The sequence below is a fragment of the Saccopteryx bilineata genome, chromosome 2 (genome assembly GCF_036850765.1).
Source record: "Saccopteryx bilineata isolate mSacBil1 chromosome 2, mSacBil1_pri_phased_curated, whole genome shotgun sequence".
Classification (NCBI taxonomy): Eukaryota; Metazoa; Chordata; class Mammalia; order Chiroptera; family Emballonuridae; genus Saccopteryx; species Saccopteryx bilineata.
This window is the reverse complement of record NC_089491.1, coordinates 245,648,258-245,774,429: the sequence shown is the minus strand read 5'-3', so window position 1 is coordinate 245,774,429 and position 126,172 is coordinate 245,648,258. Positions and strand designations below refer to the sequence as shown.

The 126,172-nt window shown below is 40.4% G+C and overlaps 2 protein-coding genes and 1 non-coding gene across 3 annotated transcripts; 1 reads left to right on the top strand and 2 right to left on the bottom strand.

Annotated features, from left to right (window-relative positions):
- Nucleotides 1–7,629: 7,629 nt before the first annotated feature.
- JHY (junctional cadherin complex regulator) lies at nucleotides 7,630–92,349 on the top strand. The gene is made up of 8 exons (XM_066255001.1): nucleotides 7,630–7,678; nucleotides 10,074–10,485; nucleotides 28,071–28,587; nucleotides 47,511–47,624; nucleotides 60,992–61,638; nucleotides 68,623–68,914; nucleotides 82,926–83,054; nucleotides 91,242–92,349. Exons 2-8 carry the CDS (start codon nucleotides 10,157–10,159, stop codon nucleotides 91,437–91,439), a joined length of 2,226 nt encoding a protein of 741 aa, XP_066111098.1. The 5' UTR covers nucleotides 7,630–7,678; nucleotides 10,074–10,156; the 3' UTR covers nucleotides 91,440–92,349.
- Nucleotides 41,527–41,602, bottom strand: TRNAT-GGU (transfer RNA threonine (anticodon GGU)). Its single transcript has one exon. It is a non-coding gene; the product is annotated as a tRNA-Thr (tRNA).
- Nucleotides 92,350–111,733: 19,384 nt separating the features above from the next.
- Nucleotides 111,734–115,581, bottom strand: BSX (brain specific homeobox). The gene is made up of 3 exons (XM_066255000.1): nucleotides 115,320–115,581; nucleotides 113,000–113,196; nucleotides 111,734–111,973 (listed from the first exon to the last, which is right to left on the bottom strand). Exons 1-3 carry the CDS (start codon nucleotides 115,579–115,581, stop codon nucleotides 111,734–111,736), a joined length of 699 nt encoding a protein of 232 aa, XP_066111097.1.
- Between the last annotated feature and the right edge of the window lie 10,591 nt (nucleotides 115,582–126,172).

Here is a 126,172-nt window from a genome sequence, read left to right as displayed (position 1 = left end):
GACAGCTTGGACTCTCCTGGACAACTCCAAACCCAGCACAAGAAGCAGGCAGCAGCAGACACTTTGTAGCTCATGCCAGGTGGCCCCAAGCAGGGTACAGGCAGCAGCTGACCTTGGCCTGCACCTCCCAGGAGTCCCCAGAGTCAGCACATCCAGTGGACAGATTCAGACCACATCAAAACACAACCCGGTGACCTCCACAGTGACACAATCAAGGGGCAGATTCAGTGAGCATCCAGACCCCAGGAAGTAAGTCCTGCTCTGGGGGGGGGGGCAAGTCTTGCATAATTGATCATCCATGGTGGTTGGGTGTTCTTGTAGCAGATCAGCCCGAGGATAAATCTTTCCTACTGATGCACCAACCACAATCATGGCTCTACAAGAGGAAAGTGTATACAGCCCAAGGAGGGGGGTAGAACTACAGTGCCCATCTTGGGTGATTAGGAAGACTGTGCCACTGAACCCGATAGACCTCTACTACCAAGGTGACTCTCCCAAGACCAGGAGACCTGGCAGCTCTACCTAATACATAGAAACAAACACAGGGAGGCTGCCAAAATGAGGAGACAAAAAACAACAACAAAACAACAAAAACAAAAAACGCCCTAAGTGAAAGAACAAAACAAAACTTCAGAAGAGGAACTAAACAAAATGGACACAAGCAGGCTACTAGACGCAGAGTTCAAAACACTGGTTATAAGGATGCTCAATGAACTTAGGGAAAGAGTAGTTGAACTTAGAACTTCAACAGCATAGAAACGAACAAGACATAAAATAGAACCAGTCAGAAATGACGGATACACTAACTGAAATGAATAATTTACAAGGAGTCAACAGAAGAGTAGATGAAGCCAAGAATCAAATCAGTGATTTGGAATATACGGGGGGGGGGGGCAGTCTATCAGAACAGACACCCCCCCAAAAATGAAGATAGTATAAGGTGCCTAAGGGACAACTTCAAGCATGCCAACATTCACCTCATGGGAGCACCAAAAGGAGAAATGAGAGAAAAAGAAATGAAAAACCTATTTAAAAAAATAATAACAGAAAACCTCCCTAACCTGGAGAAGGAAATAGACACACAAGTCCAGGAAGCACAGAGCACCCCAAACAAAATGAATCCAAAGATGCCCACACTGAGACACATCATATTAAAATAGCAAAGATTAAAAAGACAAAGAGATTATCTTAAAAGCAACAAGAGAAAAGCAGTCTGTTACCTACAAAGGATCCTCCATAAGACTGTCAGCTGATTTTTCAACAAAAACTTTGCAGGCCAGAAGGGACTGAAAAGAAATATTCAGAGTGATGAAAAGCAACAACCTACAAGCAAGATTACTCTAACCAGCAGAAATATTATTTTTAGAATCAAAGGACATATAAAGAGATTCCTAGACAAGAAAAATAAGAGTTCATCACCACCAAACCAGTATTACCTGAAATCTTAAAAGGTCTTCTTTAAGGAAAAGAAGAAAAAAAAGATAAAAAAATAAAAAGGCAATAAATGCCTATCTATCAACAAGTGAATCTAAAAACAAAATAAAAGAATAGCCAGAACAGAAACAAACTCATAAATGCAGAGAACATTTTCATGGGTGCCAGATGGGAGGATTGGGGATGGATGCTGCTGCTGAAGGGGTTAAAAAGTACAAACTGGTTGTCACAGAACAGTCACAGGGATGTGAAGTACAGCACAGGAAATATAGTCAATACTATTCTAATAACCACATATGGGTGTCAGGTGGGTATGAGATTTATCAGGATGATCACTTAGTAAGTTATATGATGTCTGATCACTGGGGTGCACACCTGAAACTAACATAATATTGTATAACCACTATAAATGAAAAAAGAAAAAAAATTATTTGAATGCTTTTAAAAAGAGAGACACTCAGATTGAAAGCATCATGTTACATAGATAAGAGTGCAGTGGTCACCAGGGGGGAGGGAAGGGAGAAAAGCGGTGGGGTGGGGCAGGGGGAGGGGCAGAAAGAGAAACAAATATGGGGTGACGGAGGATGATTTGACTTTGGGTGATGGGTATACAGCATAATCGACTATACAGATGATGCGGAGATGTTTCTCTAAATCTGTGTACTCTGGTTGACCAATGTCACCTTGTTAAATATAATTGTCTAAATAAAATAAAATAAATTAAGTAAGTAAATAAATAAATAAGAAAGCACCTGTTTCCCTCATGCTGCTGTCATCACTAACCGCAAGTGATGCCTTGAACTGTCACTGTCATTTTCTTCCCAAGAGAAAATCTGAGCTAACGTGGTGAGGGTGCCACAGAAAAGAGACAGAATGACACAGAATCCTAAATGATTTCATTAAGTGGCTAAGCTGCTGAATATTTCAGAACTTCTTGTTAAGTGAAATAAAGAGCCCCCTGTTCTTGTTTAAACTAGGTGAATTGGATTTTAAATTATTCTCAACTCCTAGACTATAAAACAGTTGTTTGTATATGTTCCCCCAAACACAATTTGGGAAACACTAGTCTAGAGCAATTGTTTCATATTGTAGATGAAGGAATTGAGGACCAAGGAAGTTCCATAAAACATCAAAGACCACACAACTAATTAGGAAGACAGTTGGGATTAGAACCTCGGTCTCCTGACTCCTAAAGAGACCAAAGCAGGATCCTGCCTCTTCCCTTTCATGTAACTTAAATCTCCAAGATAGCATTTAATGCTTATTTCTTCTTACACATTGGAAAATGGAGCTTAAGAGCAATGAAGAAATCTCTATTTAATGATCCTTTTTAATCTTACCTTTGGGGGACTAAGTCTAAAGGATGCTTATATTACCTTCTCTGTCAAATTACTCCAAAAAAACAAAAACAAAACCCAAAACAAAATGTTCTTATGCGAAGCATCAGCTGTACCATCTATCATTAGGTAAACTTAACAGAGCAAAGTTAATCTACCCAACAAACTGAGCACACATCAAGTAGTGAGGCTCCCTGCTGATGAGGAAGATGGGTTGAACTGCTGATCTTTGGCAGTCCGCTAATTTAAACCAACAAAATAATCTCTTGTTACTTCTCCTGTTTGAAGTCATGGTAATTTGCTATATTTACGATAGGGCTTTGATCTGGATACAATGTAGTTCTATTTTTACAATGGTACACCTTCTATGAGAGAAGCCCTCTGCCTTCCTGTAATGCATTCACGGGCAAATCTGCCATTACCAATCCCTACTCTAGACCTGTTGAAATATGTTAATCTTTTTCCTACCTTTTCTGCTCCAAGGCTTATTTTCAGATAGAGGCAAACCAAAATAAAACAGCAAAAACATCTTCTATTCTCCCCAAATGCCTCACTAAAATGGCCCAAAGCTCCTTAGGGAAATAGCTGATTCCAGGTTGGGACAAGAAATGTATAATATGAGCCTGGAACATTTTTTATACTAGAAAGGAAGGAAGCTTAAGGACAGATCACTTAGAGATTGCTCAGATGCCACCTCTTTAATCTGAAATTTGAAATATGTCATTAAAGTCACTGTAAAATAAAAGTCCCCATAAACACATGAAAACATCGTTAGTGACTAGGGAAATTTGAGCCAAAAGTACAATGAAATAGAACTTCACACCCACACGGGTGGCTATTATAAAAAAGGCAGACATCATTCAGGGGTTAAAGTGTAAGGGCATTGTGGGTTTTCTTCAACATTTACTGAGCATCTATTAGGTGTCATGCACATTGTTGGCCCTTGCTCTCTGGCAGCTTCTAGTATAGTAAGGTGGTAGAATAGAATTGTTAACAGAACATAAAGCCATACTTGTATATGGATAAAGACAGAAGCATGCACTTGGGTACCTTGGGGCCACAGACCAAGGGCCAATTGTCTAGCACAGTGTTTGTGAACCCAGCACTATTGATACTTTGAACTGCATAATCTTGCTGTGGTTGTGGAGGCTGCCCGGTGCACTGTAGGATGTTTAGCAGCATCTCTGGCTTTTGCCCACTAGATGCCAGTAGCACTCCCTTAAATTATGAGACAGAAAATGTCTCTAAATGTTGCCAAGTGTACCCTAGTGGATAGAACAGCCTGAAGGTTGAGAACTACCCTAGTCCACGCAGAGGCATCAGGACAATGTTGGGAGGTGGTCCAAAAATTCTTTTGGAAGATGAAACTGAGCTAGGTCTTGTAGATTGAGTAGAAGCTTGTCAGACCAGGAGGGAAAGGGATAGAGGAAAGGGCTTTGCAAGCAAAGTACAAGCAACAGATTAGGAAAGAGAAAGAAGATGAGGAGTTGAGGGGATAGATGGAGGAGGGCTAGGAAGGATTAAAATCAGTTCAGTACTATTAACCTATTTATTTTGTACTTGTTTTTCTCATTCTTCTTGCTGTCTTGGTTAGTTCAGGGTCAGATTGACAGCTTAATTCTGAATAGATTATACAGAAGTACTCTGCAGACTCTGAGAAATGTTATTCATATATAAACTATCATTATTATTATCATCGCAATAGATAAAAACAATACACTTTGTCTTTATTTTGTCTTTATGCACTCTTCGATGCTTAAGAATTCTGAAGAAGAGCCTGACCAGGTGGTGGTGCAGTGGATAGAGCGTCGAACTGGGATGCTGAGGACCCAGGTTCAAGACCCCGAGGTGGCCAGCTTGAGCGCGGGCTCACCTGGTTTGAGCAAAAGCTCACCAGCTTGGACCCAAGGTCGCTGGCTCGAGCAAGGGGTTACTTGGTCTGCTGAAGGCCCGCGGTCAAGGCACATATGAGAAAGCAATCAATGAACAACTAAGGTGTCGCAATGCACAACGAAAAACTAATGATTGATGCTTCTTATCTCTCCATTCCTGTCTGTCTGTCCCTGTCTATCCCTCTCTCTGACTCTTTCTCTGTTTCTGTAAAAAAAAAAAAAACAAAAAAAACCCCAAAAACTGAAGAAGAATCATGCTCTGCCTATAAAATCATCATCTCTCAGCTTTAATTACACACTCAAGTAATGTATAGGTATTCTGTTGTGATGCCCAGGAAACCTCTGCAAACCTCATTTCGCCTGGGCCAACTGGCTCCTTGTGAATCTCTGCCAGTAGGGGGCTCTAGAGGGAGATTACAAAGCTGGAAAAGGGAAAAGGGACTACATCTTCTAGTCTTCTCTTCCTCAGAGTCATCCTGACCATGTTTCTTCACCCCCACAGTTCATCCTCATTTTCCAATTACCCCCAGAACCTGCTTCATCATAACTTTTCAGAGACCACCACCCCTTTGCTTGGGATTTCCTCCTCCTTAGAGGTCTGGGTTCCAGCTCTGGCCCTCCTTCTGCCAAGCCTCTAAACACTAGTAACTCCACATTCTCCCTGTGTTCCTCCAGAAATAGGGGTGGTAGTTGCTTCTTCTGGTTACTACTTCCATGCTACCTATGTTCCCTTCTCAACTTTTCAGTTAATAAATCTTCATATTAAATTATTCCAGCTTAACTAACTGGTGTGACTTCTGTCTCCTGCTTGGACTCTTGTCATTTGCGTTGATTATTTCAGTCTTTGGTCATTCCAAATAAGAAAAATCCAGACAGCCATTGCAGAAGAGGATGCGGGAATATCAGGGTATTCTGTATGCTGTATGCGACTAGTTTCTGCAGGTAGCTACTGGATTGACAGACTCCCAAACCATATAGGAAGCACTCAGAAAAACAGTGCGAAGTCTTTTCTGGGTAAGGCAGGAAGCATTTGAAGAGAGTGAAGGATTGCTGACCAGCAGATGAGGTGACAAGTGTGAATGGCTCAGCACTGATTCCGTAACATTCTGGAAGATGCTGTGAGAAATAAATCCTCTACTTGGAGTTTGTTTGCATGTTTGCGGTTGCTCTGATGTTAATCTGTAGAATATGTTGGGCCAAATAACAACAACGTTTTCAACTATTTTGCTGTTTTGCACTCTTAAGGCAAAACAGTAAAAAGACAACAAGAAAACATTCACTCTAATAAAAACCAGAATAAAATTGAGTAGTAAGGATATTTTCCAATTTTCTGTACTCCCTCTTATTTATTAGGCAATTGGTATTAAAGCATTCTTGCCTTGTTGAAGACAATTATTCAAATCCATTTGTGGTTTCAATGTGAATATAATTCCCAACACTTCCCTTTCTTACTCTTCTTTGAAACCCTTTCTATAGTGTAATATTTTACACATACATAAATGTATAGTTTAATGAAATATTCTAAAAATAAACATTTGCATAACCAGCATTAAAAATCAGGAAATAAAATCTCAAAAACATTCTCCCCCAGGACCCCGACCCTGCCTGCCAGAGCTGACCGTGATCCTAACTTTATGAAAATCATTGCTTTGCTTTTTTTCCAACAGTTTTCTCTGCTAAGAATGCATCCATGAACATAATACAGTTTAATTTTGCATATTTAAAATCTTTACATATAAAATCATACAATATGTATTGAGGGCTTATGCAATATTTTTAAAGATGCTTGTGTCATTATAATGTAGGGGTGCTTCATTCATCTTCATTAGTGTATACCAGTGGTAGTCAACCTGGTCCCTACCGCCCACTAGGGGGCGTTCCAGCTTTCATGGTGGGTGGTAGCGGAGCAACCAATTATAAATAAAAAGATAGATTTGACTATAGTAAGTTGTTTTATAAAGATTTATTCTGCCAAACTTAGTGAAAATCCAACATAAAGTACTTGGTAAGTAATTATTATTATATGCTTTAACTGCTGTAACTCTGCTTTATAAATTTTATAAAGTAAAGTTACTTCCCTACTTCATAAATCACCATTACTGTGGAACCGGTGGGCAGTTAGAAAATTTTACTACCAACAGAGATACAAAAGTGGGCGGTAGGTATAAAAAGGTTGACTACCCCTGGTGTATAGTATGCCAGTATACGGAATACCACAATTTAACGAATCATTCTATTGTTATTTCCAGTTTGCGTGCACATAAGCACACACTTTTATTAAGGCAAACATCTTAAAGTGAAATTACTGAATTATAGGGTCCTCATATCCTAGCTAATGTCAAGCGGTTTTCCCAGGTGGGTGGACCACCTCACACCCCCATCTGCTGCATGGGGGTCCTATGTCCTACATCCTCTTCAACTCTGGGCACCGTTAGATATCTTATGCCCATCTGGTGAGTATGGAGTCATATCCACTGTGGTTTTAATTTGTCCTCTTCTGATTATTAATAAATTAAGCACCTTTTAAATCAACAACAGAATTTATTAGCCATTTAGATTTCTTTTGTGAAACTGCTGTTCAGGTCATTTGCCCATTCTTTAATTAGATTCTTTTCTCTTGATTTGTAGGAGTTATTCACGTATTCTTGGCAGTATTTGTGGCAAATAATGTCCTCCCACTTGGTGGCCTGCATTTCCTTGCTTTCCAACTTCGAAAAGTCAGGGTGGCCCGCGGGTCTGGATCTGCCCTTGACGCCGTCAGCACAACCGTCCCACCTCGCCCGAGCAGCAGGTGTCACCCGACGTGGAGGCCACCGCAGCCGCCCCTCCCTCCCGGTGCGGCCCTGCCCATGGCGGCCCGAGCCCGGGCCACGCGGGGCCTCGGTCTCCAGGGCAGCGCTGGCGACGCGGCGGGCGGGCCGGGACTAGGGGCGGCGCACGGCAGGCCGGCGCGGCTGCGGCGATGTGGGAAGATGCGGGGCCGCGGGGCCGCGGGAGCTGAGGAGCGCCAGGCAGGTGACTGGCGGTTGCACCGGGAACGGGGTGGGCGGCGCGCCCGGGGCGGGGGCGGGGAGCTCTGGGACGGGAGGTAGGGACAGTAGGAAGCCTCCCGAGGGAACTGAATCAGGACCGGGGAGAACCCAAAGGAGCCTGCCCCGCCAGCATTCAGGACCGGGGCCCGGGGACCCGTGGGCGGGGTGCCCAGACTCTCAAAGCTGTTTGGTCCTCGGTCGATTAAGACCAGTCCAGGGCACCGACCCCGGACCCGTGACACTTACTGGGCCTTAAACCGCCCCTTGCTGCCCAGTCTTGTCCATCAGAGAAAAGGCAGAGGGAGAAAACAAACCCCAACGCTCCTGCGGGCAGCTTCTGGCCTGCTCCTAAACGGACCGACTTTTTCTCCACCATCCACCTTGGGGAGCTCAAGCTGGTTCCCTGTCACCCACCGCAGGTCATTCATTCCTCCCAGGACTAGTGGACAGACCCAAGGTTATTTCCCTAGGGAATTGGCCGTTTCTTAGCGCCTAGGTGTCCCTGTGGGTCTCGTTTACTCACAGATACCAGTGGAAAACTGTTGTGCCACCAGGGAGCCACCTTCGTGACATTTGAAAATGCCCACTTTCTCATTTAGTGAAGCTATCGGCTTTAACTTGTTGAGGCTGATGCTCTTATACAGTCAGCGTCCACAGAAGACCCAGCTGTTATGGTATCTGGCGTTGCTGTCTTCGTGCCCTCCCAAACCTCATTAATCTGTTAGCAAAAAAAAGTATTATCGTCTATGGACATTTGTTATTGTAACTCCAGAGACGCTGACCTGTCTCGTTTAAGAAAAGAAGTTGAAGAGACTAAATAATTTCGTGAAAGCATTTCCAAATTGAAATAGAATGATTAAGTTTTTTCTTGAAGACTTCAAGTACAGTGACTCGAAGTCTTAACAGTAAAACGGGTGTTTAAAACTTTGTTACTTGATAGATTTGCTGGTTTGTAAAAATAGACTAAAAAGCAAGAGTTAATCAGCTTACCAAGATTAACAGAATACAATAGAATGATATAGATGTACTTTTAAAATCAGAGGCTTTGTACAACAACCCAGTCTCGTCTGTACAGTTAGACAATAATATTTAAATATGAATGTTAACTTTTGTCTGTTTGGTTTGTTAGGTGCTTTCCTCCAAGGAATTGGTGATGTTCCTTAGGAACATCAGCAACAAAGTCACCGTCAGCAACGCTAGGAGTAAGAATAAGGTCATATTTTTTAAGTAAAATTAGGACCTAAAGAAATAAATAAAATTAGGATCTGCCACAATAAATAAATAGAAATAAGAGCAAGCACTTAAAAGAAATTCTACTATAATCTCTGATGCTAGAGGTTCCTGTTATCTGACCTACAGAAAAAAGATGGCATAAAGGCAGAGAGGAGACAGAGCAAAGAGAAATGCTACGTTGAGATGAAAGGAAGTGCAATCCAAACATCATCTCCTTTCAATCTAATACGAACTCAAAGTACCCTTTCCATAACCCGTCTCACGGGTCTGTATAACAGCCTTTTGAGACAGGGAAGGCTCACTTGGAATGACACTCTTCAGCGAGTTAGAAGAGATCCCAGCTGTTATTCAGGCCAATCTCCCAGCAATCGCCAGGACAGCGTACGTCCCTTTCAGGTAGGGGACATCCTGTCTCTGTTATGAATGCTCACTAGCAGAATTCACATGGCTGCCAAATCTTCTGCTGAACAGTTTTAATCATTATTGATATATATATATATATCAATATATATATATCAATACACACACACACATACATACATACGTATATATACTGTGCTGAGGTTTATCTCCATGTAATAAACCCCTAAATTACATATTCTTATCTAGTAGCAACCTGGATATCAAAAAATCTTCCCAATGATGAAGCCAGCTCATGTAGGTCTAGGAGCAAAACAGCTTCCCTCTTTACACTTCTGACTATGGAAACCACACTTTTGCCCTCTCTACCACCTAGGTAGACCATGAACCTGTTTTATTGTATCCATGAATACAACTGAACAATGGCATATTTGGATCAGTGCCCTGAGTATTTGAAATAAGGCCATCAAAGTCCCTTTCATAATTACCACTTGGCTTGTCCAGGCTTGTCTATCACAGGCCCTTGGAAGTGCAAGCATTTGACTTCCTCCATGAAGCTGCCCCTGATTACTCAGGCTGGTTAGAAGAGCTTCATCAGATGTGTTCCTGTAGTAGGAAAAGCACGATAATTTTTCCAATAGGCCTTTCTCACACACACAAAAGGGTGCACACCAAAGCCTGCAGATAATATAACAAAGTCTTGTCTTAATTTAAATTTTTTGATTAACATTGGAATTAAAAGAGATTTCCATAGTCACAGAGTAACATAAATATAATTTCTTTAGGTGATGCTTTGTGAACAACTTTAAATATTCACCAACTACTCCTATCAAGAATATCCGTGTTCATTTTTCTATTTGTTTTCAAGATGAGTCATAGTAAATTAATTCCCAAGCTGTCTATTCATTCTCCTGTTCATCATGCCAACCTAAAGGGTCAGTCCACAGAATCCCCTTTTAAGAAAGAAGACTTAAATCAGATGTCAAAAGACTCCCTGGAAGCTGATTCAGAAAGCCTCACTGAAGAGATTAATTCCTCGTCTGACCTTGAAGACCGAATCCAGGACAACAGTATGGAGCCTGACAGCTTAGAGGAGGAAAGCTTGAGTGAGACAGAGGAGGAAGCAAGCAGAAAAGCAGCTTGGGTGGCCGGCAAGGACAACCTCCGTACCCAGGACAGTGGAGTGAATAACAACAGGTAAAGAAAAAGTGTGAGATAACAGATGTTTCTGAAATGTATTGTTAAATACTGGTACCTTCCCAAGTGAGAGTAAGGACAGGCTCTCCTAATGAGCACCTTGTAATGTGTGTGATATAGGTCCCCACGCATCTAAGGACAGCTTGAAGCCAGGCTTTATGGCCACATTCATTTTTTTTAAATTAAAAAGTATGCAGAATACAAGGAGAGGTATTTATAAAGGCATTTGCTTTCCTTGGGCTTTTTATTTCCTGTCCGTAGTTCAAGTGTCTCCACGGCTGTGACTCCCTGTTGGGGAAATCCTAGAAAGGCTGGTAGAGAAAAGTGCTATAACTTGGAGTCAGGTGGTCTTGCTTGGGTCCAGGCACTGCTGTTTAGTGTACAATTTAGAATAAGTCACTTAACTCCTTTGCATCTCACTTTTTCTCACCGGTTCAATAAACCAGCCTGCCTATCTCCCAAGATTGCTATAAATATCAGTAAGGTACATTCTGACAGTAGAATCCTGCCTGAGCTAGTAGAAGTCTACCTTCCAAGACTTATATATCTAACTATGTAAAGATTCCATTTCTAATTACCAGTATTGCTGAGGCATTAACTTTTTTCTATGAGCTACCAAAACTATAAGAAAAATAAAATTGTGCAATATTACCCAGTTTTCTTTTTTATTAATTTTAATGGGGTGGCATTGATAAATCAGGGTACATATGTTCAGAGAAAACATCTCCAGATTATTTTGACATTTGATTATGTTGCATATCCCTCACCCAAAGTCAAATTGTCTTCCATCACCTTCTATCTGGTTTTCTTTGTGACCCCCCCCCCCCGTTACCATCACATTCTTGTCCATGTCTCTGAGTCTCATTTTTATGTCCCATTTATGTATAGTTCTTAGTTTTTTTCTAATTTACTTATTTCACTCAGTATAATGTTATCAAGGTCCATCCATGTTGTTGTAAATGATCCGATGTCATCATTTCTTATGGCTGAGTAGTATTCCATAGTATATATGCACCAAAGCTTTTTAATCCACTTGTTCACTGACAGACACTTGGGCTGTTTCCAGATCTTGGCTATTGTGAACAATGCTGCCATAAACATGGGGGTGCATTTCTCCTTTTGGAACAGTGCTATGGTGTTCTTGGGGTATATTCCTAAAAGTGGGATAGCTGGATCAAAAAGCAGTTCGATTTTTAACTTTTTGAGGATTCTCCATACTGTTTTCCACAGTGGCTGCACCAGTCTGCATTCCCACCAGCAGTGCAGGAGGGTTCCCTTTTCTCCACATCTTCGCCAGCACTTATTCTGTGTTGTTTTGTTGATGAGCGCCATTCTGACTGGTGTGAGGTGATATCTCATTGTGGTTTTAATTTGCATTTCATTAATGATTAGGGATGTTGAGCATTTTTTCATATGCCTATTGGCCATCTGTATGTCCTCTTTGGAGAAGTGTCTATTCATCTCTTTTGCCCATTTTTGATTGGATTGTTTGTCTTCCTGGTGTTGAGTTTTACAAGTTCTTTATAAATTTTGGTTATTAACCCCTTATCAGACGTATTGTTGAATATGTTTGCCCATTGTGTAGTTTGTCTTTTTATTCTGTTCTTATTGTCATTAGCTGTGCAAAAACTTTTTAGTTTGATATAATCCCATTTGTTTATCCTGTCTTTTATTTCACTTGCCCGTGGAGATAAATCGGTAAATATATTGCTGCGAGAGATATCGGAGAGCTTACTGCCTATGTTTTCTTTTAAGATGCTTATGGTTTCACGACTTACATTTAAGTCTTTTATCAATATTACCCAGTTTTAATGAAAATATAAATGGTAGGACAGAGTATAGAAGTTATTAAATGCTATTGATCAGCAAGAGATTTTAGTGTGGTGGTGAAGTCCATAGAGTCTGAAACAGACCATCGGGTTCAAATTATCTCTCTTATCAGTTGTAAGACCTTGGCCAAGTCCACTTAATCTCTCTGTGCCTCAGTTTCCTCATCATTAACAATGAGATAATAATAAAGGTTACCTACAGAGTTATTGTGATGTTAAATTAAATTAACATATACAAAATATGTAAAGTACTGAGAACAGGATCTGGCTGTTTATAAGTTAATATGTGCTAGAATTTTTTTTAGTTAGAAGTAAAATATATTGAAAAAAGTTTATTGGAAGTCCTAGAACTTGGGCAGGTGGGATTCTGGGGACAAGGTAGATTCTGGGAAAAAAAGAATGAAATTAGAGTGACGTGTATTGCAGATAAAGAAGCCCTGCTTTATGGCAGAGGACCTGTCCTCAGTGTAGGAAAAGTGGTCTGAGTAGGGACCTGATTATAGGGGCTTTCATGTAGTGAAACAAGCTCATACCATTGACAGGGCATTGACCAAACTCTAATAACTTATCCAGGATTACAGTCACAGCGAGGACTCCTTTGGAAGACAGAATGTGAGCCTGGTCCTGAGTCTTTTTCTTCCTTTCTTCTTTCCATCGTTCCTTCACTGAGAATAGTGAGTTGAGTTAAGCTCATATACTTTATAGGGGATCTCAAATTCAGTCCAAGTGACGTCAGTAAGGTGTAGCCGTAATGCTGAGGGCCAAAGTGGGGCTCAGGAAGACTCCAGGCAGCCAGCCACCCCTGACACCTATGTTGGATTTTCCAGGAGGGGAGAATGCGGGCTCTTGGGGAGGGAGGGCAGTGAGAGAAAGCTGGGTTTAAGGAACATTATTCTGGAAGCTGGTATAGTTTAAATTAGAAGATAAACACACAGGGGACAGAGAAACTACTAGATGGTAAAATTCCAATGATGACAACAACTATAACAATATCTCTTTTTATAGGTCCGTCTGCAATTTCACTTAGTTTTCCCCTGTAATCTTGGGAAAGGGTACAGTTACCCATCCCCATTTTATACATAAGAAAAAGAAGCTAACAAAGATTAAGTAACTTGTCTAATGTCATAGTGCTGTGAGGCCATATTTGTTATGTTGCTATTGATGCTGTCTTTTTAAATTTTGACAAAATTCTCATCTACAGGACAGGGAAAATGCTTATAACTCTACTACCATATTTGTTTCAGATATATATGTTTTAAAGACATAAAACTTTATAGTTTTCTTGTTCCTCTTCTGCAGTCCATTGCCCTCTTTTTCTCCTTGGAGAAAACCAGTACCTACTCCTTCTTAGCAGTCTTCTACTCAATTCTGCAACAGCTAATTCATAATTAGCAAAGAGATCTAGATCTAGATGGATATAGGTATAGTATAGATACAGATAGAGCTATATAGATATAAAATGGAAGAATTGACAGGGCTTGGTGACAGATTAGATATGAATGAAGGAACAAGGGAAGCCAAAGACTAATTTAAAGTTCTAATAACAATAACTAGCATTTACAGAGTGCTTATCATAAACTCATCACTGTGTTAAATACTACATGCATTATCTCAATCCTATGGCAGCTCTGGTAGGTGAACAGTAATGATCCTATTTTAAAGGTTATATATACCCATTTATTATATATAGTGAGGGTAGAGCAGAAAAGTCAGGCAGTCTGACTGTGCTTGCAACCATGTTTTTCTTATAGCTCTAATCTGATGGAGTTATAGTCTCCTTGGTAATAAATAGCAGCAGTTTTATTTACAGAAATGGGACATCAGAAAGGAAAGATCTTTTGCGATGGATAGGTATTCTTGTCTGTACTTTAAGATGAAGAAACCAAGGCAAGGATCCATTAAGTGACCTAATTTCCCCAGAGTTTAGCTTTTCTTCTTTGAGTTGATGCTCAGGGACTCAACTTCCACCTTGTTCTTTACCCAAGGACAATGTAACTACAACTCAATATATTTCAAAATAAAGAATAATACTTACAAAAATAAAAACTATGGGTAGAGCCTTGGCCTTCTGATTCAGAGGTCTTTAAAGGCTCTTTTCCTTAGATTGATTTTCCTGGGAAATATTTAATGATAGATGATAATCACCAGGGTTGGAATGGGTTAAACATTGAACATTAGGAAGACAGTTCACTACAAAGGAACACAGAACTAAAGCATTAGGCCAAATAATGCCTCAAAAATATTCTTCGTGTGAGTGTCGATTATTAACCCCTTTCTCTGTCTCACTTAAGTCTTGGAAAGCTTGCCTAGGTGTATTATTGCTTGGATCTGGTAGGTTATGAGCCATCAAGTGGACAAATTGATATCAAAGTCTCAAAGTAAGGTTCAAGTACGCTTTCATTTCTGTAAGGTAGATGGCATTCTGGGAGTGGTGGTTCAAAAAATTAGTCAAAGTCTTGCCTTAAAACCAGGAAAAATCTTTTATTCTTCTTGCTTTTATAGACAACATGTTTAAAAGCTGCCTGCCAAATCACTCAAGCCCTACTCTTGTGTTTTGATGTTACTAGAACCACCTCAAAGCAATTACTCCTTGAATCTCACCAAAGTCAAGCCATAGTTCAATGTCTATGGATTAGAGAAAACATTTTTCTTAATGGAAATTGAAGCTGCATTGACTGTAGTGAATGGATCAAGAGGTGAGAGGATCTTCACATGATAATCCTTAAACCCCACTCCAGAACTAGCCTTATTGACCCTCGGCGCTCATGAAGAAAGAGATCAATGTAATTCCTGGAGCATTAGAAATAACCTCTTCAGTCTTGGGGCCTTCTGAAACCTTATATGTTAAAAAAACAAAACAAAACAAAAACAGAGAGCTGCAGTACAATACCTAGTATATGTGTTTATATCTGTGTATAGTCTTGTTTACAAGAATGCTCAAATATAATTAGCTACTATTTGTAGAACTATTTGCTTTATAGATATACACGGTCTCATTAATCTTATAAGAGCCTCTTAGAGAGGCATTATTATCCCCATTTTTCAGATAAGGAACTGAGGCTTTGAGAGTTGTATATTACTAAGAGGCAGAGTCTGAGCCTCTAATTATAAGTAACTAGATAGATGATCAAAGGCTGATCTAATAAAAGATTCAATTTTACTTTTTAACAAATATCAAAGATATAACTATTTGAATATGAACTAAACTGAGGCCAGAGTACGGATGCATGTAAAATTATAAATTTTATTAAAGTCATATAAACATTTAAAGGAATCTGTGCCCTCAGAATAAACATTAGTTGTATTTTACTCAGGGCAGCAGGGTCTTGGTAGCCTATATTCCTCACGCCTCTCCTGGGAAACAGACACGTTTTATTCATTGAGGTCTGCAGATGTCTTCCTCTTATCACCTGGGAACTATAGCCATCACAGTAGATCCTATATTCTCTCTAATGAACCACCTTGTACCAGAGATCACTGGGCAGGGGATGGAGATGATGAAGAATTATAAATTAAATTGAATATTCAGAATTGCTTGAAAGAAAGGGGTTCAGTAAAATAATCTGCATTTTTATTTTGTGGTGATATATATTTTTTTCCTGTAAAATGCTTCCATATATATGGTTTCAGATTAACAGTACAAGAACCAGGTGAATTATTGAATGATGCTTTCCAGGACTTAAGTAGCAGTACTGAATAACCAAAATGGATAGTGTGTATGGAGCAAACCTCAGCATTTCCATCACCCATCAAATTTTCCAGACTGTTCTGTACAACACGTTGGAAATTTATAGTTAAGCAGAGAGGATAGACAACTTTCTCCCATAAGTGTAAAAAAATTTTTTTTGTTCTTGTTGGGGGTGTAAAGACACCACTTGAGGCTAGGTCTAATATTCTAGTATTATTAAGAACATCTGAGAGTTTCCAGGAGTCAACTTTCATTTCTTTTGGTTTCTAGCAACATTCATCCATATTGATTCTATTGTCTTTATTAGATCGTTGGCCAACCTCTTCAAATATATTATACTACATATCTTATTCTCGGGGCTTCACACAGTACTGGGATAGCCACGAGCATTTTAGTTATTTATTTTGGATCACATGGGAATAGTTATATCAGAGACGTGACTTTTTGTGATAGGTATTAGTCATTTGTGTTTTATGTTCATTCATTTGCTCACAGATTCTGCTGTAGTTAAACCCTGGTGCACTGCTCAGAGCAGGCATGCTGCCATAATAACAGATGAGCAGTCAGAGAAGAAATTACAGAGTATGCGAGGGCATGAATTGTGTCTATTAAAGGCAGCGTCCCCGCCAGAAACGCCATAGTCACAGTGACTTCTGGGGTTTATTGCCCTCAGAGAACAACCAGTTCCTTTCTAGCTTATTTCAAAACTGGGAGGCATTACTATGTTAAATTAAATAAATAAATAGTGAGTTTGAAATTCTACCAAGTGTAGTTTAAAATTATATCACCTGCAAGCCCATGAGGTCATCATAAGAAGTTTATCACCAAATTCCTAAAGGGAGAGTTTAAATTCATGGCCTTTACTGTTTTCTTTATTTCCATTCTGTGACAAGTTTGAAAACATAGCAAGCTTTGATAACTCTAACTTTTAACGTATTAAATTGAAAATAAATGCTTTTCCCAACACTTACTATAGATTGCCAAGTTTCACATGACAGTCCCAACCCAGCTACTAATATCGTGTATTTTTAGGGGCTTTTAAAGTTCAACCTATTCCCCTTATTGTACAAATGAGGATCCCAGGGCCTAGAGTGGTTTAAGACTCACTCAAGTTCGCTCAGCTTAGTCAGTGGCAAAATCTGACTAGGACCCATGGGTCAAAACCTGCCCATTGCTTTCCCCATGACATCACAGCTACGTTGAAATTCCAATGCTGCTAATATCCGGTACTTAAAATACAAAATAATTCTACCTATAGAAAGTACAACACCCGGAAGTTTTCTAAATCTGGGCCCCTGACTCTTCATCCTTATTTCTAGGGAATGAAAAGAACAATAGAGCCTTTTTAGTCCGGCAGGAGCACTGTACCCTCTCCCTCAATGGAAGGAGTTATGGTTTTAAATACCACGTCATACAGCATTTCCTTTGTGAAGATGCAGACTTTGTTTTACATAAGATCATCTTAATGGATGTGAGGTACTAAAATTTTATGTTGTAATCACATCTTTAGATCATTTATTTTCATGTAACTCAGATTTTCCTTGAATCATGACTGTTACTAACAAATTTAATATCTTGGTGGCACAAATATCTGGTTATTGTGCAGCCCAAATTTGCTGTAAAAAAGAAAAAAAGAAAAGAAAGGACTTTAGTTGGAATTGTCCAAATTATATAATTGCTGTAAATAAAATTTACTAGGTAACAATCCAGCCCCTTCGGTTTAGTGTGCTTCCGTAGACAGTCTTTGGCCTGCAGTTTATTAAATCGTCTTTATTATTATTATTATTAAATGAAATACCTGCGGGATCATTTTGTTTCATACACTTGCAAAAGTGATGTTTTAATCCTTTGGGGTCTTTTTTCATTTTATTTACTTAAAAGCTGTCACTATAAAGATAAGACGAGCAAAGAATTCTGAAATCCTTGGAAACAGTTGTCAATTTTATAGTTCTTAAAGAGGCATTAAAAACTTTACACTTAAATAAAAATTAACTTTGCTGTTCATATGCATGAAAGATTTAATGGCATATAAATTGGCAATAATTGTTCTGTTTAAAAGGATTAAATTAAACCTAAATAAGAACATGTGCAATTTCAATTTAACTGGCTACTTAAAATAAAGTAGCAAATAAATAATTGCTAACTGATTAATAGCAATGCTTTTACTCACCTCCTCAACAGGCAAAATGGCCAGTTATTGAATATTTTATTATGTGTGCAAAGGATGTTAATTGTGCTAGAAACATGCTCTTAATTTTTTGATTGAATACTATACTGAATATGAGGCTCTTCATTAAATGGGGATTTTATTTTATTTTGTTTGAAGTTGTCCCAGTCAGTAATCAAATATGGTCCATTAAAGCCAGCAAATATCCTGGCATATGCTTATGAGACCACCCTCCCCTTCCTCTCTGCATCCATTTCTAACCTGGCATCTGTTGTCTGAACAATAACAAGAGTTCCGTTCTCATTGTCTGTGTGACGTTTCTGTCAAATGGGGAGGAGAGGGGTACATGTTTTGTGTGCAGATGGTTACTGATGAAGGAGCACTTCCCACTCATTTTGTTCCTGTGTGTTGACCTGTACCACAAAACACAACTGAGCTTCTTAGCGCACAAGCTCAGGACAATGAGGTCCTTCAGTATCATGTTCTGTTTCAACCATTAGATTTGTTTCTGTAAAGTATCACAGCTTTCCATGCTCATAATTTGGCAAAACATAACCTCCCATTTGTTTCAATGTACAATTTTTCCATCTATAAAGGGAAGGGAGGGTGTATTTTAAGATAGTCATTACAAGTGTAAATGGTGCAGTGTAATTAATGCTTTTGCAAGAGCCACATTTGTATGATTCCATCTTGTATGTATGTTATTAGGGTGTCTCTTCAAACAGTTGGTTCAGAAACATTTTTCTTAGCCAAAGCCATATTCATTTGGTCTAATTTGTTTCAAAACCCTTTATATTTTCTAGGTTCCACTTAAAACATCAATCTTTCCTGTAGTGTGTGATATTGCTTCTGTGCACGTTTAAGAATGGAAATTTGTGGAGGTTAGACATTATAGCTGTTTCTGAAGGTCTGGAGTACTTTAAGTCCCCCAGTTTTATCTTCCTCATCATTTGTTGGCAGTTCTGAAAACATTTCATCATGCGGAAACACTGACGTTTCTTAATCTCATTTCCTAAATGGCAGTTTAGACACATTCTCTATGATGCCTAGGTCGTAGTAAAATAAAATAATAATGGTTTTTTTAAGATGTGTTAATTTTTTCAGGCCCCTTAGTGCATCACAAGACAACTTGTAACCTTAAAATAACTTAAGCTCTGGGGAGGGAAGGGCCCCTTGGGGTGCATCAGCGGGAAGCACAATACACAACAATGTGATGTCCTGGAGACTGATGTAACACGCGGCAAGCCAAGATAAGGAAAGAGCTCACTGACTTGCTTTCATAGCTTGCCCTTATTAGGAGGACCTTACCATTTATCAAAGACATACTTCCAAGCATACACACATACACATGGTTACACACACACACACACACACACACACACATACTGCTCACAAAAATTAAGGGATATTTTATAGCTTCATATTTATTTTTGAAATATCCCCTAGTTTTTGTGAGCAATATATTTGATTAATCCTCTCAATCACACTATGAGGTAAGTACTATTATTATCTGTACTATTTTATTAATAAGAAAGCTAAGGCAAGCCCTGGCCGGTTGGCTCAGCGGTAGAGCGTCGGCCTAGCGTGCGGAGGACCCGGGTTTGATTCCCGGCCAGGGCACACAGGAGAAGCGCCCATTTGCTTCTCCACCCCTCCGCCGCACCTTCCTCTCTGTATCTCTCTTCCCCTCCCGCAGCCAAGGCTCCATTGGAGCAAAAATGGCCCGGGCGCTGGGGATGGCTCTGTGGCCTCTGCCTCAGGCGCTAGAGTGGCTCTGGTCGCAACATGGCGACTCCCAGGATGGGCAGAGCATCGCCCCCTGGTGGGCAGAGCTTCTCCCCTGGTGGGCGTGCCGGGTGGATCCCGGTCAGGCGCATGCGGGAGTCTGTCTGACTGTCTCTCCCTGTTTCCAGCTTCAGAAAAAATGCAAAAAAAAAAAAAAAAAAAAAAAAAAAAAAGAGAAAGCTAAGGCATAGGGAAGTTAAATAATTTGCCTACGCTTACACAGTGATTGGTAGCATCAGGCATTGAGTGCAGTTGGATTCCAGAACCCTTACCCTTAGACACTCTGCTACACTATTTCTCAGAACCAAAATACTCCATCTCATTATTCAGAAAAGAAAAGCACCATGGAGATTTCATATGTCTGAGGAAGGTCTAAAATTGTGACTATAGACATCATGCCATTATCAACTGGTGCTGATTAAATATGATGACCAATCTGAGTGTCAGTTCTTTTACAGATAGAAGTCAGGAATTCATTTTCTTCAATTATTGAAGACTATATTTTTTAATAGTAGACATTCCTAGGTTATTGAATCTTTTGTGAGTTTATCATAGAATTCTATAGGCTTGGAATGCACTTTGCAATATCTTCTAGCAACTGAATCTGGAAATAAGAAGTTAACATATTTTCAATGACAAACAGGGTTCTGTCCTACTATTTTAAATAGGCGGTGAGTCCACCACTGTATTTCTCCAGCGTAGTAAGTACTCAGTAAATATCTGTAGAATTAATGAGTGAGCAAATGGATGAGGAAAGCGAAGTTCTGTTGAGTCAAGCAAATCAATAAGGAATGTTGAACTCTTTCTTTTCAATATATCATGAGTATGGTGAAATGGCACTTCATTTAAAAATATTGTATATATTTTTTTGTTTTACTTCAAGACATAACTGAGGTACTCTGTAACCCTTTCTCCACCTAAACAACCACAGGTGAGCCTTACACACAGCTGAGTGAGAGGAGAGCCCTGAAATCATTCAGTAATGTGCTCCAGTGCAAGAAGCTTTTCCACAGGTTTCGGTTCTAATTTACTACTATTACTTCTAAAAAGTAATATCTAGTGTTAATCTGTGTTGACTAGGGTGCTTTTAGAGGCTCGGTTATTTATTTAAGACATACTTATTGGCTGTCCTGTCTACAGCAGAGGACAGAGGACTAGGGCAGGGAAGGAAGGACAACCCCCAGCCCCTGGTGCCAACAACCTTAACCCGGTGAGAAGGCAGGGCTCTCACAGTGAAAAGGGAAATAAGCACAAATACAGAACATTAATTCAGGTATAATGTCCCATTTTGATTCTTAAGCAGTTTTGAGAAATAAACAGAATAAATATTATTTATCCCTACTTACAGGTGAGAGGAACTGGCTCAGAGAGGGAGTGACCTGCCACCTGATGCACAGATAGGTGGTGACAGACCCAGAACTTAAACCCAGGTCTGTTCAGCCCCAGTCCAGATGTGCCCTGCTGGACCACTGCCTGCTCTAATGCGTGCCCAGTGACCCTTAGAACAGGGGAAGGGCAAGGCCAAAAAAAATACTCTGAGTTCACATGACGGGACATCACACAGGGGAAGCCTCACCAAAGCCCCAGAGACAGTTGATGTTGTGGTGCATAGGGTGTGGTGAGCTGCACACTTTTATGTCCGGTTTCCTGATAGATGGAACCATGTTTGTTCAGGCATTTTGCTATAGAAGAATATTATTTCTCTTTCTTTGATGGCAAAGGAAGAGCAACCTATTCCAAAAAGTTTTCCATCTTACTATGTGAACTAGAAAACTCAAAATGGCCATTTAGCAAGACACAGGAGTTTTGGGTTTTGGCTCTAGTTTTTGCTTTACATCAAATCAAAGAAATCTCGGTCCACATTATGTAGAGTAAATTAGCATTAGGGGCACCACTGGTTTGTTTGCCCAGCATGGAATTCTGTCCTTTGTAAACAGGAATGTCAAATAGCATAAAAAGCCTTGCTGATTTACATTTCCTTTATGATTAGAAGATTGCATCTACCGAACTCAAGGAAGGAAAATCTCTCCCGTTTAGCTTTTGAAGATCAAAGGGGCCATTAAATATGCTATAGTACCAGCATTTTTGTTTGTTTGTTTTTTGGTTGAGACTAGGAGGTGCTCTATGTTACATCCCAGGAGACAGACCACAGCAAACCCAAAGTGAATTTTATAAGTTTTATTGCAAACCTGCGCAGGGACTGCAGGCAACCCACGCAAGGGGGTTCTAAAATGGCTCCTTTTTTTTTTTAAATTTTAATTTTATTTTATTTATTCATTTTAGAGAGGAGAGAGATGGGGGGGAGAGAGAGAGACAGAGAGAGAGGAGAGAGAAAAGGGGGGAGGAGCTGGAAGCATCAACTCCCATATGTGCCTTGACCAGGCGAGCCCAGGGTTTCGAACCAGTGACCTCAGCATTTCCAGGTCGACACTTTATCCACTGCGCCACCACAGGTCAGGCATAAAATGGCTCCTTTTTATAGGGTGGCTATCTAGGCTGAGCAGGCATTATACAGAAGCAGATGTGGCAGTTAGCTATTCGCAAGGGAGGTCGCGCGCAGCATAGCAACGGGGGGGGGGGTATAGCTCAGTGGAGAATTTCAAACATAAACTTCTGATAAGGGTCTCTGACTCATCCTGTTTTTCTAAGAGTTAGACTCTGGCAGCCACAGCACACTTCCTTGAACCTAACATTCCCCCATCTCTTTTGGGCATAAGTCAAACCCTTGATTCTTCATCAGTGGGGAGAATGGTATAAGGCTGGAGCTCATGAGAATTTTCTACTTTAGCTGTAGCTATAAGCTAATTAGATCAGGGGTCCTCCCTCGTATGTGTTGGCACGCTGATAGTGTGCCCTTAGTACTACAAGCTTTACAGACTAATTTCTTTCTGCCTTGCATTTTTCTTCTCTGTACTAACTTCTTACAACTTGCACAAACCTTCTGCAATTTACATAAACCTTCAACTTTTATGAACTTTCTTTACTATTCATATATAACCAGCTTTCACAACAACTTACTTTTTCCTTTTCTTTTCAAAAGTACCTCTACACCTTTTATTATTTTATTTTATTTATTAAAACTATACAGTTCCTTTCCAACTAATCAAAATTCTTAGTTCCTAAAAACCTTAACCTTCAGTGAGGACTAAGTTAGTAATAAGTAATCCTCTTTTTTTTTTTTTCATTTTTTCATTTTTCTGAAGCTGGAAACGGGGAGAGACAGTCAGACAGACTCCCGCATGCGCCTGACCGGGATCCACCCGGCACGCCCACCAGGGGCGACGCTCTGCCCACCAGGGGGCGATGCTCTGCCCATCCTGGGCATCGCCATATTGCGACCAGAGCCACTCTAGCGCCTGAGGCAGAGGCCACAGAGCCATCCCCAGCGCCCGGGCCATCTCTGCTCCAATGGAGCCTTGGCTGCGGGAGGGGAAGAGAGAGACAGAGAGGAAAGCGCGGTGGAGGGGTGGAGAAGCAAATGGGCGCTTCTCCTGTGTGCCCTGGCCGGGAATCGAACCCGGGTCCTCCGCACGCTAGGCCGACGCTCTACCGCTGAGCCAACCGGCCAGGGCAAGTAATCCTCTTTTAAAGATTGCTTTTTGGAGGTGTCCATTTCCTAAGTAGCCTATTGGACACATGACCAATATTCATAGGTTATTCTATAGTGGTAGCTATGAGCACATATATAATTTTCATTTACCTTGTAGCTTCTCTCTCAGCCAAGGGACCTATACCCCCTTTCTGTATGACTCATAGCAGTACATGCATCAAACCTTAAGATGACTTACTTGGCTTTCCTTTACCTTAGTTTCCCTCCCTCCCCAAAGTCTAATTAAAAGGAGGTCTTTAGTGAGTTCCTCTAGGCATTAGCCATGCGTGGACCAGTTAACTTCTGGTTTGTGGCTGAAGCAGGGCATGCTGTCCTTCTCAGGGTTAGCTTACAAGGGTTGGCAGGGTCAGTCTTCGCTGTCCACAAAGATGTCTCTGCTGGGACTGCAAGCTTCAGCAGGCTGCGGTGGACCCAGGTGGGTATGCCTTCTACCTTGGCAGTAGTGGAAGTGGTCAGGATCATGGTGTGTGGACCCATCCACGTGGGAGTCAGTCCTTGGGTGGTGTACTGCTAGAAGTGCCTTTTGGACAGTCTTTGAACAGTTTGCTGAGTAACCTATAAAACCTGCAAGTACTTAGGGAAAGGGTGTTACATTTCTACATTTTGCAGTTAGAGTTTAAGTCCTAGTGACCACTGCTTCTAGCTGGAATTAGCAGCAGGTCCCAGCCTATAATAGGCATGGGGCATTGAGATAAGAGAAATAAAGGAGATACTAAACATTAAATAAAGCAATAAAATCAGACTGTCAATACCCACAGTAGAGATCTTTGAGGGATAAATAAAACTTAAATATTCAAGCAAGGCATAGTAGATGGCCCTTGTGTTTACAAGAAATGAGATTAGCTTATCTGCTACTTGGAAGAAATACCTTAGGCTCGTGAACGATGTCCTTGGGCCTTCAGTGGCAATTCCCAGCACCCTGGGCAAGGTCAGGTCACAGGTAGCTGGAGCAGGGCTAGAAGAGATTGAACCCTCCCTCCATGGAGCAAGGGGGCAGCTTACCTTCTCATGTCCCTCTTTCCACAGCACAGGTGTGTCAACTGGTGGGGCCGGGAAGCCTGTCAGGCTTCAGTTCAATGACCTTTCTTTCCACTCTGGAGCAGGGCCTTGATGAAATGCTATGAAGCGCCTTAGGATGCTGGAACCAAAAGTTGGTATTTCTTGACTTCTTTTGGGCCTTATTTGCCTTTTCTATTACTTCCGTAGTCATTATAGACTTTAAAAGCCATGCTCAGAAGATCTCACTGAGGGGCTTGACTAAGAGAACAAAATTGGGAATCCTGTATTTAAAGAAGCCTATTAGACCGAGGAAAGAAAAGATTTGATCTGTGGTGGTAGATGGTAAATCAGGTGGAGGTTCAGGATTATGTCTCTAGAGTTCTCTTTTCTACCTATTATGTTAAGAATTCTTCTATTAAGCCAATCAATAGTAATATTTGTTATTCTGGGCTTTGTGACCTAACATTGAACAATTAACAATTACTGAATTATTATATATCCCCTAATATTTAAACTAAAAATTTTTTTTTTTGTATTTTTCTGAAGCTGGAAACGGGGAGAGACAGTCAGACAGACTCCCGCATGCGCCCGACCGGGATCCACCCGGCACGCCCACCAGGGGCGATGCTCTGCCCCTCCGGGGCGTCACTCTGCCGTGACCAGAGCCACTCTAGCGCCTGGGGCAGAGGCCAAGGAGCCATCCCCAGTGCCCGGGCCATCTTTGCTCCAATGGAGCCTTGGCTGCGGGAGGGGAAGAGAGAGACAGAGAGGAAGGAGGGGGGGTGGAGAAGCAAATGGGCGCTTCTCCTATGTGCCCTGGCCGAGAATCGAACCCGGGTCCCCCACACGCCAGGCCGATGCTCTACCGCTGAGCCAGCCGGCCAGGGCCTAAACTAAAATTTTAACATCACAGGCTATGAAATAGCAAATGAAAAAGAGAATTAACAAAAGACTGTTGAAATAACATATACATTTCTAACATAGAAAAAAATTTTTTTTGTTTTTTTTTTTTACAACAACAGATCCTTGGTACAAAAAGGAAGTCTTTGTATTTGACAGACTATACAATTCCATATGCTTTACTATTAGTACAAATTTAGTACGATTTACAATAAGAGATTATAAACTACTGTTCCTAATGAACTACTGATTTTCAGAGAAAAATAAGGAATGGTCAAAATGTAGTTACTATTTTGTGGCTTTTCAGCTGGCAAAGAGATGCTAACCCTCTTTTAGACCTATAGAGCTTTACAGCATTAAGTCATTATAAGGGTCAGGGTAGTAAACTAAAAAAAACACAGTATTTTATAAACTTATTTTCTTAACGGTGGGGTATTCTAGTTTACATAAGGTCCTCAATTTTCTCAGAGACATAGTAACCCTATAATTCCCTAAATCTTCTCCTCGGATCTGGCTCCAGATAGGAGGTGGGGATTTCCTGGAGCCAAAGCAGAGGAGGGCAGGGGTTGTAGCAAGGTGATGATAACCTCTAGCTTACTGCACTGTTATCTTTTGCCTGACCAAGCAGTGGCGCAGCCCCTTAGCTAAGAAAGATTCCCAGTGCCCAAGGGGGAGGGGCAAGTGCCTGAAACTGTGAGGGGAGCCTGCCGCTTCTTCTTTTTTTTTTTTTCCTTTTCTTTGCCACTTCTTCTGCAGCCAGCTGCAGCCTGGCTGCCTTTTCTTTCTCTACCTCTGCTGCTATACTGGGCTGCATACTGACCATGCCACCTGCCTGCAGGTGGGTGCTGGTGATAGTATGCTAAACTCTCTGTTTTCTATGGGTCTAGCAATCCTTGGTTTGGCCAGTCTGCTCTTAAGTTGGCCATTCTAGTTCACAAAGAGTCCGCAATGTGGCGGAATCAATAGGAGTCCCATAGTCTTGTGCCCTGCGAGAGAAATCAGAAAAGTTATCAAGCAAGCACTGAAGAGGCATTAGGGCAGCAGATTGCCCCTGACCCATGGCCCTTGACCCTTGAAGGAATCCTGTAAGGAAGCAATGGGCAAAGCAGACAAACAAACCAAATATGCACACAAAACAAACAAAACTTCTAAACCAAAACCAAAGGGAGAAGGCAGCGTCCTGTGTTCCCCGACCGACCGGGTGGGGAGAAATCAGGTGGCATCCTGCCTGCTCCACTACACCCTTTTCTAGCCAGAGCTCTGTTTCCAAATATTCAAAGAGGAAGCTTCCTTACCAAACAGTCTCAAGACTCCAAATGTTTCGAACCAGCCAAATTCAGTTTCCAAATGGCAACTGCCGGAGGCTGGCCAGCTACCAACGTCTGCTGCAGCCCACTCCGTGAGGAGGGGTCTTACACGGTCTATCTCGCTGGGGCCTCCATGTGTTACATCCCAGGAGACAGACTACAGCAAACCCAAAGTGAATTTTATAAGTTTTATTGCAAACCTGCGCAGGGACTGCAGGCAACCCACGCAAGGGAGCACTGCAACCCCAAGCTTCTAAAATGGCTCCTTTTTATAGGGTGGCTATCTAGGCTGAGCAAGCATTATACAGAAGTAGATGTGGCAGTTAGCTATTCGCTAGGGAGGTCTCGCGCAGCATAGCAATGGGGGGGTATAGCTCAGTGGAGAATTTCAAACATAAACTTCTGAAAAGGGTCTCTGACTCATCCTGTTTTTCTAAGAGTTAGACTCTGGCAGCCACAGCACACTTCCTTGAACCTAACACTCTACAAATTGAGATTGCTGTGGGGAAAAGAGAGGACTTTATTTGAGGTCATATGCACGGGTTACGGACCTCCCTCAAGTTCACTTCCCTCAGCCAGGACCTTCTATAGAAACTTTTATTCAGATAGGGCTGTCCTACACGCTGAGTTTTCCCCACACAGACCTGACAACAACAGTATGAACTAAGGGCTTTTCTGTGAGCCACCTCTGATTCTAAACCATGGGGATGTTTCTGTAGTACATTTGATAAAAATCTACAAACACAACATGAATTGAGAAGTAAAGTCATTGAGAATGAGGATGAACCTATATAGGAATTCGGTTGGAATAAATCTTGCTTTTTCCCTGAAAAAGAGCAGATTGAGACAGATGTTCAGGTACAATCACATTCCCTTCCTAGATAAAGAGCCAGGTGTGTATATGACCAACTAAAGTGTAAAATCAACTTTGTCTTCACCGCTTAAATACGTATTTATGGTAGGAATAGGTAATGGCATTTCTTGAACCACAGTCAACAACTGGTTTAACATTAGAGACATTGGTTTTTCAGTTGTTTTCTGGCATTTAGAAATTAACCGTCTCCTGTTCTTATTTCATATTTTAATAAACTTGAATAATTGAGACCCTTTTACCTTTATGTAGAGTGCACAGGCCTAACTTAAGCCTGAGATATGTATATGTCTTTTTAACATGTCTGTCGTAAAAGGAAAATACTAGGAGAAAGATTGAGATGGCTTTTGAGTAAAAAGATCAACTAACCATAATGAGTATATATCTATCTTGATTACATCACTGATGTTTCTTTTCTGCTTTGGGCAGCCGACAGCTACACGAAGACAAATACTCAGATCTCCGCTATGATCCAAACTGGAAGAGTAAGAGAGAGGAAGGGCAGTTGTTGACTGTGGAAGCGTCGGAATCTATAGACAGTTCTCCAGAAAATCTGACTTTGGACCCACTCTACCCTTCCCAGCAGATGTCAGTGGACCTCTCAGGGGGGAAAGGCGAACAGCAAAAGAGCCCACAGAGCGAAGCCTCCTTACTTGGTAGTGAATTTTTAAGCCCAGACTATGAGCGTGGTGCCCATCCCAGCAAGCCACTTTCAGAGTTGAGCAACAGTGACCTGGCAGAGCAGGCCAGCAACCCCTCTCAGCACTTGAAGAGTTCAAGTTCACATAACGAGGTTTTTTTGCCAAGGTCACGTGGCCCTTGGCGCAGGAAGTCCAAACAATATTTTGTGGAAAAAAACAAGCTGACTTTGGGATTACCTACCCCTAAAACAGACTCTTATCTTCAACTTCACAGTAAAAAAAGGGAGGAGACTCACACAGAACAGGTATGTAGCAGCTACTTTAAAATGTCATCTGAAGCACTAACCTGGAATTTGCCTTTTTTTTTTTTGAATGGCTGGACACCACGTCTTTGAGATAGTGATGTCATTGTAAACACCTGGCTGAGTGAACCAAATGCCCTAGGCCCTTGCCCCTCTTTGAAGAATGAAAGGAATTAATCTACAGATTCCTAAGAGCAAAATAAAAGTCACGAATGGTTTATGGTGCTGTAATTCAGTTGTTATCTCTAAAAGGTTTTCATTCAAGGAACCAAAGAACTTCTTTAAACTGCATCCTCCAGTAGATAAAACAGAGGACCAAAGGTTTGATCCCCTGTGCCAGTGCCTCTGTCGGTGCCATAACATGAGCTTCCAACCCTGTTAAATGCTCCCAACACATTGGAGGTGACAAGACACATTCAGTCACAGCAACTCACATACAGAAGAGATTCTCAATCGGATTCTGTATACTTACTGGGTGGTAGTGGGCGGGAGGTAGATACAACATGGAATATATATATATTTTTAACCCAGGCGCTTTTATTAAACCCTCATTGATAATCACTGCACCGTCCTTTATTATCCTATCCTGATGAAACCTTAGTCTCTCCATTTGTAAAATTATAATGATAAGAAATGTCCTCTTTCTCATATGACCATTTTGAAGGTAAATTGTATCCCATGGAAGCCAGTGAACTTAGTCCTGTTTCATGGGTACACAAAACGATCATATCAACCCACTTCCTAATGAATATGTCTGTGGACACAAGTAAAAAGTGTGACTGAATCAGTGTATCCACTACCTTTATTGGGGGAACAGCTTGACATTCATCATCTATTGCAGGGTCAGTTTCAAATATGAAGGAGAGGTTATTACATTAAATGGGATTCCCTTAGACCTACTCCAATACAAAATTGGTATCATTTAAAGTAATCTAACTTTTTTTTTTTTCTTTCGGAAGCTAGAAACGGGGAGAGACAGTCAGACAGACTCCCACATGCGCCCGACCTGGATCCACCCGGCACGCCCACCAGGGGGCAACGCTCTGCCCCTCTGGGGCATCACTCTGCCACGACCAGAGCCACTCTAGCGCCTGGGGCAGAGGCCAAGGAGCCATCCCCCGCGCCCGGGCCATCTTTGCTCCAATGGAGCCTTGGCTGCGGGAGGGGAAGAGAGAGACAGAGAGGAAGGAGAGGGGGAGGGGTGGAGAAGCAGATGGGCGCTTCTCCTGTGTGCCCTGGCCGGGAATTGAACCCGGGACTTCCGCACGCCAGGCCGACGCTCTACCACTGAGCCAACCGGCCAGGGCCTAAAGTAATCTAACCTATTTTAACCTCTATCTTGTGATGGAACGAGAGATAGAACAAACATTTGTAATTATTTTCTTGATTCAGAAACTCCTTTTATGGGGAGCACCTTACCAGTTAGTTGCTAGAAGACATGCTGCTCAGTTTATGATTTGCTTAATAAAGCCAATTAGATCTTCAAATTTAAGAGAAAAAGAAACTCCTTTCATAGTCTTAGAGGATTATGTCAGATTCTTGCCTTTGTAAATAATAATAAAACAGAGGAGTGAGTGTAGTATATTTAGCTGAATTAAATACTTAGCTGAATTCAAGCAGAGTGTCAACATTTTGACCTGATGTTAGATGGTTAATGTATTTTTTGTTTTTTAAAACTTATGTGAAATTTGGAATTTTGATTGCTTATTTAAAACGATAAATTCGATAGCCCAATGTATATGGAAAAAATTACTTCCCCGCAAACTAAGGTATGTTTTGTTATTTTTAAATCCGTTCTTAAAAGAAGCCAGTAGACAAGGAGAGGCAATAAGTCAAGGCAAAATAAATAGTTATATTTCTAATAATAAAAGGGGGAAAATGTTTCTTATAAGCTCTTTAATTGATGATATCTTAATTGCTAAATTTTTAGTAATTATAATTTAATTTACTATACACTACTAGCTTGAGTTGGTTGTCAGTGATTCAAACCATAATTTTCATCATGACAAGGAGAAGACTTTAAAGCATTTTAAGCTTGCTCAGTTTTAAGCTCATGAATTATTTTTTGGCCCTTTACCTTGTCCATTGCTTCCTCCAGGTTTCATTTCTAACATATATTATATTTTCTTCATCTTTGTTCCTATTCTTTTTTAAAGGAACAAATTAGTTTAATTTAACAGTGATGAAATGATTGGTGTAACTTTTTTTATTACATTATAGCCAGTAGCATAGAATATACAGGGTGGACAAAGTAGGTCTATGGTTGTAATACAAATAAGTAATGCAATAATTAATAAATAATAATATAAGAATCAACTCAAATGTACTTACATTCTCAGAACTGTAAACCTACTAACACTCCTGTATTAGTTTCAAATAATTACTTATTTATGAAATGTGTAGCCTTTTCTGTATTATATAATTCTCTTATGGGTAGGAACGATGCTTTGGATTTATTTTTAATTGTCGTAGTAACTATCCTAACATACTGCAGGATTCAGTAAATATATATGAATTGAAAAATGCGTCTTTCCCGTTATATCCAAACTTTATTCTTTTTAGGATGACTTGACATTTATGTTGGCAAAATGGTATTTCTAGAGCAGTGGTATAAAATCCCGGCTGGATATTAGAATCCCCTGAGAAACTAAATTTTTTTAAAAAAGTGATTCTCGGCTTCATCCAGACCAGTTTTCATCTCTGAGTGAGATCTTGAGCATCGAGAAGGATTGTTGAAGACAGGAAAGAGGTTCTCATTGAACTTCACATTGGAATTACCCGGAAAAGTTAAAAATACTGACTTGTTGACCTGAAGCCCTGAAATTCTGGTTTAATTTATTTGGGGTGCCCTTAGAGCATGGGGAGTTTTCAATGCGCCCCAGTGATTCTGACAGCTGGCCAGGACTGACTCACTGATTTAGAGCATAGTTCTTTTTTTTTTTTAATAATTTTATTTTTTTAATGGGGCGACATCAATAAATCAAGATACATATATTCAAAGATAACATGTTCAGGTTATCTTGTTGTTCAATTATGTTGCATACTCATCACCCAAAGTCAGATTGTCCTCTGTCACCTTCTATCTAGTTTTCTTTGTGCCCCTCCCCCTCCCCCTTTCCCTCTTTCTCTCTCCCCTCCCCCTGTAACCACCACACTTTTATCAATGTCTTAGAGCATAGTTCTTAATCATCAGCGTGCATAAGAGCCAGCACAAGCGCTTGTTGAAACAGATTACTAGACCAAACCCAAGGAGTTTGGACTTTGTAAATGTAAGGTTGGGCCCAAGAATTTTAATTTTCTTCATGGTTTCAGATGATGCCACTATGCTATCAGGCTCACACTTTTGTTTCTCAAACTTGAAGATGCTTATGAACTACTTCCTTGTTAAAATACAGACTTTGTGGATATCCAGTAGGTCTGGGGGTGAGACAAGAGTGTGCATTTTAAAAAGATATTAACAAAATTTTCAGCATATTGATATACTAATTTATTCTCTTACCAGATTGACTGTGTTGTTTTGCCTATAGGCTCATCAAACTTGAGAAATTTTGTTGGTTTAATTATAGGTGAGCCTGACCAAGTGGATAGAGCAGTGGATAGAGCGCAGTGGATAGAGCATCGGACTGGGATGCCAAGGACCCTGGTTCGAGACCCCGAGATCGCCAGCTAGAGCGCGAGCTTATCTGGTTTGAGCAAAGCTCACCAGCTTGGACCCAAGGTCGCTAGCTTGAGCAAGGGGTTACCAAGGCTGCTGGTCCACGGCCCACACTTTGAGTAGCCAGGGACTAGAGTATAAAGGACATATAACCTAAAGCCAAAGTGGTACATCAGTACCCACAAAGTATTGGTGATTTTAATGGCTGTCATACAAGATAAATTCTAAATGGATCAAATATTTAATTGTTAAAAGTTACACCATAAAACTATTAAAAACAGGAAAATTCCCCTTTAATCTTGAAATTATTTAAAATCTAGAATCTATAGAAGATTAATACATTTGAACGACACAAATATCAAACACTGCCACAAGAAGAATCATATGAAAGTCAGAATATAAAGAACAAACTAAGGAAAACATTTCTAATTTATATCACAGACCATACCCTAATATCTCAAATAGCTAAGGAGCTCTTAGCAATCAATGAAAGACTAATGTTCTAATATAAAAATATGTAAAAGATATAAAAAAGTTCACAGATAATTAATACATATGACTATTAAGCATATGAATAGATATTCAACCTCAGTTATTATAAGAGAAATGCAAATTAATACCATTGGGATTCCATTTTTCACATATATATTTTTTTTTGCAGAGACAGAGATAGATAGGGACAGAAAGACAGGAATGGAGAGAGATGAGAAGCATCAATCATCAGTTTTTCGTTGCAACACCTTAGTTGTTTATTGATTGCTTTCTCATATGCGCCTTGACTGTGGGCCTTCAGCAGACTGATAACCCCTTGCTCAAGCTAGTGACCTTGGGTCCAAGCTGGTGAGCTTTGCTCAAACCAAATGAGCCCGCGCTCAAGCTGGCGACCTCAGGGTCTCGAACCTGGGTCCTTGGCATCCCAGTCTGACGCTCTATCCACTATGCTCTATCCACTGCTCTATCCACCTGGTCAGGCTCACCTATAATTAAACCAACAAAATTCCTCAAGTTTGATGAGCCTATAGGCAAAACAACACAGTCAATCTGGTAAGAGAATAAATTAGTATATCAATATGCTGAAAATTTTGTTAATATCTTTTTAAAATACAGATACACACATTCCTTGAGAAAATAAAGTAATGGCTAAGCTTTGGAAACAGGTGGTTTGGCACTAATACCTGCTAGCTGTCTGACCTTGGGCAGGTTGTTTTACCTCTTGGTGCTTCAGTTTTCTCATCTTTAAAAGGGAGATAATAATTGCTCTTCCCTCATAAGATTATTAAGAAGGTTGAATAAATGAGTTAATATATTTAGAATGTGTAGATCAAAGCCTAGCTCAGAGCAAGCACTATATAAACGTTAGCCATTATTACTTTTGTTTGACCCAACACATTCCACTCCTAGGAATTTAGCTTAGTTACATGTGTACAGTTTTGAAATAACTCCTGTATAAGATCATTTATTTCATCCTTATTTATAATAACAAAAGATTGGAAACCACCCAAATGTCTATTATTTGGGGTACTTGAGTCAATTGTGGTATATACAATCATAGAGTACAGTTATTGCTGTTTTAAAAATGAGGATGATCTTTCTGAATTGTTATGAAGAACTTATGAGGAATTACTATTAAGAGAGAAATGAAAGCTGTAGAATATAAAAAGTTGGAGGGAAATAAAAATATATGTCATATAGGCTTGGTATACATAAGAGCTTTGGAAGGATACACAGATGGTTAATTGTACAGGGTGGAGAACAGGTGGGGACAGGTGGGAGCCTTGCTGTGCATTTGTACCTTTTCATAGCTCTTAGTTGTGAAGCATGCCTATGCATTTGCAGTACACAACATTTGGTAGGAACCCTTGTAACATCACACACTGATTGCTCAGTCACCAAAATTGCAATTTTTGTTTATAAAGAATGGCTCAGTGTAGAACCATTGATTTTTAAATTCAATTGTTCCACAATTGTTTGACCATTTTTCATAGATACGTCAATCATACATTAAAATGCACCAGAAAAGTCACTTTTGAATACATTATAAGATCTTAGTCACCATGATGTGTTAAGCAAAGAACTGGATGTAAAAACTAATACTCACTAGAGGGCACCTAAGTATCATAATTGGACAAAAACTTTGCTGGTGAATATACAGTGCTTACTTTTTTATTCATGATTAGTTCAGTAGCCAGAAGTATTTGTCTAAAACTCATTAGAATTTGAGTCTATTTTATGATCTACCATTAAAGGAAATTGAATCTTGAAAAATGAGCTACCTTTCTATCTTGATTTTAATGTGACTTTGAAGACTGAAGACAATGAAATTTAGTATGGGCTCAGAAAAGAGTGGTAAGTGCTTTATAAATATCACTCTTCTCTTTCCTTGTAATTTCTTGGAAAGAAATTACAGCAAATGTGGATATAGAAAGGTTATTTAATCACCTAGAGTCTTCAAGACAACAGAAAGCCATGTATAGAATTCATTTCCCATTTTAAGAATCAGCACACCTCTGGCTGTTGCTGAGACAGCAGGTCAGTCAGCCTACACACATTTATTGAGCAACAACTATGCACTAGGTACACTCATCAGAGCTAGGGATGTAACAGGAAACAAGACCTACAGAGCCCCTCTCTTGAAAGAGCTTACTTTCTAGTCATGTGATGCAGGTAAAAAACATGGTAGCGTGTAGCAAAATAATTTTAGGTACCTCAAAGGAGACTGAATAAACTTTACTTAATACAGTAATGAGGAGCATGTAACTGGGATATTTAGGGGTTTGGGAAAGAGTTGTCAAGGAGATATGTCTTGAATTGACACGTGAATGGATCAGAGAAAGAGAAAATTATGCAGGCAGAGTTCTGGAGGAAGAGCTTTGGTTTGCAGCAGTCTTGGTAACAGCATTCTCTCAATGGGGCAACATAGTGTTATGGGGGAAAAATAAAACCAAACAAAACACTGGTTTGGGAGTCAGTCATGAATTAGATCCTGGCTCTACAGTGTCCTAGGAGGTAGCTCTTACTAGATATTTGAACAAGTGACTCTTTAAACCTTACCTGCTTCATCTATTGTATGGGGTCAAGTTCTGCCTTGGAGGGTTATTGGAAGAATTTATACAAGGCTCCTGGTGCATGGCAGACAAAAGGGAAAGCTAAAGCTATTATACCCCTGGGCATACCTTAAGCTGTGGGAAAGTACAGGAATCCACCCTGGGTATAGACCCTTCTAAACAGATTTTTTTTTCAGGCTATAGTGCCTCAACATGAAAGGGATGTTGACTTCTGGTAGAATAAGGATGAAGTGTAGCCAAAAGGATAGCACCTATATGCTCTGGTTGCCCATTTTACGGTGAGACTCCCAAAAGACTCTGGGGGAAAAAATAAGACTGTGTGCAAAGGGCACACACTTAGTCACTCTCACACTTGCCATGCTGTCTCTGACTCAGAGCCTCAGAGAGGTACACAAGGCCCTTCCTGACCTGGCCCCTTCCTGCTGATTCAGCCTCATCCTTTGTCGCCCCCATTCCTGGTATCCTCTAAGCCTCGTCATGCTGATGGACCACTCTGCCCTGTCTTGTTTGCTTGGGAAAACCTCATCTTCCTTTTAAGGTTCCATTCCAAGGCCTCTGCCTTTATGAAGATTCTAAGTACCCCCCTCCCACTGCCTTCCTGATACCTAAAAATGCACCATAGAACCCAGACACAAACATCGCCACCTGCACCGTGTGGTTAATGTGCCTGTCTTTACATGACTCTGAGCTCTGTAAGGTCATGGGCCGATATCTCTGACTTCCCAGAGCCTGGCATATAGGAAGTACTATCTATTTTTGACTAAAGGGTGTCATTTTTAGATATCTTTTTCTTTGGTCCAGAATTTTATTGTTTTAAAAGTGAAAAAATAAAAATAAACTAACTGGAGCTTGTGCTATTGACTTAAATACTGGAATTTGTCATCAAAAGACCTGATTTGAGGCTTATTATTATTGAAGCCATTTATTACCATTAGTAAATCACAACATCTTGCTGGGCCTTATTTTTCTCCATTAAAGTGAGGTTGCAAATACTTGCTTCTACCCCAGACCGAGGATTATTGGGATGGCAAACCAGTTACTATATGCGAAAGCTTTTCATAATCATACAGCCCTATGGAAAAGTCATATTTATTATTGAACACTTGCATTAAATTTAATTTCCTACTGGTTAAGATCAATATCTAAGTAATATATTGCTCTTCTTTTCTATAGTTTTGAATTTAGCAAAACTATTAGTTGTCTATAAAATTAAGCTTTCTTTTATTTAAATTATGACTTTCTAATTAGATTAGAAACAGAATTATTTTTTATAGAATTCTTCTAGTTTGCTGGTGTTTTTGAATCCCCACCCTCTTCTATTACACTTGTAAAAATTGTCCTACAGAGTGAGTACTCTATGTATGTTTATTGATTCTTAGATTTTTTTATGTTGCCCCGTGCAACAGCAGCAAGAGCACTTACTTACGACAGCGTGATTTAAATTGGACTTGATGGAATTTTCAATACAAGACGTTTTGAAGGCATCTTTCTTGTACGCGCTATTCAGCACTTAGCTGCCTAACTACCGATTCATATGATCTATAAAGTGTTACTTCATTAATTCGACATTACTGACGAAGGATCTGTGAAAAGGAAACTTTCCATGTAACTAAAGCATGCCCTTTCGAAAATTAGAACACCAATATAATTAGTCATTTCCAATGACGGCTTTAACAATGTGCCTGGTGTACCTGGTAACGTTGCACTGTTTTATGGAGGCCAAATTGCGCTGCTCTGTAATCAAGTCTGGAGCAGCGGTAATGGGAATGGTTCTTTGCCTCCTTATTAAATGCCCCAGAGTGCTAGGGGTCGGGGGTTATGTTTGATGCTGTCAGTGAACTTGCTCTTAGGAGCCTCTGGCCAGGTGGGAGGCAGACATGTAAACAGTCAGTGCCAAGTGACAACTGCTATACTGGGGACATGTGAGGTTGCAAATGAACCCAGAAAGAAAAGTGCCAGCCTCTGCCAGGGGAAGTCAGAGAGGTCTTCACAGAAGAGGCAATCACTGAACTGATTCTTTGAAAAGAAGCAGAAGGTAACAGATGTAGGTGGGCAGCACAGGCACTGAAGGCAAGGGGAGCACACACAATGGTAGGAGGCATTAGGGGTACTGTGTAAGTAGAAGCCCGCTGGCACAGTGGGAACCTCTGTGGTCCTAGCTATGAACCGGTAGTCCATTAATCAAATAAAATGTTTAAAGCAGAAGAATGGCAACTATATAACTTGAAATACACAATACATGTGAGTTTGCCAGGTGTTCACTGAGGAGCCAGGGCCTGTTCTGTGGGTGCACAACCTATGGACTGGAATGTCGCATTGTCTTTCTTCAGTCAGTTTGACAGCATCTATGATTTCCACTTCTGATTTCTTAGAAGGAAGGTGAAAACATTAAAAGCCTTTAGAAACAATCAAGATCATAATCTTTACAGATTTTTATGACTGTTTCCACTAATCTTTTACAGTTTTTTCCTCTACACATTATTTTGCCATTTGCTTTTATTGGGTCCTTCTAAATTATTTAACTTAGTGTTCATGAAAAGAACAGCTCTGTTCACACTCGGATTTTTCCATGTGCTCTAATCTTTAAATGGATTCCATAATTTTACACATTCAATAGGAGTAAACAGGTTTGGGAATAAATGTTAAAGACTCTTGGTAAATATACAACTTAACTAGTGGAAACAGAGTACAAAGACATATTTGTGAGTAGCTGACCAGCCGTACGTACTCAGCTGTGGGCATTATTTAGGACATCTTACAGGGGGACTGGACATTACTGCTTAAGCCAGTAAATTACTTAAAGAGAAGGTAGATAGTGTTGTGCTGTATGTAACTATACTGTTAGGGAATGTGGGTATTTAAGCTAGAGAAATTGGCAGGTGCCTTCATAGGCCCTTGTATGTCATTTAAAATCAGAGACTGTCAGAATGTGATCCCCAAACCAGCAGTGGCAGAATCACCTGGGAACTCATTAAAATGGCAAATTCTTGGGCCCATTCAGATCTCCTGAATCAGAAACTGTAAAGTAAGGCCTTTCAATCTGTGTTGAAAAACAAAAGTTTCCCTTATGATCAGAAGCAAGACAAGGATATCCACTTTCACCACTTTTATTCAACATAGTACTGGAAGTCTTACCAACAACAATCAGGGAAGAAGAAGAAATAAAAGACATTCAAATTTGAAGGGAAGAAATAAAACTTCCATTATTTGCAGATGGCATGTTACTGTATATAGGGAACCATATAAACAACACCAAAAACTATTGGAAATAAAATTGGTGCATTTTTGTACACCAATAATGAACTATCAGAGAAGGAAACTGAGAAAACCCATTTATAATTGCATTAAAAAAATACACAAGAATAAATCTAATCAAGGAGGTAAAAGACCTATACTCAGAAAATTATAAGACACTGAAGAAAGAAATTGAAGCAGATGCAAATAAATGGAAGCATCTGCTGTGTTCATGAATAGGAACACTTAACGTCATTAAAATGCCCATACTACTCAAAGCAATCTATAGATTCAATGTAATTTTTATCAATGGCATATTTCACAGAACTAGAACAAAAACTCCAAAATCTTATATAAAACCACAAAAGACCCTGAATAGCCACAGATCTCTTGAGAAAGAACAAAGTTGGAAGTATGATGGTGCCTGATATCAAGCTATTCTACAAGGCTATGGTATTAGAATAGCATAGTATTAGCTTTAAAAATAGACATATAGTTAAATGAAACAGAATGGAGAACCCAGAAATAAACCCATGCCTATATGGTCAATTGGTATTTGATAAAGGAGGCAAGAACAGATAATGAGGGAAGATAGTTTATTCAATAAATTGTGTTGGTAAAATTGGACAGGTATATGGAAAAAATAAAACTAGACCACCTTCTTACGCCAATACAAGAGTAAATTCAAAACGAATTAACAACTTAAATGTAAAAGTTGAAACCTTAAAACTACTAGAAGAATATGTACATAGTGATGCATATTTCGAATTAGTGTTTTGGGTTTTTTCAGATATAAATCCAAAAGTAGAATCTCTGACATTTCTTTTAGCAGTATTGTTTCTGATATATCTTCTTGGGCAAAAGAAACAAAAGAAAAGATAAACAAATGGAACTCAAACTAAAAAGTTTTTGCACAGCCAAGGAAACCATATAAGTAAAAGAAAAAGACAACCTACTGACTGGGAAAACATATTCACCAATAATATATTCTTTTTAAAATTATTATTATTTTATTTTAGTGAGAGCAGGGGAGGCAGAGAGACAGATTCCTGCATGCTCCCTGACCGGGATCCATCTGGAAAGCCCACTAGGGGGTGATGCTCTGCTCATCTGGAGCCATTGCCCCATTGCTCAGCAACAGAGCCTTTTTTTTTTTTTTTTAGCGTGAGGCAGAGGCCACAGAGCTATCTATCCTCAGCACCCGAGGCCCACTTGCTCGAATCAATCAAATCATGGTTGCAGGAGAGGAAGAGAGAGAGAGAGAGAGAGAGAGAGAGAGAGAGAGAGAAAAGGAGAAGGGGTAGAAAAGCAGATGGTCGCTTCTTCTGTGTGCCCTGACTGGGTATCAAACCTGGGACAGCCACACACTGGGCCAATGCTCTCCCACTGAGCCAACCATCCAGGGCCTCAATATATTCAATAAGGGGTTATATCCAAAATTTATAAAGAAGTCATACAACAATTTACAAAGATCTTACAAAATTCAATACCACACAAACAATCCAATTAAAAATGGGCAAAGGACCTGAATAGACACTTCTCCAAAGAGGACATGCAGATGGCCAATAGACATGTGAAAAGATGCTCAATGTCACTAATCATCAGAGAACTTCATATTAAAACCACAATGACATCACCTCACACCTGTCAGAATGGCTATCGTCCATCCATCAATCAACCAACAAGTGTTGGTGAGGATGTGGGAAAAAGTGAACCCTCATATGCTATTGATAGGAATGCAGATTGGTACAGCCACTATGGAAAAGAGTACGGAGATTCCTAAAAAAATTGAAAATGGAACCGCCTTATGACCCAATGATTCTACTTTTGGATTTATAACTGAAGAAACCCAAAACACTAATTCAAAATATGCATCACTATGTTCACTGCAGCATTATTTACAATTGCCAAGGTATAGAAGCAACCCAAGAGCCCATCGATAGATGAGTAGATAAAGAAGATGGGGTCCATATATATAATGGAATATGACTCAGCCATGAAAAAGAATGAAATTGTATCATTTCCAACAGCATGGATGGACCTCAAGGGTATTATGCTATATGAAATAAGTCAGTCAGAGAAAGACAAATACCATATGATTTCAATTATATGTGGTACCTAAAGAATGAAGTATACGGACAAACAAAATTGAAACAAACTCATAGATACAAAGAACAAACTCAAGGTTCCCAGATGGGAGGGGGGTTGGGGAATGAGTAAAAAAGGTGAACAGATTAATGAGTACAGATTGGTAGTTACAAAATAGTCAAGGGCATGTAAAGTACAGCATAGGAAATAGAGTCAATAATATTGTGATAACTATGTATGGTGCTAAGTAGCCACTGGAAATATTGGGGAAACACTTTGTAGGAGAGTATATGATTGTTTAACCACTATGCTCTACACCTGAAACTAGCACAAAGTAACACTGAATGTAAAAAAATAAAATTTAACAAGCCCTCCAAGTGATTCTGATACATGCTTAAGTTTTAGAACCATTATGATGAAGAGCTGGGCCTTTCCTCTACATGATACAGAATCAATGAAGGATTTTAGTAATGGAGCAGTTTGAATACTGTGACCATCCAGAGGTCACACTTAGTCAGTCTTAATTGTGTTATGGAGATTCAGGTTGCTAGCTAATCAGCCTTCATACAGGTTACACAAAACATTCTAAAAATCTCTCACTTTTTTTTTTTTTGTATTTCTCTGAAGCTGGAAACGGGAAGGCAGTCAGACAGACTCCCGCATGCGCCCGACCGGGATCCACCCGGCACGCCCGCCGGGGGGGGGGGTGCTCTGCCCATCCGGAGCGTCGCTCTGTCGCGACCAGAGCCACTCTAGCGCCTGGGGCAGAGGCCAAGGAGCCATCCCCAGCGCCCAGGCCATCTTTTGCTCCAATGGAGCATCAGCTGTGGGAGGGGAAGAGAGAGACAGAGAGGAAGGAGAGGGGGAGGGGTGGAGAAGCAGATGGGCGCTTCTCCTGTGTGCCCTGGCCGGGAATCGAACCCGGGACTTCCGCACACCAGGCCGACGCTCTACCACTGAGCCAACCGGCCAGGGCTCTCTCACATTTTTTAAAATGGTTCATTTCTTCACTATTTGCATATACTTATTCAGAGCTTATTTTGTGTTAGGCATTGTCTTAAGATACATCACTGAAGAGAACAGACAAAAATCGCAGTCTTGTGGTGCTAACCTTCTAATAGGAGATGGACAATAGACAAAATAGAGAAATCATTCCATTAGTATGGGATACAAATGCTAAGCAGAGACATGAAGCAGAGCAGAGTGATGAGTGCTGGGATCGGGGGAAATAACGAATTTAAATAGATCACAAAAGCAGTGAGAGAGCTCACCTACAAATATTTGAGGAAAGAACATTCTGGAAGAGGGAGCAGCAAATACAAAGGGCGGAAGGGCCAGTGGTCCTGGGGCCTAGTGAAGGAGGAGAAACAATGGAAGACAGGGTCTTAGTTTCCACCTGATTTTGTTGACAGTTGGCTACCTGGCTTTAATATAAACCACAAATCTAGCTAGATAAACATAAATAAAGTGAGTTATATGTATTCTGATGTAAATGAAGAGTTCAGTGAGCAATGCACATTGATTTTTTTTCCCCACTCAGTAGTATTTATTGAGCACGTATGTGCCAGGCATACATAGAGCCACTACGTAGCTTGTGTGAGCAGCACACTGGAGCTGCACAGCCTGGCAGCCCCACACAGGGTCCACTCTTTTCCTGCCTTTATGGGATTCACAGTCTAGAAGGGAAACAAATATAATCGCCAGGGTGATGCTTGTTACAAAAGGGAAAGTACAAAGTACTAAGGACAGGTGCTCAGCTGCAGCTATTTTAACCTCTGGGGTATCAGGGAAGGCTTCCTGGAGGAAGTTATATTTCAGCCAAACCTGGAACAGTGACTGGGATTGGTCAGAATAAGCGAGATGACAAAGAGTCTCCAGGCGAAGGCTGGCCTTCGCACCGCCGTGGAGGTAATGGTGCATGTGGCCCATCAGTGGAACGGAAACATACAAACGAAGCATGGAAGAAGTAGAGGCTGAAGACCAGAGGATGCAGGGCGTTAGAACTTTCTTTCTTTCTTTTTTTTTTTTTGTACTTTTCTGAAGCTGGAAATGGGGAGAGACAGTCAGACAGACTCCCGCATGCGCCCAACCGGGATCCACCCAGCACGCCCACCAGGGGCGAAGCTCTGCCCACCAGGGGGCGTCACTCTGCCACGACCAGAGCCACTCTATTGCCTGAGGCAGAGACCAAGGAGCCATCCCCAGCGCCCGGGCCATCTTTGCTCCAATGGAGCCTCGCTGCAGGAGGGGAAGAGAGAGACAGAGAGGAAGGGGGGGGTGGAGAAGCAAATGGGTGCTTCTCCATTGTGCTCTGGCCGGGAATCGAACCTGGGTCCCCCGCACGCCAGGCCGACGCTCTACCGCTGAGCCAACCGGCCAGGGCGCGTTAGACCTTTCTATTCTTTATTTTTACTTTTTATTTGGGGCTGAGGCTTGTACCTTTTTAAAGATTAGTGTTTTTAAGACGGTGACTGGCATAATTAGTTTTAGGGTTGTAAAACATGAGTAGCTTATTCAGAAAATGAATGTAAACAGTAGTATACCCAAAGGTTTCCGCTGTCATCTAGTTATGAAATCTTCTACAGGAATGGAGAAAGTGGCCAACAGCAGAACCAAAACATTCCATGCATTGTGTCTCTAAACAGCTGAATAATTAATATCAGTACCCAGCGAATCCAAACGGCTGTGCTAACTGCGCCCTTTGGAGCCTTGCAGAGCCGCACTGTTTGTGCTGTCCTGCCTCGGCCTCTTCTGCTGGCCAGGTATAAACGCAGGTGGCAGCAGGGCTGACGTCGGGGGGCGTGAACCAACACGGCAAAACATATTCCAAATAGAGAGTTAATAGTGCGCGTCCCACGTGAGCCGAGCTAACAAAGACGCACCCTGAGGCCAGTGAGCAGGCCCTGAAGAAACGGATTAATTAACAGAGGTGTTGGCATCATGGCAAACAAACGCTACGTTTTAAAATATCAGAATCTGGCTTATTTGTATTTGGGTATGTGCTAGTTGTAAAATACCATCAAAGAATGAGAATAATAAGGAACCTCGTAAATTAACGAGACTCCTCACAACATCCAAACATAAGGTCAGTAGTAATGAAAAACAAGATAAAGGAAAAAAAGGACCCAAGTCCCCAGTGATGGCAGACCTTAATAACAACATGCTATTTAGACATGTTGCAATATGTCTATGCAGATAAATTAACTCACATACAGCTCTTGGTAAAGCAGAAACTTTTTTTTGGGGGGGGGGGTGCTGATTCTCTAAGAACCTGATGAGTTTCTTTGAGAGAGCAGTAGCAGCCCAATCTAGCTCAGCTGGGCTCAATCTGAGTTGCTTTCCTACCTACAAACCCTCACTTCAAAGCAAGGAACATAATGTACAATTTTTTAATGGCTCTAGACCCAGGCACTCAGGCTCTCTGCTCTGTGCCTTACCTCGGTGTAAACACCTAATCAAGATTGCCCGCGCTTCAACAATAGCAGCCAAATGCAATTCGAGAACCACAAGCCTTTGAAGTCCGCCCAGCAAAGGCCGGTTTTCTAGTCTGGGATAATGACATGCCATGATTGCTGTCTTTGTTGTATCTTTTCAGTAGAGAAGCAATTATGGGCCCCAATTTAACAGAATAGACATTACACAGCTTATGATGCTCAAAATGCAATTTCATTTGATCATTTTCTCAATTTGATTGGTATTAATAGAATGGTTCAAAAAAAAAATGGCTGGCAGAGGTTGCGTCCCATTCCACTTTCAAAGAGATAATGTAGAAGTATGCTTTACTTGCCCAGAGACTCACGGGGGTGATTCAGACTCTAAGTTCCAACAAAACAGCTTGTGGATGGAAATATTATACATCCTGCCTTCCCTGGGGAAGGAAGCATAAGACACTGTATTTTTAATTTGTAAATTTTTTACTGAAGCTACATAATAGATCCTATCCTAGTCGATCAAACAATTTCACCAGTATAAATTTGAATTAACTCAACCAAGTCCCCTTTACAACAGCCAGGGAATAAAACTGCCCAGTTGCAGATGGAGGAACAAGCCCAGCTCTTCTCCTGGGCTCCAGACAACAGGTCCTCCAAGAAGACATCGCCTCTTTGAGCTTTGAAAGAGGATTATTTCCATGTCTGCATAGGCAGCCTATTTAGATTGTTTTTATACTCTTAACCTTCATTTCTCTTCCAGCACAGAGTTGATTTTTCTTTCAAGGGAGCTGTGTGGCAATATGGATTGAAGCCTTTGTAACAATGAAGACAGAGTTGTAAAAGCCAACACTTTTTATAGTCACCAAATGTTTCTTGAACCAGCGCTGGGAGAGGGACCAGGAGGTAGAAACATAGAAGTGGCGCCTGACTTTGAGCAGCAGCATTTATAGTGCTAAACTTTCCACACAGCACGAGGTCAGCTGCTTCATGGTGCTGTGCAGTTTTCCATTTGCTGAGTCAAGAGTCATTCAAAACCAGTTGGTGACTCCCATTTGTAATCAGAAAAATTCCGTCACCAGATAGTACATTTGCTCCTGATAGAAGGTGTGAAAATTCAAGCATGAAAAAGTTTTATTTTCATTTGTTCCTATTTTCAGATTTACCTTTAAGTATCTAAGCTTACACACACACACACACACACACACACACGCACACATGCACACGAGTACAGTAATTGTGATAAGTAGACCCTCAGGTAGGGAAGGTTACATTCAAAATAAAGGAAACAAAATGTTGTCTTTCTTGTGTCAGAGAAATCACATTGAGTGGTAAGGAATAAGATTATCTTCATTGTTAAATGCTTGCTTATTACTTAACATTTAATAAATACCTTGGCTTCTTTTCATATTGAAGATGAGTCTGCAAAAGTAGGAAGTAAAAGTCAGCAGTGGGCAGAGAATTTGAAATCAAACATGACAGGTTCTAAATCCCAGCCTTCCCAGAGTTACACCTTGTATAAAATCCTGAATCTAAATGTTGACATTAATCTCATTAGAAAGTGGCGGGGGCACCAGCGTTTACAGGTGATAAAGCCAAAGGAGCCCAAACCAAGTAAGCCATCCCAGGAGGAATGGCAAATCTCAAGGCTGTTCCTCCAAATACGAGAATGCTTAGGAAAGACACCTTCGTCTGCTTCTCACAGTTTCAGGCTGTTTTCTGAAAGAGAGATTGACTTATTCCATATTATTTCAGAGGGCAGAGGGATAGAAATAAAAGGAAGATATATTTCTGTTCTTATAAGGAAGAGCTTTATAGTACTTAGGTTTCTCAGTGATGGAGTTATGGGTTCATCATCCATTAAACAAAAATTAAGAAACCTTGGCCTGACCTGTGGTGGCGCAGTGGATAAAGCGTCGACCTGGAAATGCTGAGGTCGCCGGTTCGAAACCCTGAGCTTGCCTGGTCAAGGCACATATGGGAGTTGATGCTTCCTGCTCCTCCCCCCTTCTCTCTCTGTCTCTCTCTCCTCTCTCTCCCTTTCTGTCTCTCTCTCTCCTTCTCTCTCCTCTCTAAAAATGAATAAATAAATAAAAATTAAACCAGGTAGGCCTCCTGATTCCCAGTTTAGGGTTTTTTAAAAAAAAAAAATTAAGAAATCTTAACGTTTTACTCCGAGGGATGATTGAAAGGACCCAGTCTCGCACAGAAAAGGAATGTTTGCACACCACCTTACTCTTTTCTCCTCTTTCATTCATATAAGATCCTTAAACCTATACTAACACTGACCGACAGATAACTTCTGCCAGGAGAAGGGTAATGTGTTTAGGCAACAAGTGGATGAACATATCCCAGGGATGGAATAGAAGGACCAGAGGTTGCATAGATTACCCCCAGAATCCTTTCCAATGTTCACATTGTATAACTTTAACTTGGCTTTATAAAATGTTACCTGCTGGCTAGAATTCCACATAGGACAGAGACAATCTAATTTCTTTATCTTTATTTTAAACAAGTAGCTAATGGAGGTAATGAAGGACTTTCATAATTTGGGGACCTAAATCTTCCATTGTCGCCTTCATCAGTGATTCCCAAACCTGGCTGCAGATTAGACCTGCCTGGGGCAGGGGGAGTTGGATGAAAGAATATTGATATTCCCCCACCCCAGCTTCTGATATAATAATGAGTCTGGGATGGGACGGCGTTGATATTTTTTAAAAGCTTCCTAGGTTATTCTAATATCTTACCAAAGTTGAGAACCATTGACCTACATTATTCTGATTCACTGAGTGCCAAACAAAAAATCCTACCAAAGATGATGTTCCTACTAAGTGAATTAGTTTAGCAAAACTATTATATGTACAGGATCTGGAGTCATACCTTCTGGCTCCACTGCTTACTAGCTGTTGATTCTGGGCATGCATGTTGCTTAACCTCTCTGTTCCTCACTTTTCTCATTTCCAAAAGGGGATAATAATAGTATGTACCTCATAAGGTTGTTTGAGCATTAACTGATATACGCTAAGTACTTGGGACAGCTAATGGCATATTATGAGCATTCAATGTTTATTAAATACTATTGCTATTTCTATTGTTATCATCATCTTGCAGTGTAATTGTATTTCATTATATTATTTTGTTTGGCCTACTCAAACATGAATTGCACCATCTGGTTCAGATAACTACCGTAAAACTGGGTCCCCTAAGTATGTATAGAACATTTAAAGTAATTAGTAGTGTGACCTCAAAGCACCAGTTCTGAGACCGTGCCTGAAGGGGAAAACATCGTTTATTCCCATTTTCCTTGGGAACAATGTAGGTCCTGGAAGACTAACATGAATCCTGGAAATGAACTGAAAATAAAACCCAGCCCTCTTTCTAGACACTTGAACCCCATGGCTCTAAGACCAGCCTGAACCCAGCTAATACTGTGCTATATATGTTTTGCCCTCTTAGATCTCCTACCCAGTCAGAGTAACTGACAAGATGTCTGTTCAGAATGCCAAAGAGAATGAAAAGGTTGCCATCGATCCTGAACACAACTGGCACCAAAGAGCCCAACAGCTAAAGGTTACTTGCTGGATTTAATTTTAAACATGTGTCAAGGGTTACTGCTGAATATAAGTAATGTTTGTGACTGACTTCTTATCACTGAAGAGTGTGTTTTTATGCCTGAGAACAATTACACACCCTCCTCTGGGTAAGACTGGCCTCTGCCCGGAAGGGCCAATTGCTTGCTCAGCAAGCAAACCCTATCCATTTTTTCAAAGGTTCTATCTTCCTAGAGGAAGATCATTATTTCACTCTATATATATTCAGAGTTATAAACCCTTAGAGAAGAAAGGCATTGAGAAAATTCAAGGGGAAAAATGTCAGAATTCCAAAATATTGTCCAATTCTATGCTGCTCCAAGTCTGTTTCCTTTTGGAATTGGCAGTTGCATAGAACCCCTAAGTGGGGGGAGGGGTGAACACAACCCTTAAACATGATCCCCAGAGCCTCCTGGAACCCTTTTTTGCAGAATGTGAAAGCCTACTACCAGTAATCTAGCATGATGATGTTGTTTTTTGGCCATGGGTTTACTACTTTGAAACCATATTTTTTGTGGCAAGACATGGAAACAAACAAAGTGCCCTTTGATAGAGGATTGGACAAAGAACATGTACATACATTCTCAGCCATAAGAAACAGTGACATAGTGACATTTACAACAACATGGATGGACCTTGGACCTTGAGAACATTATACTGAGTGAAATAAGTAAATCAGAAAAAACTAAAAACTCTATGGTTCCACACATAAGTGGGATACAAAATTGAGATTCACACACATAGATAAGAGGACAGTGGTTTACCAGAGGGATAGGGGTGGGAGGTGGGGAGGGGAGAGGGGGTGGGGAGGAAGGGTATAAAGAGGGACAAATATAAGTTGACAGAGGTTGATTTGACTATGGGTGATGGGTATACAACATAATCGACTGTCCAAATGATGTGGAGATGTTTACCCAAAATCTATGTACCCTTGTTGATTAATGTCACCCTGTTAAATTTAGTTTTCTAAATTAAAAAAACCCATATTTTGTTTCAGGGAAGATGTATGTGAAACTGTGCCGGCTGACTGTTTTCCTGGATGAATCAGGAGAAACCAATTTCTTTCTTTCTTTTTTTTTTTTTTTAAATGGTGGGCCATTCCTTTATTAATTCTTTTTCTTTCTTTCTTTCTTTTTTACAGAGACAGAGAGAGAGTCAGAGAGAGGGACAGATAGGGACAGACAGACAGGAAGGGAGAGAGATGAGAAGCATCAATCATCAGTTTTTCATTGTAACACCTTAGTTGTTCATTGATTACTTTCTCATATGTGCCCTGACCGTGGGCCTTCAGCAGACCGAGTAACCCCTTGCTGGAGCCAGCGACCTTGGGTCCAAGCTGGTGAGCTTTGCTCAAACCAGATGAGCCCATGCTCAAGCTGGCGACCTCGGGGTCTCGAACCTGGGTCCTCCGCATCCCAGTCCGATGCTCTATCCACTATGCCACCGCCTGGTCAGGCTAAAAATTTTTAACTTTATTTAGGTGTTGTTTTTTTTAGAGAGAGAGAGAGAAGGGGGAGGAGCAGAAAGCATCAACTCCCATATGTGCCTTGACCAGGCAAGCCCAGGGTTTTGAACCGGCGACCTCAGCATTCCCAGGTAGACACTTTATCCACTGCGCCACCACAGGTCAGGCTGAAACCAATTTCTTGAGTGAGGGTCTGAAGTCATGTGAACAGACCCTCATGGACCTGGTTTTCTCCCTGCTTAAGAAGGAACAATTCCTTTAAAATCACTAGGCTGTATAGAGCCTGTTGACATCATCAATTAAAACTATGCACAGTGGTGAAAGTAATAACAACAATACTATAGTTCATTCCAGTTTCAGAGACGATAAAAAAGAGGGACTGCCCAAACCATCCTTCCTCCCCAGTGGCCTCCAGACCACACTTATTTTAATTTTTTAAATTAAGTTTTATTTTTTAATTATGGTTAATAAACAACATTCTATTAGTTTCAGGTGTACAACACTGTCATTAGACATTCAAATAACTCATGAAGTGATCACCCCAATAAGTCTAGTACCCATCTGACATCATGTATAGTTCTTGACTCTATTCCCCATCCTGGTCTGTTTCTCTTTGTCTTAAGAAAATCTACAATTGGGTTTTTTTCCAACCAGCCCTATTTAACTATTGTGTTACCTTACTCTTTGAAACTAATAGGTGTGTCAGATGGGACAGGTCTGAAAAACCAGAATCATGTGTTCTGTTAGCTAAGTCAAACTCCCTAGCAAGTCTGATGGGGTCTTCCTAGGGATCAGGAGCATCTTTAGTTAGATTTTTAAACTCTGTTCTAATAAATGCAGTATAAATTGTCTCGGATTCTCCCCTTCCTGAGACTGGCTTTTCCTTGCTTTCTCATATGTGCCTTGACCGCGGGCCTTCAGCAGACAGAGTAACCCCTTGCTTGAGCCAGTCACCTTGGGTCCAAGCTGGTGAGCTTTGCTCAAAGCAAATGAACCCACACTCAAGCTGGAGACCTCGGGGTCTCGAACCTGGGTCCTCAGCATCCCAGTCCGACACTCTATCCACTGCGCCACTGCCTGGTCAGGCTGTACCACTGCTTTTTAATCCACTTGTCCACTGACGGACACTTGGGCTGTTTCCAGGTCTTGGCTATTGTGAACAATGCTGCCATAAACATGGGGGTGCATTTCGCCTTTTGAAACAGTGCTACGGTGTTCTTGGGGTATATTCCTAAAAGTGGGATAGCTGGGTCAAAAGGCAGTTCTGCCTGACCTGTGGTGGCGCAGTGGATAAAGCATTGACCTGGAAATGCTGAGGTCGCCGGTTCGAAACCCTGGGCTTGCCTGGTCAAGGCACATATGGGAGTTGATGCTTCCAGCTCCTCCCCCCTGTCTCTCTTCTCTCTCTCTCTCTCTCTCTCTCTCTCTCTCTCTCTCTCTCTCCCTCTCTCTCTCCTCTCTAAAAATGAATAAATTTTAAAAAAGGCAGTTTGATTTTTAATTTTTTAAGGAATCTGCATACTGTTTTCCACAGTGGCTGCACCAGTCTGCATTCCCACCAGCAGTGCAGGAGGGTTCCTTTTTCTCCACATTCTCGCCAGCACTTATTCTGTGTTGTTTTGTTGATGAGCGCCATTCTGGCTGGTGTGAGGTGATATCTCATTGTGGTTTTAATTTGCATTTCTCTAATCATTAGTGATGTTGAGCATTTTTTCATATGCCTATTGGCCATTTGCATGTCCTCTTTGGAGAAGTGTCTATTCATTTCTTTTGCCCATTTTTGATTGGATTGTTTATCTTCCTGGTGTTGAGTTTTACAAGTTCTTTGTAAAGTTTGGTTATTAACCCCTTATCAGACATATTGTTGAATATGTTTTCCCATTGTGTGGTTTGTCTTTTTATTCTGTTCTTATTGTCTTTAGCTGTGCAAAAGCTTTTTAGTTTGACATAGTCCCATTTGTTTATCCTGTCTTTTATTTCACTTGCCCGTGGAGATAAATCAGCAAATATATTGCTGCGAGAGATGTCAGAGAGCTTACTGCTTATGTTTTCTTCTAAGATGCTTATGGTTTCATGACTTACATTTAAGTCTTTTATCCATTTTGAGTTTATTTTTATGAATGGTGTAAGTTGGTGGGCTAGTTTCATTTTTTTGCAGGTAGCTGTCCAATTTTACCAACCCCATTTGTTGAAGAGCCTGTCTTTACTCCATTGTTTGCTCTTATGTCCTTTATCAAATATCAGTTGCCCATAAAGGTGTGGGTTTATTCCTGGGTTCTCTGTTCTGTTCCACTGATCTATATGCCTGTTCTTATGCCAGTACCAAGCTGTTCTGAGTACATGGCCTTGTAGTATAACTTGATATCAGGAAGTGTGGTATCTCCCACTTTATTCTTCCTTTTCAAGATTGCTGAGGCTATTCGTGTTCTCTTTTGGTTCCATATAAATTTTTGGAATATGTGTTCTATATCTTTGAAGTATGTCATTGGTATTTTAATCAGTATTGCATTGAATTTATAGATTGCTTTGAGTAATATAGACATTTTAATGATGTTTATTCTTCCTAACCATGAGCATGGTATATGCTTCCACTTGTTTGTATCTTCCTTGATTTCTTTTATCAATGTTTTACAATTTTCCGAGTACAAGTCTTTAATCTCCTTGGTTAAATTTACTCTTAGGTACTTTATTTTTTTGGTTTCAGTAGTGAAGAAGATTGTTTCCTTAATTTCTCTTTCTGACAGTTCATTGTTGGTGTATAAAAATACCTCTGATTTCTGAGTATTGATTTTATATCCTGCCACCTTGCTGAATTCATTTATCAGGTCCAGTACTTTTCTGACTGAGACTTTGGGGTTTTCTATATACAATATCATATCATCTGCAAATAATGATAGTTTTACTTCTTCTTTTCCAATTTTGATGCCTTTTATTTCTTCTCCTTGTCTGATTGCTGTGGCTAGAACTTCCAGAACTATGTTGAATTAAAGTAATGAAAAGGAGCACCCCTGCCTTATTCCTGATCTTAAGGGGATTACTTTTAATTTTTGCCCATTGAGTATGATGTTGGCTGTGGGTTTGTTATAGATGGCCTTTATTATGTTGAGATATGTTCCCTGTATTCCAACTTTGCTGAGAGTTTTGATCATGAATGGATGCTGGATTTTATCAGATTCTTTTTCTACATCTATTGAAATTATCATGTGGTTTTTATCCTTCCTTTTGTTTATGTGATGAATCACATTGATTGATTTGCAAATATTGTACCAGCTTTGCCTCCCCAGAATAAATCCCACTTGATCATGATGTATGATTTTTTTTTCACATATTGCTGGATCCAGTTTGCTAATATTTTGTTGAGAATTTTAGCATCTAAATTCATCAGGGATATTGGCCTATAGTTTTCTTTCTTTGTATTGTCTTTGCCTGGTTTTGGAATCAGAATTATGCTCGCTTCATAAAAGGAGCTTGGAAGTTTTCTTCCTCTTGAATTTTTTGAAATAGCTTGAGAGGGATAGGGGTTAGTTCTTCTTTGACTATTTGGTAGAATTCACTTGTGAAGCCATTGGGCCCAGGGCTTTTGTTTGTTGGGACTTTTTTGATAACTGTTTCTATTTCATTTGTTGTAATTGGTCTGTTTAGGTTTTCTGATTCTTCCAGATTGATTTTTAAAATATTATATGTTTCAAGGAATTTGTCCATTTCATCTAGGTTGTCTAATTTTTTGGTGTACAGTTCTTCATAGTATTTTCTTACAATACTTTATATTTCTGTTGTGTCAGTGGTTATTTCTCCACTTTCATTTCTAATTTTATTTATTTGAGTCTTCTCTCTTTTTTTCTTGGTGAATTTGGTTAAAGGTTCTTTGATCTTGTTTACCTTTTCAAAGAACCAGCTTCTGGTTTCATTGATCCTCTGTATTGTTTCTTTAGCCTCTATGTCATTTATTTCCACTCTGATCTTTATTATTTCCTTCCTTCTACTAGCCCTGGGCTTTACTTGATGTTCTTTTTCTAGTTCTTTTAGGTGCAGGGTTAAGTTGTTTATTTAAGCTTTTTCTAGCTTCTTAAGGTATGCCTGTAATGCTCTGAACTTCCCTTTCAGTACTGCTTTTGCTGTGTCCCATAAATTTTGAGTTGTTGTGTGCTCATTATCATTTGTTTCTAGGAATTTTTTTATTTCCTCTTTAATCTCATTGTTAACCCATTTGTTATTTAATAACATGGTATTTAGTTTCCAAGTGTTTGAGTACTTTTCAGTTTTTCTGTTGTGGTTGATTTCTAGTTTTATGCCATTGTGACCAAAGAACATGCTTGATATGATTTCAATCTTCTTAAATTTGTTGAGACCGCTTTTCTGTCCTAACATGTGATCTATCCTAGAGAATGTACCATGAGCACTTGAAAAGAATGTATATTCTGATGCTTTAGGGTAAAAGGTTCTGAAGATATCTATTAAATCGAGTTGATCTAGTGTGTCCTTTAAGTCTGTTGTTTCTTTGTTAACTTTCTTTCTTAAGGATCTATCTAGTGATGTTAGTAGGGTATTGAAATCCCCTACTATTATAGTATTGCTGTTGATCTTACCCTTTATATCCATCAAAGTCTGCTTTATATATTTAGGTGCTCCTATATTAGGTGCGTAGATATTTATAATGGTTATATCTTCCTGTTGGATTGCTCCCTTTATCATTATGTAGTGACCTTCTTTATCTCTTACTGTAGCCTTTGTTTTAAAGTTCATTTTGTCTGATATAAGTATTGCCACCCCAGTCTTTTTTTTCATTTCCATTTGATGAAATATTTTTTTCCATCCTTTTACCTTCAGTCTATGTGCATCTTTTGTTTTAAGATGTGTCTCTTGTAGATAGCATATGTATGGGTCCTGTTTTCTTATCCACGCAGCTACCCTATGTGTTTTGATTGAATCATTTAATCCATTTACATTTAAGGTTATTATTGATATGTAGTTGTTTCTTGCCATTTTATTCTTTAAAGCTGTATTCCTCTTTTGCTATATTCTTTTCCCACTTTGATCTGTTTACAACAGGCCCCTTAACATTTCTTGCAGCATTAGTTTGGTTGTAATGAATTCCTAGAGTTTTCTTTTGTCTGGGAAGCTTTTTATTTCTCCTTCAATTTTAAATGATAGCCTTGCTGGATAAAGTTGTCTTGGTTGTAGGCTCTTGTTCTACATTACTTTGAATATTTCTTGCCATTCCCTTCTGGCCTTCATTCTCTGTTGAGAAGTTGGATGTTATCCTTATGGGGCTCTTTTGTAGGTGATAGCCTTATTTCCTCTAGCAGCTTTTAATATTTTATCTTTATCACTTAGCTTTGGTATTTTAATTATGATGTGTCTTGGTGTACATTTCTTTGAGCTTCTCTTTAATGGAATTCTCTGTGCTTCTTGAACTTGTGTGACTTTTCCCTGCATCAGTTTGGGGAAGTTTTCAATTGTGATTTGATTAAACAAAGTCTCTATCCCTTGTTCTTTCTCTTCTTCTTCAGGAACCCCTATGATATGGTTGTTATTTCTCTTATGTTGTCACAGAGCTCTCTTAGAGTTTCCTCAGAATTTTTTAGTCTATTTTCTTTTTGCTGCTCTGCTTCCATGCCTTTATTTATCTTGTCCTCTACCTTGCTGATTTGATCCTCAGCTTTATCCATCCTATTTTTAATTCCTTTCATTGTGGTCTTCATTTCTGATATTGTATTTGTCATTTCTGACTGATTCTTTTTTATTATTTCAATGTCCTTATTTATACTTGCTATTTCTTTATTTAGGTGTTCGTAATGACCACCTATTGTTGTTCTAAGATCTTTGAGCATCATAACAATCATTATTTTAAACTCTGCATCTGGTAATTTGGTTATATCTGACTCATTCAAAATGTCTTTTTCTGGGGATTTCTCTTAATTCATTTGGGTTGCATTTCTCTGCCTTCCCATTTTGTCTGTGTATAAGAAGGGTGTGGCCACTGGAGTACAATGAATGTTGCCTCTGTGTTCCCTAGGTGTGGTCTGTCTGCCGGCCCGCCACCCCCTGTGTCGCTGCCTCTGGCGTTCAAGTATGGGCATTGCTGGTGCTGGCCCACTGTGGCTGTCGCTATTGTTTCTGCCTCTCCTCCACGGAAGGGGCTGTGTTCACCATTTCTTTAACTACACACAAGTGAACGCTTTGTATGAATTGTACACTAATTCTCTGGGAGTATTAATGGACGGCTGTTTGTTCTGGGGTTGTATGCCTTGGAAGCAGAAGTTCCCATTTTAAATTTAATTCTCTTTTGAAAGCTGTAGAATCTGAATAAGCTTATAGAAATATTATGTTGTGGGTTACAGTGTACTGCTTGTGGGTTGACTTCTGTAGGGCTAGGGGCCACTGTCATCATGTGCATTCACATGCAGGTTCACACTGGATTCAGGCAGATGGAAAAGAAACAGTGGAGCCAAAAAGTGGTGGGCCATTCCTTTATTAAAGTCTCGCATGGGCCAATGAGCAAACACACAGAGAATTCCACTTCCCCCTCACTCAGAGCTCCCAAAGCCCTTACAGATTCTCCTGTTCCACAACCAGGAGAATCTTCTCTGGTTTCTCCTACAATCAAATGCCCCACCAGTCTTAGGGGAATTCACAAAGCCCCTCAGCCCTAGTTCCCCATCTGTGCACCTTCTTTTTCTCTGCCAACATGGCTTCTTCTTCAGCACTCTGCATTTTCTCTGCTCTCTCTGCAAAATATGGCTTCTTTCTCTTTCTTCTCTCTCTTTTCAAAACTTTTTGTCATGAAACTTCTACCTCTCCTCCAGCAAACATTAGCAAAACAATGACCCTTCCCAAGCAGGAAGGTAATTTGCAATTTCACAGACTACATATACCTGGCACTGCCCAGCCCCCAATGCAAACTATAAGTGAGCAAACATAAAAATCATATTTTACAAATGTATTTGACCAACAACTTCCTAGAGGGCTTTTACCTCCTGAGTCTCTTAAACCCTCTTATGTGCCTTAGGGTCCCTCTCTGGCTGTCGAATACAACCATGAGAACTTGAAGCACAGGACGACCTGTCCTTAATTGCCACTTCCCAGACAAGTCAGTTATTTAACTACAATGTATTGAATTACCTATGGGACCACTCTATGCCTTGCAATTTCTCAGACAACCCACAATGATTCTGAGTTACCTAAGGATACCCAACATTTAGGCTAGAAGGAGTAGATGTCCCTTTTCTTTGGAGCTGAATGAGTTCAGTTTCTCATTTAACTAGCAAAGAGGTTTTTTTTAAATTATATTCTCAAAAAGCAATCCCAAATGAAAGATAAAAACAGACACTCCTTCCTCTAACTCACGGATTGTTCTCTAACTCACTGATTTGATCCTCAGCTTTATCCATACTACTTTTAATTCCTTCCATTGTGGTCTTCATTTCTGATATTGTATTTGTCATTTCTGACTGATTCTATTTTATTATTTCAATGTCCTTTTTTATACTTGCTATCTCTTTATTTAGGTGTTCATAATGACCATCTATTGTTGTTCTAAGATCTTTGAGCATCATAACAATGATTATTTTAAACTCTGCATCTGGTAATTTGGTTATATCTGACTCATTCAAAATGTCTTTTTTGGGGGGATTTCTCTTGATTCAGTTGGGTTGCATTTCTCTGCCTTCCTATTTTGCTATCTGGGGAGTTAATTTCAGTGCAACCAACCCTTATCTTTTGGTGCCACCTCGAGGACTTTCTAATAACAGCTCACATAAATTCAGGACCTGTGACCAAAAGTAGGAAAGTCTGGAATTCCAAGAGAGAACTCACCCAAGGTCCCCTAAAAGGAAGTAAGGAGTGTGTGGGGCATAATGGGACCCTTCTGGTGGTGCCTACACCAGGTCTGGGCCCACAGGGTGGTCCTGGATGGTTTTCTCTGAAACCCTGCTCACATCACCAAGATGTCAATGAACGAAATTTCAAACCTAAAGAAAGGTTTAGAGTTTATTTGATTCAAGGCTGAGGGCTAGACCCAAAAGCAAAGCTTAGCAAGTATCTGATTAGTGGTATCAATACCACTGAGGAAGACAAGGAGGGATTTGGTGCTGGGAAGAAAGTGGGAGGACATGAGGACAGGGCAGGTCTGATGTTGACTTTGGAGTTGCTTGTATCTGATCTGGGCACAGAACACAAGAGAGACATCTGACTTAGCAACATACATCTCCATCATTAGAATTCATCGGTGCATTGAACATGTCGGAAGTGCTGAAATGCCCCAGGGATTGTAAATCGTGGGGGAATAGGGAAGGGTTAAGAACAGGAGCCTACAGAGAATGGCAGAATGTTAAGGATGAGCAGAAGGAGAAATAGAGAGCAAAAGGCAAGGCTACAGTGGCATTGCCAGAGAGACAGAAAGCTGTCCAGGATAGAACAATGTTATGAAACTGGAGACGTGGAAATTTCAAGAAAAGTCAGCAAGCAAGGTCTCCATAAGCCTTTCAAGCTGCTGCCCCAGCACTGGAGCTCAAAGAGAGTGAGTCCAAGGAAGTCTGTGTGTGGTCCCTTTAAGAGGAACTCCTGGGACTCCAGCAGCCTTCTATCTCACTCAGCCACAAATCCTGCTGGTTTTTACAGCCAGAAGTTATGGCATTGGAACCCTTTGTCGGGAATCCTGGTGTAAAGCTAGGCTTCCTTACTCTTCAGAGGAGACTTTCACACCTGAGATATCCTTCCTGATTTTTAGCAGCCACATGTGGGTGTGGGACCATCCCCTGCCACACCTCCACCCCTCCTACCAGTCTCCACTGTGGTTTTTTCTCTATATCCTCTGCTGTAGGACTTCTGTTCAGCTAGATTTCAGGAAGTTCTGAATGATGGTCATTCTGTAGTTTACTTGCAATTTTTGTATGGTCGTGGGAGGATGCAATTATCATGTTTAACTACACCACCATCTTTCTCGGGTGCCTTATTGTTAATAAATACAACAGAATGTTCTCTATGTCAGAATTCATCTTGGACCCCAGACCACAACCCTCAAGACTCCAAGGTTGATCAGGTAACTGCCAGAGACATAGAAAGTTATATATGTGTTCACCTTAAGAGCAAGAGTGGGTTTTGTTTTAAAGTAGATGAGCTTCATGGTTGAAATAAGAATATATTCTCCCCTCTGCATAGACCATGTGAACAGCAAAGCCACAAAAGAGAAAATCCCTGGGTGCTGCCTGCTGTTCACAGGGTTGGGGGCCAACTTCTCTCAGAGGACACAGTATGAACAAACATTAATAACTAAGCACATGTTTTACTAAGAAATTATCATCCTAGCATTAGGCATCAGGATTCCCTGATGCTAACAGTCCAGCTGAAGGACCCTGCTCCCCTGCTCCATGTGTGCCAAGAAAACCCACTGCCTTTAAGCAGTTATTCTGAGTGCATGAAGTATAGACTGATTGTGCGTGCTGGCAACAAAGGAACCCCAGGGAGAGCCAGATGAAATAGAGGATTTCAGGGCTGATGGAGATTAAATAGCTTGAGAAGGGCTTTGTATATTAACTTCAGGGGACTCGGGTCTTGCCACCTAAAGAGTGACACCTGATGCCTCCATTGTAGGGTCATAAATCTTCAGTAAACCACAGATCTCAAGTAGGCTGCTGGGAAGGTGAGCGAAACCACATCAAGCCCATCAACGTCTTCCTTTCTGGGACTGAAATGGCATCTCTGGACACTTACATGTCCACGAATAGCGAATTTAATGCTTGAGACAATTGGAGTTTCATGGAATGATGAGTCCTTGGTCTTGTTGACACAACACCCCACGAAGAATACTATTGTAACCTGAATTGTCAGTGGCAAAGATGTAATGTGACTAACACCAAGTGGTGACCTAAGACTTCAGGTCTGTTACTCTAGGAAAAGAAATTCCTGGTAGGCTTTTCTTTCTTTTTTTGGTGGGACTGAGGAGAGAGAACTGAGATACCTACAGTTGGATGGCAGCAGTAAAAGAGTTTCTGGTCACTTTTTTTCTAGCAATTAAAAGACAGAACAAATATTTAGAAGAATGACCTTAGCAGCATCAATAAATATTTATATGTCATAGCCAAGAGGGTCCTTTCTGTTCTTCATGAACAGGGATGACAGCCACTAAAAGAGCCACTATGTGTCATGAGCAGACCTAGAATACTGTAAAATAACAGTTCTCTTCTGGATCCGCTACAAGAAAGGATGCTCTTGAGCTGTGTACCCACATTTCTCCCATGCAGCTCAGTACGCTATGTACTGCATGGAAGGAAGAACCAACCTTCCTCCTTCCTTCCCTCCCTCCCTCCCTCCCTCCCTCCCTCCCTCCTTCCTTCCTTCCTTCCTTCCTTCCTTCCTTCCTTCCTTCCTTCCTTCCTTCCTTCCTTCCTTTCTTTCTTCCTTTTTTGAGAGAGACAAGAAGGGAAAGAGAGAGGGGAAGGGGAGAGATGAGAAGTATCTACTCATAGTTGCTTCACTTTTGTTTTTTTCTTTTTAGGAAGAACCTATCTTAATTGGAATACAGAAAAGGAAGTTTGCTTTTTTGGAGCACCAAAGATACAATTTAAAGTTCAGAGGAGCTCATTAGAATTTGACCAGTCCTCTTCTAAGGAGAACATATTCTAAATTTCAAATTATAAGCCATTCTTACTAAAAAATATGATAATGAAATTTCACTCAAAATAGAATTACACTTCATATTATACAGGAATAGACATCTTAGCGATTACACCAGGAATAGACATCTTAGCGATTACACCAGAAACGTGATATAAAAGTTGAACCCATTACAATACTTCGATCATTCTTCATAGCAAGCTAAAACAAATATTTTAAGCGAATCTATGATTTATTCACTTTAAGCTTTTTTCTCAAATGATCCAGGTAACTTGCATATTTTGATTAATGTTGTATGAATACAGACCATAGAGATTTTATATATGTGTGCTCAGAAAGGAAGAAATGTGTTGCAGTTATAAAACACACTGATGCATATGGTAATTGTACTGTTTTCAATAAGCATTTAATCATTCTTTCCAAAGGCCTCTTGACTCAGCTAGTTTTTCACAAAGTAATGAGTGCTTTATTCCTCAGAAAATATTTCTAAATTGGCTTAGCACAATATAGTTACATAGTGTATCTGTTATATCAGGAATACATTTTGTTGTTACAAGACTTTGAAAAGCATAAAGACTGTTGTGAAATTGAAATATTTCCCCCAGATGTTTGATTGCCTAAGGCTATATTAGGGAACAGAAGCAAAACAACCCTTGTGGTTTTACAGATGTCCTATCACAGTGCAGATTCTTTTATAATCCTCTGAATAAAATCTAATTTATTTCATCTGGCGAAGAGGTCATTTCTAGCTTCTGAACTATATAAGTAGAAAGATCTGATAATCTGAATTGTATTTTATACTTAACTTGTACTTGGTTGATAAAGCAGATCATTGATGTTCTTTCTGGTCAATATTTTAAAAATATTTATAGTAGTTAAAGTAAACTTGTATATTTTGATACACATTTGCACTTTCTTTGTATGTAGCTCTTTAGAAATAAACCTTTTCCGTCCCCCCAACTTTTTAATTCTTTGTTTTGTAACATTTTAAGTCAAAGACATGTCCTTGATAAAAAGCACATTCAAAACTCTATCTTTCTTTCTAGAAAATTCATAATCTGAAATGGTCAGCAGGAATACTCAGCTAAATACCCTCTCCTTGCCTGAAATTAAGAAAGACTCCTCTGTAGTCTTTACCTCTTTACAGTTCCACGGTCACCTTCCTAGAAGTCTCAACTCCCAGTTTGAAAAACACTAACTTAAAATCTGTGAAGAGTACCAATCTTTTAAATTTACATTAACCAAATATATCTCTTTGGAATTTCCAGGAACACTGGTCTCAATATGAAAATGCAACATCAAATAATGCACCAAGAAGTCAGTCTTCTGAAGCAATCAATGGTCAGCAACCTTCCAGAAGGCCAGCCAAGCACAAGATTAGAAAAAAGCAGAAACACAATCATGGCCTGAAGTCTTTGGGGACTAAAGAGCTGGTTGTCACTCGAAGAAACATGAACAACACTCCCAGACAGCAACAAAATCAAAACCAGCCTATGGATACTTCAATGAAGCATGAAACAGTTGTGATTATGAATGCCCCTAGCAACGAATTACAACACCCAAGTGCACTTAGGGTCCAGGACCCCAAAGTAACCTCCAATAAATTTGCTCTACCACAGCAGACTTTTGACGAGACATTGTATGAAAACTCTTCTGGATATCACTCAGTGATAAATTTTAATAAAAAAAGAGGACACAAAGACCAGGAAGAGAAAATATTTTCATACCAGCAGCTACACATCAATTCTCTTTCCGATATGGACTGGAACTGTCTTAATGGAATTACCCAGAGACAAGTGCCCCTGAGTCACAAAGGCTTTCAGCCTAAAAAGAACGTTCATAGAGCAACTGAAAACAAGAAGCAACCCAAACAAACTTATACAGACACAAAATATAAGAACTTGGAAATATTATGGTAAGAAGGCTTTTTTCTCAAGTGGTTTTCTAGAGGAGAAATGAGATACTGCCGGAGACAGACGGGAAGGAGAATGGGAAGTTGGTGGCAGGGAAGTGGGATCAGGGGGTAGTCAGGTGCAAGGAAGCATTCACCTAGCAATGTCCTTGGCTCTGATTTCTGCCTAAAGTAGTCCACTTTTCAGGCATTTCCCCCCTATCTCCTCCACTTTTTCCGCTCTGGTTAAATCCGAGCTTAGAGGGAAGGGAGAAGGAGAGAAGGACTAGAAACCCAATCAGAAAAGATGAGTATATTTTGAGGATTACATAATGTTTGAAGGAAACATATGAGCACCACCACTGTAATGACCTATCCTAAGAAAAGAATCTAAAATACAGAAAAATATGTATGCACGGAAATGTTTCCAGAAACGACCACAATAATCCAACAATAAGGAATTGTCTAGGTAAGGGGTGATGTTTATTATCATGTAACCACTCAAAATTATGGTTATGAGGAAAGGCTTCGACAAAAAGAAAACAGTAAGAGGCCCTGGCCGGTTGGCTCAGTGGTAGAGCATCGGCCTGGCGTGCAGAAGTCCCGGGTTCGATTCCCGGCCAGGGCACACAGGAGAAGCGCCCATCTGCTTCTCCACCCCTCCCCCCTCCTTCCTCTCTGTCTCTCTCTTCCCCTCCTGCAGCTGAGGCTCCATTGGAGCAAAGATGGCCCCAGGTGCTGGGGATGGCTCCTTGGCCTCTGCCCCAGGTGCTAGAGTGGCTCTGGTCGCAACAGAGCGACGCCCTGGAGGGGCAGAGCATCGCCCCCTGGTGGGCAGAGCTTCGCCCCTGGTGGGCGTGCCGGGTGGATCCCAGTCGGGCGCATGCAGGAGTCTGTTTGTCTCTCCCTGTTTCCAGCTTCAGGAAAAAAAAACAAAAAAAACAAAAAAAACCAGTAAGATGCAAAATTACATCTAAGGAGTTTGCACTCTACTATATTAAAATGCATACAGGAGAAGAAAAAGGCACCCAAATGTCACTAGTGGTTATTTCTGGCAAGAAAGATTGGGATTCCTTTTAATTTCTTCTTTATACTTTCTGAACTGTTGAAGTTCCCTACAGTGTAGATGTATTACTTTTACAATCAGAAAAAAGGGAAAACTATTTTAAGTATTACTTCTGGGGACATTGCTTGATGTCATTCAATCAGATAGATGTGTTTATTACACACTTGATTATGTGCTGAGTATAATGAATGCTAAAATGGACAGAAAATACAAAAGTAGTATGATGCATGGGTTCCTTCAAGGAGCTTACTTTCAAAGGGAGACAATCTTACACATATAAATTAATCAGGAGACATTTAAGTGCTATAACTGGAGGTATGGAACATGCATTCATAGTTAGCTTCCTAGAAAAGATAGTTGCATGTCTTTTTTATCTGACTTTAGAAGGAATGCTTCTAGCATTTTTATCATTACAAATAATATCTAATTTTTGGTACAGAGGCAGGGGAAAGAGGTAGGAAAATTCCTTTTAGCCCTATTCCTTTTGCAAAGAACTTTTTATCATGAATGGATATTTAATCTTATCAAATCTTTTTCTGCCTCAATTGAAAAAAAATCTCATCTTTAATTCTTTAATGTGGTTAAATATATTAACATTTTCTAATATTACACTATCTTTCATTCCTAGGATTAACCTAACTTGTCATACTGTATTTTTTTAAATAATTCGCTTGATTTGATTCATTAGCACTCTGTTATCAAAGTGATATCAGGCCTGACCTGTGGTGGTGCAGTGGATCAGGCGTTGACCTGGAATGCTGAGGTCACCGGTTCAAAAAAACCCTGGGCTTGCCCTGCCAAGACACATATGGGAGCTGATATTTGCTGTTCTCCCCTTTCTTTCTTTCTCTCTCTCTCTCTGTCTCTCTTCTCTAAAATGAATAAATAAATAAAAATAATTTTTAAAAAAGGTATATCAGCCTTATAAAATGAGTTGGGAAGATTCCCCCGTTTTTACATCTTCATATAAAATTGGAGTTATCTATTACTTGGAGATTTCATAGAATTTTCTTGTAAAACTAAATTATTAGTAGTTTTTGTTTGGCTTTGTTTTGTTGCTTGTGGGCAGATTTCAACTTTAAGCTACTTAAATTTATTGTGGTATTCATGTATTTGGATTTATTTTACCATCTTGATTTGTCCATTCTAATCACCTTTCTCTTTACACCTTTTTATATTTTCTATTGAACTGAGAGAATATTCTCTGTTACTTTTTCATGTTACATTTCCATATGATCTGGAAATACATATTATATTTCTATTCTTTTTTTTTTAACATATATACAGGTAGTCCCTGGGTTATGAGTGAGATATGTTCTGTAGGTTTGAAAATGTTTAAGTATTTAAATGCACAGAAAGGTAAAAGTAAATACTGTGTTATGACAAACATCTAAGTTGCATTTAATACGTAAGTGTACCTGTTCCCACTTACACACAAATTCAGCTGAAGTACAGAGCATATCTCATTTGTAACCTGGGAAATACCTGTACTTAACTAGTTTGGTGGTAAATTAATGTTTCTATTCTCCTCAAGAACATATTCAAGATCATTGGATTGTTGTTACCCAATCACTCTTTCTGCCATACATTTTTATTATCATTCAGCATCTTATCCAGAACCTTATATCTCCAAAATTATTACTTTTACTATAGTTATATAGACTCATGATGTTTTACTTTTCACATTGTTATTTTCTACTGAATTTATTGGGAAGACATTGGTTAATGAAATTACATAGGTTTCAGGTGTACCATTCTATAATACATCATCTGTATATTGTATTTTGTGTTCATCACCCAATTCATTTACCCCCTTTATCCTCCTCCACCTTCCCCCTTCCACTCTCCCCCCCAGTAATCACTATACTGTTGTCTGTGTCTATGAATTTTGTTTTTTTGTTTGTTTTGTTTTGTTTTTTTGCTTATAACTATTTCTTTAACTCTATATTGCATAAATTGCTTGCATTCATTTCAGTTAGCTTTATTACTGGAGACTTCTCCTGTTCTTTCATTTGGGGCATGTATCTTTGACTTCCCTATTTGGCTATCTCTTCGTGTTTGTTTCTACATGTTAAATAGATCTTCTCTGACTCCCAGTCTTTTTGTGGTGGCCTTCTGTATACAGTAAGTGTCCTGTGGGACCCAGTGGTGCAGTCTCCTTGATCACCTGATCTGGGTGCTCCTTGAGGGTCGCTTCTGTGGGGTCTTGGGCCCTCCTGTGTAATAGAGTTTGATTGCTGTTGGCTAATTCATGCATGGACCTGACCCTCAGGCTGGCTGTGAGGATCAGCCAGTCACAGTGTATGAGCTGCTGTGAAGGTGCTGACCATAGGAAGTGAAATTTGTTTTAACTGGGTTTGGTGCCCGATGAGATATCCCTTTGGATATGTGGTTTGTGAAGCCCACTGGATCCTGGTGTGATGTTGTCTGAAACTGGCCACTGGATGTGTTGATTCTGGGTCTCTTTGGGGGAGGAAGTCTGGTGAAGCCTAATGTCAGATGTTGTCTATAACTGGCCCTGCAACCTGTTTGGAGCTACAAAGGAATCCACATTCTGTGGCTGCTTCTGCTGGGCCTGAACGTGCATGTGAAGGACCAAGCTATGCACGAAGGCCTGTTTCCACCAGCACTAAGCCAGGAGACAGGTCAGCAAAAGACCCAAAATATCCCCCAAGATCTGCCTCTAACTGCCCCTGCCTGCCAGCTGCCAGTTAGGCTCAGGCACTGAAAGAACCTCTGGTGGTTCTCCAGTTTCATGAGTCAGGTTCTCGGTGAGGCACCAAGCAGGGACAAGTGGTGTTCACCAGATTGATGCAGGTTTAAACCCTGAGCCAGTGCTGGATCTGAGGCTACTCAACACATGTCCCAGTGAATAACCCTTCTAACTGCCACCTGCTGGGTGCTCACACACCTTTGTGTTGGGGTGGGGTCTCAGGGAGTCATCAGGAGGAGGCCAGCAGAGTTTAGCCAAGGTTTGGCCGTGTGAATGAAGGGCTCTGCTCCAGTCAGGCGTGTGAGGGAGAAATGGCTGCCATCATGAGCCACACAGTCAGTCAGTTCTAAATTCTGCCAGGAGCCTGATCTTAGCAGGGTAGGGCCAACAGGAGTCAGGAGGATTGTGGTAGTGGATCTCCCACGAAGGGGAAGGGCCAGTCATGCTTGGGTGGAGGATGGGGGAATGGCCTCTGCCCCAGAACACAAAACTCAGTTAGTTTTGGATTTTATCTAGACCTAGGCAAGGTGGGGCTGCCACCAGGAGTTGCGTGGAAACCACAGGAAGCCTGGCAAGTGGGGCTATCATATCTCCCATTAAGGCAAGCCAGGTTCATGGGAAAGTGGGAGGAATGGCTCTTGCCTCGAAGCCACACTTCTCAGTCACGGACACCCCCTGAGTTTGTCCAGAATTCTACACCTCCGCTCCAGGCAGCTAACCCTTCAGCAGAGTTCAAGCTCCACCAGGTGAGCAGCAGAGTCCAAAGGGTGAGGCTGTTACATTCCCCCTGACTGATGCTTTATGGAGGGGAGCGCTTCACTCAAGAAAGATGGTGTTTGCAGTATTGGAGAAGGACTCAGCACAGGCATCCTGGCAGCTGTCTTTTCAAGTCTTTCCCCAGAGTCACAAACCTCAGACTCTCCTCATGTGATTGCAGCCCACTCCGCCCTCCCTCTGCTACAACCCAGGGTAAGTGGCTGCAAATGAGATTTTGTTCATTGGCCCTTTAAGAGGGTGCTTGTGTCTCTAATGGACTCCTGTCTTTCCCAGACAGAGAGAACCCCTGCCAATTTTCACAGCCAGATGTTATGCGGGCACCTTTTCCCAGCTCTGGTGCTCTGGACTGGGGAGCCTGGCATGGGGTTGAGACCTCTCTTCTAAGGGGAACCTTTGCAGCTGAACTATCCCTACAGAATCTCAGCTGCCGCCTGTAGGGTGGGGTCAGCCCTTTTCCCATCTCTGCCCTTCCTACCAGTCTCATGTGGCTTCTTCTATAAATCCTTGGTTATAATACTTCTCTTCAGCTAGTCTTTGGTTGATTATTCAGATTGATTGTTCTATATCTTAGTTGTAATTCCAGTTTGGTTCTGGGCGGAGGTGAGTGGAGCTTCCCTTACCCCACTGGCATTTTGGTTTCCCTCCAGTGAATGGTGTTTTAGATTTAACTAATTGCTTATTAATGTTTTTGTCTCATATTCTTGCTTCTATTTTATTCTTTTCCTGAAGTAGATTCTTTAGAAATTCTTTCAGCAAGTGTGTGTGTCACTGGTAAACTTACCTGAAAATTATTTACCCTCTGTCTTAAATTGTAATTTAACCTGGTAAAGAACTAAGCTCTTTAAAAACCTTATTTTTCTATCTCCTACTTTGTGTTTCTTTTAAAAGTTGTCGATATAATCATCATTCTTTTTGTTTTTAATTTGGCTTTCTTTTGCTCATTTTAAGTTCTCTCTTTTGCTTGTAGTGTTGTGAAGTTTCACTCTGATTTGTCTAGGTATGAAATTTTTAATCCTGCTTGTTATTTGTCTATGAGTCCTAAATCTGAGGATTCATCTCTTTCATAAATTCTAAAAAATTACCACTTATTTTCCCTTTGAATATTATGTCTTCCATATTTGTTTTATTTTTTTCCCCTCTGGAAACACCAAATACATGTATATTAAATTTTCTTATTCTAGACTCTGTGTCTTTTTAACTCTGTTTCTTATTTCCCAGCTTTTATCTCTCTGTGCTTGTTTCTGAGAAATTTCCTTTGATGAGTTTTCCAGTGCAATAACTCTCTTCAGCTGTGTCCAATATGCTCTTTAATGTAACCATTGAGTTGTAAATTTTAATGAGCATAATTTTCATGTCTAGAATTTCTTTTTGGTTCTGATTAAAACCTTCCTGTTCTTTTTTCCAAATATGTTTCCACAAGTTTTGGTTGCTTCTTTCATGTCTTTAATAATTTTAAGCCTGCTTTCTTTATGAATATTATCTAATATTCTATTATCTGAACTTCTTAGGAATATGCTACTGCTTCATGTGCATGTGCGTGATTTCGGATTGTAAACTTATGTTTAGCCATCTTGTCTGTAGACTGCCAGGCAGACTTGGCTGAGAGTATATCCCTCCAGAGAACTTTTATGTTGGTTACCACCAGTTACTACAGAGGTATTCCTCCTCCAGGATCATTTTTATGTTAATTATGTTAATTTCTTGGGGTTGGATTTCCATGATTATGTGAGTAAGGTAAATCTGAACCCCAAATATTTTCCCCTTGCATTCACAGGGATTTTCCCCTCAATTCATAGCCTTGACCAAGACAATACAGCTTGCCTGTTGTTTCTCAAGGTGCTGAATGAGTTTTTCACTAATCCATCTTTTTATGGAGGATGTAGCTCTTCGAGGGTTACGAACTTCATGCAGGCATCCCAGTTCTGTCCCCCTGCCCCACACGGGGTTATGATCTCACATACCCAGTGCCAGTGTTAAATGTTAAAACTCAATCTTGTAGGTCCAAAACTTCCACTAAGAAAGCCATAGATTCAGCTTATGCAAAATCTGCTTTAGTTTTAGTGTTTTTTGTTTGTTTGTTTGTTTTTTAGTTTTTGGTCTTTGAAGAGTCTTACAAATTCACCTATATTTTGAAAGGATGTTTGTTTAATCCATATTTGTACTTTGGAGTGGGAAATGTTTTGATTTTTCCAAACAGTGGCTTCTTTTTCTACTTTAAATACATTAAATGAAAATTCTAAGTCAGAGCTAGACTATCCTAAGAAAAAAAAGATAGAAACATTTTAAGATAAGAAATCAATGTATTTATGAAAAGTTTAAGCTAATGGTCATCCATTTGATTTACAGAGTAATAAATATATCAAAATAATGGTTCATAAAGACATTTATGCTAGAAGTCCTAGGTATGTATCCAGGTCTTACGAACAGATCTGTGCTTCTTTCTCCCACTAAGGAAATTCCCTTCTCCCTCTGAGAGTCGAGCTGCCCCCGCATCTCCAGACTCACGGCTGGCTCACATCATGGACCAGCACCAGCAGGCCTTACTGCAGCTGGCTGAGGTGCAGCCCAGGGAGGGGGCCGCCGCCAGCGTCCCCTTTCCACCCAGACCGTCAAGAATAGACACTGAATCCCAACTCAGTTCACTGAGCAGCCAAAGATACCAAAGGAAAGTTAGTCGTAGCAATTCTGAAGGCTATCTGTTTCAACTGGAAAAAGGAAAAAAGCCTAGAAAAAGCAGCATGAAGGTAAGAAAAATCTTTTTACCCAATAACCTTTTAATTGTGATAATACAGGTGGACCTTGATTTCCATTCCCATTGTCACAGCCCTGGAGCAGGGATGGTCACTACTAAGCTACTGTCACAACTGGGTATTCCAGGTCCGGAAGAAAAGTCTTTACCTGAGCCTTGCTACTGCGTGCGGTTTCCCTCTTCTTCTTGCTGGGAGTCGTTGCTACCAGCAATGCCTATTTCCATCTCCTTTCTGCTTCATCTCAGAAAAGGGTCTACATTTGCAGAGAGGCAACAGTCCCCCTTTTGGCACAAGCTTCACTATCACACCCTCAGTGCAGCTGCCCACACCCTACCTCACCCCCTCGTCTGGGCTGATCCGCAGGTACATACTCGTGTCCAAGAAGAAGAGGAAGCTGGGCTGAGCAGGTGAAAGCCACCCACACTGCCTGCCCACTCCCAAGAACACTGCTTGGCCCTAATCGCACCTCAGCTCCTGCTGTAAAATACTCAGGATAGCCGATGACGGAGCTCGCTCGTGAACGCTTGCTAATCTTTACCGACTCCTTTGTTCAGTCAGATTCACCATTACCTTTGTCTGCTTAAATCTCTCTGGTTGGGTCTACATGGCTAAATAGGAGGAGTTAAGGGGAGGGGTTGGCAAAGTGAAATGTTTCTGGGAAGAAATGAAGGAGTACTGAAGGAGCCTCCTTATAGTCTTTGTATTTCCCCCCAGGAAAGACCTCACACTTGCTTCTAGTGTCACATAGCAGGGAAGAAGCTGGAAAATGCATTTTGTTTTACAGGGCAACAGGGAAAGACCTGGTAGGAAGCAATAAGCCTGTTCTGAGTTGGTTCCTCGGGAACAGACACTGAAATGGAGGTCTGCAGGCCCAGGGTTATTGAGTAGTGCTTCTATTGTTGAGGAGCTAGGTGGGCAGGGCTGAGCCCAAGGAGAAGTGTCACTGTCATGCAGGTATGACAGACACTTAAGCCAAACCCATGAGGCTTGGGAAGTTGGGATGGCTCCCTAAGGCCAACGACCCAGGCTGTTGTTACCCAACATGAACCATCCTTTGGCTATTGAATACCCATTAGGAGGGGTTGGGCATAGCAGCTCCCTTTGGCCAAGGGCAGTTTGTAGGGAGGAACTCAGCTGTGAGCCCTAGCAGACAGCACTCCCCACAGCTGAGAGAATAGGGCCTCCCTCCAGAGGAACATCCACTACGAGCAGTTTTAGGAAATCATCCTCACTTGTTGAATTCCAGCGAGGAATCAGGAATCGGTAGGTGCTGGGGTATCGAGAGAACGAGCCATGACCCTCCCCCGAAAGAAGTTTACATTCACGGAACTGGGGAAGACACACATACAAATGGTTCCAGTATAATGTTGTCATTTTAAAAGGGGACAGAGAGGCGAATGGGGAACACAGAGGAGCACAAGGAGGGACACTTCCCCACCTAGGGGTCAGGCAGAGTTTCAGGAGATCATTGTGAGCTGGGTCTTAGAGGCTGATCAAGAGTTAACAAAAGAAGAAAGATTGAAAGAACCTTTTTGACAGAGGGACTGGCCTGAGGAAGCTTGAGACAGCATGACACATCCTGGGCACTGACAGCATTTCAGCTGCTGTCACTGAAACTAGAAGGCAGAGTGTGGAGGGATGTGGAGAAGTGGGCTAGAGTCTAGATGGGTCTTGTTCATCATTTCAAAAAGGGCTTTATTCTGTAGGACAGGGTGTGGGAGGAATGGACACACAACTAAAGAATATTGACCATGATTAGATTTGCATGCAGGCAGATGCAAAGTGTTCCAGAAAGTGAGGGGATTGTCAAGTCAGGGGATCCTCACGTGGGACCTTCAGGAGAAAAGAAAAGGGTGCCTTTGAAGAGAAGGGGGAACTGGACTAGAATAGACAGTGGGTCATATTAAAGAGAAAATCAACACTGCTTGGGCTGAGATATGACCTTGGAGGTTGATGGTCATGAGGCACGCAGCCTATCTCTGCAACCCCCACCTTGCAGGTTTATAGCCCCAGTCATCCGCTCACTCATAACCCTGGAGTCCTTAGCTCAGCCCTGTCCCGTACTGCACCTGAGGGCTCCTTCAACTGCTTCCTTATATCCTCTGCTCTGCCGGAGTCCATAATCCCTGCCTGGGCTCAGGAAACCACTACTACTGGCTTGGAGCTGGGATAACCCCCAGTTTCACTGTAAATAAGAAGAAATAGGTTTCTGGGATCACAAGTCATTTTTACCCCAGAGAAACATCATTGCATGATAGGTTCTGAGGTACCATTAGTACCATTTTCAAGTACCGTATTTCCCCATGTATAAGATGCACCCTTTTCTGAAAAATATGGAGTCTAAAAACTGGATGCATCTAATACAGTGGTTGTGGCATTTCAAATGCCATAGATGGAACTGAGGACAAGGCAATACATGAAGACAGTGATTCGTCATCAGGCACAGATAAGGACAAGCTAATGGATGGGAGTTGTGACAGTGATGAGAAGTTGTATGAATTTTATGATGAATAAAACTTGAGTTCAATAACTTTATGCGATACATTTTTTTTTCAAATTTCAGGCCCCAAAATTAAGGTGCATTTTATCTATGGGGAAATACGGTACTTCATAAATAAGATAAGTTTTGTAGACCAGACTAGGAAGCCACATACCATGGCTATTATTATTTCTAAAGGGAAATGTATCCAGAGCTTGGGGACCAACACATTCTCTATGTGGGAATGGTCCATTCACTCCAGAGTTTATGTGTCACCAGGTCCTAAATCTAGCTCAAACACCCTACCTCAGACGAGAACCTTCTGAGCAAAGGTTCTTGCCAACTATAGATTATTGTTGGAAATGCAAGCTTTTATTGCAGATTAAGGTTAATTCTTAATTTTTAAAGTTGCTAGTCAGTTGACATGAAAGAAAAGAAATTATTCTAGATGATCCTAGGCTATTCAAGTGGCCCAATGTCATTAGAAGAGTCCTTAAAAGTGGAAGAGGGAGACAAAAGAGCCAGTGTCAGAGTAATGGGCACACCTCAGAGTCATCATGGGTTCAGTTTCAGGACACTGCAGTAAAGCAAAGATCATAATAAAAGCAGTTACATGAACTTTTTGGTTTGCCAATGCATATAAAAATTATGTTCTCACTATACTGTACTCTATTAAGTGTGAGTTATATTTAACAAAACAATGTACATGCCTTAATTAAAAATACTTTATTGCTAAAATATGTTAACTATCAAAAAGAAAGAAAAAAAGAAAGGAAGGGAGGGAGGGAGGAAAGAAGAAAATGCAAGCATTAAATTCAGTACTTAGTGAGCAGGGGTTAGTGGAAGCAATGGAGTCGGCTGTCACCAAGTTCTCCTCTCCTCTCCTGTCTGTTACCTGATCTCTCTGTGACTGGGGAAAGTTATTAATTCACCTAAGCCCCTATTTCCTCATATGCACAATCAGAATTGTCCTTTCTTTTTGTAGATTTGGTAGGATAATTAAATGATCTATTGAAACCTTAGTTAGCAAAGAACAGACATTAATAAGTATTAGTTTCCTTTCCCTTTCTTCTCCTCTTAATATTTCGAATTCATATTTTTCTGAGAAAAGGTAACAGAAAGTACCCTCGTGACAGGGTGCCTCACCAGGAAAATCGAAGACAATGGGAGGGTAAGCAAGAGGAAGAAAGAGAACCTCTGGTTGCTCCCTCCCAAACCCTGTTTCCAACTTGGAAAATCCCTCTCTTCCTGCCTTCTTTCAGAAATGTTACAATCCAGGCCTATCCATTTTCTCCATCCAACACCTTCAGTCTACTTCTGACAAACACACAGAAGCACTCTTGTCCTTTATGCTATTCCAGAAGCTAAAATGATTTAGAACTGAACTATTTGTATAGGACAGCAGGTAGCGGAGGCACCAGACAGAAGGAATCATTATCCAGGTCATGCCCATTTGCTAGTCGGCAAATCTTGTGGTTTCTAAGGGAATCAACTTGAATCACATTAAAACTTGGAGGATTTGTAAAGATAATAGTCCCAAGCACCATGCCTCTTCTCCTCGCAGTTCTGTTGTGACTGATTTATAAATACTAGGCATTGTCCATGACATTAAATCCAGACGTCAGGCCTTAAGAGATTAACACAATGCAAGGGATGACAGTTCAAAAATATCTATTGCAACCCACCCCAAAATAACTGCTTAAGGGTTCTCTGACAGCTGACTGTGTTGAGCTGAGCTGTAGTGATTAACTCCTGTGTTTGTTGTCACAGACAATCTGGGCATTGCTGCTTGACTGCTTCCAAGAAAAGGTTTATTGGGATTAAGTTTAGCAACTGCAGAGCAAATTTCCTTCATTTGCTGTTTCTCAGTATTTGAAGCATTGTTTTCTTGGCCTGTTTTTGGAGTAACTTTCTCACATTTACACATCTGAGGAATGTTTTGAGGGTGAAAAAAAAGCTCAGCAGTGTCCCCCACAGCAGTGTACAACATGTCAGGGCTGAAACATGTCCTCACGGACAGCCGATGTCATTTTCAGTTCTGACACGCCTTGCCCCATGTTTATAATAAAAAATAATTCTTCTGGCTTGAAAAGAAGTGTCATTAATTACTTGCAAATATCTTCCATCAGGAGAGTCTTATGCCATCTTCTGCTAAAGAGATCAATGGTGAGTATCAGTTCAGAGGGGCAGGTAAGTTGCTTAGCAGTCATCATCTAGAGCAGGGGTCCCCAAACTACGGCCCGCAGGCCACATGCGGCCCCCTGAGGCCATTTATCCAGCCCCTGCCCCATTTCCAGAAGGGGCACCTCTTTCATTGGTGGTCAGTGAGAGGAGCATAGGGTGCATCACAAAGCACGGCGTTGCTCACGTACAGTACTACTTCCAGTGCTGCAGAATGCACGCGTCACGACTCCGGAAGTGCGTCATATCATTTGTTACAGCTAGCAGTGACAAATATGGAACTGGATATTGACCATCTCATTAGCCAAAAGCAGGCCCATAGTTCCCATTGAAATACTGGTCAGTTGAAACTAGAATTCAACTGCAAAAAAGAGGGAAAAAATCCCACAAAAATGTGGAAACTAAACATACTTTTAAAAAATGAATGGGTCAAAGAAGAAATAAGTGCAGAGATCAAAAGATACATACAGACTAATGAAAATGACAATACGACATATCAGAATCTATGGGATGCAGCAAAAGCAGTGATAAGAGGGAAGTTCATATCACTTCAGGCCTATATGAACAAACAAGAGAGAGCCCAAGTGAACCACTTAACTTCACACCTTAAGGAACTAGAAAAAGAAGAACAAAAAAACCCCAAAACCAGCTGAAGAAAGGAGATAATAAAAATCAGAGCAGAAATAAATGAATTAGAGAACAGAAAAACTATAGAAAAAATTAATAGAACAAGGAGCTGGTTCTTTGAAAAGATCAACAAAATTGACAAACCCTTGGCAAGACTTACCAAGGAAAAAAGAGAAAGAACTCATATAAACAAAATCCAAAATGAAAGAGGAGAAATCACCACGGACACCATAGATATACAAAGAATTATTGTAGAATACTATGAAAAACTTTATGCCACTAAATTCAACAACCTAGAAGAAATGGATAAATTCCTAGAACAATACAACCTTCCTAGACTGAGTCAAGAAGAAGCAGAAAGCCTAAACAGACCTATTAGTAGAGAAGAAATAGAAAAAACCATTAAAAACCTCCCCAAAAATAAAAGTCCAGGCCCTGACGGCTATACCAGCGAATTTTATCAAACATTCAAAGAAGACTTGGTTCCTATTCTACTCAAAGTCTTCCAAAAAATTGAAGAAGAAGCAATACTTCCAAACACATTTTATGAGGCCAACATAACCCTCATACCAAAACCAGGCAAGGATGGCACAAAAAAAGAAAACTACAGACCAATATCTCTAATGAATACAGATGCTAAAATACTAAACAAAATACTAGCAAATCGAATACAACAACATATTAAAAAAATAATACATCATGATCAAGTGGGATTCATCCCAGAATCTCAAGGATGGTTCAACATACATAAAACGGTTAACGTAATACACCATATCAACAAAACAAAGAACAAAAACCACATGATCTTATCAATAGACGCAGAAAAGGCTTTTGATAAAATACAACACAATTTTATGTTTAAGACTCTCAACAAAATGGGTATAGAAGGAAAATATCTCAACATGATAAAGGCCATATATGATAAACCATCAGCTAACATCATATTAAATGGCACTAAACTGAAGGCTTTCCCCCTTAAATCAGGAACAAGACAGGGTTGTCCACTCTCTCCACTCTTATTTAATGTGGTACTAGAGGTTCTAGCCAGAGCAATCAGACAAGACAAAGAAATAAAAGGCATCCATATCAGAAAAGAAGAAGTAAAGGTATCACTTTTTGCAGATGATATGATCCTATACATCGAAAACCCCAAAGAATCCACAAAAAGACTACTAGAAACAATAAGCCAATACAGTAAGGTCGCAGGATACAAAATTAACATACAGAAGTCAATAGCCTTTCTATATGCCAACAATGAAACAATTGAGAACGAACTCAAAAGAATAATCCCCTTCACGATTGCAACAAAAAATAAAATAAAATACTTAGGAATAAACATAACAAAGAATGTAAAGGACTTATATAATGAAAACTATAAACCATTGTTAAGGGAAATCGAAAAAGATATAATGAGATGGAAGAATATACCTTGTTCTTGGTTAGGAAGAATAAATATAATCAAGATGGCTATATTACCCAAAGCAATATACAAATTTAATGCAATTCCCATCAAACTTCCAATGACTTTTTTTAAAGAAATAGAGCAAAAAATCATCAGATTTATATGGAACTATAAAAAACCCCGAATAGCCAAAGCAATCCTAAAGAAAAAGAATGAAGCTGGGGGCATAACAATACCTGACTTCAAACTCTATTATAGGGCCATGACAATCAAAACAACATGGTATTGGCAGAAAAATAGACACTCAGACCAATGGAACAGAATAGAAAGTCCAGAAATAAAACCACATATATATAGTCAAATAATTTTTGATAAAGGGGCCAAGAACACACAATGGAGAAAAGAAAGCCTCTTCAACAAATGGTGCTGGGAAAACTGGAAAGCCACATGCAAAAGAATGAAACTGGACTACAGTTTGTCCCCCTGTACTAAAATTAATTCAAAATGAATCAAAGATCTAAACATAAGACCTGAAACAATTAAGTACATAGAAGAAGACATAGGTACTCAACTCATGGACCTGGGTTTTAAAGAGCATTTTATGAATTTGACTCCACAGGCAAGAGAAGTGAAGGCAAAAATTAATGAATGGGACTATATCAGACTAAGAAGTTTTTGCTCAGCAAGAGAAACTGATAACAAAATAAACAGAAAGCCAACTAAATGGGAAATGATATTTTCAAACAGCAGCTCAGATAAGGGCCTAATATCCAAAATATACAAAGAACTCATAAAACTCAACAACAAACAAACAAACAATTCAATAAAAAAATGGGATGAGGATATGAACAGACACTTCTCCCAGGAAGAAATATAAATGGCCAACAGATATATGAAAAGATGCTCATCTTCTTTAGCTATTAGAGAAATGCAAATCAAAACGGCAATGAGATACTACCTCACACCTGTTCGAATAGCTATTATTAGCAAGACAGGTAATAGCAAATGTTGGAGAGGCTGTGGAGAAAAAGGAACCCTCATCCACTGTTGGTGGGAATGTAAAGTAGTACAACCATTATGGAAGAAAGTATGGTGGTTCCTCAAAAAACTGAAAATAGAACTACCTTATGATCCAGCAATCCCTCTACTGGGTATATACCCCAAAAACTTAGAAACATTGATACGTAAAGGCACATGCAGCCCCATGTTTATTGCAGCATTGTTCACAGTGGCCAGGACATGGAAACAACCAAAAAGCCCATCAATAGATGACTGGATGAAGAAGATGTGGCACATATACACTATGGAATACTACTCAGCCATAAGAAATGATGACATCGGATCATTTACAGCAAAATGGTGGGATCTTGATAACATGATACGAAGCGAAATAAGTAAATCAGAAAAAACCAGGAACTGCATTATTCCATACGTAGGTGGGACATAAAAGTGAAACTAAGAGACATTGATAAGAGTGTGGTGGTTACGGGGGGGGGGGGGGGAGGATTACTTGAACCAGAGTTAAGGAAATCCAGGAAAGGAAGAGGGAAAGGGGGAGGGGGAGGGGCACAAAGAAAACTAGATAGAAGGTGACGGAGGACAATCTGACTTTGGGTGATGGGTATGCAATATAATTGAACGACAAGATAACCTGGACTTGTTATCTTTGAATATATGTATACTGATTTATTGATGTCGCCCCATTAAAAAAATAAAATTATATATATATATATATGAAATACTGGTTAGTTTGTTGATTTAAATATACTTGTTTTTTATTTTAAATATTGTATTTGTTCCCATTTTGTTTTTTTACTTTAAAATAAGATATGTGCAGTGTGCATAGGGATTTGTTCATAGTTTTTTTTATAGTCTGACCCTCCAACAGTCTGAGGGACAGTGAACTGGCCCCCTGTGTAAAAAGTTTGGGGACCCCTGATCTAGAGCCAGGGTCCGATGTCAGCTTTGTGAATTTTATGCGAAGACTAGCAGCAAACCATCAGGGGTTCACTGAGAACATGTTTGTCTCCCCTCCGCCCCTGTGTTTGGAGACTAACAGAACTATCATTGTTGATTTTTTTTTTTACATTGTGCTATTTTGACCTCTTAGTCTTGTAACAGTCAAAGAGAAGTAAATCAAAGTAAATTCTAGGGATTATTTTATTATGAAAGCCTTTTGAAGAGATGGAAAGTAGATTAGTGGTTGCCTAGGGCTGGATTTGTAGGGGAAAAGGGGAGTGACTGCTAATGGCTGTGGGTTTCTTTTTAGGGTGATGAAATGTTCTGAAATTGGATTGTGGTGATGTTTGCACAATTCCATGAATATACTAAATAACCACTGAATTGTACAACTTCAAATGGGTGAATTTTGTGGTATGTGAAATATCTCAATGAAGCCATTAAAAAGACTTCTGGTGGAAAGAGATCAAACAAACTTGCAGGACTGTGAACCAATCAAGATTACTTGAACCAGAGTTAAGGAAATCCAGGATTTTTCATTGCCAGTCACCCAGAACAAATTCTGTTAGAGCCATCGCTGTCCCTGAGATATGTCACTTTTGCTAGAAGTGTCTTATCCTCTAAAGGGGTGAATGTCATTTGCAGATAGTCCTTTTGGGCCACACGTTTTCCTTCCAGTCAATATGTAATGCTAGACCCTCAGCTCTGTTTTCCTCTAACAGCCAAGTCGTGTTTATTCAAGGCGACAGTGAAAACTGGGACTGGGAGGAGCGAGCGATTATCCACGCTTCATGGTGTGTTTTCTGAGTCAGTGCAGTGATCAAAGTTAAGCTGCTTCAGACTAAGGATGTGATTTCTGGACCCCGATCATGTCTTTCTCATCAGTTTTGGACAAATTGGATATACGACTTGGATACGCATGGGGTTCTCTCCTCTTTTGTTATTGGTTTACTTTGGCAAATCGACAGCAACTTAGTGATTGCAAAGCAATGGTACAGAAGGCATACGTCAGAAAAAAGAACAAATTTGCAGTTGCAAAATATAAGACATTAGAGTTTATTCACTTATTAAAAATTAGCAAAGGATTTAAAATGTGGTAATACCCAGTATAATACAGGTTTAGGCAAAAAAGAGCATTCTCTTCTTTTTTGCCTTTTAAATACCATATTATACATATATATATATATATATATATTTGTATATTTTTAGTTTTTTAATTTTTAAATTATTGTTTACTTTCAGTATTATTTTGTATTGGTTTCAGGTGTACATCCTAGTGCTTGGACAATCATATACTTTACAAAGTATTCCCCTGATATCTCCAGTACCCACCTGGCCCCATATATAGTTATCGCAATGTTAGTGACTATATTCCTTATGCTGTATTTAATGTCCCTGTGACTACTCTGTAACTACAAATTTAGGCTTCTTAATCCCTTCACCTCTTTTACCCAACCCCTATCCCCTCTGGCGATTACCAGTTTGGTTTCTGTCTGTGAATCTGTTTCAATTTTGTCCATTTATTTTGTTCAAAAGAGGCATTTTTATACCTTTTTAATGAAAGTGTTCATTAATAACCTTAATAAGTTTCTGAGTCTGTGTCCATAATCTTACTTCTCTTAATTCATCTCCAAAAAATCATCAGAGTGGCCCACTAACAGTGTTCATTCCTCATACATTTTAATCCTTCAACATCGCAATAGCTAAATAATTCACCTATAACTAGACAATAGAAATCGTTTTACAGATTAGTGACATAGAGCATTTTTTCAGATGTCTATGTCTTCTTTGGAGAAATGTCTTTTCATATTCTCTGCCTATTTTTCAATCAGATTGTTTCCTTTTTGTTTTTGAGTTGTATGTGGCATATACATATTGTGACATGTGTATCATGTGTGCTTATACAACACATATGTGGTGGAATATTACACAGCAACAAAAAATGAAATCTTGCTATTTGTGACAACATGGATAGATCTAAAGGGTATTATGCTAAGTGAAATAAGTCATATAGAGAGACAAATGCAGTATAGTTTCACTTATATGTGGAATTTAACAAAAACCAACTAAACAAACTAAAAAGCCATACCCCTAGAAACAGAGACCAAAGGAATGTTTACCAGAAAGAAAGGATTGAAGGATAGGTGAAAAGGGGAAGAGGAATACAGTCAATAATGTGATAAATAGTGAGAGATGATCACTAGAATTAGTGGGGTAGGATCATAAATGTGACCCCATGGTTGTTGGCTTGAGCCCAAAGGTTACTGGCTTGAAGCCCAAGGTTGCTGGCTTGAGCCCAAGGTTGCTGGCTTGGACAAGAGGTCACTGTCTCTGATGGAGCCCCCTGGTCAAGGCACATATGAGAAAGCAATCAATGAACAAATAAGGTGCCACAATAAAGAATTGATGCTTCTCATCTCTCTTCCTTCCTGTTTGTCCCTATCTGTTCCCCCACCCCAGTCACTCTCGCTAAAAAAAAAAAAAAAGTCTCTGGACTGCCTGCCCAATTCTAAGGAATCTAAGAGCACATTGGATATATTGTATATCTTAGGACTTAATAATGAACAGAAACTTTCAAAATATAGAACAACACCATGCGTCGTCATGAGCACAGAGACAGACAGCCCTGTGCAGAGTTAGCACAGCACTGCCTCCTCAGTATGGCTGTTCCTCCCCCTTCTGCCACTCTGAGCACACCCAGCTGTGCCCTAAGAGAACTGCTGTCATCCAAACACCTCTTTGGTTTTGTTCTTCCTACCCTTCCCACAAAAGGAAACCAAATAAACTCACAAACTCAAACTTAGTTGCCCCAAAGGGCATCTACTGCATGTATCAAGTCAGTTTTAGTAGCAAAAGAAGAATTTTGAAGAATATTTTAATCTATCCTATGGTCAGAAGAGTATTAGAATTTTTCCTGCCCATTATTGTGCTCATTCCATGATCAGTTAATTAAATTGCCTCATGTTACTTTGTCCCTTTAAAGATAAAAATACTAATAAGAGTTATATAAAGGCCCTGGGCGGTTGGCTCAGTGGTAGAGCGTCGGCCTGGCGTGCAGAGGTCCCGGGTTCGATTCCCGGCCAGGGCACACAGAAGCGCCCATCTGCTTCTCCACCCTTCCCCCTCTCCTTCCTCTCTGTCTCTCTCTTCCCCCCCCCCCCCCCCCCCCCCCCGCAGCCGAGGCTCCATTGGAGCAAAGATGGCCCAGGTGCTGGGGATAGCTCCTTGGCCTCTGCCCCAGGCGCTAGAGTGGCTCTGGTCGTGGCAGAGCGACGCCCCAGAGGGGCAGAGCATCGCCCCCTGGTGGGCAGAGCGTCACCCCCTGGTGGGCGTGCCGGGTGGATCCCGGTCTGGCGCATGCAGGAGTCTGTCTGACTGTCTCTCCTCGTTTCTAGCTTCAGAAAAATACAAAAAAAAAAAAAAAAAGAGTTATATAAAATTATTTTTACCTTGTAAAATATCTAAATCACACTGAATAAAGTGAGTTTCTCAGTGGGTCATACCTAGACTCCTTAACCCTTAAATCAGGGGTCTCAAACTTGCAGCCCGCCGAACAATTTTGTGCGGCCCGCAGACTAATCCACGAAGTTCAAAATATTTTGGATAAAATTAAGTAAGCCTAGGGGCCTACTTGTATTTTTCATTTCTCTAGCATCCTAGCTAGATATTAGCTTAGTTAACAGCAGTTGTGACGTGAACTACAGTTTCTGGTCGTTTTGTGACACTGAAAAGTGTTGCGTAACAGTTGCCTTTTGTAGACCTAGTGCGGCCCACCGAAAGGCTGTGATCTTGCTCTGTGGCCCACATGCTGGGTTGAGTTTGAGACCCCTGCCTTAAATGTTTACTTTCTTTTGAATATTATGAAATCATTGGACAGGGAACTCTTATTTTGAAGTAATGCACTAACTGGTTCATTCAGATTGCCTCTTCCAGGGAAGTGATTCGGTTTAGTGAACAGTATAAGACTAGACATAATAGTAATAGCAGCAGCAGCAAAGTGGTAACGTGCATGCTATACTAGAAATGTTAATAACAAAACAGCACTTTGCTCACTTGAAATTTTTTTAAAAGACTTTTATTCATTTTAGCAAGAAGAAAGATAGAGAGAGAGAGAAGTTGAGGGGCGGGGGAGCTGGAAGTATCAACTCCCATATGTGCCTGACCAGACAAGCCCAGGGTTTCAAACTGAGGACCTCGGCGTTCCAGGTCGACGTTTTATCCACTGCGCCACCACAGGGCAGGCGAAATTTTTATTTGTAATGTTCAGAATTCCTAAATTTCAATTTTTTTAATTGCGGAAGTGGCAAAGTCAAAAGATGTTAGCTAACCAGCTACAAAAATACCAAAGAAGCTATTATCAATAACTACCATCAAAATGGAAGAACTGTCGGAAAATGCACCCACCTCCTTTCATTTTCTTATGTGGTGGCTATGACAACTTTGGAGGGCATATGAGTTCTTAAAAGAAACTGTCTCTGTGAATGTATTTTTAGAGTCCCAAGCTGAAAGTTTATCAGAAAAGAGACGTGAAGCTTGGAGGCCTTGGACCTGACCTTGAGTCCATCAGAAAGAAAGTGAGCGTGATGTGCATATAGTGTTTTCAGGCTTGGATTTGCTCATCTATCTTTTAGCAAAAAATGTATAAAATGCCTGCCCCCAGACCCAAGTCCTCATTCAAATGTCTCACTCTGAATAGAGACACTTCTGAACTATCACTGGTAATAGAGACTCAGGCATTTCTCCGACTGTAAAATAAAATTACTTAGCCAATGTTGTTTGATGTATCCACCTTTCAGTTTTGAAGGCCCGAGCAGAAAAGTGGGACATGTGCACATAAAAAGAGACGTGTATGTTATGTGGTTGTAGGTCTTTCCCAATAGAATTATCTTGGTAATTTTGAACAGTGGCTACAGAGAAGACACTTAGGGTAAGAGTTTCTCAACCCATGGAAAGTGCATCCACTTTATTCTCTTTCCCCTAGAGAAAGGAGATCTTCATTTAATGTGTTTTAACTGCAGTTGCACTCAAGGCATAAAAAGAGAGTATAGTTCAAAGGTGGAAGTAAAAATGAAAATAAATTGGGTAAATACAACAAAGAAGAGGCTGAATGTGAGTTAGCCACTGTTAAGGGAATTCTGGGTATGCTATTGCAGTGATGTTGTCCCTCAGAGAAAGGACTCTTTCTGAGAGAAATATCAACTTAACCATTTCACCGCTGTCACCTTACATGTGCAAGTCCCATCTCCCCTGTGTTGCTGATAGAATATGCTGTGCTCAATAAAATTAGTGTCACTTTAAGTCAAAAACGGAGATCTAGCAGGACCAGCGAGTCATTGTAACTTTGTTTCTCTGCATAGATGAAGAAATTAATACAGCAAAAGGAATATGTGAAACAAGTTAAGGAGTACAACATGAGGACACTATCCAGTCTGTCAAAACCACAAACAACAAAAACTGAAAATAAATCTCTCATCTCTCGGCAGAAGGTAAGACTTTCTTACCAGGGCAGTTACCTTTTCAATTAGAATTAAAAAGAGGCTCTGGCCAGTTGGCTCAGCAGTGGAGTGTTGGCCTAGTGTGTGAAGGTCCTGGTTTGATTCCCAGTCAGGTCACACAAGAGAAGTGACCATCTGCTTCTCTTCCCCTTTTCATCTCCCTTCTCTCTCTCTCTCTCTCTCTCTCTCTCTCTCTCTCTCTCTCTCTCTCTCTCTCTCTCTCTCCTCCCACAGTCATGGCTCAAATGGGTCAAGCAAGCTCACCCCAGCCACTGAGGATGGCTTGATGGCCTCACCTCAGGCACTAAAATAGGTCAGTTGCCGAGCAACAGAGCAATCCCCAGATGGGCAGAGCTTAGCCCCATAGAGGGCTTGCTGGTCCCGGTTGGGGGAACCTGTCTCTCTGCCTCCCCTCCTCCCATGTAATAATAAGAAAAGAATTTAAAAGAAAACTTTGTAACCTCATAACTTAATAAATTCCCCCACATGTTTTGAACATAGGGGATGTTTTAGCTACTACCATTCCTGCAGCTCCCCACCATTCACAGATATGGATATAAAAATGATATACACACATATGATGCTATAAGGTTAGCCTTTTACTTTTCCTGAAGTTCATCACTGTCTTTATTCATCTCCATGTTTTCTTCTAAGTGTAGTGTTTCAAATTTGTCACACATAAAAATCGAACAGTCAGGAGATGTCTTAGTTAATCAGAATTTGTAGTTTCTCCCATCAGTTTCTTTCTCTACCATTAAATACGTCAAGGAATTTAGTGTTTTGTGCTGTTTGTGGCTGCCTATGTCAAAGAAAAGTCCTTGATTGTTTCTCTCAGATTCATTCTACGTTTTTCCTAATGGGTTGTAAATATAGTTTATAGCTTCCTCTATCCAAGAAAAGTAATTTCATAAAATACAGAATGTTCTCCCTCTCAGTCATAGTCATCCAACTGTAAGTCATGATGTGAATGAAATATGTTCTATAGGGATACGGAGCCTTGAAGAGCAAGTTTCTGCCTCAGTCACAATAAAAGCAAGGGATCCTTTGTAAGAGGGACAAGTGACCCTTTGGAGCCTTTAAGAATTTGTACTTTATGATCTCTTTCACGGACCATCATATTTTTTATCTATTGCTTTTCTTCCTCAGACCTTGAAGACCTCAATCCACTTGAGTTTTCCTAGTGCCACTTCTTTTTCTCTCCAATTCATTATTTTTTCATGAAGAGATTCAAGGCAACATACCGAAGTTACCTACCGAGAAGTCTGGAGTTTTTCTGTTTTGAGGGTATCTTTTCCCTTCTAGGACCTAAATATATTCCCCATTCCTATTTTAGCCATCAAAAACCTCTTATTAAAGTATAAAATAAGAAAAATAATAATTTTTAACCTCTAATAAACACCCGCTAGATTTCTAAAAGCCTAGGAACAAGAATAGTTGGTGTGATAATGGAAGTGCTATTTTATGTTAACTACAGTGATACCTTTGGTCTAAAGCAGAAACAAGTCCTCCTTGGGTAGAAAGGTCTGTTAATATCTCGTTATTGTAAGTTTGCTTTTCATAAGACTACCAGAAGCTAAATGGATCAAATGTGAGAAATCTATTTTCAAACACTTGAATAAAATTCTGTTTTACAAAGAAAACATTGAAAGGCACAACTCTGTACCATTTTTCAACTCTTTCTTTTTTTCACAACTAATTCTTTTTTTTATAGTTCCCTTTAAAGATTTTATTTATTAATTTTAGAGAAAGCGGGGGGGGGAGAGGGAAAGTGGGGTAGGAGTGGGAAGCATCAACTTCTAGTTGCATCATAATTGGTTCATAGTTGCTGTAGTTGCCTCTCATATGTGCCTTGACCTTGCAAGCCCAGGGTTTCGAACCTGAGACTTCAGTGGTCCAGGTCAACACTTTATCCACTGAGCCATTATAGGTCAGGCTTCACAGCTAATTCTTTTTTTAAATTTTTTTATTAATTTTAATTTATTGTGTTTACATGGATTCAAGTGTCCCGCTGAATATAACTCCCTCACCCCCCACCCCCATGTCTTGCTTTATACCCCTCTTGCCCCCTTTCCCTCTAGGATTTGCTGTCCTGCTATCTATATCTCTGTGTTATGTATATATAATTTCACAAATCCCTTCACCTTCTCTGATCCCATCCTCTCACCCCTTTTTCCCTCTGAATTCTGTTCCTCTGGTCCCTGTGATCCTGCCTCTGCCTCTATTCTGTTCCTCAGTTCACTTTGTTTGTTAGATTCTACATATAAGTGAGATCATATGATATTTGTCTTTCTCTGCCTGGCTTATTTCACTTAACATAATAGTCAACAGGTGCATTCATGCTGTCGCAAAAAGAAAGATTTCCTTCTTTTTCATGGCTGCATAGTATTCCATTGTGTATATGTACCACTGCTTTTTAATCCACTCATCTACTGATGGACACTTGGGCTGTTTCCAGATCTTAGCTATTGTAAACAATGCTATAATAAACATGGGAGTGCATATCTTCTTTTGAATCAATGATTTGGTATTCTTTGGATATATTCCTAAAAGTGGGATAGCTGAGTCAAAAGGTAGTTCCATTTTTAATTTTTTGAGGAAACCCCATACACTTCTCCACAGTGGCTGCACAATTCTGCATTCCCACCAGCAATGCAGGAGGGTTCCCTTTTCTCCACACCCTCACCAGCACTTATTCTGTGTTGTTTTGTTAATGAGCACCATTCTGATTGGTGTGAGGTGGTATCTCATTGTGGTTTTAATTTGAATTTCTCTAATAATTAGTGATGTTGAACATTTTTTCATATGCCTATTGGCCATCTGTATGTCCTCTTTGGAGAAGTGTCTGTTTAGTTCTTTTTCCCATTTTAATTGGATTATTTACCTTGCTGATGTTGAGTTTTAGAAGTTATTTATAAATTTTTGTTATTAACCCCTTATCGGACATATTGGCAAATATGTTCTCCCATTGTGTGAGTTGCCTTTTTATTTTGTTCATGTTGTCTTTTGCTGTACAAAAGCTTTTTTAGCTTGATATAGACCCATTTGTTCATCCTGTACTTTTTTTCACTTGCTCATGGAGATAAATCAGCAAAGACGTTGCTAAGAGAGATGTCAGAGAGCTTACTGCCTATGTTTTCTTTCTTTGTAGTGTCTTTACCTGGCTTTGGAATGAAAATTATCCTTGCCTCAAAAAAAGAGTCTGGAAGTCTTTCCTCCTCTTGAGTTTTTTGAAATAGCTGGAGAAGGATAGGTGTTATTTCTTCTTTGAATATTTGGTAAAATTTGCCTGTGAAGCCATCTGGTCCAGGACTTTTGTTTGTTGGGAGTTTTTTGATAACTGTTTCAATTTCATTTGTTGTTATCGGCCTGTTTAGGTTTTCTGATTCTTCCAGGTTGAGTTTTGAAAATTATATGTTTCAAAGAATTTATCCATTTCACCCAGGTTGTCCAGTTTTTTGGCATACAGTTCTTCATAGTATTTTCTTACAATCCTTTGTATTTCTGCAGTGTCAGTTGTTACTTCTCCACTTTCATTTTTAATTTTATTTATTTGAGTCCTCTCTCTTTTTTCTTGGTGAGTCTAGTTAAAGGTTCATCAATCTTATTTACCTTTTCAAAGAACCAGCTCTTGGTTTCATTGATCTTTTGTATTTTTTTTTTTTTAGCTTCTATATATTATATATTTCCACTCTGATCTTTATTATTTCCTTCCTTCTACTTCCTCTAGGCTTTATTTGTTGTTCTTTTTCTAGTTCTTTTAAATGCAGGGTTAAGTTGTTTATTTGAGCTTTTTCTTGCTTCTTAAGGTATGCCTGTAAGTGCTATGAACTTCCCTCTCAGGGCTGCTTTTGCTGTGTCCCATAGATTTTGAGTTGCTGTATGTTCATTTTCATTTGTTTCAAGGAAACTTTTTATTTCTTCTTTGATCTCATTGTTAACCCATTCATTATTTAATAACATGCTATTTAGCCTCCAAGTGTTTGAATGTTTTTCAGTTTTTCTATTGTAGTTGATTTCTAGTTTCATGCCATTGTGATCAGAGAAGATGCTTGATAAAATTTCAATCTTCTTAAATTTATTGAGACTCATTTTGTGTCCTAACATGTGGTCTATCTAGAGAATGTACCATGAGCACTTGTAAAGAATGTATATTCTGCTTCTTTGGGATGAAAGGTTCTGAAGATATCTATTAAATCTAGTTGTTCTAGTATGTCATTTAAGGCCACTGTTTCTTTGTTAATTTTCTGTCTAGAGGATCTATCCCTTGATGTTAGTGGGGTATTAAAGTCCCCTACTATTATAATTTTTTTTTACAGAGACAGAGAGTCAGAGAGAGGGATAGATGGGGACAGACACACAGGAATGGAGAGAGATGAGAAGCATCAATCATCAGTTTTTTGTTGCAACACCTTAGTTGTTCATTGATTGCTTTCTCATATGTGCCTTGACTGTGGGCCTTCAGCAGACCAAGTAACCCCTTGCTCAAGCCAGCAACCTTGGGTCCAAGCTGGTGAGCTTTGCTCAAACCAGATGAGCCCGCGCTCAAGCTGGCAACTTCAGGGTCTCAAACCTGGGTCCTCCACATCCCAATCTGACGCTCTATCCACTGTGCCACTGCCTGGTCAAGCTAAAGTCTCCTACTATTATAGTATTGCTGTTGATCTTGCCCTTTATGTCCATCAAAATCTGTTTTATATATTTAGGTGCTCCTATATTAGGCACATAGATATTTACAATGGTTATATTCTCCTGTTGGAGAATCATTATGTAGTGACCTTCTTTATCTTATAGCTTTTGTTTTAAAGTCTATTTTGTCAGATATAAGTATTGCTACCCAAGCTTATTTTTATTTCCATTTGCATGAAATATTTTTTTCCATCCCTTCACTTTCAGTCTATGTGTATCTTTTGTTTTGAGGTGGGTCTCTTGTAGACAGCATATGTACAGGTCCTGTTTTCTTATCCATGCAGCTCCCTATGTCTTTTGATTGGAGCATTTAATCTATTTATATTTAAGGTTATTATTGATATGTAGTCATTTATTGCCATTTAATTTTTTAAATGTACATTTCTCTTTTTCTAAATTTTTTTCCTTTGATCTGTTTACAACAGGCCCCTTAACATTTCTTGCTTTATTAGTTTGGTTATAATGAATTCCTTGAAGTGTTTTTGTTTGTTTTTGTTTGTTTGTTTTTCTGTCTGGGAAGCTTTTTACTTCTCCTTCAATTTTAAATGATAGCCTTGCTGGATAAAGAAGTCTTAGTTGTAGGTTCTTGTTTTGTATCTCTCTGAATACTTCTTGCCAATCCCTCTGGCCTCAAGTGTTTCTGTTGAGAAGTTGGATGTTATTCTTATGGGGGCTCCTCTGTAAGTAATTAACTTCTTTTCTCTTGTAGCTTTTAGTATTCTTTCTTTGTCTCTTAACTTTGGTATTTTAATTATAATGTGTCTTGGTGTAGGCCTCCTTGTGTTCCTCTTTAATGGGACTCTCGGTGCTTCTTGAACTTGTGTGACTTTTTCCTTCATCAATTTAGAGAAGTTTTCAGCTATGGTTTCTTCAAACAGGTTCTCTATCCCTTGTTCTTTCTCTTCTCCTTCAGGAACCCTTATGATGCAGATATTGTTTCTCTTCATGTTGTCACAGAGCTATCTTAGAATTTTCTCAGACTTTTTTTTAGTATCTTTTCTTTTTGCTGCTCTGCTTTTGTTCTTTCATTTATCTTGTCCTCTAAATTGCTGATTCTGTTTTATGATCTCAATGTTCTTTTTGATGCTTGCTATCTCTTTATTTAATTGTTCATTATGTCCATCCATTTTTGCTCTAAGATCCTTGAGCATCCTGAAAATTTTTGTTTTAAACTCTGCATCTGGTAGTTTGGTTACTTTCATCTCATTCAGTTCTTTTTCTGGGGATTTCTCTTGTTGATTCATTTGGATTGCATTTCTCTGCCTTCTCATTTTATCTGTGTATAGACTCCTCCTTTGGGTATGCTGTTTGTGTAGCTACCTGAGTCTAGGGTTGGTTTTGTCTGCCTCCAGCTTCTAGTTGTGTTGTTTCTAGATCTTTGTGGGTTGGCATCAGCTGTCATTTGTAATCCGCTGTGGGCTACTTGTCTGAAGCTACTATTCTTTTTGCTGTTTGTGTTAGTGTTTTCTGTGCCTTAGCTGGGTCAGGTGTGAGGAACCCTTCCTTAAGATACCATTCTAACAAGGGTTGTTAGGTCCTGAACTTCTGCTCTCCACATCTGGCCACTGGGTGTGCCAGCCCTGGACCTCCTTGGCTGGAACCTGGAGCAGATCAGTGGGAGTCACTGCCTATGACTGGCCCTTAGCTACCTTCTTGGAGCCACAAGTGATCCAGAGTTTGTGGCTGCCTCTGCTGGGCCCAGGTGCCATTGTAAATATCAACTGCACTCCTACACTGGCTTTAATCTATTCTTGGCCTGGAAAAAGTCTGCTTAAAAGTTCAAGTTCCCCTGAGTCCCACTTTCTGCTGCTTCTTACTGCTGGCTGCTTGTTGGGCTCAGCATGGTAATTCAGGGATTAGGAAGGATAGTGGGTGTGGCTTGCCCCTTAGCCTCAGTTGTCATTCTATCCAGACTTTTATTTTCAGACCTCAGCAGAGTGTGGCCACAGGAGTTCAGTGGGTGTGGCCTCTGAGATCCAGAGATGTGTTCTGCCCACCAGAACCAGCCCGCCCACCCTCTGGGGAGTACTCAGCAGTGTGAGGGGGGCAATGTAGCTCAGGCTTTACCACCCAAAACCTGTGTCCCTGATGCACCCCCTGCTTCTGAGCGACCCTTTGCCATAACTGGAGCAGGAGAGACTCCGGTGAGCAGGGTAATTGCTTCCCTTTGCTGGTGCCACTGAAAAGTGTTGCTTCTCCCAGGAAAAATGGCCACTTTATTATTGGGGAATGACTCAGCATAAGGGTGGCCTTCCTCCACAGTGTCTCTCCCTGGGCCTCCAAGTTTACAGTCTTGTCTCACAACTCCAGTCCTTTTAGCTTTTCCTGCCACCGGAGACCAGGTAAGTGGCTGTGAAAGAGGGTTTTCTGCATGGGCCCTTTAAGACAGAGCCAGGGTCTGAGAGTTTGTCCCTTTCTCGCAAACAGTAACCCAGCTCGTTTCACATCTAAATACTGTCCAATGCCTCTTCTAGGCTCTGGGACTCTAAGCTGGCACTGCAGGCCTGGGGCTGAGGATCTATACCTCTCAGTGCCACTCTCCTCACAGTGAGGGTCCTTGCGGATCCTCCACTGCCACTTGCTCCTGGGAGTGAGGCAGCCCTTTTCATGTCCCCACCCTTCCTACCAGTTTTATTGTATCTTCTTCTGTAATCATTGATTACAACAGGGGTCCCAAAACTTTTTACACAGGGGGACAGTTCACTGTTCCTCAGACCGTTGGAGGGCCGGACTATAAAAAAACTATGAACAAATCCCTATGCACACTGCACATATTTTAAAGTAAAAAAACAAAACAGGAACAAATACAATATTTAAAATAAAGAACAAGTAAATTTAAATCAACAAACTGACCAGTATTTCAATGGGAACTATTCTCCTCTCACTGACCACCAATGAAAGAGGTGCCCCTTCCGGAAGTGTGGTGGGTGCCAGATAAATAGCCTCAGGGGGCCGCATGCAGCCTGCAGGCCATAGTTTGGGGACCCCTGAATTACAGAATCCTCTTCCTTTAGTCCAAAGTTGGTTTTCAAGAAGATTGTTTTTAAATTAAGTAGTAATCCAATTTGGTCTTGGCAGGTGGCCCACAACTAATTCTTATGTGGCTAATTAATTTTGTTTAAACTGTAAGTTGCCTTGTCCTAATAGCTCAGTTGGTTGGAGTGTCATCTTGAAGCACAGAGATTGCCAGTTCAGTTCCTGGTCAAGGCACATGTGGGAATAGGTCAATGTTCCTGTCTCTCCCTCTCTCTCTTTCTCCCTTCCTCTCTCACTATCAATAAAATAAAAAAATTTTTAATAAAAAATAAACTAAGTTCTCCTATGTTATTGACATTTTCCATTTAATATGCATTTCCATCCACATCTTAGTACTTTATTATAGCAATATGCTTCACTTATATTACCAATAAATGTTGCCTAAGACTAGATTTAATTTAAGGAATCCAGGGATCACTTTTCATTTTAAATACAATTTTATCTTTATGCTTTCAGGCTTTGGAATATGCTAAGACTGTCCCAAAACCCAAACCTTCAAATCTGACTGATCAAGTATCAAAGGAAAAGAAAACTCCAACCTGTGCTAGAAAGGAAGACACTTTACCTGAAATCTCACTGCTGGAAATCCTGCAGAGCAGACACGAGAGGGAAAAACAAGCTGTGGCTGCTTTCAAAGTCCTTCGTATCGTGTAGACACATGAAGGAGACCAGAAGTGCCCAGACAACGGACATGGAGCAAAGAAACTCCCAACAACTTCTCTGCATGGAGGGCAGTGACCTTGAACTGCAGTCCATGTTTGCTTTGCACAGAATTTAAAATATGGAGTCCTATTACATAGTAGTGCCATATTTTACTTTCTAGGAAGAAAATAAATAAATAATTATTTATTTTTTCAGAATTTAGACTTAATAAGAACTAGGGAATAAAGCCTTTTGGTTTTATATTTTGGCTGTTTTGATTTCTTAAATGATCTCTACCCTTCCGTAGCATAATGAGAACCTTGAAATTACCCAGAAATAAGTTTGTCAACTTGTGCTTCTCTCTTTTAAATTCCTGAGAATAAAAACAGTATAAATACTTCAGTTTCTACTAAAATGAACTCAAATGGGACTAATCATCAATATATTTTCAGATGCCATTAACAAAATATTTCTAAAGTCTTTAAATTTAGCAAAGGGTTGTAATATAAAATTAGAAGCAATGAAGATACTAGCTGTGCCTACCCAAGCAGAGCAAATCCCCATGTTGTTCTAACAGAGCATGAAGACATTGGTTAGCAATCCTCCAAGTCCAGAAACACCCAACTCAGGCAATTTTGAGAGCCATACTTTGTCAAAGCTACTTATCCCATACTCCTGGTCAAGATGGTGGCACAGGTAAAGGCGGTACTTGAATTTTCCCATGACCACATCAATATTGCAACTACGCTACAGAACAACCATCATCCAGAACTGTCTGAAATCTAGCTGAATGGAAGTCCTACTACTAGGGATTTTTTTAAAGCCACATCAGTGAACACACAATCCAGTGTACAGATGATATGTTGTGAAATTGTGCAACTCAAACCTGTGTAATTCTGTTAACCAGTGTCACCCCAATAAATTCATCAAAAAGGAAAAAAATTTCAAATGTTAAAAAAAAAGAAAGAAAGAAAAAGCCACATCGAAACTGGTAGGAGGGACAGAGATAGGGTATAGGCTGGTACCACACTCAGGTGTGGTGATTTAAAATTGGGAGGGATATCTTGACTGTGGAGACCCCCCCCCCGGGGAGTGAGAAGTTCCAGGTCCACACCAGGCCACCCCGCCAGGGTCCAGTGCCAAGAAGAGAAGTCCCCATAAGTTCTGGCTATAAGACACAATGAGGATTTTGGCTGAGTAGGATGGAGGGCTGCTGGAGTCCCAGACAGATCTTCCTAAATGGTGCAGAGCCAGGCCATCTGGTGGGCAACTACAGACCATGCCCATCATAGCCCTACCACCTCCACGAGCAACACCCTCAGGGGTGAACTCAGTGAGCACGAGGGTTCCACTGAAGCAAGTCCTACCCCTTAGGGTCCACTCCTGTACAGCAGCTCCCCTGCTATACTTGCAGCCAGTCCACACAGCCCATAGGCCTGGGGGTCAGTCCTTTCCAGTGTCACCAACAACAATCAAGGCTCAACTACAACAGGACAATGCACACAGCCCACACATGGGCGCACCTGGAGTGCCCAGCTCAGGTGTCTAAGGAGGTTGTGCAACTGGGCCTTATAGGACACCTACTCCACATGGCCATTCTGCTGAGTTCAGAAGACATAGCAGCTCTAACTAATACATAGAAACAAACACAGAGAAGCACACAAAATGCAGAGACAAACATGTCTCAAATGAAAGACTAAGAGAACTTTCCAGAAAAAGAATTAGATGAAATGGAGGCAAGCAAACTACTAGCTACAGAGTTCAAAACAACAACTGGTTATAAGGATGCTCAAGGAATATAGTGAGGACTTCTAAGAACTTATTGAGAACTTCAACAGCATAAAAAAGAACATAGAAAACATGGGGAAAAAGATGGTGAGAAATGAAGGATACACCAACTAAAATGAAGAATAATTTACAGGGAATCAACGGTAGAGTATATGAAGCTGAGAATCAAATCAGCAATTTGGAATATAAAGAAGCAAAAAACACCCAATCAGAACAGCATAAAGAAAAAAGAATCCAAAAAGTGAAGGTAGTGTAAGGAGTCTCTGAGACAATTTCAAGTGTACCAACATTTGCATCATATGGGTGTCAGAAGAAGAGAAGAAGCAAGAAATTGAAAACTTATTTGAAAAAATACTGACATAAAACTTCCCTGACCTGGTCAAGGAAATAGACGTACAAGTCCAGGAGGCCCAGAGAGTCCCAAACAAGATGAACCCAAAGATGCCACACTGAGACACATCACAATTAAAATATAAAAGGTTAAAGGCTAAGAGAGACTCTTAAAACTAGTGAGAGAAAAGCAGTTATCTACAAGGAAGTTCCCAAAAGACTGTCAGTTGATTTCTCAACAGAAACTTTGCAGGACAGAAGAGAGTGACAAGAAATACTCAAAATGATGAAAAACAAGAACCCACACCTAAGATTCCTCTATTCAGCAAAGCTATCGTTTAGAATCGAAGGACAAAGAGCTTTCCAGATAAGAAAAAGCTAAAGGAGTTCATCACCATCAAGCCAGTATTACATGAAATGTTAAAGGGTCTTCTTTAAGAAGAAAAAAAGAAGATAAAAGGTATGAACAGTAAAATGACAATAAATACATATCTGTCAATGATTGAATCTAAAAAACAAAATAAATGAACAAACAGGAACAAGATCAGAAACAGACTCCTCCATACAGAGAACATTTTGACAGTTGCCAGATGAGAGAGCGGTTGGGTGAATAAGGGAAAAAGATGAAGGGATTCAGAAGTACAAGCTGGTAGTAATGGACCAGTCACAGGGATGTGAAGTACAGCATAGGGAATATAGTCAACAATATTCTCATAACTATATATGATGCCAGATGGGTACAAAATTTATCAGGATGATCAACTAGTAAGTTATATAATGTCTAATCATTGGGGTGTACAACTGAAACTAATATATTATATGTCAACTAATTTAAAAATAAAAAATGACTTTAAAAAAAAATGCTATGTACTCCAAGTATATAAATTTGCTGGACATCTTGCCATCACAAATATCTTAAAATATTATTGTTTTTTATTTATAATTTTAATTTATTGTGTTTACATAGATTTAAGTGTCCCACCGAATATATCTCCCCCCACCCCTGTGTTCCCCTCGGCCCCCCCTTTGCCCCCTCCCCCCAACGCTTCCCCCCTTCCCTCCAGGATTTGTTGTCCTGCTCTCTATAATGCTATGTTATATATATATAATTTCACTAAACTGAGGAACGGAACAGAGGCAGAGGCGGGATCAAAGGGAGCAGAGGGAAAGCGGTCAGAGGGAAAGTGGAAGAGAAGATGGGATCAGAGAAGGGAAAGAGATTAGTTAAAATATTATTGAATATGTGCTTTTACACAAAAAATAATATTAGGTAAGAAAAAGCATTCTATATTTTACTATTGAATGACCCTATTAACAATTTTTTTTTACTTTTTAAAATCTTTTAAAATTGAATGAACATTATAAAATTACCAGGTTTTAAAACAATTCTAGATGATTGAATTTTTTTATTTGCTTGTATCACATGAGCATTGTATCCTTGGATGGCCATATCCAGAAATGGACAATTTTAACAATAATTTAAGGAATCTATTTATCTATACAGGTGGCATGACATAAGAACTAACTTTGCAGCTTTATCCCTATGTGGTATACATTTCACATAAGCCATGATGCCATATAAAAACTATCTGTACTTAATTTTCTCTTAAAATCGGAAGCAATTAAAATTGCAAGTCTGGAAAGATAAATAGTAAACTAACAAATCATGTTTCTGTGGTAGTTGGAAAATCATATCATGCATGAGGAGTTGGTTCAGAAAAGTCACAGCCCAAGTGGCTCTTAAACATATTTGCAAAAAAAGAAAAGCCTTCAGGGTACATAGTGAAGATTTTTCTAAGTAATATGACATGAAATAATTTTTTTATGCCTTAAATTTAAGGAGACTTGACTTGCAGTGGTGAACACACACTCACACACTACAATGTACAGATGATGTATTATAGAATTGTACACCTGAAACATATAATTTTGTTAATCAATGTCACCCCAATAAATTCAATATAAAAGAAAGGAAGGGAGAGAGGGAGGGAGGAAGGACACATGACTATCAAGTCCATCAGTCCCACTGATAGTAATAGAAGAGCAGCCAGGTCTAAACGTCAATCTTTCAACACCAAGGACAGCATTGTTGCATTATTTATTTATGGGAAGAAGTAGTTCTTGTTTTACTATGTGGGCAAGGAGCATATAATCGATATGAATTTCATATTTAGACCTGAACGTCCATAATTAAGTTTCATATTCAGAAACATACTTTACTATGTACTTTATCATATTTTACAAGTTATTTTTAATATTTTTTTTAATTTTTATTTATTTATTTTAGTGAGGAAAGAGAGAGAGAGAAAGAAAGGGGGAGGAGCAGGAAGCATCAACTCCCATTTGTGACTTGACCAGGCAAGCTCAGGGTTTTGAACTGGCGACCTCAGCATTCCAAGTTGATACTTTATCCACTGCACCACCACAGGTCAGGCTATCATATTTTTAACATGTACAATCTGACAATGTCACTCCTATACTGATAAAGTTGTAAGAGACATGCATAAAGCAAGTCAGATGTTGACCAGTAAAGGAGACACTATTTGATATTTTTTCCCAAAACATTTACAAACCTTCCCATAACCATTTCTCTGTTAGCCTAAGCATTGTTAAATCTCTTGGACATTTTCACACGTATTATCAGGAACCTACACTTAGTTAAAGCAGGTTAAATAATTCTGTTAGATTGTCCAATATTTCACAGGATTTTTACTTCCGAGGCAAATCTTTACCATCCTACCTATAAAACAACATCAAAATTATTTGTACACAGAGTGACAAAAGGCATCCAAAATGACTTTGGCTAAAGAAATAGGGCATATTTGTTGAACGTTCAGGGTTGAAAACAAAGAATAAATCAGAATAGCCTTCATCTGGCCCCCAGTCATTTCACAATGATGAGATCCAGCAGACGGTCACCAAGCTGTCATGATACTAAGACAGGGAAGAGACTTGGCAAAAACAGTGAATGACAATGTTTTTCTGCTCCTTTAAAGTAAATTGTACTAATGATGATAATATTGATTTCTTACAGACCCACGTGGATCAATGATCAATTTTTATAGAATTTCTGTTTTAGATATTTAAGAAGTAAAAATAATCTTCCTATTAAAAAGCAAGTACTTTAAACTTGAGTGATATAATGACGAGGGGCCTGTATTTTACCAGATGTCATATATGCCATTGAAAGACACAGTGCCTAATCTGCCTAATCACTAAGAACAGGGGTGAATAAAGGACCTTTAAACTCCATATTATCTCTTATTATAGCCTCCTTTTCATGGAGTTGTTTCATCTTGAGTTTCCAACAAGAGCAGCCTCTTGGAGGGAGCTTTCTTACAAGTAGCTGAATTTAATGACAGCTGTCTTCATTAAATGTCAAAACCACACAGTTTTGTATAAAAAGGAGTCTATAGGGAGTTATCTAGAAACCAACTCAAGAAAAGACAATGTTGAGGAACAAATGAAAGGTAAGCCTAGCAAAAGCACCAATGCCTAATGGTTCCAATTGGGGCCTTATTATTGGCTAATGAATCATTGTCGAAACATCACAGGAAGCATGAGCGTGCCCAGTCGAGGCTATAGTGAGAAAATGACTCTCCATCCCAATAGTTATTATCTGGGAGTTGTTTGAAAACACATCCAGTAATTATAACAACACTAGACCTAATTGAGAACTTTCAGTTGATAGCAAATGGTCTACAATAGCAGACTAGATAAATTCAGAAGGGATTCTTTTTAATTACTTATTGAAAAATAGCAGAAAATGAATTAAATTTGGATGATAGTCCACAGATACCAGGGCAAGTTCAGCTAATTCTCTCTAAGATGTACTTTAAAATATCTATTACCACTATATTGAAAGTAGCATTTGAAAATACAAAGTTCTTAAGAGAAAAAAAAATCAAAGTTGCTCTCCTAAATACACCTTTTTAAAAAATATTCCTTTTTCTTGTCAGGGTAAGAATCTTGAGTGATAAATATTTTATCCAACTCTCAAGTAGTCATTTAATATTACTATTGGATTTCTCCCTAATGCTGTGTATTTTCATAACTTCTATTCCTACATGGGTAAGAAGAACAACAAAAAGATACATGACTATCCCATTTGCTTCTTTATTTATTAGTGAGGAAAAGATTTAAAACATCTCACAAAGTGAAATTCTTTAAATATTGTGGGTTTTGTTTATCCATACTATTTCATTCCCCTTCTGTTCCTGATTATAAGTTGTCTACATCATCAGACAAAATTTATATACTTAAAAGCAAAATAAAAGAGAAATATGTATCTTAGTAAAATTTTTATTTAGACATTTATTTGACTTTTTAAAATATTTTGAAGTAGGACCTCAGTGTAGCTAAAAATCTTATATTCAGGATTGTCCTCTCACTCCATTGCATCCAGATTAAAGACTATATTTGTCCCTCTTCTTCCTATAGCTTCTTTAAGCAAAACCACAGAGTTTTCTTACAAGTTGAAAACAAAATGCCTCAATTTTCTAAGCAAGCATTTGGTCTATGAAAAGCAAGAGATTTTGATTGGTAGATTTTTTTTCATTCCTTTATTTATTTTATTCCCCGGTCTGGAAGATTCCTATTCTTCGTGTTTGGTTATTTAATTTTGGCTTAGTGAAATAACTGGAAAGTTGGGGCTTCCCTGAAATATTATAAAAATGTCACACTACAAGAGGCAAAGTGAACAGATTTTTCAGTTCTTTCTACCTTTCAATAATGGGGCTCTTTGGGCATTATGAGAGTGGAAAAAATGAATTTGGTGGGCAGAGTTTATCTCCCTACTGCCTCTCCATTGTCCTTGCATTTTCCCCTTGCAATGTAAGTAATTGATTTTCTTTCTTTCTTTCTTTCTTTCTTTCTTTCTTTCTTTCTTTCTTTCTTTCTTTCTAAGTAAGAGGAGGGGAGATAAGCAGACTCCCAAATGAGTCCCAACCAGGATCCACCTGGCAATCCCATCTAAGGCCAATGCTTGAGTACCAAGCTATTTTTAGTGCCTGAGACTGACACGCTCAGGAGGGGAAGAGGGAGAGAAGGGGGGGGGTAAAGAACCAGATGATTACTTCTCCAGTGTGCCCTGTCCAGGAATCAAACCCAAGACATCCATACTCCAGGCCAATGCTCTATTCACTGAGCCACTGGCCAGGGCCTCTAATTAATTTTCAATAAGCTACATAAATGATTTTCTGCTATTAAATAGTCTACCAGGTTGAGGGGGTTATGATGATATGAGAATTTTGGGCAAATATATTTAGTGAAGTTTGGTAATATCTGATAACACTTCATAAATATCTTTTACTGAGCTGACAGCTCGTAGAGACCAGACTGATCTTGGGGCTGCTGAACTGGCTTCTCAGTGTACGCTTTGTCACCAAGATCCCAAGCTTTTGCAAGAGATATTTAAATAGTAGATACTGCCTGACCAGGTGGTGACACAGTGGATAGAACATCGAACTGGGATGCAGAGGACCTAGGTTCAAGACCTTGAGGTCGCCAGCTTGAGTGCGGGCTCATCTGGTTTGAGCAAAGCTCACCAGCTTAGACCCAAGGTTGCTGGCTCGAGCAAGGGGTTACTCAGTCTGCTGAAGGCCCATGGTCAAGGCACATATGAGAAAGCAATCAATGAGCAACTAAAGTGTTGCAACAAAAACCTGATGATTGATGCTTCTCATCTCTCTGCATTCCTGTCTGTCTGTACCTATCTATCCCTCTCTCTGACTCTCTCTCTGTCTCTGTAGAAAAAAAAAATTTTTTTTAATAAATAAATAGTAGATACCATCATGGTGTAAATTTAATGGTGAAAGAAACAACCCTCAGAAATAAAAATAAAAGTACACAGGAGAAGGAAGTAGAGAACAGAATGACTATCCAGGTAATAAAACCAGTGCAGATCTCTACACTAAATAATGCCGGTCCCATGTTTCCTCCATGGCAAATGTATCTCTCAAATCCTTGCCTTTCTTTTTTTTTTTTTTTTTTTGTGTGTGTGTGTGTGTGTGTGTGTGTGTGTGTGTGTGTGTGATCCAAACACCACCAAGGTCACTATCATGAAGCCTGGTTGACCTTGCCTCATGTCTCCAACCCGCCACCTGGCAATGATGCTTTTACCATGTCCTCTGCTACCATACCATGGTAACATTTTGAAGCAATGTCAACGTCCCTAAAATTGTGGTCTCCACTTAAAATTGATAATCTATCCTGCAAACCTCAAGCACCTATTTTTAATGAAACCTTCCGATGAATATCAAAGAACAATTTAGCCATGTCTAATATTTTAATTAAATTATATTCTCAATTTAACCCATTAAACCGCCTTTGATAATCCCCATATTTAGTGTTTAGCCTCAGATGCACGAGGTAATGAATACAGGACCTTTTGATTTAATGAGAATTTCGGCTCTTTCAGCTTGCGCCTCTTTGTATACCTTTTATTTGGCGGGCTATAGAATTCAGTTAATTGAAGGAGTCTCTTACCATCACACATTAAGGAGGATAAATTAGCATCCTCATTCTGATTGGAAAATGCAAGCCAACAGTATTTCTTTGATCTGGGGATTGAGCTGAAGAAGATAGCAGCCCTCTGAAAATGAGCTGATGGCCTTGTTATCAGGGCAAAATGCAGATGCGTCCATGTGCCACAAAACACTTAATGTCTTAATTGATCACCTTCCAATCCTCCCTGTCCTGAGTGCATTATTATCTTTTGAAGCTCATGTGTGTGTGTTTGTATTTCTGTAGTTCTGTCTTGCTCTCTCTAGTTTTTCTCTGCTTTACTCAGAGAATTAGGGACCTAGGCTATATTTTATAACATAGTGAGTTTATATTTAATACAGTGTTTCTCATCATCAGGGTATTACTCGATTATATGAAGGCTTTTTTTACATTAATCTCTTCTCTAATTCAATGTCAATACAAAGTAAGTTTTATATTGAATCTTTTTTCCATTTTAATGTTAAATATATCAAATACATTTATTTTTTATTTTTTATTTTTTTCTGAAGTGAGAAGCAGGGAGGCAGAGAGACATAATCCCACATGTGCCCATATGGGATACATTCAGCAAGCCCATTAGGGGGTGATGCTCTGCCTGTCTGGGCCACTGCTCTATTGCAACCAGACATTCTAGTGCCTGAAGCAGAGGTCATGGAGCCATCCTCAGCGCCCGAGCCAACTTTGCTCCAGTGGAGCCTTGGCTGCAGGAAGGGAAGGGAGAGACAGAGAGGAAGGAGAGAGAAAGGAGAGGCGGAAGGGTGGAGAAGCAGTTGGACGCTTTTCCTATGTGCCCTGGCTGGGAATCAAACCCAGGACTTCCATACGCCAGGCAGACACTCTACCACTGAGCTAACTGGCCAGGACACACATTTTTAAAATTCCCTCCTTTTAAGAGAAATAAAAGTTTTAAGTTTTGACTGACTATATTTGATATCTAATATCTAAGTACAATATCAACTTGAAAGAGAAGACAAACATTTAATAAAAATATAGAAAAAAGACTGATGAGCGATACAGGAGGCAGTGGTTTCAACTGACTAGCCATGACGACTTCCTAGGATTCTGGGCCAGAGTTTCTTTCTGCCCATCTCATGGGCTTTCATATTGCTTATGCAATTTTCAGCCCTCTTACTTCTTTGCCCCTTTCTAACTAGCAAATCAAATTACAAACTGCATTTTTCAGTGCACATTTTTTTCTATTTAACATATATCAATTTATTCCCCTTTATAGGGAAACTAAGAATATGAAATTATCCTATTCACTGTTTCTTGGGAACTTTCAGACACCAACTCTCAGTTTTTAACCTCAGTAGCACAAATGTTTTCAGGGCAAGGTTTGATTCAGGAGGCCCTTCAAAGTCACACCTCCGTGTTTCTGTTTGTGCAAATACATACCTCCGAAGAAGCACAATGCCTGTAACAGGGAACCACACCTAAAATAAAGCGGTTATATCTCTGGCTTCTGCTTCAACAACAGACAGCACCAACAACAGGGAAATGAGGACCAAGAACAAGTGTGCTGAAACTGAGGTCATGACGTCGGGACCTTGAGATGGCTGGATCTTGTGCACTGAAGGTTTCAAAAAGATAAGTGTATTATTCTACCTGATTCAAAACACTCCCTTCCTGCAGCTCAGAACACTGAAGCAATGAGGCTTCCTGGGACAGCGCCTTCCTGAAGTAGCCAGAACAGGTCTGGTGGTGGGAGGGACCTAGGCTTTAACTTAATCTGAACCAAGGAAAATAAAATAATATCAATTCCCTCACCTCGAAATTTTTAATAATATCTTGTAAAATTTTTTCAGGATCCTCCGCAAGGATTCTTAAGGGCTAACTCCAAGTTCCAATGCTCTCAAACTGGGCCACATCACAGACTTTGAGTTCAGAAGGGCTATACTGTCCTTGGCTAGGAAGTTGGCCTTTTTTTAAATCTGTTCTAATGATGATGTGATTCTCCTGAACCTCCACCAATTCAGTTACATAAAAGAAGCATCGAGGTAAAACATCAACACCTCCCTCCCTCACAGTACAAGCCAGAGCAAAACAACACGAAATCTAAATAATGAGATTCCTGTATAAATACAGTAGACTGAACACACACACACACACACACACACACACACACACACACTTGTTTTACTCTCTTGGCAAGCTCCTGCTAAACTCACAGCAAAGAGTGTTTTTAAGGCATAAGCATATAAAAACTAAAAGAACAGGAGGATGGATAATAATAATGAAATTTTCAAAACTGGGAAGCAGGTAAATGAGTTGTAAAAAAAAATTGGAAGAGACCTGACCTGTGGTGGCACAGTGGATAAAGTGTTGATCTGGAACACTGAGGTCGCTGGTTCATAACCCTGGGCTTGCCCGGTCAAGGCACATATGGGAGTTAATGGTTGCTGCTCCTCCCACCTTCTCTATCTGTCTCTGTCTTTGTTTCTCTCTCTGTCTCTCTTCTCTAAAATGAATAAATAAAAAAAATAATTCAAAAAAATAAATAAAATTTTAAAAAAGATGAGAAAAAAAATTTTTTTTAAAGGCTAAGGATTTTAAAAAAATGGAAGATTCCAAAAATACTTCATTCTATCCTAGCGAAAGGGACATCCATGAATCAAACTGATTTACACTAAAGAATACCCGTAAATGCTCAGGAGTTAATGGTGTCAACTATCTCTAGAAGTGAGTAAAGAAGGAGGTGAAGAGAACTAAATGAATGACAACTGCCTCTCCAACATCCCAGAGAAAGGCTGCTCTACCCTCAGCCGGGGCGGAACAGTATGTCTGGGGAGAGACACACCGTGTTAGAAGGCACAGCACTGGACACAGTCAATAGTGAACATGCGTGTTCTAAGTACAGGGACTCCTGGGTCTCTTGGACCACTTGGCCCCCAGAATATCAGGTCTTCATCCTACAAACAAGAATTTGGAAAGTTCTTCTCTGGGGAATCTGACCAGCCTAAAAGAAAAGATATAAAACTTCTGACCTCAGAGGTTATCCAACTAAAGACTTCAACCATGTTATCCTACAGTAAGGCTCACAGTCAACAAGTCCCACCATATGCTTATAAATTCCTACTAGCTTTTTTGTTTCTCATACTGAAGTATAAGCAGACAACCATACACTCCCATACATCTGGAGATATTACATCAAATATGATTACAAAGAAGCAGGAGGGGAAGGAAATTAAAAGAGATATTTGGAATTAGAAAGATGGTAGCAGGTTATATTGAGTGAGACACTTGAATCCATGTTAGCACAGTAAATTAAAATTAATAAAAATAAAAAAAAATGGTAGAATAAATTGTAAAAACCCAAAGCATAGAAGATACTATAGAGGAATTTTCCCAGAAAGCAGAGCAAAAAAGCAAAAAGACAATAAGTTTAAAAGATAAATCCAGGAGGTAAAATCCAAACAATAGAATTTTCATGAAGAAGAAAATAAACCACAGAAAAAGAGAAATAGAAATCATCAAAGAATTAATTTGAGAAATCTTTTCATAACTGAAATAATTGAGTTTTCAATTCGAAAGGAACTGTTGAATATCCAAACAGTGAGTAAAAATAGACCTTCAACCAAGGCACATAACTGTAAATTTTCAATACACTAGCTACAAACAGAGTATCCTACAAGCCTCAAAAAAATAATAATAAAGAATAATTAAAATAAGACATATAAAGAATCAAGAATTAAAATGGCTTTAGACAGCAATCGGAAGCTAAAAATCATTTGAGGATGCCTTCAAACTTATTCAAAAGTATTCAAAAATGATTTCTCACTTAGAATTCTATACTTAGCCAAATGCTAATAAAGCACAAGACCCGAATAAAGAAATTTTTAGACAAGGATGATCATAAAACATTTGCCTTTTGCACACCAATCAAGAAGCTACACACTGCTCTTCAATGGAATGAGAGAGTAAACCAAGTAAAAGGAAGATCAAGGAAAAATAATAAAGTGAAAGGCATCCCAGGGATAAAGGTAAGGGAGGTGCATTGACAGGAGTATCCAGAATGAAGCCGACCAGAGGTTTGGGGAGAGATTTATTCAGGAAAATGAAATGATAAGAATACACACAAATCTTGGGAGAGGGATATAGGCAAATGGTGAAGAGCTTGGAGTTAAATTAGTCACAGGTACATTAAACATTAAGAATAAAACAAGACAAGGATTAATTCCAAGGAAAACAAAGTCTTGAAGAACAAGAAAAGGGATTGTAACTGATTACCTGGTTTAGCTGAGAATTACACATACATGTCATAATAATGATCTAACAAAATTACAGTATTGAGAAAACTGAGGGAGAGGTTACACATATGGGATAAGAGCAGGAGAAAAAAAGAGAACTAAATCTTAATTTTTTATGACATGAAGTCCTAGATAACTCCTAAAATAAAAATACCAAAAGCAGCAACTCGGTGAAATAATTGGGAAGCAGAAGTAGATACCAAAATAATCAGACACTACTGAAATTAGTTGCCTATGTGAGGAGACTGTGGAAAGGGAGCCTGGGACTGCTTACTTTTTTAAAATAACTTTTGTAGAACAATGTCACTCTTTAAACAATGCGCATAGATAAATGAGAAAACTCAAATCTTTTAAAATTAAAATTAGAGAATTTAGGAATTGAAAGGGGACAAATAGATGGAAAAATATCAGAACAAGCATAAAGTATTAGTTTTTTGCTTTTAGCTTGTAAATTAGTTCTATTGGAAACTCAGGGTATGAAGCAACCGTTCTATACCTGAGTCCCATTACTTTCTATGGTTTATTTCCCTTCCCAACTTAAGCACTGATGAAGAATAAAAGCTATTTGGCTGGCCTTCCCCGGATGGCTTGGTTAGCTGAGCATTGTCCAGAAGCATAGAGGTTGCTGTTTCAATTACCCAGTCAGGGCACATACAGAACTAGACATTCCTGTCTCTCTCCGGTATCTCCCTTTCTCTCTCTAAAATAAATAAAATAAACATTTTAAAAAACTATTTGGCTTTACCTTCTGGCTAGGATATTGGCAAGTGTACTTAATTATTCCGTTATGCGTAGCCACGGAGGCCAGGAAGAGAATACACGCTACAAATATTCAGATAATCCCCGAGGCTTATATTGGTCAATAGTTTTACACAACTCTTTCACTTATTCTTGTTGTGGAGGTATATTTTGATGTGTCCTTTTAAACTAAAAATCTTTCTTAAAAGCTTAAAAAGGACGCTTAAATTCTGGATTTTCTTGGTAGATTCTATACTGAAAACATAGACAATTCTTTATCTTTTAAGAAGGTCCCCATGGATTTGGATTCTAACTTTTCTCCCTACATAGCATTACAACTGTCAGGGGATAACAGAAACCCTGGAGCAGGTTGTGAGAGGATTTGGTAACGGGGAGTAAAAGGAGCATTCTAGATGAAGTATCCTCAGTGAAACTTTCTGACCCATATTTCATCCAGGATCCACATGTCCTCTCTTAGTCTCCACACTAGGGCAATGACAAAGAGAAAATAAGATGAAGTTATAAGAAAAGAAGTCCTTGGAAAGGGATATTAGGACCCTTTTGTAATAATGGTGATGGAGCACAAAACTAATACCTTTTAGTTAATCATATTACAATAGTCCTATGAAATATGATGTCAAGAACTAAACTGATATGTTCAGATCTGTATAGTAATTCATTATCTTCCTCTAGCATTTTTTATACAATATCTCACAGTAGGTACTTTTATGTCTCTTATATCACATCACCTCTCCACTCTTTATTGGTTTATAAGGCACCCTCCTCATTTTTCAGAGGCCAAGTAAGAGAAGTAATATAATCATTGGCAAAAGTAAGATTAGAATTTAAGTCTCTAAGCCAAGCCATCTAGCCAGTGGCTGTTATGCCAAATATTATAAAGAAAGTAATAAGAAAAGGCTCACAGAATTATTATAAATAAAATTATAGAGAGCCTGACCAGGCAATGGTGCAGTGGACAAAGCATCAACCTGGGATGCTGAGGACCCAGGTTCAAAAACCTAAGGTCACTGGCTTGAGCACAGGCTTATCTGGCTTGAGCATAGACTCATTAGCTTGAATATGGGGTCCCCCAGTTTGAGCGTGAAATCATAGGCATTACCCCATGGTCACTGGCTTAAAGCCCAAGGTCACTGGCTTGAGCCCAAGGTCACTGGCTTGAGCAAAGGGTCACTGGCTCAGCTGGAACCCCCACCACCATCAAGGCACATATGAGAAAGCAATCACTGAACAACTAAGGTGCCACAACAAAGAACTGATGCTTCTCATCTCTCTCCCTCACTGTCTGTCTCTGTCTCCCTCTTTTTCTCTCTCACTAAAAAAAATTAATAAAATAAAAATAAATAAATAAATAGAGAGAGAGAAAGAGAGAGAGAGAGAGAAAGATAAATAAATCATGGAGAAAAGGTCTTCTGGTCTGCACAATGGGAATTCTAAGAGGAGGAGAAACAAATTAAAAACCAGAAAAAAGAACGAAGAGAACCTGACTGGGGAGAAAGCATGAAAATCGTTTCAGATTTTTATCTCACTCTGAAATATTTATTGGAGGTCATTTCCCTGACCTCTCCATGTATTAATTCTATAACTCACCAAATTAATAGGCTGTGTGACACTGAGAAAGTCAGTCCCTCTGCCTCCCAGTGGTCTCATCTGTAATTAAAGGACATTAGGCCAAAATATTTAGAATAGAAAAATGTAGAGATTTTAAGTAGCTTAGAGATCACCTAGCTCATCCTGTTGACTATATGAACCTCTTCTAAAACATCTCGCCAAGTAGTGATTCGACCTGGGCTTGAATGAAAACAGGGCCTACAGGCTCAGTACCTCCTAGGAAAGCCAATTTAAGTTTTTCAGATTGTTCTTAATCATAAGTGTTTCCATAAATTGATTGAAGATTTTACTAGATAATTTCCAGCTAATTTAAAAAAAATTACACTCAAATACACTATGTAAAATCCTCTCCTCTCCTTTACATAATACAATTACCATAGCCCCACCATCACTTTAGCAAAACATGCATTAGGTGTAAGGTGTGATGATTAAAATTGGCTTCCAGTCTTAATTCAGCTATTGGCAAGATATTCATTATATCTGGATCTTAGTTTCTTTGCTTATAAAATGAAGGACTTGGAGTTTGTCAAATGTCTCTTCTCTAACATTTATCACTCCTTCCTGACTAGATCTTTGTCCTGAACTCAGTGGAATATCGCTTTGTTTTTACTTTCTAGAATGAAAGTTTTGAGATTTCTTTAATGAAGAATATACTTTTCTTTTTTTTTTATTGTGTCCCCTAACTCTTCTAAGTGTTCTGGATCTATTTATTTAAATTAGAGCATATGACCTGAAATCTTATTTTTAGTGAAATGACAAGTAACTTTAATGAGTTGGAACTTAGAGTTTCTTTCATATAAAAAGATGACTGTATATTAAGATATTAAAGGTTAGAAGGGACCGCACACTATACCCAGCCCAATGTCCCCCTAAAGGAGACATCCATAATAGAACATCCCTAATGTTTTGCCTTCCAACTTTTGCTCAAACTGTCCTAGTGAAAGGAGCTTAGTGCTCTGTAGACTTAGCCTGTTCTATTGATAAAGAACACAATGCCAGATCTATAGAAGGTATTTAAATGTTTTTCAAAAATCTGTTTTCCTGGAACCACTCATTGGTTCTGATTCTGCTCTCTTCACATGGCAAAACAGATATGCTCCTTGATGATTAATAGCCAAGCAACCATTTGAATACAACTACTATAGCTAATCGCCCCTTCCACATGTCTCCAAAGCTGTGTTACTCCAAGCTAGAGAAATTCACATTCCTTTATTTGTTGTTGTCCACACCTTTTATATCCAGATTCCTGTACATTGGATGAAATTTAGTTTGTCAAAAGACAAGAATATAACAAATATAAAGTGTTGTAATTAATCCATTGTTTTTACACATATACTAAGCCCAATTCAAGAAGACCAGGGAGTCACTGCTTCAACTAAATGTGTTTATTGCATGATTCTCTTAGCAGAGGAAAACATTCTGTTTGCTCTTTGCCTTCATATCTCTTTATCTCTAGCTATCAAATATGTCCGCACGAGCCAATTCTCTTGTCTTATAAAGCAGTATCATAGGTTCCAATTAATCATTTCTTAGTGCCACTATCTGTTTCATACTGGGCTGAATGGTGTGTTGTTTATTTTTTATGTTCCTATGTCTTGTGAGCAGAAATATTATTCAGAGCTCCTCTATGAGGATCTATAAAGTGGAATCCATCGCAAACAACATTAAGAACAAATATGAAACCAATTATTTACTATAGTTGAGATTACCTGGAGGATGACTCTCCTACCTTGGCTGTTTTTTAAAAGATGTTTTTGCCTCTTTTGAATCAGAACTCTTGATTTCTTTCTTTAATATATCATAACAAACATGGTTCTGTCAGGTCTTCACCACTAAGTGAAACTGAGTTGAGGCAAAAGGCTGAGTAATTCAGACAAAATACCTTTTTCATCTATGGAGGCTTTGATCAATATTGAAGGCCCAAACCAAAAAGTGCTATCATGTTATGTTAAATTGAGACTAAATTATATCTATCCTCTACTATCATCACTTATTCCCTGTGTATAGAAAAAAAAAGGAAGGAAGGAAGGAAGGAAGGAAGGAAGGAAGGAAGGAAGAAAGGAAGAAGGAAGGAAATGAAGAGAACTTTGCTAGTTAGTTGTTTGCCACCAATTTTCAGGAATACTCTCTGATGAGAAAACAGCCTCATCAGATCGCAGCTCTTCCCTTCCCACCTAGTCACACCAGAAACAGCCACAACAGGAGGAACAGAATGAGGCAGAATAAGCATCTTTTTATGTTTAATGCTCATGAATCAAGAACACAGCCAGCCATTCCCTGGGCTCCAATCAGGTAGAGCTGTGCCTATGCTAACAAAGCTTCCTATCTACCTGGCTTTTCAACAAGTCATAAACTGACCCCAGATAAGCCCATGTATCTCCTTGTGGAGACAGAAGAAAGGGATAAATTCTTGATGTTTTGGAGTATGTGTCAACCATCTAATTTATTTTTTTAATTTCCTCAAAAACATAGTCTTTCTATTCACTTTAAAAATCCTCCCCAAATCCCCTTTATTAGCAGTTCTTCCTGGGACTGAAGCAATTTGAGTGTCTCTCCCCCTCCACACACACACTTTGAATAATACAATCTACTTTCCCTTCCAGGTTACTAGAAACATTCTTATTCATAAATCACTTTCATCTTAAAACCAAGTATTTTGTCTTATTGTAAAGCATTTGCCAAAAACACCTGCTTTAAGACAGTACTGTCATTATCTGAACAAGAAGAGAAAGGAGAAATCTGAGTTTAAATTTGCTTTTAATAACGCATCTACACAATCTAAGTAAATGACAGTGGTGTTCTTATAAAGTGAGAGGCAAAATGCCAATCAATACATTGTTTCTAGGGGGAAAGTGTACTGGACAGAGAAGTAAACAAGGAAGTCAGAATATAGAGTCCTGCTTTGGCTGTTAGCTAGCCCTGGTTTCATGGGTAAATCCTACAATCTTGCCAAGGCTCAATTTCCTTAACTATGAAGGAGAAAAATAACTCCTGTTGCCTGTGACTCACAAAATTGTTGACTAATAAAGAGCACTTTGGAAAATCCAAACAGCTATGCAATGCTTATGTCTCTAAAGCAATAGCTTTGCCTCCTCAATGATGCAAAATAGATAAAAGTCTCACTCCGGCACTTATCTCCGCTTACGATGTTTCCCTGAACAAGCCTACTGCTAAAAATAAATAAATAAATAAAACACCCTACTCCTACATTCATGGACACATAGAACTTAGGTCTAGAAGGGCCTTTAGGACTCACCCTCTCGTTAGAAAAATGACGAACCAACAAATATGAAATGTAATGTAAGTTCACACAGCTATGTACAGGCAGACCTCATTTTATTGTGCTTCACAGTTGCTGTGTTTTTACAAACTGAAGGCAAGACCCTCCCCCGGTAAAAAGGATCACCATTCTTTTTTTTTTTTTTTTTTTTTTTTTTTTGCGACACTGGTTTCATTGCAGTGGCCTGGAACGCACCGGTGGTTTCTCCCAGGTGTGCCTGTAATTATTAACCATCATCAGAACCGAGGCGTCAGGACTCCACCTTGCCACTGGCGTTCTTTTCCAGCCTGCCTGGGCTCTCTCACCTAAAGACACAACCAGAGTGAAAGGAAGATGGGAAGCTGAGGCTGCCTCTGGCCGGACTGCTATATTCGCTACGCGGACTGGGTATGCAGAGTCGTCACCTAAGTCGTTAGCATAATTTCAGACTCCAAATAACACGAGAGCTCTGTCTCTTCAGCATTTCGGAGTCAAAAAATTGTTAGTTGCCGTGACCTTTTCCAGTAGAGGGAACTCGGGACTATTAAACGATTAAAAACTGAAGAATGAGGGGTGGGGAGACGGGAACTGTCAAGGAAAGATCAAGAGTGAGTGTGGTTCTGAACCGCGGAGAACGGGAAACTGTCTGGGGCGCAGGGAAGGGGCGTGCATAGGTTGAACGCGGTAACAAACGGTTCCCAGAAACTTGTGTTCGTTCCCAGTTTTGCCCGCGAGCCTTTTATTAACTAAAGAGACCGCAAACCCAGGAAGAGAGTAGAAGACCTCCCCCGGGAAAGGGAGAGGGGCCACGTGCAGGGCGCTTCAGACTCCGGCCCCAGCTCAGCAGTCCGAAAACAGGCGCACCCCCGAAGGGGACGAGCCTTGTTCCCCTTTGGCCTTAGTTTTGCTAAAATTCCGCATTCCCTTAAAATGCAACGAGAATGAGCATTTCCACACACGACCCGAGGCACACTCACTTAACATGTCAGTAAGCCATGGGACACGGAAGAGTTGGGGGACAAGCGCACAATAATGTTGGGAAGCAGAAATTGCTGGTCGGGTTTCACTCCGCGCGCAGGCGCCGCTCAGTGTGGGGCCCGGGGTCGCAGTTCCGGTGAGGAGCGTCAAGCGCTCCGGTGCCAGGGACCGCTAGCTCGGGAAGCGTGCCAGGGCGCACGGCGGCCGGCTCTGAGTGGAACAGTGACGAGAAAGGACGGAGGCGCCGCTTTGGGAAGGAGGGGGTAGCTCTAGTGTTTGGGTTTTAGAGATGGGGCGAGGAGGACCCGAGTTGGAGGTTGGTGGCGAGCAGCGCGCGAGTCCGTCCTGTCCTGAACGTGTTGAGGATCAGGTCGTGGCTCTCGGCCCAGACAGCCGGCCCCTTCTCTGCAGCCAATCGGTCTGCGCAAGGAAGGGCAAAGGGTGCGGATGGAGAGGCCGCGGGACCTGGACAACAGAGCTGGCGACAGGTGGCTGCAAGTTGAGGGCCCAGGGCACCTGCAGTCCCGGCGGAGAAATCGTCCCCCACCGAATTAGAGAGCCGACAGCCCACGTTGCCGTTCGCGCCGCTGAGGGAGCGGGAAGAGCGGCCCCAGCCCGCACGCACCCCAGGCTGGGACTCACGGAGGGCGGAGGGGATGGTGGCACTGGAGGTCGAGCCGCGGCCGCGCGGACACCGCACCGGTTGCGGGGCAGCCAGGTGCGTTTTGTTTGTCTTCCAGGAGCCAATCTCCGAAGCCAGCCAGAGTCCTCAGGTCCGGGAGGGAACTGCGCACGACCCCGGGTCTCCTCCCTGCCTCCCCGAGCCTAGCCGCTCAGAGCACTTGCGACTCCGAGCCGAGTTCCCCCTCGTCCCCAATGTCCACCTCGTCCTCCGGCTCGGTCAGCGCGAAGGGGCCCGCGGGCAGACCCAGCCGAGCCTCCGCGGGCGCGGCCTCCGGGCCGCGGGGACTGCCCTCTGGGCTTTCCGACCGGTCTGGCGCTTTGGGCTCGTCTTGACTTTTTCTCAGCTGCTTTTTATGCTTCATCCGCCTATTCTGGAACCACGTTTTCACCTGATTTCAGGGAGAAAAAAATATAAAACCACATCATTCCTTCAGACCCATAGTTACTGACAATTAGGTACTGGGCGACTGCTGGGGTTTAGGAAAACAGACTGCAACCCACTGACGAATTATTCAAGAGCTGTGACCGTCTCACCACGTTGCGCCACACCTGAACTGCGCACAAGTTATCCTAGGCTGAATGAGAATCGAACAATCTAAGTCTCCCAGAAGTAATTGTCCCGAAATAAAAATAAGGATTAAAATGGTTTGGCTAGTAAACACTAACCCTGTTATTAATTAGAATTACTAATATAATAAGTGCTCTTGAGTGTCTCTTTTACGTTCAACATCTGTTCCTCTGATCATGACATTTAAATACCCCGTTCAGCAAGACTCCGGGACAGGAAGATGCGGATCGAGCTTGCTGGTTCCCCTCAGAGGAAACCAGGGAACCGGGCAGGGCGCACGCTTTCACAGCGAGATGGGTTTCCAGGTACAAAGACGATGGGAGAGGGAGGGGACGAAGGAGTTTTGAGACTGCATTGCATCTGGAAGAAGATATTATGGTCCACTCAGGACAGGGTAATAAGGAGAAGCTTAAATTATAGTATGTGTGTGTGTGGTGGAGGCGGTATGGCTATGAGACTTGCAGCCGTAAGAGACAAAAAAAAATCTCTGTGTGTTTTTGTCTCGGGAGAAGAACCCGTCTGATCTCCTATGTCTGAGGCGGGTTGCGGCCCTGACTGAAGAAGAGTAGGAGGCACTGATATGACATTTCTCAAACCGGGAGCAACGACCAGAATCTCCGGAAGGGTTTTTTCTTCCCTGTCCAGAGCTCGCTGGAGAAGTTTTGCTTTGGTAAGTCTGACGTGAGGTTGGAAGTGGCTGTACTTGGCTACAGATCTTTGGGGCCGTCTAGAGTCTACGGGAGGGTGCCATTCTCGTTCAGGAACTCTGCCTGGGCCCAGGAGGGGTCGGGAGTGGAAGGGAGAGGAGCGGGAGCGGAGAGGAAGGCCGCTCTCTGGTCGGGCCCACCTGCGTCTCGGACAGGCTGAGCGCCGTGGCCAGCTCCACCCGCTCCGGCGTGGACAGGTAGCGCTGGATCTCGAATCTCTTCTCCAGGCCAGACAGCTGCGAGTCCGAGAACACGGTGCGAGCTTTGCGGCGGCGGCAGTGCTTCCCCGGCAGCTCCACGTGCGGAGGGTGCGGGAACAGCGCCGGGACCGGCACCCCTGCGGAGAGGAAAGCCACGCGGTGGGCAGAGCGGCCGCGCGCTCAGCAGCCCCCGCTCCGCTGCCCGCTCTGCTCCGCGCGCCTCCCGCGCCTCCGGCGCCACCGGCCTCCTCCTCTCCCCAAGGCCTCTCGAGCCCTTCTCCCGGGAATCGCAGGACACGGGGGCCAGGGGTTGGGGGGAAATCGCAGGAATACCGCTTGGAGACCTTTAGCAGGAAGTCATCTAGAAATACAAACAATAAACAGTAGGGAAAAAGGAAAAGAAAATTATAAAATAGATCCGGACGACTTTTTAAAAATGTCTTCTTGGAGAGTGAACACGCTACATGGTGAGCAGAGCTGTGCTGTAGAACTGGCCACCTGAAACCTGTATAATTATGTTAGCCAGTGTCACACCAATATATTCTATTTAAATAAAAATAAAAATGTCTTCTCGGAGAGACTGTAGAGCGTCTGCCAGCGTCCAGGCCTCGGCCGCGCCTCCGAGGTTTTCTCAGGAACGGGGCGGCCCGGGAGCTGCCTCCCTCTCCCCGCGCCTCCCCATCCCTCCAGACCCCTGACGGCGCTCCGGTGTGCTTGTGGCAAGAGAATCCTGGGCGTCGTCTTGCCTCCCAGACTCACTGAAACGCACCTTGCTCCGCCCGGAGCGCCCCGCTCGGCAGCCCGAGGCCTGAGGGAACAGGTGAAAACTCTCACCCGGAGACCCCCGGACGAAGGGAGGCCAGTTCCCGCCTCGCACGTTCCCTCGCCAGACTCGGGGCAGCGCTGAGACCCAGCTCTCTACTCTGCTACTTGGCGTTTCTCCTTCTTTCCCTCCGACCTCAGGCAGAAGGACTGAAGCGCTTTTTCTCCTCTGATCGGGGAAACTTCTGTTTTGTTAATCCCCCCCCCCCCCACCTTTGCGGGCTTGACTGTGTCGGGGAGGCACCCGGCAGGCAAGCTGCCGCAGATGGTCCGTGTCGGCCAATTCGGGGGAGAAACAAACACAGAAAACAAGCAGTCGCGCTGCCACGGGCTGTGGCCACTGCTCTTCGTGGGGACCGCCGGCACGCTGCCCGGTGCTGAAGCCGAAGCCGGGAGTCGGGCTTCGACGCCGGCCCTGTAGTTGCCCTTCCGACCCAGCGCCCAGGTATCTGGGTTTCCCGCTCCACACACACTGTTAGCCTTTGTCGTGGGTCCCAGAGCGCACGTTCCACAAACCGTCGCGTGTCTTTCCAGCCCTGGCTAGAACCGGGGCTGCTTCCCCCGCTGGGCTCTGCACTCGGACTCAACGAGTTATTCTATTCCGGCTGGGATGAAAATGCCGGAAAAGGAAGTGTAAGCGTGACCTTTTTGGAGAAAGGCGGTAAAATTTTGGGTTTTACCCACATCTCCCTGCACCGACTAGACTTTGCTGGTCCCTGCTCCTTCGCCGTGTCTGGCGAGTCAAACTTCTTTGGTGCCGGGCTCCAGCGACGCCAGCCACTGGGGCGGAGAGAGAAGCTGAGCCCAGGGTTGTGAGTTAATGCTAGACGTTGGGAGTCAAGAAGGTTAAAGGGGAGTCGCATCCCTCCTCCCACCTTTTCTTCCCTGGTCCTTGCTCCCTTATTCCGGCTAGCAGAATATCCCCAACTCTTCCACTTCTAAGCCTCCGCAGGATGAGTGGTGCACGCTTAGCACCGGGGAGGAGAGGGCTGGCCCCATGGAGTCCTGCGAGCTTCCGAGTTGCAGAGTGCCGTTCTGTTTTACGGGGTGCAGTGGGCAGGGGTCTCCCTCAGAGCAGGTAGAGACAGAGAACTGGCACTGAGAGCTGGACCAAAGTGGCCAGAAAGACCACGAGGAAGGAGACCGAGCACTGTCCACCAAGAACATTGTCAAAACCTCCAGCCACTTCTTGGCTGGGCACGTCTCCTCCATTGCCACGCGTACAGAGTGGCCAGGAGTTGCCCTCGCCGGCTGGCACGCCTCGGGGGAGCTCTGCGTGTTCTCAGCTGTATCCCCCACCTGCTACCGCTACTGAAGGGAAGGAGGCGACCAGCAGGCTGCACCAGCTCTGGCCTTTCCTAGGCTCCACCACAGGGTGAGGGTCTGTGCCGTAAGACCTGTCCTCGCATCCCCATACCTCGAAGCCCCTGTTACTTACCCGAAGTGGTGAGGAAATAAGGGTGGTGGTGATCTCCCTTATGCAGTGGGTGATGGGGGTGAGGAGCCAGGAGGGTGGGTGTGGGCATGAGGGGGTAGCCATAGTCTAGCAGAGGCACCCGGGAGGCCAGGGAGCTGGCAAAGTGGTCGGGGGCCACCTCCCGCAGCGGCTTGGGCTTATGCAGCAGGATGTCCTCAATGAAGAAGGACGTGGGCCGCTGAGAAGATGCCGGGTGTAGAGGGGAGGTGAAGTTGAGGTTCATCCTGAGCCGAGCGCCTGGCCCAGGGCGAGGGCCGAGGAGGAAGTGTAGGAAGTAGGCAGCGTCTCAGTGAGACTGGTCAAAGCCGACAAGCGCCCAGCGGGGCCCGGACGCCCGCGGCTCTCTCCTCGGCCTGGGCTACCCCGGGCGCTGGGAGAGGCGAGAGGACTCGCTCCTGGGTAGGTTGGGTCTAAGTGTAGGAGAATTGGCAGTTTGAAGAGGGGAGCCGGGAGAGCCAATGGCAAGGCCGCCAGCGCGGAGGGGAGGGTGCGGTGGGCGCGGGGCGGGGCGCTGTCCGCGGTGCTGAGTTAGACCGGCCAGACCCGGGAGAGCGGAGAGGACCGGGTTCTTGCTCCTACCAGGATTCTCCACCTCAATTTCTGCCCCGCCACCAACAGCTGCTTTGCTCCCAGCTATTTTTTAAAGATAACTAAAAAGAAAAAGTCTCTGTCCTCAGACAAACTCCTCTATAGAGAGAAAAAGGCATCTAAAGGGTTCAAAGCAATAGGGATACGGCACTTATTTTGGCATTTGGGCCTGGGTTTTAAAATGTCAGAGAAATAATAGCAAAGGAGAAGGGGAGAATTGAGGGAAAAGAGAGTCCGTATCTACTAGATCCAACTTAAATTGATGGCTGAGAGATGACTAGATTGTTGAAGTAGATAAATAAAATCATGATCAGAACATTCTTTACCTCAGTTATGAAGGGTGGTGTGAGGGAAGTTATATCTACATTAGTCAGGTAATATGGTTTGTGTAAATATATCCAGAGCTACCTCTTAATGCCAGTCTCTACTTCCTCTCTAATTTTTATTATCTCCTCATTCCACTCACAGGGCTTGCTATTTCTGCTATACTGCCTCTTTCAACCCAACACACACACACACACACACACACACACACACACACACACACACATAATTATACTAGGATTTTGACTCCAATTCCCTTTTCTAGCCTCTTTTTTCATTTCCCTCCCTCCCAATCTTTTTTCCTGTTTGTCTTTTTCTAATCTGTCACATTTATTTCCCTTGAGTCAATTTGCTAAAATTAAGGTGATCATCTACAGCACAGCAGGGGTAACTTTGGCTTGCATCTCCAAAAATTGCTCTAATTATTGGTGTTAAACTCAGGAAAATTAAAAGAAGCCACTTCTCTTCCATCTCCCCATTTTTAAGCTCTAATTTGTTGAAATCTAGTTGTCATCACAATTCCAATCACTACTGCTAATAGTAAAAGTGTTTTAATAGAGACTGAGTCCTCACAACCCATGCTATTAGATAATTAGAGGAGGTGTTAGAAAGCCAAGTGCTAATCCTTGGGCACATGGGTAGAATTTTTATCTGATCTAGCAGGTAAAACAAATTAATTACCAGAATCAATTAGGCCCCAAACTACAGTGCTGCAGGAAGTGGGAGTGCTGTATTCCATATGGATGACCTGGTAAAAATGGTAAACAGATGAGGAGATTGAGAGGAAGGAGGAGGAAGACAGAAAATAACTTTAAAATGAGATCTTAGCAAGTAGGCATCTAAATGAAGTCAGGATGATTTTTCCTGGAGTCTGAGATCTGATATTTGTTTTAAGTTTATAATGGTAAGAACTGATGACCAAGAGCAGGCCACCAAGAGGTGGCCATGGAGAGGGGAAATAGTAGACTTCCAGGAGTCATTCCTTAATCTTTAGCCCTGGTCCAGTCATCTCCCACACAGGGAGGCAGAGGAGACTTGTGTAAAAGCCCTGGGGTTGACAGTCCACACGGTACAACATCCATTCCCTCCCAGTGAGAGCTTCCAGGGAGTGGAAACCAAGCCATCTTGTCTCCTAAGATACTAAAGGCTAAGTGGCCATTGAGGATGTGGTGGGTATACAACCACACATTAGCCTCAGCAAAGAGCTTTTCCATGCCTGCTCATACCCTCTTCTTTATCCCTACACAAATGGATTTGCACTCAGCCCTGGGATTGGGATCTCAGCTTTACTATGGGATGGAGACTAACTCCTGCCTCAAATACTGAAATGAAAAGATTATTGAATGTCTCTTTGGGAGCAAGGACAGTACAAACAGTCTTTGAGTGACAGTTACCTTTGACTCAAGGCACTGAAAACCCTTTCTCAGAATTTAGCTTTATGCATCTCTAAGAGTGTTTGAGATCCAAGGAGGGAAGGGAAGGAGTGAGGATGGGCAGCCTTCTGGGTCCTTCCTCTTCCCTTTATTTCAGTGACTCTGGGCTCAGCACCCTGATCACCCTCAAAGCTTAGGATATTTTCCTGGGCCTTACTGCCTGGCCTAGATGCAGGGAAGGAGGAGGCCAATTCCTCACACTCCCATTTCTCAGTTCTGCTCATTCAAGAACTCCCTCCCCAGTAGCTCAGCACAGCCCGCTGAGTAGGAACCTAAGAAGTGAGAGATGGAGAGAGAAAACCGGATTGCCATGAGAAGGGGCAGGACCTTGAGGACTGCAGGAGTTTTCCTTCCTCTTCCCCCTTCCCTTTCAGCAATGTTGGCAAACAAAGCTCCATAGCTGAGAAAGTAGACAGCCACCAGCACCAAAGCAGGGCCCTGGGGAAGCAAAGGCCAGGACAAGGAATCGGAAGTGAAGGAGGCAGAGACAGGGATTTCTCAGTAGCTACAGAACACTGAATTCCAAGAGGGAGAAGAGGTTCTCTCCCAAGGTGGTCAGATGATCACAGCAGGGGCTTGCCATGGGGACTGTGGGCCTGAGCCCAGGACTTGAGTGGACTGGCTGTGCAGGCAGGTCTTGTCTTGGAAAAGTTCCCATGGGGTCAGGTTTCACATTCCTTAGAGCCCAGACCCTCAAGAAAAAAATCACAAGGTCAAAAAAGCTGGGAAGTATCTCTACAGTGATGGGGGTCCTAAGCAGAACTGCTGGGAAAGTTCTTTGATAAACAGAACCCAGTTCCTACCTTTCCATCAGGGCTCATGCTGGGCCCATCCTACTTCTGAGGTGGGTGATGGAGACCACCAGGGTATCCAGCCACCTCTTGATACTGAATTCCTATTTGTCCTAAGGTTTGGAGAAAGAAGCATTCCAGAGCCCACAGGTCTTTCTTTGCCCCACCCCCTCAGGCCCTCAGGGCCATTCCAGGTAAGAGGTAAATGTTATGTTTAGATCAGGGGTCTCAAACTTGCGGCCCGCTGAACAATTTTGTGCGGCCCGCAGACTAATCCACGAAGTTCAAAATATTTTGGATAAAATTAAGTAAGCCTAGGGGCCTACTTGTATTTTTCATTTCTCTAGCATCCTAGCTAGATATTAGCTTAGTTAACAGTAGTTGTGATGCGAACTACAGTTTCTGGTCGTTTTGTGACACTGAGTAAACTGCATGTACGATTGTGCTTGTTGTACTGATTTTTTTTTGTTTTCAACTGCAGTGAGAAAAGTGTTGCGTAACAGTTGCCTTTTGTAGACCTAGTGCGGCCCGCCAAATGGCTGTGATCTTGCTCTGCGGCCCACATGCTGAGTTGAGTTTGAGACCCCTGGTTTAGATAGTTTTTGCTCCTTAAAAGCAGAACTGTTCCATTGTCGGATTATCTCTAAAGTCTAGACCAGGGGTAGTCAACTTTTTTATACCTACCACCCACTTCTGTATCTCTGTTAGTAGTAAAATTTTCTAACCACCCACCGGTTCCACAGTAATGGTGATTTATAAAGTAGGGAAGTAACTTTACTTTATAAAATTTATAAAGCAGAGTTATAGCATGTTAAAGCATATAATAATAATTACTTACCAAGTACTTATTTTTGTTAAGTTTGGCAGAATAAATCTTTATAAAACAACTTACTATAGTTAAATCTATCTTTTTATTTATACTTTGGTTGCTTTGCTACCACTCACCATGAAAGCTGGAACACCCACTAGTGGGCAGTAGGGACCAGGTTGACTACCACTGGTCTAGATCAGCAATGCTCAATAAAAATATGAGAATCACATAGGTCATTTAAATTTTTCTACTAGCCACATTTAAAAAATAAGAAGAAACAAGGCCCTGGCCGGTTGGCTCAGTGGTAGACTGTCGGCCCAGTGTATGCAAGTCCCAGGTTTGATTCTCAGTCAGGGCACACAGGAGAAGCGCCCATCTGCTTCTCCACCCCTCCCCCTCTCCTTCCTCTCTGTCTCTCTCTTCCCCTCCTGCAGCCAAGGCTCCATTGGAGCAAAGTCAGCCCAGGAGCTGAAGATGGCTCCACAGCCTCCACCTCAGGTGCTAGAATGGCTCCAGCCACAATGGAGCAACACCCCAGATGGGCATAGCATCATCCCCTGGTGAGCATGCTGGGTGGATCCTGGTCAGGCACATGCAGGAGTCTGTCTGACGGCCTCCCTGCTTCTAACTTCAGAAAAATACAAAAATAAATAAATAAATAGGTAAAATATATTAATATATTTAATTTAACCCCGATATGTCAAAAGTACTATTCAATGTGGAATCAATATATTATTAATGAGATTCTTTTGCATTCCTTTTTAATACTAAATCTCCAAAATCCAGTCTGTATTTTACATTGACTGCACATCTCAATTCAGACTAGCCATATTTTAAGTGCTCAATAGACACATATGGCAAGTGGGTACCTATGGGACAGCACATGGTTAGTTAACTGTCATAATCCCTTTTGCCCCTCTCCAGTGTAGGTATAGTGACACAGAGAAAATGGAAAGCAGTTTTTGAAGCCAGCCTAGGACATTCTCAACGCTTATCCTTCATACGTCCATCATATTCAATTATTATGAGCATTTATGGAGCATCTTCTATGTGCCAGGCTACATTCTACATAGCTTCCCAACCTTCGGCATTCCATAAATGCACTTATATTTTTTAAATTCTCATTTGACTAAATCTGTCACCCAGAGCCAACAGGCTGCAGCTGACACATAAAACCATATCTTGCACACTGCCCTGACAAAAAAATAATAAAGATCAAATGAATCTTCCCCCTCCCCAATCTGCAAGACATGCTAGAGCTCCTGCTTATGCTTTCAGCAGAAGAATTATTAATTTAAAGAGAAAACATATGGGTTTTGTTTTCAGAGAGCAAATAATTAAACATCCTATTCTCTTTCATGTCAATCTCATCTAAAACTGTCATCTGAACTGGGACTTAGTGTCCCGAAAAGATAACCCTATTGATGATCAAAGGAAAAGACTGGTTCCATTAGCCAAGATGCCTATACCGTGGCCTTCAAAATAAAGGGAGAAATGTATTTTAGAAGGATCTGAGTAACACACTTTACTCGTAACATTTTGTATTATATTGCTTGTTGTCTGTTTCAACTTACCTTCTAGCTGAGTACTTTATTTTAAGCACTACAAAAGTGGATGACATGTCTAGAGAAAGAACGGGAGTCACTGAAGGCTTTCTGCAAATGCATCTTATTTTACACTGGAAAGTAGGATGTGAACTCACATGAGAATGCGTTCAAGGATAGGATATTTAAATCACAGCATTCTTCATATCAGCTGAACTAAATCCATCCACTTTGCTCACTTGTGCCTGCACCAGTCTTTAAGGTAAAAAACTTTTACTTCTTTCTGTCTTGAAGTTTTCTATACTGCCTTTGACATCTCAATTTGAAACATGCTTCAAAAAATTTGTGATAGAAAAACGCTATGAGAGGTCAGAAAGCATTATTTCTTAATCCCCTAGGAGCTAGATAGTAGAATGAGAATGAGTTTTAAATCAGTTTCTTATTAGAATTACACCATTTTTCTCATGAAGTCCCCAAAGAGTAGCCAAATATACTACCAGAAAAAAGCTAACACAATGCCTTTTAAATATTCTTTTCTTCCATTCTAATTCTAAATTCACCCAAATTCTATTATCAGAGTTAAAATTTAGCACCTAATGACACAAACACTAATACCAAACTGGTATGCATACTTTTGAAAATAAAGGGGCATAAATTGCTAACACTATATAGCATGACTTTCTGTTTAAAAAGGACCTTGTGCATAGAACTAAATTTTTGGTATGTTTTTGTCAAAATGCTGGATTGTTTATGTTTTCTTTGAAAAACTGTTTATGAAGCCAAATTGATTCTTATTCTTCTAACTTTCATTTATAATACGATGAAGTCAGTGAACATAATAATAATAATAATAATAATAATAATGGAAGATACAAATGTCACTATTAGAGGATAATATTGAATTTGTCTTACAATGATCAAGATGATAGCTAATCTTAAAATGAAACAGAAGAAAAAATATAGCAGAAATTTTCTTAAATAAACTTAAAATAGGGTAAGCCATTCTGTGTATAACATAAAAATCTGGAAGCCATATAAAAATATGAATAAAATGAACTATATTACTTTTTAAAAATTATTTATGGCAAAAAACCATAAGGAAAGGAAAAATATGAACAACAAACTGAGAGAAAATATATACAACTCATATTCCAGACACAGGAATAATCTGTTCTATACAAAAAGTTACTACAAATAAATAAAAAGATCAAGTACACAATTTAAAAATGGGCAAATGAAAGAAAATAAAAAGTTAACAGGAAAGAAAATATAAATGTCTGTTAGACACTTTTAATATACTAATAATATACTAAAAGTAAGACTAATAAAAGTTTAGGTACAATGAGCAAACATCATTAATTACTGAATTAAAAAATTGTAATCTAATTAATCTAAAACTGACTCTGTTAGCAAAGGTATGTGTGTGTGGGGGGAGAATCACTCTTAAACATTGATGCAAAGAATGGAAATTTATATAAACTCTATGAAGAACAATTTGGTCATGCTTATCAAAATTATAAATGCACATTGAAATTTATGGAAATTTGATTTACACATCATAGCTAAATTATACAAATCCAGACTGAAAGAAACTCTAAGATGCATTGTTTAGTGAAAAGAGACAAGTAAAAAATGCTAACAGTTGTTTTAAAGGGAGAGAGAAGGAAAAAAACCAAACAAATTTGATTATATACTCTATACATATCTCTGGAAAAAGACATAAGAAACTCACATTGGTTGCCTTTAGGGACTGAGGTGCTGAGGGCTTGATGGAAGAAAAATTTTTTTGATGTACCCTTTTATAGTTTTTGAGTCAGAATCATATGAATGTAATATTCATTCAAAAAATAAATATTAAAATTAAAACATAAAGGAAAAAGGAATCAGTTTGCTTTAACCCCAAAATGTCCAAAACAAAATTCACTACATTATTTTTATTATGATTTTAGTTCTCCATAAGTTACTGGATCCAAAGTAGTACACAGTTGTGTCTAATTGACATTTACCTGTGAGAGACATTAAAATTTTATTCCTTAGTAAAAGCTCTGCAGCTCTTTACTTTTATATTGCACGTGATTTCAAAACATCAATCACATTCACCTCCATTCCCATCCAGAAATTAGGGAAAATATCTACTTAATCACTTAAAGAAAGGTGAAATACTGGGAAAACTATTTCCCAGTATTTCAGTGATGATCTTGTGGGTATTAAGGTGGATGTCTTGCATTTATGACATATATTATATTTCTTGCCCTGCCTTTTCTTTTGAATATGACTACACATCTTTACATAGAAAGGCATGGAGGATCATTTAGATAGAGTCATGAGCTTATGGTTACTCAGCTTTGTATACCTGGATATGAACTCAGGTTTATCTGACTTCAGAGTCCAACTCTGTTCATTCCAACCACATTATCTTTGAAAAATAAGCAAGGAGCAAGTAAGGCAATAATAGAGGCTCTTATTTCTCATCAAAAATGGAGCTTGAAATTATAGTCTTTGATTTAAGATGCCAGTCTCCTCAATTCTTCTTATTGGAGCATTTATAAATTTATACCCTGACCTGCAATAACCAGAACCTAAAATACCAGAAAGGATGTTTTAAGGTTTTAACTTTGGAGTATAAATACACACACACACACACACACACACACTATCATCACTTCAGGGTGATAAGGACAGTGCATGTTACTGGTGGTAAACAGAACAGGGCTTAGGGTCAAACATACTGAGGTTAGAGATTTGGCTCCATAATTATTGCATACTAGCTGTATAATCTTGCAAATTTTGCTTATTCTCTAAGATACCTTGAGGATGATTTTAAGAAAGATGACGTCTTCTTATTGGATGGCTTCACTATTCATGTTTCTACTTTATTCCAGCCAGAGATGAAAACATTAAATTAGAAAATACTTCAAAATCAACACCAAGGCTGTTTTTGTCTGGCAGGAGGTGGGGAGAGCCAATAGGCAAAGAGCATTTATTAAGTATCTACCGGACACTCTTAACTTTTCTAGGTTGGGTAAGGTGGTATGGAGAGATAGGGTAGAGAAGTGTAGAGAAAGGATAAGCCTTGTATCTGCTTCACACACACACACACATACATCCCTAAATGCATGCACACAAAAACATGCAAAACAAACATAAAAACAGCCAAGAGCAAAAACAACACAAAAATCAGCCAAGAGCTTCTCTGTGCACTTTATTTGACTAGAAATATACTACTCACAAAACTTAGGGGATATTTCAAAATAAATATGAAGTGATAAAAATATCCCCTAATTTTTGTGATCAGTATATATTTTCACCATTAAGATGATATAGGCTTAATTATGGGATAGAAAATAGTGTTGGGAGACAATGAAGTCAACAGCCCTGTGATTTATGCAGTTTACACTTGCAAGCATTTGTTGAGCCTTCTAAAAGGTTAGTATACATTTGGAGGATTTTTTCTAATATGTATATATCTTGCCTTCACTTTAAGCCAAGGATTTAATTTCATCTACTATGTCTTTGTATTTCCAATGCATAGTATTGGACTCTCCCAAAATTGACTCGAAAATACTTCTATGACTGACTGCTGTGCTATTTGACAGTTCCCAGGTAAAAAGTAATAACAATTTAGTGCAGATTACTATATCCCTCTCTATTGTCTGGAAGACAGGCAGATCCTCAAAATGGCTCCCAGTAGTGTTGGCCCTTTCACCAATGCATCAGTCACAGGTGGGTTTCCAGAATTTCTCATTAGGTTAAAATTTTTACTTTATGCACTCAAAACCTCATGCATCTATCCATTTATTCATTCACTCCTCCAACCAGTATTTTTAATGATAATATATATATATATGATTATGGCTATGAATAAGAGAAACAGGATAATGCCTAATGACAAAGCATCACCCTATATATTACTTGCTGTTTAAAAACAAGAAAATGTAACTTTATATGGAGCGATCAGGCTGTCACCACTTCAACCAAGTTGATCTTAGCATCCCTAATGGTAGGAAAACCAGACATCATGCATACCTTTATTGTAATATTAAATGAAGTGTACATCAGCACCTATAATGTATTCCTGTCAAATATTTTACCTGAATCCAATCTGGTTCAGACCCAACTTTGAGTTACAGAAAATACAAAAAACCGAAAGGCATTTAAAAACTATACTGCATGAAAGCATCCAGGAAAAACCAGGAGGTTCCACATTCTATGGGTTAATTCCTTATTTCCTTCAACAAGGCAATGAGGAAAGTAAAAATAAAGTGAGGACTGGTGACTTAAATGACAAAATCAAATGCTATATATGGTCCTTGATTGGTTGTTGCTTTGAACATACCCAGCATAAGAATATTTTTAGAGAGATGAGGAAATGTGAATATGGATGAGGTATTAAATGATACTGAGAAATCATTGTTAATTTTGTTAGATGTGATAATGGTGTCATAGTTATATAGGAAAATGTCCTTTTGTTTTTTTTAAAGGTGCATTCTTAAGTAAATAGGGTAAAACATCATAATGTATGAATTTACATTAAGTAAATCTCAGTACAGAGGGGGGAATAAAATAAATATGACAAAAGATTAAATTTTAGTCGTTGATACATGGAAGTTCTTTCTACTATTTTCTTTATTTTTCTATTTGTTGAAAATTTCCCTAATACAAAGAAAGAGTTAAGAGAGAAAATACCATTCAACCTTAAAAAAGAAAGTCAAATAATGGTGAAAGTTAGAGTATGCTCAGTCCCTAGTGTCCGGGAAGCAACACAGAAACACAGATTCAAAGCTTTCTAGAAGTCTATTGAGAAACAGATCTCTTTGGCAAGGAATACTTCCTGGAAGAGGGAAGACATGAATGAATAAAACTGAAACATGCTCTGGCAGGGCTACGGGTCAGTAATCCTAGCAAAGTTAAAGACAGTTTCCAGTTTAAAGACACACTCCCCTGGCTGGGTGGCTTAACTGCTTAGAGCATCATCCCCATATGGTTGCTCAAATCCCCAGTCAGGGCATATACAAGAGTCAACCAATGAATACATAGATAAAGGGGACAACAAACCAATGCATCCATCTATCTATCTATCTATCTATCTATCTATCTATCTATCTATCTATCTATCTCTAAGATCAATCAACAAATAAAAATTAAGATACACTTATTCCTACTCTCCTCCCACTGTGGGTTGCAGGATAGGCACTGTCCAATCTAACCTTCAAAGATGTTAAACTTCATTAGTTAACTTGATAGTAAAATTTCTCCCTCTCGCCTGACCAGCTGGTGGCGCAGTGGATAGAGCATCGGACTGGGATGCGGAGGACCCAGGTTC

Excerpts from the sequence above, each read along its gene's own strand:
- JHY (XM_066255001.1), top strand. The coding sequence starts at position 10,157 with ATGAGTCATAGTAAATTAATTCCCAAGCTGTCTATTCATTCTCCTGTT. Across the intron at positions 10,486-28,070 it reads AGTGGAGTGAATAACAACAG|CCGACAGCTACACGAAGACA; the intron begins GTAAAGAAAAAG and ends TGCTTTGGGCAG. Across the intron at positions 47,625-60,991 it reads AAAGAGCCCAACAGCTAAAG|GAACACTGGTCTCAATATGA; the intron begins GTTACTTGCTGG and ends TGGAATTTCCAG.
- BSX (XM_066255000.1), bottom strand. The coding sequence starts at position 115,581 with ATGAACCTCAACTTCACCTCCCCTCTACACCCGGCATCTTCTCAGCGG. Across the intron at positions 113,197-115,319 it reads TTATTTCCTCACCACTTCGG|GGGTGCCGGTCCCGGCGCTG; the intron begins GTAAGTAACAGG and ends TCCTCTCCGCAG. Across the intron at positions 111,974-112,999 it reads TCAGCCTGTCCGAGACGCAG|GTGAAAACGTGGTTCCAGAA; the intron begins GTGGGCCCGACC and ends CCCTGAAATCAG.